The sequence below is a fragment of the Sarcophilus harrisii genome, chromosome 6 (genome assembly GCF_902635505.1).
Source record: "Sarcophilus harrisii chromosome 6, mSarHar1.11, whole genome shotgun sequence".
In the NCBI taxonomy this organism is placed as follows: Eukaryota; Metazoa; Chordata; class Mammalia; order Dasyuromorphia; family Dasyuridae; genus Sarcophilus; species Sarcophilus harrisii.
Window position 1 is genome coordinate 73,451,747 of NC_045431.1, and position 144,179 is coordinate 73,595,925.

The following is a 144,179-nucleotide window of genomic DNA, read 5'->3' on the forward strand; positions in this document are numbered from 1 at the left end:
TTTATAGCTTGAAAACATTTTAATTGATTTTTACTACAATTCTGTGAGGTAGACACTATTATTATCCTCATTTTGAAGATGAGGAAACTGAGGCTCATAGAAATAATAAGTGTTTGTTGCAGAATTCCAACATGGATCTTCCAGGCTACAAGTCAAATTCTCTGTCCATTCTGCAACCTCTGGCTTTGAGTTGATTTACTGCTGGATTTGGTCAAGCATTCGGTTCTTCAAGACTTCCAGTGTAGTTTCATTCATGTTTGGACTCCAACAAACCCGTGGACATATTCCAACTCCTGATCTTTTTCTGTTACCTGGTTCACCTGACCTTCTGAAGCTCACAAGGTCATAGCCCTCTCCAATGTTCCTTGGAGTACTGGAGGAAAAGGCAAATGCAAAGCCCAAAGAACAAAGGCGCATGGTCACTGGTCACAGGTCAGTCTAGGTAGAGAACTTAGCAACTGACATCCAGAGGCCATAGTTGCCATCTCTTTTAGCTGCAAAAGAGCTACTTCAGGTGAAAGAGGAAAGGAATTTCAAAATAACTCATCCTTTAGCTCAACTGTCAGAAAGAGAAGAGGATACCAGATCATTTGGTCATCTCCTTTTGCAAGCATTGTGCATTCTGGCTCAAAAGTTCTGTTTTTAATGGGGTAAATTGCCCAGAAATAGTCAGAATATGTATGTTCTGAATCAAAGAGAAGGGCCCTTCATTACACATTATTATAACCTCCTGGAAGCAGGCTTCCTAGCTTCCTTCAGGCAGGCAGGGAATATTGTGCATGTTGTGTGGCCAAGATGCTATTGGCTAAGTTACATTCAGTAACTCAAACTAAGGAAACTAAGTGTTATTTAGAGTAGTAGTGTCAAACTCAAATAAAAATGGAAGCCAAGAATCCATATTAGTAAGCAACCATGTGGGATACATTTTGACAATTTAAAAATGCAGTATTACCTATTTTATTTTATTTTCATTTATTTTGTTAAATATTTCTCAATGATATTTTAATCTGGTTTGGGCAGCACTGGACATATCAGGGGGTTTGATATCTCTGGTCTAGATATCGCTCTGTAAATAAAAATAGTTGTCAATAAGATAACAAAGCACTAGTTTAAGCAGCAAAGGCTCTCCTGATCAAAAATTGTTTTATTCCTATATAACTGACTTCTTTTAGGGAAGATGTTTTTTGTGATCTAGTTCATACTGTTACTCATTTGTTAATCAAAACTTTCCTTCAGAGAATGTTGTGATGAACTGGAACCCATCTTTTGAAATAATGATCACAAACTCTCAATTAATGAAACTCCATACAGTCAGATAACCAAGGAATGTAAAGCTGTTACCTCAGCTATTAAATTCCAATTAATAAATGCTTATAATCTTCCTATTGAGAGGTGTGTTTGTATACTGGTTTGAGAGCTGCACTTAGAAACAAGAGGCAATCAATTCAAATTGTATGTTCAACACACACTGTGTGACCTTGGGTATGACATCAATGTCTCCGGTAGTTTTCTAGGATTGTAATTTGAAGAAGTATTGATGTTCATTTATAGAAGGAATTTCTTCCTTGGGTGTTCCCTATGCAAATGAATTCAAATCTGATACCCCTTCTCTTCTCCCTCCAAAAAACCAACCATATATGTAAGGTGTAGGAAATATGTCATAACAGATAGAAAACTGGTTTGGGGTTCATTAAGGCCTGGCTTCAAATCTTTCTTTTGACGGATGTTGGTTATATAAACATGGGCTTAAAGCATTTTATTTTTAATGTCCCAGCAAAGACTCCCGTGTTAGAAATTGTAGAGGAGTAGCCCATATTTTTTGGTGGATGGAGTCTCCATTCTAAGAGTTATTCTCCTATGGATGAAATTATAGGTCCAGACCTAATATGTTCCAGGAATTATGTGAAATTCTGGGGACAAAAACATCCAACCAAATAACAAAGCAAATGTTTTCAATGCTTGTCTTCAAGCAGCTTCTGTTCTACGATAACACTGTGACTTCAAGTTTCTGAATTTTCCCTTCTCTCCTATTCTGAGATAGGGAGTATAATTTCAGATCAATAATTGTGAACTCTGGAAATGCTCAGTAAATACCACTACATTCTAATTTTTGCCAACTTTGGGTAAGTGTTCATGACCCTTCAAACTTTCAAAATAAGGATGGAATTGCTGGTCCATGACAGGAAAACTGATTGATTTAGTTTTCAGCAAAATGTTTTAGTGTATACTTAAATTTTTAGACTCTCAATATCTGGAGCCAGTATTTAACAAGGCTGAAGTTATGACTTTTAGCTACATAAAATTCCATGAAAGACAGAATAGAAATGTTTTAGAAGGAAACACAAAGGTATTCTTGCTCTACTATCAACCTGTTTGATTAATGAAACAGTTTTCTAGACTGCAATGTTTAACTGAGGCTATGCTGGACCCTGCCAGGCTAAGTAGTCTTTAGAGGGAAGGATGTTCAAGGGGGAAAAGACAGTTTTTTACATCAAAATTTTTTCTTCTACCTGAGGCTTAGTTTCTATTCCAGGACACACACTCCTGGAGGGTTTGAACCCCTTGGTAGCATATGTACTGTGTATATTCTCAGAATGTAGTTGGAAACTGCCTTTCACTCTCCATCCCTGTGGAAAGGAGTGGAAACTTAGTTTCCAATAAAAGATTAAAAAAAATAAAATAAACTAATAACAGCAGCAACAGCAACAACAACAAAAGTCTCAGCAACAACAGAAACAGTGTTTGGGGTTGTTCTGTTGACTGAGTCTCAGACACCTCTTAATTAAATGTGATTTAATGGAAATAAACTCATATTCACCAGCACACCATAATTGTAGCCTAGCAGCTGGGGGAACGCCTGCCAGGAAGGAGTGTGAGCTCTCGCTGAGTCTGGCCACTGAGGAAGAGCAAGGTTGAAAATGTCATTTTCTCTTAGACTTGGCTGGTTGCCACCTGGACCAGAGCTGAACATAAACTCATGAAGCAAAGCCACTGATGTGCTTATCCAGTGATGTGCTCCAGCTCTATGGGGCTGAATTGATTTGTGTGGTAAGGCTTGGGCACGTTTCTCTGGCCCAAAGGATTGTGGGGGGACAGGCTTGACCCAAACCCACTCTTTCTTTTGAGGAAGCTCAGAAAAGGACCCTTGTCTTAGGTTCTCTTAGAAGGAAATGAATAAAAAAGAACTCCTTGGGTGCAGGTAAAGCTTTCCCACTGTCAGAATTCCCTGAAAACTCCCTAACAAATCTATCTTCTTTCCCAGGAAACACCTGCAACTCCAGTGAGTTCTTTTGCTTGTTAATGATAGTGAGTCAAGGGGAAATAGTATTTCCTCTATGTTAGACATCTCTTTGTTAGAGCTGTATTACTTTCAAACATTTTTCTTTTCCTCTCTTTTTATGGAAGAAAAAAAAAAAAAGATAGAGTGTTGAGAAAACCCTGATTGACATCGCCAGATTACCTTTGAATTACAAAGCTATTCTAGTCAGGAGACTAGGATTTAATATTCCTTGAGATACATAATTGAGAGTTCTTTGCTCTAGCTTCTTTTTGAAGGACAATAGAATTAGAGTTATTTGCCATAGAAAAGATTCTCTAGAACTCGGCCCCTAACTCAGCAGGATTGTCCATTTCATGGAATTCACAAAAATTCAATCATCCTTTCACATACATTTCTTGGGCCATTGCTTCAATGTGATATTTAACAGAATAATCCATTCATAGGAGCATATAATTGGGAAGGACTTTAAAAACCATCTAATTCCTGGCCCCATTTTACAGATGAAGAGTCAGAGGCTCAGGGTTAATTGTCCTTCACAAACCCAAACTAGCACTCTATCTGCTATTCCATATAACCTCCCTCAGGCAGATGTAAGAAGTGAGATATAAACTCACACCTTCAGGGAAAACTGTGAACCGACCTAGCACCTTAGATTGCTCAGCCATCCTGACCAAAAAGATTTCTTCCCTGCCCAAGTATAATATCTTTGTCAGCTTCAGGGTATTGATTTTATTTCTGCCATTTTAAAACTACAAAAATAGGCATTTTTGTATTACCAATGCTTCTTCCACACAAATAAAGTTTGACAGTACATTACAAAAAATTTAGGAAGGAAAGGTCATGGCAAGGGGAGAAAAGTCTAGATGTAGATTATTTCCTAGACTTATTTATGCCTTTCTTCTGGAATTTTTCAAACTCCTTTTCTTCTTTATCTCCTCCAATCATCAGCTTCTAAAATTACCCAAATTTGAATTGACTGATTAATGACCTGTCATTTTCACAGTTTTGATCCTTCTCCAAATATTTCCATTTAGTTTTTACATTTAGTTAATGGGTACCAGCCAGCATCATTGGGGATGGAAGGCAGCATAATCTAGAGAAATGCCCCAGGGAGAAATAATTTCAAAGGAAATCAGGCACCCCAAAACACCTCACCAAGGAGTACAACCATCAGTGTCCTAAAGGATCAGCTTCATGTCCTTATGATTGGAATCAGCAATATGCAGTAAATGTCTAGCCACCACCTAGGTTATATGCAAACAAAAATTTGCAAAGCATTTGTTATCTTATTTGATAATAATCCTGTGAGGTATTTGCCATTAGTTTCCCCATTTCACAGATGAAGGAACTGAGACACACAGAGATTAAAGTATTTGCTCATGGTTACAGAGCTAATAAGTGTCTTACGTAGGATTCAAAGTCAGGTATTTCTAACTCAAAATCCAACCAAAATTCTATCTACCATTTAGCTGCCTGTGAAAATGAATGAAGGCCAAAATGGATATAAGGCCAAAATCTTGATGGCATAGTGGATAGAACACTACTCTCAGAAGCAGAAAGATCTCAATTCAAAACTAACCTGGACATCAGTTGTAGGACCCTGGTCAGGTCATTGTCCTAGTTTCTTCATTTCTAAAATGGGGAGAACAATAGCATTTGCCACCAAGGATTCTTGTAAAGATAAAATCATGTTATTTATGAAGTTTAATACAAACTTTTTTGCTAAACTTTTTGCTGAATCACATTTATGACACTGCTTTCTCTTCTAGGTGATTCAGGTACTATCTTCTTCAGGCAAGCAAAGCCTTGGATTCACATTTATATAGGGGTTGGAAGGATGGGTAGGGTTGTTTACTGCAGAGAACATTTACCATTCCAAGGAAATTTCCATTCCAGGGAAAATGGACATTACCATGACTTCTAGGCATTTGCCCAGTTGATATAGCAAGTGACACAGACAGATGGATTTAAGGACCCAGGGCTCTGGAGTAAATTTGATTTCAGTTAAATTCCATGAACCAAAAAATAGGTAGGCTTATTGACAGATAGACAAAAAGATAACTATCTATCTAGCAAGATGGATGGATGGATAGTTGGATGGATGGATTGATGATGATGATGATGATGATGATGGAAAGAGAGAGATACAGACAGATGGATGGTTAGATAGTAATGATGAATAGAGAGTGCTAGAGAGGGATGAATGCATAATTAGCAGACAGCTCAATAAATAATTACTATGATGAATAAAAAGATATAAATAGATGGTTGCAAACAGAGAAAGAGATAGATAGGCAGACAGACAGATAGATAGGTAGGAAAACAGGCCAATAAAGTATTTGTTAAGGCTTAATATGCTCAAAGTTCTGTATTAAGTTGTGGTGATACAAATACATGCAAGAAAGGTAACTCTTGTTTTATATGAGCTTATGCTCGAATAGGAGAAATAAAAAAGGAGATGAGGAATATTGTTCAGAAAAAATACCCAAGAAGGGATGTGTAAATGTGGTTCTAGGCAAAATAAAATGGTTTCCCAAGGGCATATTCCTAGGTGACAGAGTGTGTATGTGTGTGTGTGTGTGTGTGTGTGTGTATGTGTGTGTAGGGTTGGAGAGGAAGGCATTACACAATGAAGGCCAAAGTACAGATAGTATGTTTTGGAAAAGCATCTATAATATTTATCAGTGGGTAGAACACTGAATCTGGAGTCATGAGTCCCTGAGTTCAGTCCAGCACTGGACACTTAATAAATATATGATCCTAGGTAAGACCTGATTGCCTGACAAAATGGACCCATTGGATCTATTAGAGAAGGAAATGGCAAACCACTCCTGTAATTTTGATAAGTTACAAAGAGTTAGTCATGACTGAAATGACTGAACAAGAACTGGGATAAAGCCAAGTGTACACCTAATTATATTCTGACTTCAATCCAGTTTTGTCTATTTTTTCTTATAGGCTGATCATTTTTGTTTTATTCTAATTAACTTTGATTGAAATTTCTTCAGTTGTCATAATTATCTCAAAGGGAAGGATATAATTTTTGTCTCATTTGTTATCAATAGGTTGATACAGACCAATTTTTTTTTTTTTTTGCCAAATCCCTGTCTCATTTTAGAATATGTGTTAGTTTTACAAGGGAATGGGAAGAGAGAGAGGAAACTGAAGGACGATAAAAGGTGAGGATGTGAGGAAGTCAAAGAGAGGAAGGAAGTTTTCATATGTGTCAAAATATTTATAGAACCATCTTTTGTGTTTCCATGCTTTCTCTGCCTTTTTAATGTGAAGTGCTTGAAGTTAGATTGTTAGTTTGTCTTTTATTATATCTCTAAATGCTATGTTTATTGATTGAGTATGGTAGCAAAGAACTGGAAAAGAGGTAGGTGCCCATCCTTTGGAAGAGTGACTAATATATAGAGAGAGCATGAATTAATGGTATTTAATTGTATCGTAAGAAATTAAGAATATGAGGAATTTGGAGGAAGATAGGAAGGTGATTCAGAGTGTAATGAGACTAACAAAGCCAGGAAAACAATAAATGTAGTGACCACAACAGTGCAAATGGACTGAATGATAAAACAAAATTGAAAATTTTGTAATTATAATGAACAAACTTGGCTCCAGACAAGAGATGAAAAACAACCAGTAGCCTAGATTTAACTGTAATGGAGAGTATGTGCAGTTAGAGCACTAGAGTTAGGCTAGTATTGCAAAAAGCTTTAAATGACAGAATTAAGATTTTTAAAATAAGGTTTAATGAAATAGATAGCCATTAGACATTTTTAATAGAGGAGTGACAATGTGATTTAGACGCATCCTGGGTGGTATAGTGGATAGACCACAAGTCTTAGGATCTATAAGACTTGAATTCGAATTCTGTTTAAGATATTTCTTAGCTCTGCAGCAAGCTCTGAGCAAGTCATTTAACCCTATTTGCTTCAGTTTCTTCATCTGTAAAATGGGTATACTAACAACAATTACCTCCCAGTTTGCTTTAAGCATAAAATTTGGTATTTGTAAAGAGTCTATCTACAAACCTTAAAGTGCTATAAAAGTTAATTAAACCCTTAATATTGCCAATTTAGCAGCACCTCCCCCCCCATTCATAAATCTTCCATTATAGCAAAGAAAAACTAAGTAAAATTTAAAAATGTAAAAATCATCTGATAACATATACAACATTCAACACCCATAGTTCCTGGCCACCTAGCATATACAATATTCAATTCCCATAGTTACTGGCCACTGTATAGAGGGAGGAGAGAAAATTTCACATTATTTGTCATTCATGTACTGTCATACACCAACTAAACTGGTCTCTACTTTTTTTATTTATTTTTATTTATTTATTTATTTATTTTTTATTATAGCTTTTTATTTACAAGTTATATGCATGGGTAATTTTACAGCATTGACAATTGCCAAACCTTTTGTTCCAATTTTTCCCCTCCTTCCCCCCAACCTCTCCCAGATGACAGATTGACCAATTCATGTAAAATATGTTAAAATATAAATTAAATACAATATAAGTATACATGTCCAAACAGTTATTTTGCTGTACAAAAAGAATCAGACTTTGAAATAGTATACAATTAACCTATGAAGAAAATCAAAAATGCAGGCGGACAAAAATACAGGGATTGGGAATTCTATATAATAATTCATAGTCATCTCCCAGAGTCCTTTCGCTGGGTATAGGTGGTGCAATTCATTACTGCTCTATTGGAACTGATTTGGTTCATCTCATTGCTGGAAATGGCCATGTCCATCAGAACTGATCATCACATAGTATTGTTGTTGAAGTATATAATGATCTCCTGGTCCTGCTCATTTCACTCAGCATCAGTTCATGTAAGTCTCTCCAGGCTTTTCTGAAATCATTCTGCTGGACATTTCTTACCGAACAATAATATTCCACAATATTCATATACCACAATTTATTCAGCCATTCTCCAATTGCTGGGCATCCACTCAGTTTAGTAGTCTCTACTTTTGATTTTTTTCTAGAATTTGAACTCAAATCATCTAATGAGAGCTGATTGTTAAATTGCTAATGGGAGCATTTACATCTTGGAAATCAGAAAATACTACAAATAGGAGCTTGATTTATTATTTTGATGATTATCTAGATTTAAAAAGGCGTTGCAGAAAATGTTAATCCAAATTAAACTTAAAAATATATAGTGGGTACATTAATTTTTTTCAGATAGCCTGTTAAACATTTATGATTGTACTCCTTGATCTCTTCCCACTCTGTAAATCTTCACATGCCATATCTCATGGGTAGAATGGATTCTCTCATATTGAATTCATTCTCAACCTTCATCAACTCATTTCGATCATGAAATCATTCATTCTACTCACCCCATTCAAGATAATCTTTTTATCCTCAAATATTTATACCCTTGCTGGACCTCATCTAAGCATTTAATATATTTTAACTTGTGTTAACCTTTATTTGTTGACATGTCTTTTCCTTTTTACTATATTATAAACCTCTTAATACCCACATCTTTTTTTTTCTTTCAATTTTACATCTTTTGGAACCTATTTTAATATAATTAGTAGCCAACCTGCCTTTCCATGTGGCTAACATAATACTGGCTTAACTGCTCAGATATTTCATATAATTTTAAATCTAAACTATTTGTCAAGATGGGTTTAGTTTGACCAAAGGAAAAAAAAATGTTCTGAGATTAATGAAGTGAAAGGGTGAAAATCTGGCAGGGCAATCAATATGTTTTTTTTTTTAAAGTTTTTATGTTATTTTAGTTCATTCCTATGACTGCATTAGTCTGGAGAATTCTAGGCATGGAAATTCCTTCCACTGATACAGATCATAAACCTCTCAATAACTTCTAGTCCTAGAGGCAAGGAGAGTGACTTGTCCAAGGTCACCTAGATTAACTTGTATCAGAAGCAGGAATTATCTCTGGGTTTCCTGACTCTCAAATCAGTTTCCTGTATACTTCCTTTCAAAAGAGAGACTCTTATCTAAATGTAAGTTAGGAATATTTCTACCCAAAGGAGTTATTTACATAAATTTTTGTTAAATTGAATGGAATGATGATAACTAATAATATCAGTGGAAATGTACAACTATGAACTAAAGAGAAAAGTGTGTATTCCATGGAGCAAGACCTATAGATCAAGTATTAATGCTTCCCATTTCACTTGGGCAATAGTGAGATCAATTGTATAATAATACAATTCATGGCCAATATATGGAGCCCACTTTTTAGCAGATGACCCTCCTTTCCTTTTTTTCAGTGATTTTTAGTTAGCATTAGCTTGTAAATATATTTTCCATTCTAGTTATACTAAAACAAACAAAGAAACAAATGAACTATCTTCTCATGAACAAATAATATGTTTTCGGGTAATGAAAATTTTAGGATAAATGTTCTTGAGGAGATTTTTAGAAAAATATACTACTTTTTTATTTTCTGAAGAGTATAACATTTTAATGCTTAATAACAAATGCACTTATTTATAAATACCAGGACTGAAGGAAAAAGCCCACAGATTTCTTCAGTGTTCCCAAAAAAGAATATGGAGAAGAGGTTAAATTAAAAAAATCAACTCGGTGTTAAATAACCAGAGTAAGTTTCCATAATTTTAGAAAAAATGGGCTGAGCTCTGTGTGCTACCTTTAGGATCATTGCTCAACTATTAGAAATCTCCTTTGGTGTTTGTGACACATGTATGAATGGGATTCACATCTGAATCACTCTGTTGGGCCAACCAGAATTTGTTTCCTATTTAGAGTCTTCCATGAAAAGTAGGGTGAAGAATAAAAGGATTCAATAATAGACTAGCCACTCAGAAGTATAAAAGTTCCCTAAAGGAATAGACTTTTCATTTTTGTCTATCACTAGGTATTGTGCACTGACACACAATAGTTACTTATTAGATTATTCCCCAATTGGAATGAATTGATATTGAAGAAAAAGTCCTGGATTTGGAATGAAGAAAGATGTGAGTTTGAAGAACAGTGGAAAGATAGTGAACATGGAGAATTGAATCCAATGGCACCAGACATCAAAAACTCACTTTGTCTGGCTTAATAAGGACACATGAGTTTCAGTTTTTACCAAAAACAGGGAAGGGTTTATGCTGAGCCCTCAGCACCCTTACCAGGAGCACCTGTTAGGTTTTTTTTAATATGGTGATCTTTTTTTTGTTGTTGTTTGTTTTGATTCAATTAATCCATCCCAACAATCACATAAATTCTCCTCCTCTACACACATACTTTGATGGATCAGTGATCTCATCAATGTGGTTACATACGTTACAATGGAATAGACCATAACCTATCTATATCTTTTCATCCTGTATGACTCTTTTCCATGTATCCACCCAATAAGCCTTCCTTAAGAGCTCTTAAAATAATGTTAAGATGACAAGCATTTTGTTTGCTCATCATTTTTATTCTAGAGTTGGTATATGATTGATTCATCTTCCTTTCTATTCCTAAAGACTTAGTCCTTAATCTTAGAACCTTTCTTCTGAAATGGTCCCCAATTAAATTTTTTTTTACATTCTTGTTTGCATGTCTTACCTATAAGAGTGCAGAAGCATAGAGGCAGGATAGCTGCTGCTGTAGGTACTTCATGGAGGGGAAAGTTTTGGGTTTGGCATTTCAGGTCAGAGGGGAGAGTTGAAGTGAACATAGCATGTGTTGTTTTATATTCAGTCTCCATAGTTCTCTCTCTGAATGCAGATGCCATTTTCTGTTCAAAGTCTATTGGGATTGCTTTGTATCACTGAACCACTGAGAAGAACCAAGTCTTTCATAGTTGATCATCATAGATTCTTTTTTTTTTCCCTGAGATAATTGGAATTAAATGACTTGCCCAGGGTCCCATAGCTAGGAAATGGTATGTGAGGCCAGATTTGAACTCGGGTCCTCCTGAGTTCAGGGCTGGTGCTCTGTCCACCACACCACCCCGTTATCCCTTGTTTATCATAGATTCTTGCTTAACCTTGTATACGATGTATTTCCTGGTATTGTTTTGCTCAGCATCAGTTCATGTAAATCTTTCCAAATAAGAAGATTATGATGAAAAAAAAGTTAACCAACTAAAAAAGGAGATATAGAACCAAAATGGCAGAGAATAGATAGATCTTTATCTGAGCTCTTTCTGGTGTCCCTCAGATCAACACTAGATCAAGCCTCTAAATTGATTTTGGAATGACTAACCATACAAATATTTGGATTGTAACAAATTTCCAGCAAAAGATAGTTTGGAAGAATTTCATAAAAGATCTGTTTCAAAGAGGCATAGGAGGGGGGTAAAAGGGAAGAATGGGGGATGGTCGTCAAGCATGGATACAGTGCAGGGATCCAGGGCAGTGTGTCTTCTGTCTACTGAGGAATCTATTGAGAGGCTCTTAGCCAAAATACATCAGTGTTGGCTAGTCTGTCCTGGTTCAGAAGGCAGTAGATCAGTAGATTAGCTGTGAGACATCCAATGCAAATACAAAAGGCAAATAGTGAGCCCCTGAACACCAGAATAATGTGAGGACTTGGCCATGCACACCCAATTCTGGAAGGAAGTCAGCAGCACTGGCCCAGGGCAGTGTAAAGCTGCTGTCGCCTGTAGAAAAAGTTTGGGACAGTCTCCCCTTTGCCCAAAGAGCAAATCTCAACCTTTAAAAATGAGCAAAAAAAAGCAAAAAGCACTCTGACCATAGATAGATTTGAGATAGCTAAAGAGATAGATAGAGGATGACAACAGACCTCAAACCCTGATAATCCTAAATGCAAATCATCTCCAGATGAAGCTCCAAAGGGTGATCTGAATTGATCCCCATCTCACAATGCTCTCTTGGAAGACTTCAAAAAGGGTATTAAATGAGAGAAAAAATAGGGAAAGGAAATGAGAACTTTACAAGAGAGTTTGGGAAAAAGAAACAGAAATTATCTGAAGAAGAGTTCTTAAAAATAGATTTGATGAAATGGAAAAATCAAATAACTTCCAAAAATATATTTGAAAAACAAACCAATTTGTTGAAAACCAGAATTTGTAAAATGGAAAAAAAAATACAATGAACAAAAACCTCATTTAAAAGTTTAATTGGCCAAATACAAAAGGAAATCTAAAAAAGCTCATTGAAGAAAAAAAAATTACTAAAAATTAGAATTGAACAAATGGATGTGAATGACTCAATGAGATTTCAAGAATCAGTCAAACAAAATGAAAAAATCGAAGAAAATGTACAATATGTCATTGAAAAAACAAATGACTTGGAAAATAGATCCAGGAGAGACAAACTAAGAATTATTGGACTACCTGAAAACCATGATGAAAAAGACATCATCTTTCAGGAAATTATCAAGGAAAACTGCCCTGATATTCTAGAACCAGAGAGTAAAATAGCCATTAAAATAATTCACTGATGATCTCCTGAAAGAGACCTCAAAATGTAAACCCCAAGGAACATTGTAGTTAAATTTCAGAATTATCAGATCAAGGAGAAAATTTTGCAAATAGCCCAAAAGAAACAATTCAGATATTAAGGAACCACAATCAGAATTATCCAGGATCTAGCAGCTTTAGCTTTAAAGGCTCAAAGAGCCTGGAATCTGATGTTCCAAAAGGCAAAGGAACTTGAATTGCAGCCAAGAATCAACTATCCAGCAAAATTAAACATTATCTTTCAGGGCAAAAAATGGACATTCAGTGAATAGGTGAATTTCATTTATTCTGTTAAAAAGACCAGAGCTGAAGAGAACATTTGATCTTCAAATACAGAACTCAAGAGAAACATAAAAAGTTAAAAAGGAAAGAAAAATAATTTTCTTTTTAAAGTTAAAAATCTTATAGCCCTATATGGAAAGAAGATACATTTAACTGTTGCCATCTGTATCTCTGTTATGGGTATACTTAGAAGGTGCAGGTATAATATGAGAGTTAGAATTGGGCAATGGGAAGCAATGAAGCTACAACAGATCAAGAAATAATAAAACAAATTACAAAGAATGTAAAAAAAAATTAGAACAGAATGTGAAACATCTTATAAGAAAATCAACAGATCAGGAGAATAGATAAAGAAGAAAAAAAAATCTAAGAATGATTGGACTACCTAAAGCTGTGAACAAGAAAAGAACCTTGACACAACAATACAAAAAAATAATCAAAGAAAATTGTCCTGAAGTGATAGAACACAAGGGGAAAATAAAAATAGGAAAAAATTCACTGTTCACCACCTCCAAGAGATCTTATAAGGAAAACAAATAGAAATAGTAGTGTTAAATTTCAAAACCCCCAGATCAAGGAAAAAAATTTACAAGAAGCAAACAACAAACAACAAAAAATCCACTTCAAACATGCTGTAGCTACAATTAGAATTATATAAGATTTATCAGCAATTATAACTAAAGACCAGAGATCTTGGAATGATATATTTTAACAATCAAAAATTCTAGGCCTACAGCCAAAAACATCATATGCAGCAAAATTAACCATAATATTAAATGAAAAAAATGGACATTTAGTGAATTTGCAGATTTTCGGGACTTTATCTCAATCTAATCTGAACTCAATAGAAATAACATGTAAGAGCTAATGTCAAAGATTAATTTCAAGAGAGTCAACAAGGACAAATGGTTTATGTTCTTAACTTGGAAATGTAGATCATGTGTTTAAGATAGAGATCAGTGATTGGATAAGTCAAAAGAAAGATTGGGCAGAGTGAGTATGATCTGAGTACAAAAAGCAAAACTGTCTAGCAAAAGGTAAAAATAGTAAATATGGAATACAAACAAGTTGTCGAGGAAGAATTGATACTGAGATATTGAAGGTGGAGAGGAATGAGGAGAGAAGGCTGGTAGTCCTGAAAACTTATTCACATTGGGAATGGATTAAATAGGAAACAAGTACACATACACATATAGATAAAAATATAAATATATATCATGAGGGTATTGCACTCTCCAAAATCTATAAATAAATACATGGTAAGGGAACAGGATAAGGTGGATTATAGAAGGATCTATAGATTTATGGCAGTGGAACAAGCTGTATTGATTAATAGACAAGGGATAAAGGATAAGGTAGGGTAGAAAAGAGTGTGTAGAGTTATGGTAGTGGCACCAGGTATATAGATTAATGGAAAGGGGGATAAAGAGGGAGGGAAAAGATCTGAAGTGAAGATAAGGAATGAATCCATGGGTGGAGAGGGGAGATTTAAATAATAGCAAGGCAAGTTAAGGAGTAAAATTAAAGTAGAAGAATTATCAGGGATAGGAAATAAGAGATATATACAAATACAAAATATGGATCAAGAGTAGAATTTCTTAGAAAAATAAAGTAGGACATACTCACTGATCTCAAAGTCAAGTTTAAAGATTCAATCAAGAGAGAAATTTACATTATATGTCAGCCATATTAATACTGCTTCAGATGTCTATCTACATATATGTAAATGCATATGTATATGTGTATGTGAATGTATGCATGTTTATGCATGTAGGTGTATTATATGTATATGGATATGTGTATGTGTGTATATGAATCTATCTATTTTTTATAACTATAATTGTGCTTAAGGCTTATAGATTACTTGGGGGAGTGGTGGGAATGGGGGATGAAAGGGGGAAAAAGAATAAAGTAAAAAGTTCACAGGAGAAAATAAAAGAATAACCTACAAGGGAGCAAAGAAAAGATGGAATGTCATGAATATATAATGTCTTCTATTACTATATAGGCTTTCTTGAAATGGAAATTTATTTTACATATTTTGAATCTTCCCTGATGTTCTTCTGGGCACATGGCAATGTTTTGTTTTGGTTTTTATTTTAATTTTCCTTTTCTGTCTTTCTTTTTTTCTATTTTTTTCTTATTTTGTATTTAGTTTTAAATATTTTTTTAAAATAAAAAAGAAAAATATCATTCATGTATGAATGCTTTCCTGATCCTTTTCTTGAGGAAAATGTTAGTTATAACCATAAGCATTCTTTTTAATTTTATATAAGCATAAAATGATATATAATTCTGTATGTAATATAGCCTTATGTATATATGTAAACATTGTCCCCTTAACCATTTGACCTCTCATATCACATTTCCCAAATATATTTTTCCAAACACATTTTCCTATATATATGCAATGTATGTGTGTGTACATGCATGTACACACACATATTCTTGTATATTTTACCATCATCCCCTCTGCACTGAAATGACAAATATCAGAGTAGTTATCGACTTTATTTGGACGGAGCTGTTAATTTTTTTTTTTATTAGAATTTCTCCATCTCTTCATCCTCTACAAGTGATTTTTGTACCCTTTCTTCAGAGTGGTGGTTTCATAAATGTTTACCGCAAGCACCACAATGGCACTTGACCAAATATTATATGAAGTGATATTTCTTGCTTCTTTGGCTTGAAATTATGCTATCTTTATTTGCCTTTTCAGGGGGAACTTGAGAGACAGCTTTCCATTGAGATGTAACTTTTTATTTTCCTCTGGTTTTACTTATAGTGAGAATGTCAAAATTCCCTTAAAGTGCCTCTCCCTCCTTTTCTTCCCCCTCTGCTCTCCTTTCCTCTCTCTCTCCAGACCTTTCCTCCTGCCCCCTTTCTTCCTCTCTTTCTCTCTCTTTCCCCACTGACATAAACATCCAAATTAATGTTTACATATTGTTAGAATGTTTATAGATGGTTTCTAAACTGTGTGATTCTTAGTACCCAAACAAACCCATCACAGAGTACTTTCTCTGAAGTCAATTAAAACTACCTACAAGACTGGTTGTGACTGATATTATGTTACTTTCCATTTTTAACATTTAAAATTAAGTAACAGAAAAGACATAAACTTTGACTTTCATAATTTGGTACTGTTGTAGTCCATTTTATTTGATCTAAGCTTTGTTGCTTCTTGATGTTGTCTTCATTTACCTTGTTGCAATCATCATGCTTATTGTTTTTTTGATTATGCTTTCTTCATGCTCATCACTCCATGTAAATCTATCCAGGTTTCTGTGAATTCTAACTTGTCATTCTTTATAGCCTGATTCCACTTATATTCATATAATACCATTTATTTAGCCATTCTCTGATCATCAGGCACATAGCTTTTCCAGATTCTTTTTCTACAGCAAATAATGCAATTATCAATATTCCTGTATCTATGTGTTGCCACTCCCAGAAGGCAAAAACACAGTGGTGGAATCATTGGTCCAGAAGGCATGAACAATTTAGTAATTTACTTTTCCGGAATTTAAAATGTTACCCAGAATGGTTAGAGCAGTTTCTAATTCCACCAATAGTAAATTAGTGTTTGTCTTCCCATAGGTCCACCAGTACTATATTCTTCCATCTTTTATCATCTTTGTCAATTTGATGGGTAGGAAGTGATAACCTCAGAATTGTTTTAAATTCACTGGCACCTTATCCATAGAACAATTGGCTGGAGTGGCGATTGGAGAGATGGAAACTAACTGGTATGTACAGAATTCATTGTTCAGCCTTAACCTTGTAAGCAGGACACTCTAACCAACCAAAATAACCAGAATAGACTATTTCCCCCCCAGTTATCTCTATTTTCATCTGAATGAACCTCAATAAGGACTTTAGTCTTCTTAAAATCATTTTTCCATCTGCAAAGTTGGATATAAAATATTCTGCATTTCAGAGGATCATTAGAGTTAGAGCCAAAATGTGAAGTCATCTAATTCAATCCCTTTATTCAACAGACGAAGAGAATGAAACTAAGATAGATGAAGTGGATTGCCTCATTATCATATAGCAAGTATATATGAGAGCAAGGATTCAAATCCAAATCTCCTAAATCTAAATGAGATTCTCGATGGACAGAGAAAATGTTGAGTTCCATGACCATATCACTGTATTTTCTAAAAGGACTGAAAGTCAAAAAAATAAGTCCATTCCTGCTCCTTTGAGATTACCTCCTGTGTATATCTGTATATATCTTGCATACTGTTGTTTGTCTTTTGTTCTGGAAGAGGATCATAACATCAGGGAGATAATACCATGTCATGCAAGTGAAGTGAATTGAAGTGAGGGAGGGCTGGGCAAGATCACCTGCCTCACTCTCTCCTCCAGAGCCATCTGGGTGCAGTGGCCAGATATAGATTAGGATGACTGAAAATGGCCCCAGATGCAGTGGGAGATCTTGGTTTTATTAGGCTAAGGTCTTTAACAGATACCCCATCAAACCCCAACTGGTCATTATTTGGGTCCTGATTGACTCAGAGGGAATGGAGATAGAAATCATTTCTGTTTCAAGCCAGAAACCTTGAGTGTCTTTCCCTTCCAGACTTATTTATTTAGATTATTTTTTGACCAGGTGATTCTTTGCCTCAATTGCTACCTAACCTTAATTTTAACCTAGCTTCCACTCACAGAGAAGGCAGACCAGTGCTTTTTGCTGTGAAAGAAGAGATGGGATTTCTGCTTAAATTTCTAGAGATTGTTCAAATAGAACTCCTCTGGGGAGACCACATTCTATCTTTTCTGTTTTGATCTGAGATCCCTCTTCCTCTTCTTCTACTTCCCCTTCTCTCTTACCCTTTTCCTATAAATGTTTGCTGATTGAATGATTGACTAAAAATGAATCTGTCCTTAAACCTTCTCTAGAATCATGGAGTAATGGTGCTAGGAGACTTTTTTGTTTGTTTGTTTTTTAGTTAGAAACCTGTCTGTTCAAGTTGAAACCAATATAAGTTATATTTGGATAACAGCCAATCTGAGATGTACCTCAATTTCCTGGCATGGAGTACCAGAGAATAGAAGGAAATAGAAGACCACCCAGTGATTTTTTAGTATCACGGGGAAAATCCTGGTTGATCCTGTTTAGAGTCCCCCTCTCTTTCTTAAGTAAAATATGATTTTTTTTTAAAAGAAAAGAAACCATTATAATGAAGCTTAGTCTGAGTTTCCTTTGAAAATGAAATTAGAGTCTTTGAATGGGAGAAATATAATAATAATGATGAACAAGTGCAATAATGTTGATATTTTAGAAATGTGGATGTTTTTCTTGTGAGACAGACAATTTGCAAAGGAGTCAATGAACCTCCAGATTCAGCTAAAGAGTGAGGCTTTTCAGATTCTACCACTAGTTTGTGTTTCCTCTTATCCCACATAATTTTATATTTATCTGGTTTATAATTTATACTTTATTTTTACTTTTGTGTGTACATATTGTACCCCTCCCACCAAGTACAGTAATTTAAGTTCCTTGAGGGGAGGAAACATTGAATATTTTTCTTTGTATCTCTAACGTCCAGGATACTGCCTGGAATATAGTAGGTGCATAATAAATTACTGTGGAATTGAACTTAATTCCTTGGCTAATCAATGTTTAAAAAACCCCCCAAACTTAAGTTCTTTGTTGGATTAGTAATGTGGGAAGGATATTTGTTGTTTTTATTTTTATTGCGTCTTGAAAGTAGAATCATTAATCATTTCAAAATTTTTATTAAAAAATAGAAAAATTTATGGACATTATATTTTGTTTAGATGGATTTTTTAAAGAATTACAATTTGGATCAGTTTTGTCATTTCTTTACTAGAGGAAATAGTGTAATGAGGAAATGCCCCCTCATGTACCAATGTATCAATGTACCTCATGTACCAATGCAGATTGGCAAGGGCACCATCTTTTACTGCTTTTTTTAAACTGTAGCCTTTGGCACAGTGTAGATACATAGGCATTTAATAAATGTTTGACTAATTCAGTAACAGAAATCTTAGAAAATTTCACAGGCCCCTGCAAAGTAAGATGATTTAAAGTCACTCAGTATGAATGAGAGGCAAGACTCAAATCCACGTCCTCCTGATTCTAAAGCCAATTTTCTGTCTACTGCGATTGACTTTCTGTATTCACTGTTGTTCAGTTCAGACACTTCAGGTGTGTTCACCTCTTCATAACCCTCATTGGGATTTTCTTGGCAAAGACACTGAAGTGGTTTGCCATTTCCTTTTCCAAATCATTTGACAGATGAGGAAACTGAGGTAAACAGGGGAAAGTGTGTTGCCCAGGATGTCACAACTCCATTCTGAAGCCTGATTCACAGCACTATCTAGCCACCTCTCTTCATTATTTGGTGAAATTCCTTGTTATTTAAAGCACCAATAAAGTCTTTCTATTCCACAGTACTTGGATAGTAATTAATGTGGAGTTTGGAAAATCTGGGTTAAAATCTTATGTGATCCAGGATAAATCATATAAGTTCTCAAAGACTCAGTTTCCTCATTTGTAAAATGGGGAGTGATAATACCATATAATTAATGAGGTTGTTTGAGGATCAACATACTCTGAGTCCTTTAAGTGTTTTGTAAATGTCATTTATTACTACTAGTTGTCCTAGTTAACATCTAAGTGGCTTATCAAGTTAATCAAGAAACATATATTGTATGGTGAAGAATATGAAGTCAGGAAGAGCTGAGTTCATATCCTGCCTTAGACATTTATTAGCTATGTGACCACCAGCGAATTACTTAACTCTCTATTCTTCAGTTTCCTCATCTAAAAAATAAGGGACTTGGATTTAATGGCTTCTAAGGTTTCTTTCAGCTCCAATTCTGTGATCTGGCAATCCTAATAGTATTCTCCTGGAAAATTTCATCTTCCCTTACTTCTTGGTTCTCTTTCTGGACCTGCCTCCTCACTCTCCTGTTTGTTTCTTTCTCTTCCTCATTGGGAAGCCTGTTATGGAAACCTGGAGCATGTACTTGGTTATTCATTGTATAAACAACTTGAGCAGGTGCAGGCGCGGGCTCCCACAGTGCTTTTCAGAAAAGAATATGACTTTCTGGGCACCCTTGTTGGTAGGAAAGGACTGATCAGGAGGGTAAGATTGGTCTGAGTTTGAGAAAGGGTGGCGAGGATTTGAAAAGGACTGGGAGGACCTCCCTTCTGGAAGAGCTTCTCCTCTTTCCAAATGAGGTTCTGAGCTTTTCCCCTAATTTCCCATGACCTATTGTTCCCTGCAAAGCAAACTGGTTATGGCAAAGATTGATTAAAAAAAAAGAAAAAGAAAACAAGCAAAATGATAGCATCACTATAAGATAAAGTAGAAAATGTTGAAATCCATTTGTCCACCTCCTCTCTGGCTTCTGTCTTAGCCTTTTTTTTTTTGTCATGTTACTGCTATACATACCTTATTCTGCTTGATTCTCAGGGGGAGAACTGGGAAAACAGGTGGGATTTGGTAAAGAGCCAAATTTAGGCTCCTAAAAATGATCCAGAAGTAGAATGGGCTGCCTTGAGAGGTAGTAGGTTTATAAGCAAATTTATTCCACATATAGCACTTATAATCGATATATATGTAGCACTTATTATAAGCAAACATATCCCACATGTAGCACTTATTATGAGCAAATATATCCCATATGTAACAAAAATATCTCCATTCATAAGATTCATTGGTCTGTTTTTTGCAACCTTTTTTTTTTTCCAGGTACAGGTGAGGTTTGATTGTAGCTGATGTTTCTTCCATCTCTGAAATCCTCTAATTCCACAGATAACATTTCATTTGAATAAATATTTATTAAGCACCTATGTTGCACAAGGTAATTAGGTTCAAGTCAATTCAACAGGCATTTATTAAGTAGCTGTTACTTGTAGAGTACTATCTGAGGTACTGAACATCCAAAGGCAAATTAAAAATAACCCATGCCTTCTGAAAACTTACATTCTTCTGGAATGGCAATCTTCTGCTTAGAAGAGAAATAAGTATAAAATTAAATAAATGCAATCTAATTTAAGAAGGGAGAGAGCTCTAGAAGATAGGTGAATCAGGAAAATCTTCCTTTAGAAGATGGCACATAAGTTGATTGTTGAAGGAAATAGGTCTTCTAGTAGGTTAAAGAGGGGAGAGAATGAAGTTCAAGGCATGGGGCACAACCTGTTCAAAGGTGGGATGGTAGAAAATGGCAGTTGGAAATAAAAGGCCAATTTTACCGAATAAATTAAAATGTATGAAGGAGGAAAATGTAAAATGTGTCTGGAAAAATAGGCTGGAGCCAGACTTCACTTTAAATGGGAGACTGAAGGCATTATTTTTCATCCTAGAAACAATAGGGTTCCTTTCTTGAGAAGAGGATTGAAATGATTAAATCTGTGTTTTAGAAAAGTTGACTTAAGACAACTATGTGGAGGCTGGATTAGAAAGGAGAGAGACTAGAAGGAAGGATCCCAGTTAGAATACTATTGTAAGAATTCAGGTGAGAGATGGCAAGAGGCTGGTTTTAGATCATGAATGTGTGAGGAGATAAAATGTGGAGGCACAATCTACAAGATTTTGAAACTCACTGGGTAGAGACCATGAGAGAGAGGAAAGAAAGGAAAGAGAATGATCCCAAGTATGAAAACACAGGTGATTCTCTCAATAGAAATAGGGAAACTGAAAGAAGAACAGGTTTGTAGGGAGCATGGCAAAAGAACATTGTTAGGTATACATATACAAAATGAGAAAGTCCTTGGTTTTAAGGAAAGTACAATCTACTAGGACTTTCACATATGTATACAATCCTTAGAATGTGTTAAGTATTGAACCCTTGCCAAGTAATATTGAGCCCAGTTTATCCTAGAACAGAATTGAATTCACCATGTCTTCAGAGTTTAGTTAAAGTAACCCTGTTGTCCTTCCTACTTCTAAAGCTATAGGGAGTGTTTGGCATTTGCAATGCATGATAACCATCACAACTACTCTTGAGGCAATGACAAATTGATTCATGACCCTGATTCTTTAACTTGGTTTAATAATGGGTGTATGTTAACTTGATATTGCAAAAGGTATTGGAGAGGAGAAGAGATATAGTCTTGATAATTGGCTACGAGTTCTTGATGAGACAAAGTTGTGGGGATACTTAAGTTCATATTAAGTTAACAATTCTCAGCAACACCTAGGTTTAAGTGTAGTTTTCTCAAGAAAGTTGAGAAAGGTATGGAAGAATTGGTCCTTTTTGGTTTCCATTTATGGAAGGATCAGATGAATTGAGCAGAAAGTTACTAGACTTTTTTTTTTTACTATTATTCCTTATTGAAAAAAAATTGGGGCTACAATAACCTTTATCTTTTTAGAAGGTTCATCATTACAGGGCTGTAACTAGGACTTTTAGGCCTGTGACAAATTCAGTTGAGAGAGCTGTGGAACAAGTTTATATAAGAAGGCAAGCCTCAGGAGAGGGGCAACAGTGACAAGCAAGCCTAAGACTGGAAAAGAGAGTCAGAACAACATGTCCATTATAGTGAGAAAGAGACCTACAAGGGTATTAGTGTTTTGGGGAAATCTCCTAGTTCTGGATCATCCTAGTTCTGGATATGAGTCCGCAGTCTTCCACTGTTTTAAAGAAATCTTAGCTAAATTGGAAAACTTTCACCTTGACTTTTTCTAGTTGAAGAATTCATTTTAGTAAGTTTATCTTGCACAAAGGTTATCTTTTAGATATTTAGGTCAAATAAATTAATTTAAATTCAATTCTGTTTTATAGTTGACAATTTAACATTTATTAAAGACTTATTTTGTACCAGGAACTAGTGATACAAGCACAGATTTGAAACTGTTGGCTCTTAAGAAGTTTAAGCCTTCCTCTTAAAATTGGAGTCTCAATATCCTGTGACTTTAGTCATGAAATGCTTTCCAAATTCAAGACCCACTTGGAATTTATGATAAACACACATACATGTGCATACATACATACATTCATATACATATACATACATAAATATACATACATGTACACATATAAATCCCACATCTGAGATTCTACATGCCAAACTGAATATATGAATTATATAGCCTTCTAGCTGGTATTTTCTAAAGCAGAAGGTCAATGGAAAATTTGACCTGTAGAGTTTCTTCCCCTTTTAAAAAAAATGAAGAAAATCTCTTTAAGAAGATCAAATCTGAGGGCATCTTAATTTCAAAGATCAAGTTATAAAGGACTAACAAATGATCTGAGAGAAGCTCAGCTAATTTAGAACTCAATTCCTGGATGAGTCGTTCTGCCCCAGGGTTTTGGCATCCAGCAGGCCTTTGATAGTAGTTTTGACATTTCTCAAAGAGGCTCTTGAGGAGTACAATCTGGGTGGCTTCCCTTTCAGGATATTTTATTTCATTTAAAAATTCCTCACTCACAAGAGCGTTTCCTAGCTTTTCTAATAGCTGGAGGGTGGAGTTAGAGTAAATAAAAGGGTTTCTGGGAGACCAAGGTAAATTCCCTCATTAACTGCTGTAAAACTGTAGGATCATAGAATGAGAGTTGGAAAGGATTTTTACATGTGATGAAAAATGAAGATGGAGAGTGATATGCCTGAAAGTCACTTACTGGTAACAAGTGGCAAAGTTTAATTTCCGTGGTATAGTAGAAAGAGAACCATCTAATAACCTGGGTCAAAATTTTACTTATGTTCTCTATAGCATGTTGTAATGGATGGTGAATTCTGGATTTAGAGGGGGAAAAAAGGAACAACTATTTATTGAGTGCTTACTATGTGCCAGGGAGTGTGCTAAGTGGAATAACAAATATGATCTTATTTCATCCTCGCCAAGAGGAATGCAATTGTGACTCTCATTTTATCAAAGAAAATGAGACTGAGAGGACAAGTGACTTGATGATATTCATACAAATAGGAACTGTCTGAGGCCAAATTGAACTTGTCTTCCTGACTACAAGTCCAGTGACTTATCCACTGTTCTCTTATTGTCTTGGGATTCAAATTCCCCCTTAAACACTTACAAGTTATTTGAAAATTATGAAAACCACTTAATTTGTTTGGGCCTCAGTTTCTTTATCTGTTGAGTGAGGCTCTTGGGCTACATGATCTCTATTTATAAATTTATAATTCAAATATAATACAAAATAAGGAGTTAGATAAGATAATGTCTGAGGTTGCTTCTAGCTTGAAAACTTTGAGTTTTTAACATATATGTGTGCATAATATATGTATTATACACATAAACACAAACACACATACACATGCACATGTTTTTCTCCCAAATGTAGCACTCTGTATTTCAAAATCATTTATCATTGCATGTTTACCTTTGTACATGGTAGAAGGTAAAGAGGAGAAGAAAGTTCTTTGATGGCAGGAACAATTTTTTATTTCCCTCTCATATGGGAAGTATTCCACAAATATTTGTTGATTTCAAGTTAATTTAATATTTAGACTATGGCCTTTGGAAGATCAAATTTTGGAATGAGAAAGTTTATTATTCTGCATACAGTTATGGACTTGATGACTGCCTTCTTAAATTCCCCCCTCTTTGCAATGTAGAGTAGTGGATAGTAAGACTGGAGGCTAGGAAAGCTTGAACTCAAGTTCTATCTTGGACACATACTGGCTGTGTGAATCTAGGTAAATCATTTAATTTCTTAGTACTTTAGGTAAATTTACAATTCAACACAACATAGAACAATGTAACACACTACAGTACATCTAGTAAGGGAAGACAAAACCCTAAAAGGAAGCAGAATAGGTGTGTTAGGGAGAGAAGATGGGCAAGGGCTACCTTTCTGATGAATGATGATAGTAGAGTTGAAACAAAGTAGAAGAACTTGTGAGAAATGAAGAGTTAGCTGAGATTCTGGAACCTCTTTCAAAGGATGCTTTGAAAAGAATTTTTTTGTTCTGCCCTCCATTTCTCCAATCAGAGATACAGAGACAATTAAGGGTATCGAAGAGATATGAGTATCAAAGCTAAGATAGTGCCCATGTTGATGAGTTTCCTGGTGATAAGCTTATCCTGAGTACATGGTGATGATGAAGTCAAAACAAAGCAATATACCTCGTTGGAAATGAATTTTTAAGACTATAGATAAGTGCCAAAATGGATAAGATAGAAAGATTTTATTTTTATTTTTTATTTAATCATTTATTTAATATTTTTCCCAGTTACATTCAAAACAATTGTTTTACATTTGTTTTTAAGATTTTTGAATTCTAGGTTCTCTCCCTTATCCTCACCCACAATTAAGAAACCACATTTCCATAAAAGTCAAGTTATGAAAGAAAACATAGATCTCCTACCCTAAAGGAAATAAAAACCCTCAAGAAAAATTAAATTAAAGATAAAGAAAGAGATAGAATAACAGAGAATGCTTCGATTTTGATATAAGTCCTTCAGAGAAGGTGTGGAGATTGTACTACTGAGAATAATAAAATTATTTACAGCTGATCATCCCAGAACATTGCTGAAGAGGGAGGGAAACTGTTTCCTTTACTGAAATTATGGTCCCTTTAAGATTATCACTCTTACATATTGTGTTCCCTTTTCTGATCTCAGAGACCAGGATCTTCCAGGCTCCAAGAAGTCTAGAGACAGAGCCCATCCTCTCAGCATAAGAGAAGCAATACTATTCAGGGGCAAATCAACTTCCATAGAAATTCTAAATTCTCATTCAATTGAAAAATCCTGGTCTGATCATCTCAGGCTGTCCAAGCACCCACCAAGATATCCAGTATAACAGCTTCCTAGCTCTTAGATCTTTGCAGATGGCTAGGATCCTGCCCGCTGATTCTCACAGTGTAAAATTCCATTTCCCAATAAATCTTTGCCACTATAGAAGTCAGTCTCTTATCAAACTGATTTCTGTTCAACAATAAACTTCCATTTTGCAACTAATAATTCGGGAATAACTTAATTCTTTCACCTTAAACCTGTGGCTGATTAAGAGGATATTGTAACAGCTTTCTTATTGCCACTAACCCTATGACCACCAGGAACTGAGAGCATTCAAATCGCACCATTGCTATTACTTTGTATACAGTTTATTTGACTTTGTTCATGGAGGACTTTTCAGGGTTTTTTTTTTTTTCTGAAGACATTCTGGCTCATCATTTTCCAGAGAACAAAAATATTTCATCAGAGAAACTTGCTTCCAATTATTTTTTTAACAATTGCTTTTGCTAATTGTATCCCCCCCATTTCTTCTTTCTCTTCTTTTACCCTGTTCCTCCTCAAAAGGGTTTTGCTACTGAGCTTTCCCTCTCTCATATATTCTCTCTTTTATCACCCCCCCTTCCCACATCTCATTCTCCTCCTATTTTCCTGCAAAGTAAGATAGATTGTTATGCCTCTATTGATATGTATTTCTTTTTTCCTTTTTGAGCCAATTCTGATGAGAGCAAGGTTTACTCACTCCCCATCATCTCCCCTTTCCCCCCTGCATTGTAAAAGCTTTTTCTTATCTGTAAAGAGAGATTTTACAAGAAAATCAGGACATGGGATATATTACTTATCAGATTTATGAATGGATGAACTATTTATAAATAAACAAGAGATTGAGAGCAAAACTAAATGTACAGTGAATAATTTTGATTACATTAAATTAAAAAAAAGTTTTTCTATAAATAAAACACATATAGGATTAGATCATAAGGAAACAGAAAATTGGGGGGGAGGAATTTATACACAATTTATCAGATAAAAGTTGCATCTCAAATATATAAAGATAGTTGTCAAATCTATAAGAATATGAATCATTTTTCACTTAGTAAATGGTCAAAGGATATGAGCAAGGATTTTTCCAATGAAGAAATCAAAATAATTCATAGTTATATGAAAATACTTTAAATCATAATTGATTAGAGAAATGCAATTTAAGATTGTAAAATGCAAAGAAGGTGCTTATCTGCATTGGTAGAGAGAATTTGTCCTCCTGGGAGTTTCCTAGACCAAGGAAGTCACAGATTGAATCCATATTTCTATTCTTATCCTAATCTTGCTATACTTAAGCCATAGCCAATGTTTCTGTGTAAAGAACTTCCCTTGGTGCATGTGGACAGTATCTAAGAGAAACATGGATCTGAAAGTGTATAACTGGTGAGACTGAAGAATTATAGTGAGGAGGGAGGATGTTATTCAGAGAAGGTTTCATGGGATACACCTGCTCCTCCCTAGATAGGTGCTTCCTTTGGGAAATCAAAACTATAAATCTTATTCAGTATGGATTGTACTATGTCTGTGGTGTTATTTATCCAGAAATTTATAATGTTTTTTCCTCTTCCTCCTCCTCATTCTCCTCCTCTTCCCGCCTTTTCTCCTGCTCTTCCTCCTTCCCCTTCTCTTCCTCTTCCTTTTCCTTTTCTTTCTTCTTTTCTCTCCCTTTCTGTCTCCCCCTTCTCTGTGTCTGACTCTCTGTCTCTCTCTGGGTCAGTGTCTGTGTCCGTGTTTCTTTCTTTTCTCTCTCTCTCTCTCTCTCTCTCTCTCTCTCTCTCTCTCTCTGTCTTTCAAGAATGCCATTTCTTGACAAAGATACTAGAGTAGTTCATCATTCCATTCTCAATGTGTCCCTATTTTGCAGATAACTGAGGCAAATCGGAATTAAGGGATTTACTGAGGCTTACATCTTTAGGAAGTGTCTGAAACTGGATTTGAATATGGGTCTTCCTGACTCCAGGTCTAGCACTCTATTCATGTACCCGTGGGGAGAGAAAATGAATTTATGTTAAGTAAAAAACTAATTGAAAAAAAGAAAAAATAACTTCTATATTATGACTTCTATCTACCTGTATGAGTCTATGACTCGGGGGCATCTGAGCTAGTAGGAAGTAGGAAGCATTAGTTTTAGAAGGGATCAGAAGTATAAACACAATGAAAAGGCCTAAGCTTCTTAGAAATAGCTTAAGTTAGAAAAAAAAAAATATTCAGTTGCCTTACAGTATCCCTGTTTTGACCTTTTAATCTCTAGCATGTTGTCTTAGTTCTGAATTTTCTTATTAGAAGCTAGATTACCAGTTTATTCCAGTTCCTTAGATCTTGGTGGCAAAAGACACTCCCACTGACCCAAGTTAGCTTTTGGATGCCACCTGCTTTCTTCCCAGCGTGGGCTTTGCCTCTCCTGTCCCAGGTAATGATTACCTTTCCTTGGCGCTGGGTTTTTCCTTGTTATGGATGTGTGCCAGCCATTCCTTGGGTGGTGCCCAATAATATCTTTCCAATTTTATCTCCTATTACTCCTCTAAACAAACCCTCCACTCCAATGAAACTGATCTCTTGATATGGCTCCCATAAGTCTGCCATAATCTTTGTTTGTCATATTCTCCCTCTCCAGATTATTCCTCAAATCCTCCCTGGTCCTAGTTGAAGCTTCTTGAAACCTTTCTTAGTGGCTTCTAGGACATGGCAACAGCTCTTTTTTTCTTTCTAAATTCTTAAAGCACTTCAAGTCACAGAAGTCTTACTGCCGGAAGGATTTTTGAGAGCTTCTCCAACTTCTAAATTATATTATTTATTGTAGTTGCTCCATGATTTCAGTGGCGCCTGACTCTTTTGGGGCTTATTTGACCCTATTTGGGATTTTCTTGGGAAGGATACTGTGGTTTGTCATTCCCTTTTCCAGCTCATTTTGCAGATGAGGAAACGGGAACAAACAAAGTTAAGTGATACAACTAGTAAGTGTCTGAGATGAGATTTGAACTCATGAAGATGAATCTTCCTGACTGCAGATTCCAATGTCTATACTCTATGGTGCCTTTTAGCTGCTTATGTAGACTTTTAGCTCCTACCATATGCCATCTTACATTGTTATTATTATTATTTTTTAAATATATAGATCTACAATTCTGAGGATATGACTCTCATTAACAATGAAGTGATTCTGACCAGTTCCAGTGGTCTTGTGATGAAGAAAGCCATCTGCACCCAGAGAGAGAATAGTGGGAACTGAATGTGGACCACAACATATTATTTTCACTCTTTTTATTGTTTTTTGCTTGCATTTTGTTTTTCTTTCTAATTTTTTTCTCTTTTGGATCTAATTTTTCTTGTGCATTATGATATTTGTGGAAATTTATATGGAGTAATTGCACATATTTAACATATACTGGATTACTTGACTGGAGGTGGGGAAGGGAGGGAAAAATAGAACCCAGGGTTTTGTAGGGGTGAATGTAAAAAAATATCAATGTTGAAAGTTATCCATATTTAATTATATATATATATATGTATGTATATATATATATATATGGATCCATGAACTTAAAAAATAACTGTAATTTTGATATAAATGATTTCTTTTGTAATTATTTCTATTCCATATTGTGCATTTAAAAACATTATTATGAGGAATCCATAGTTCTACCCAAGGGATTTATGACACATAAAAAGCTAAAAACTGGTAGAGAATGGAGTCAAAAAGAAACTTATATTCGATTTCCCATCCTGAAGCTTATAACTATTGTTATTTCATTCAGTCATGACAGACTCTTCATGACCTTATAAGCATTACTTGGAAAAAATACTGGAGTGATCCAACATTCTGTTCTCCACTGTGTCCCACTGTAAAATGTGTCCTCATTTTACAGATGAGGAACTAAGGCAAATAGAGGTTAAAGGATTTGCCCAGAGTCCCATAGTAAGTGTCTAAGGCTGGATTTGAATTCAGGTCTTTCTGACTCTAGTTGGACACGGGTGCTACTTAGCTCCCCACTAACATTTACCCTAGGCAAATTGTTTCATGTCTCTGAGCCTCATTTCCTTCATCTGTTAAATGAGGAGAACAAGATCTATATCATCTCACAGATTTGCTAGGAGAAAACCATTCTGTAAGCTTTAAGAGTTCTAGAAATATGGGCTATGATTATGACTCCACTGCTTCCACTTGGGGATCTCAAGAGCTTGGGAAAAATGAATGGCTTCTAATCCTGGTTATAATCAAGGGATCTTTCTACTGAGAATAAACTACAAAAATTTTTTCTTTTTTTTTTCCTCCCATCAAAATGAAAATATCTGTGCCTTTTTCTCAGCTAGCCTTATCTATCTGTTCATAAATTCACAAGCATTTATTAAGCACTTACTAAATGTCAAGACCTGTCTATGCTAAATGCTGGAGATATAAAAATAGGGCTAAACAGCTCCTGACCTCAAGAAACTTATGGTCTAATGAAAGAGTAAAAGAAGGATGTAAGACACATATATACAATGGAAAGGGAAGGTGACTTTTGAGAGGAAAGCTTTAGCAGTGAGGGGAACTAGGAAAGTTCTCTTACAAAAGGTGATGTTTGAGCTGAGTCTTGGGGGAAACCAATGATTCTGAGAGTGGAGGAGAGAAAAGAAAAACTGCTTGACATAGAAGACAGGTCAAAAGAATAGAAATGGGAAATGGGATATCATATGAAAGGAAGTAGACTAGTATCTGTATTTGTATTAATATTTATCTCTATCTCACTCTCTGTATCTCTGGCTCTGCCTCTCTGTTTTTCTTTCTATCTATCTTTGTGTGTCTCTTTCCCTCTCTCCCCTTTTTCTTTCTTTCCTCTTGTCTTTTCTCTCTCCCCTCTCTATTTTATCTCTCTCCCTCTTTACCTTTTCTCCTCTTTTCTCTCTCTACTTCTTTATCTACCCTTTCTCTATTTTTCTCCCTCCCTCCAAACCTTTTCTCCTTCCTTTCCTTCCTTCCTTCTTCCTCCCTTCCTCCCTTCTTTCCTTCCTTCCTTCCTTCCTTCTTTCCTTCCTTCCTTCCTTCCTTCCTTCCTTCCTTCCTTCCTTCCTTCCTTCCTTCCTTCTTTCCTTCCTTCCTTCCTTCTTTCCTTCCTTCCTTCCTTCTTTCCTTTCTTCCTTTCTTCCTATCTTCCTTCCTACCTTCCTTCCTTCTTTCCTTCTTTCTTTCCTTCCTTCTTTCCTTCTTTCTTTCCTTTCTCCCTCTATCTCTCTTTCTTTCCCTAATATCTCTGTTTCTATATCTTATTATTTCTCTCTCCCTCTCCTCCTCCCCTTCCTTTTCTTTCTTTTAAAATAGATATTCATTCTTTTTATGTTGTATCCCTCACCTCTGGTAAAATACAAAACTCTTGACAGCAGGAATCTTTATGTTTTGTCTTTGGTGTTCCCAATCCTGGTACAGTGTTTAGAACAGAATATGTGCTTAATTAAAAAAGCACATATTTTTGTATTGGGTTAGAGCCTCATCTTTGGTCCCAGATGTTCTGGGAACCTTCTGGGTCTCTTTTTTAAATTAGGGGTTTGTTTCTTCAACAAGTGTCATGGTACCTTCCATGGAGAAAGTTTGAGGATGTTTGTCATCTATGTGTTTCCCTGTGATCTTCAAACCAACACAGCTTGTGAAGAGAGGTTCTATCTAGATTGGCTGAAAACTCATTTAGTCAAGTCTACATGCAGCTTCCTAAGTAGAAATAAGTGGAAATAATAATTTTGTGTAGAGTATTGGAAGGGATCTTAGAGATCTCTAGTCTAACTTCCTCATTTTTCAAAGAAAGAACTTGTAGCTTGGGTAATTTAAAGTACTTGCACAAACTCACACAAATTGCAAATTGCAAAGTCAGGATTTAAAACTAGTACTCTTTCCACTACATCATTCTGCTTCTCCAAAGAAGGTTATATGCCAGAGAAATTTCCAACTTTTCCTTCATTTATGTTATGCAATAGATCTCTCTTGATGTGGTATATTAAGATCACTGAGGTAGGAGACCAAGAAAATAACAAAATGAGACCTTCCCCTTATGGGAAGGTATTTTGCTTTTTAGGCATCAGACTCAAGTCCTACAGTGATTTGAGCTGTTTATACCAAATTTTGAACCGAGAGCAAATGTGCCCTCAAATGAAGCTTTTAGTGCTAGCTTAAACAAGTATGCAGAAAACTGTCTGTGTCCAGGGGTGGAGAGCTGAAATAGGGACTGAGTTGGAAGAGTGTGTTGAAACCAGAGCAGGAGGGGACTTAATCCGGGTTTTAGCCTTCATGGAGAGCAACTGGCCATCTGGAAGCTTCTCTCTTTACCTAATTATTCTTGCTAATCAACAAAACTTAATTGTTACTGTGATTCTAAGCATCTTCTAAATTTTGATGAACTGGGATGAAGCTCTCGTCACTTGGTTTGGGATGTGACTTTGAATGTTTTTATTATATGACATTGCTGACTGCAAAAGCCATGATCACATTTCTGGTTACATGTGATTCGGCATTTACTAGCTTTGTATATATCAATGGTGCATGGATGTCATTCTAGTATTTTAATGCCTGTAGCCAAGAGTAAATGCAGACATTCAGAGGGTGTGTACATGTGGAGTCAGCAAGTCTAATTAAAAGTATCTTGACTTTGACCTTTGCTTTTTCTAAGTGCTGATGAAGAATTAGGGTCTGACTCAGATCCACCTCATTTGCCCTTGGCTGTGTGCCTGTTATTTCATCCCTTGCCCTTTGGGATGATTGTTCATTTCCTTTCCCCCTCCATTTATAATCACATATTGTGGATGTGTTTAAATTTCCTCTCTCTTCATCCTAATGAGAGGAAGAATAGACTGATTAGGTGAAAGTATCTTAAAAGAGGAGAGTGGCACAAAAAAAAGGGGGAGGAGAAAGGAATAAGCATTTATATAGTGCCTACTGTGAGCCAAGTATGATACAAAAATTATCTCATTTGATCCTTCAAAACAACTTTGCAAGGTCAGTGGTATTGTTATCCCCATTTCACAGTTGAGGAAACTGAGGAAGAAGATATTAAGTAACTTTCCCAAGAGACATAGCCAGTAAGTGTCTGAGGGCAGATTTGAATTCAGGTCTTTCTAAATCTATCCTCTGTAGGATACTAAATTTGAAGTAGGAGGATATGGATTTGAATTCTGGCTCTGCCACTTTCTACCAATGAGTCACTCAATCTCTCTTGGGATATAGGAAAAGCTCTCATAACAGTATAGATTGAATTTGTCAAGTTCTTCTTCAGAGTTGTAGTCAACTGTGGATTCCATAGGGAGAACAATGATCAGGGGCATGTGGTCAAAATTTAACAACTAACTGTGGTGTTTGTCCTACATAATTTACACATGCATATAGATACATGTATACATATATACACAAACAAACTTCTTTTTGCATTCTTTTATTTTTTTAATTAAAAATTTATTATAGCTTTTTATTTACAAAACATATGCACAGGCAGTTTTTCAACAGTGACCCTTGCAAAACCTTCTATTACAAATATTCCCCTCTTTCTCTCCACCCCTCCCCTAGATGACAAGTAGTCCAATACATGTTAAATATGTTAAAGTATATGTTGAATACAATATATGTATGCACATTTATATAATTATTTTGCTGCTCAAGAAAGATTGGAACTAGAAAGAAAATAAAAAAACCTGATAAGGAAAACAAAAATACAAGCAAACAATAACAGAAAGAATGGAAATTCTATGTCGTGGTCCACACTCATTTTCTATAGTTCTCTCTCTGGGTGTTGCTGATTCTCTTTATTACGGAATAATTGGAACTGATTTTAAATCTAATCTGCTATTTAATTTTTTCTCCATCACTTTCTTAACTCTAGAAAATAAAATAATAAACTAAGCCCTGATTTGTAGTATGACTGATTCCTCAAAGTGTGCTCATATTCAACTCCAGCATACCTTAAATGAGAGCAACTTGGAAAGGGGCCTTTCACCCCCAACAAATTGTGAGGAAAAAGTATCTTTCCAAAACAAATACAAAGATTTGGGAAGTATCTAAAGAAGAGATAAGTGGGGATGGAACCAAGATGGAAGAGAGTAGACACATCTCTTTCTGAACTCCTCGTCTCCCTCAAATCAATACCATTTCAAGCCTTTGAAGTGGTTTTGAAGTAACAGAACCCACAAATATTTGGAGTACAACAAATTTTCAGAAGAAGATAGTTTGGAAGAACATAAGAAAAGGTCTGTTTCAATCAGGCAGGGGGAAAGGCTGCCAAGCCCAGACACAGCACAGGGAACTGGAGCATGGAGCCTGGGTAGGGAACCAGGACGTTGTGTCTGCACACCAAGGAATCTATTGAGAGGCTCTTGGGCTACTCTGTTCTGGTTAGAAGCCAGTGGTTCAAAAGATTAGCTATGAGACACACAAAGGAAATAGAAAAGGCAAATAATGAGTCTCTGCACCTCAGAAAAGTTCAGGACCTGGCCTCATCTACACAACTCCTAAAGTCAGTTAGCAGCACCAGTCACAGGACAAACTAAAGCAACTGTTGCCCCTTTGCCTTAAGAGCACACCTCAGTCTTTAAAAATAAATGACCAAAAACGTAAAAAGAACTCTGACCATAAACAGCTTTTATGGAGAAAGAGAAGAACAGAACTCAAACCCTGAGGATCCTAAAGGCAAATCATCTTTAGATGAAGCACCAAAGGGTAATATGAATTGGTCTCCATTTCGCAAGGCTCTCTTAGAAGAATTCAGAAAGGATCTTAAAAGAGAGTTAGAAAAAAAAAATAGAAAGGAAATAAGTTCATTGAAAAAGGAAAAAGAGAAATTATCTGAAGAAAACCCCTTAAAATAGATTTGATTCAATGGAAAAAAGCATATAATTCCTTACAAAATAGATATGAAATTCATTGAAAAACAGAATCTGTGAAATGGAAAAAAATGCGATGAACAAAAGACCTCATTAAAAAGTTCAACTGGCCAAAGCAAAAGCTAACTGACAAAAATAATTCACTAAAAATTAGAACTGAACAAATGAAACTGAATGACTCAATAAGACTTCAAAAATAAATAAAAATAAATAAAAAATAGAAGAAAAATGTAAAATATCTCATTGGAAAACAGATCTAGGAGAGACAATCTAAGGATTGTCTTGGATTGGAATTCCTGAAAACCATGATGAAAAAATCATGGTTTCAGAAAATCATCCAGGAAAACTGCCATGATGTCCTAGAATCAAAAGTAAAATAGTTATTGAAATAATTCACTGATCACCTCCTGAAAGGGATCCCAACATGAAAATTCCAAGAAACAACATAGATAAATTTCAGAATTATCAAATCAAGGAGAGAATATTGCAAGCAGCTAGAAGGAAACAATTCAAATATTGAAGAGCCACAAGACCTAGCAGCTTCCACTTTAAAGTATCAAAGGGCATAAAATCTGATATTCTGAAAGGCAAAGGAACTTGAATTGCAGCCAAGAATCAACTATCCAGCAAAACTGAGCATCATCTTTCAGGGGAAAAGATGGACATACAATGAAACAGGTGAACTTCATTTATTTCTGATGAAAAGACCAGAGCTGAATAAAAAAAGTGATCTTCAAATTCAAGAGAAGCATAAAAAGTAAAAAGCAAAGAAAAAAATGATTTTCTTTTTATAGTTAAAAATCTTATATCCCTACATAGGAAGAAGATATGTTTAACTTGAGATCTGTATCTCTGATATCGTTATACTTAGAGGCTACAGGCATAATTTGATTTTATTGTGATGATATAAAAAAGAAACTAGAGGAAAAAGGTGATTATACTGGAAGAAGAGGAAAATGAAGTTAAAATGGGGTAAATTACATCTCATGAAGAGGCAAAAAAAAATACCTACTACAACTGAGGGAAAGAAGAGAGGTGGATGAGCATCTTACTCCCATTGGATTTGGCTCAAAGAGAGAATATCAGACACATTTATCTTTACAGAGAAACTTGTCTCACCCTATAGTGAAAAAGGAGAAATGAAAGGAGGGGACTAATAGAAGGGAGAATAGAGGTAGAAGGGGAAAGGTAAAAGAAAGGGCAAGGGGCTGCAAAAGGAGAGGGCTATTTGAGGGAGGGGGTAGTCAATAACAAAATGCTGGTGAGGATGGAAAGGGGGAAAGCGGGAAGGGAAGAGAAAAATATAACGGTGGAAAGAGGATGGCAGGAAATAGAGTTAGTAATTTTATCTGTGAATGTGAATGGGATGACCTCTTCCATAAAACAGAAACAGATAGCAGATTAATAGATTAAAAGTCAAAATTCTACAATTTGTTGTATACAAGAAACTCATTTAAAATAGAGTGATACTTCAGAGTAAAGATAAAAGGCTGGAGCAGAATCAATTAGATCAGGGATAAAACAAGGTTACTCACTATCACCATTATTATTCAATATTGTATTTGAAATGTTAGCTTTGACAATAAGAAATTAAAGGACTTACAGTAGGTAATGAGAACACCAAATTATCACTCTTTGTAGACGATATGATGATATATTTAGAGAATCCTAGAGAATCAATTAAAAAAACTACTAGAAACAATTCACAACTTTAGCAAAGTTGCAGAATACAAAATAAATCCACAAAAATCATCACCATATTTATGTTACCAACAAAGTCCCGTAGCAAGAGATACAAAGAGAAATTCCATTTAAACTTACTGTTGATAATATAAAATATTTGGTAGTCTATCTGTCAAGGCAAAGTCAGGAACTATATGAAAACAATTATAAAACACTTTCCACAGAAATAAAGTCAGATCTAATCAATTGGAAAAATATGAAGTGTTCATGGGTAGGTTGAGTGAATATAATAAAAATGATAATACTGCTTAAATTAATCTATTTATTCACTGCCATACTAATCAAACTCCCAAAAAGTTATTTTACAGATCTTGAAAAAATAATAACAAAGTTCATCTGGAAGAACAAAAGGTCAAGAATTTCAAGGGAATTAATGAAAAAAATGCAAATGAAGGTGGTCTAGCTGTGCCAGATCTAAAACTATATTATAAAAGAGCAGTCATCAAAACCATTTGGTACTGGTTAAGATATAGAGTAAGTCAATCAGTGGAATAGATTATGCTGATAGGACAAAATAATCAGTGACTATAGTAATCTAATGTTTGACAAACCCAAGGACACCAGCTTTTGGCATAAGAACTCACTATTTGACAAAAACTGCTGGGAAAATTGGAAATTAGTATGTCAGAAACGAGGCACTGACTGATATCTAACATGATATACCAAGATAAGGTTAAAAAATGGGTTCATGTTTTAGACATAAAGAGTGATATTATAAGCAAATTAGAAGAACAAATGATAGGTTCCCTCTCAAATCTGTGTGAGTAGGAAGGAATTTATGGCCAAAGAAGAACTGGAGTTCATTATTAAAAACAAAATAGATAATTTTGATTATATCAGGTTATAAAGTTTTTATACAAGAAAACTAATGCAGATGAGATTAGAAAGGAAGCAAAAAACTAGGAAAACGTTTTTACATTCAAGAGTTCTGGTAAAGGCCTCATTTCTAAAATATATAGAGAAATTGAATCAAATTTAGAAGAATTCAAGCCATTCTCCAATTGATAAATGGTCCAAGGATATGAACAGATAATTTTTAGATGAAGAAATTAAAACCATTTCTAGTCATATGAAAAGGTGCTCTAAATCACTATTGATCAGAGAAATGCAAATTAAGACAACTATGTGGGACCACTACATACCTCTCAGATTGGCTAAGATGTTAGGATAAGATAATGATGAATGCTACACTAATATATTGTTGGTGGTGTTGTGAAGTGGTCTAACTATTCTGGAGAGCAATTTGGAACTATGCCCAAGGGACTATCAAAATGTGTCCATCCTTTGATTCAGCAGCATTTCTATTGGGCCTCTATCCCAAAGAGATCTTAAAGAAGGGACAGGGGCCCACATGTACAAAAATATTTGTGGCAGTCCTTTTTGTAGTAGCAAGAAGCTGGAAACTGAATGGATGTCCATCAGTTGGAGAATGGCTGAATATGTTATTGTTCTATTGTTCTGTAAGAATCCTGTTCAGCAGGATGATTGTAGAGAGGCTTGGAAAGACTTACGTGAACTGACGCTAAGTGAAATGAGCAAAACCAAGAGATCATTATACATGGTGATAAGAATATGTGATAATCAATTCTGATGAATGTGGTTCTTTTCAACAATGAGTTGATTCAGACCACTTCCAATGATCTTGTGATGAAGAGAGCCATCTACACCCAGAGAGAGGACTGTGAGAACTGAGTAGGGATCACAACATAACATTTTCACTCTTTGTTGTTGTATACTTGCATTTTGTTTTCTTTCTCATTTTTCCCTTTTTGACCTATTTTTTCTTGTGCAGCAAGATAATTGTATAAATATATGTACATATATTGGATTTAACATATATTTTTAATATGTTTAACACATATTGTATTACTTGCCATCTAACGGGAGAGAATGGAAAGAAGGGTGGGAAATTTGGAACACAAAATTTTGTAAGGGTCAGTATTGAAAAACTACCCATGCATATGTTTTGAAAACAAAAAAGCTTTAATAAAAAAAGAATAAAAAATATTGATGACTGAATGATGATTTAAAATTTTATTGCATAATTCAATTGTACACTTGAGAATGACTTCCTATTCAACTAGCCAACCTCCTCCCCTTTCTATAGTTGCAAACAAAGTCCAGCAGCCCTGGACTTTCATCTTTGTCTGGAGGCAGTTTGGTGCATAAGAAAACTACTGGATTCAGTGTCAGAGGACATGAGTTCAAATCTCAGCTCTGCTTCTTATTACTGATGCTGTCTGAACTCTGTGGGTTTCAATTTACTCACTTATAAAATTACTAGAAGATCTCAGCGCTCTAAATCTTATCCTATTATGAGAAGCACAAGCTGGCAAGAAACTAATCTGATTGCTTCAGGAGATGGCAAAACTCATGTCTCCAAGAAATATTTCTTTCTACTATTAATCATTTCTTCTACCAACTGCCATCTACAAGGAAAGTGAGCCAGCTTAGTTGAAACAGCCTATGATGCACTCACAAAAGGCCGCAGCTATCAGGCAAGTCAACTATCACCCTCTTGAACATAGTCACCCTTCAGACACAATAGGGACAATTTAGGAGTCTGGTCCTGGGAATAGTAACATAAAATGACATTGAAGAAGAAACATCACCATTTACTTTGCTGCTGCTCATTAAGGACTATAGGACCTTTCCTTCTGATTTGCAGCTGTAATCTCCATTAAAATGTGAATTCTGCAAGAGCAGGAACTCTCTTACATTTCTATTATTATATATTTAACACAGAACTTTGCAAATCATAAAGACTTAATAGATGAGCCATTCATTCCAAAATACTAGCCCATATGTTAATAGATAGGACAGGCACCATAGTGAACAGAGCGCCAGGTCTGGAGTCAGGAAGACTCATCTTCATGAGATCAAATCCAACCTCAGACCACTCAGTTGTACATCCCTGGGCAAGTCATTTAACGCTGTTTGCCTCAGTTTTCTAACTCTGTAAAATGTATCAGAGAAGGAAATGTCAAACCATCCCAGTATCTCTGCCAAGAAAACTTCAAATGAGGTCATGAAGACTTAGATATGCCTGAAAATGAGTTAACAATAACAAATGTCAGTAAATCTGGATTTTATTTTCAGGCCTTCCCAGAATTATATGTGTGACTTTGGATAAATCATGTCTCCTTACTGGGCCTCAGTTTTATTTTTGGAGAAAATGAGAAAGATTTAAATAATTACATGTTTAAAAGAGTTTGGAAGAGGCAGCTTGACAATAATGGAATGAAACTGGGTTTCAAGGTCCAAGAGTCTGGTGGTCTAAGACAAGAGGTAGGTTTCAGTTGGATCTCTGACTCTTGGCACCTGGAGAATCCAAGGCAAAGCACTTTCTCCCTCAGGACTTCAGACTGAAAGATCTTTATTGATGTGAAGTTTTCAAAATTTCGGTTCTTCATTGGTGGAGGCAATGTCATCACTGGGAGTTTCATCTACTAGGAAATTACCAGTCAGAGCTAAAAGCAGAAAACAAACCAGCCACAAAAACAAAACAAACAACATTCCTCTGCAAACAAGAACAACCAAAAAAGAAAAAAGGAAATTAGAAATGAGTTGTTGATTGATATTGTAGATTTTGCTTTTTTTGGGAAATATTTAGAAATAGGGGAGCCAGTCTAAAATGGTTAGGTGAGCTATAATGTAGGAAGTCTATATATCTTCTGGATACTTTCCTGGACTTTTTTTTTTCAGATTCTATAATTTGTCATTTTTTCAGCACAAAGTAAAAAACCATCTTATTATACCAATAAAATGTTCCTTCACTGCTACACTTTATTATTTAGGAACAGAGGTAGACATTGGAGACTGGAAAGGAACATTGATTCTATATTGAAAAGACATGACTCAGCTTGTTCCTCTGATTCTTAATATGTGTGTGATCTTGGGTAAATCACTGAATATAGTATCAGTTTCCTCATCTGTAAAATGAAAATGTTGGACTATATGGTCTCTGAGGTTCCTTCCAGCTGTAAATCTATGGTCTTACAATGAATAAAACATGTTTTTAAAACGTTTTTTAAAAAGCTTTTTGTGAAGTAATAAATTAAGTCCACAAGACATCCTCTGAGACAGAAAATACTATTTTCATTTCACAGACAGGGAAATTGAGGTACAAAGAATTAAAAAAAAAACTTGTCTAATGTCCTTTGACGAGTCAGTAGGAAAGAATTTGTTTCTGTTGTAGACCAATAATCTGCCCTACTTCTCTCCTTGTTCCTGTCCCACAAACTTATGCTGGAACTCCAAAATCATTCTTGAGAAGTAAGAAAAAATTTGAATATTTCAGAAGAAAGAAAAATTACAAATTAAATTTTAGTAAAGATACCTTTCTTTAAAAATATTGGTACGCATCTTTTTAGGCTAGGCAAAAAGGATAGAGAATAAAGAAAAACAAAAACTACAATGCAAATTAAAACATAGAAAAGTAGAAGTTAAATTAGTAAGGGACCTAAGAGTTGAAACAGGGAACACATGAACAGCAAAAGGAATGTACAGAAACAACTGTATGTTGAGGAGGTACTTAGGAAAGGGCTCAGCTTGCTTTCTGGGAAGTCGAGGGAGTAAAATGTCAGAGCCAGATTCATACCCTATGTAACTCGATGGGAATTTTCCTAGAGAGTTATGCAAACTATACAGAGTGTGGAATTCACCCAGAGATTCCATCCCTCTGAGATAGGTTTTTGTGCCCTTGTCACATTTACACATTGCTTGATCAAATTCTTCCATAGGCCCATGATGGATGAGAATGCAGGCTTCAGTACGTTAGGTCCCAGTATAAATAGCCTTCTAATCTTGTTCATTACATTAAAAATACATTTTGGCTCAACAATCAAAAACCCAAGGAAACCACTCTAGCAAATAAAAAAGAATGAACATCTGTAAATTAAAGAAATTTGGCTGCCATGAGAAAACATGGTTAAAAATGTAGTCTCTGTGACGTTCTGTGGGGAGCAGCTGAGGAACATGTCTTTTATCTATTTATGACAAAATTTTCTAGCACGGAATTGTGTGCCAAAATCAAATGTGGGCTTTGGATTGCTCCATAGTAACCAATCTTAAAATTCTAGTTAAGAAGGGGATCAATTCCCCATCAGTGACCAAAGGGGGGAAAATGTGAAAAGTAGGGAGTGAGGGGGAAATAACCAGATTTTAGTATTAAATTCTGAGATTATCCAGATGTTTTCATATATCCCCTAAGAAAATCCAAGGTCATTTCCGGCCAGGATGGAATGAATTATGCAGTATATATGTAATATTTATTCTGTCACTTATAAAAAATTCCGCAAGTTTTGCCGATAACAAAGAAACATTGTTCATTCTTGGAAGATAGCAACAAGCAGTAAATTCATAGTCACCTGGGGCTTTGTTTGTACATGGTTAACTAACTTATTATGTAGAACACTTGATGTCCATTTGTCTGGAATGCCTCTTCCTACCCAGTGGAGAAGTTTCCTTAAGAGAGCATTTTTCACCGATGTTGGAGAACCAATCAGAGAAATGGAATTAGACTTATCTAAAACTTCAGCCACAATGGAGATAACATTTTGTTTTCTCTCTAAAGGCAGTATATGGTACATGAAAAAGTGTGCTAGATTCCCTAGAGTCAGGGAATATGCCTGTATATAGTACTTACTATGTGCCAGACACAGTGTTGAGTGTTTTTTTTTTTTTTTTAATGGGAGGGAAGGCTTAGTGGATTATAAACTTATGGTGTTATTACTGTCTAAAAATCTGATGTGATCTTAGGTTTGATTAAGAATGTCATAGCTTCCAGGAATAAGTTCTTTTTACTATGTCCTGTTCAGACTGTGTCTGGAGTGGTGAATTCAAAGGGTGCCATATTTTAGAAAGTGTATTAATAAGCCAGAGAAGGGTAATAGGGAAATTCATCCCATATGAAAAATCATAGAGAGAAATGCAAATGGCTAACCTCCCGTTTACAGTAGGTCTAGGGCTCATGAAATCACGATTTATTACTGGTAAATGTTTGATTTGATTTGATTACTTATTTTATCTATCCATATACCTGGGATCATGTAAAAATTTTTCAGGCAAAAAAGGGATCATGAATGGAAAAAGTTTAAAAAGTGTTGTCTAGCCCTCTCATTTTACACAATAGGATTTGAAGAGATGGTTCTATGATCACTTGAATGATATGTTAGAGAAAAGCTTTCTATATTTTATATAATAATATATATTATATTTTCTAGTATATTTCAGGTTCTGGCAAATCTAAGTGATGGCCCATGTTTCTATTAATGCTAAAATTGTGACTTTGTAAAACCAAAGAATAAAACTCAACTTCTATCCCCACTAAATCTTTCTTGTATTTTAGAATAATGTGTGAACTATTACAACTCAACTCTTTTGTTGTCACTTCTTCAAGGAAACAAACACTCATACTCTCACACCCTTTTCTTGCTTTCCACAATTTATATTGGGAATGGAATTAAAGCAGACCATATGATCTCTTTCACCATCATCAGCTTTTAGACAGCCAAAGTCTTTAATAAGATGATAATAAGAGAGAAACGACTGACACCTATTTTGAGGTGGATTGGCTATTCAGACGGATATTGATGAACTAGTTTGAATAGCAGAATAATACACTTAAAATGAAGAGATGAGGTATTTGGGACTTTAGGGGCAGGGAAGGGAGGATAATGAAGCAGGGGAAGAAAGGGAAGACATATGAGCAAAGAAAAAAAATTATATTTAACCAAGGAAGATTTTTGCAAGGGAATGGAAGTCATGCAGAGCTATTGAATATATGGAGTTTATTCTGAGATGCCATACCTCTGAGATATGTTTGTGGATCCTTGGAACATTTATATACTGTCACGTTGATGGAGGGTCTGGACATCTTTATATCCCCCACAATACCTATTACAGTGAGTCAGATAGGGAAGATATTCAGTATATATTGAAAAAAAAATGAATGAATGAGATTGGAAAAGTCCTGAAGAGCTGGGGATAGGACATTCTTCCAGGTGTGTAGAACAATTTCAGCCTCCAGCACAGAAAAGATAGTTCAGCAGGCTAGAGAATTTCACTTTACTACAACAAAAGAAAACATATAGGGATTATGATGTGTGTATATAAATGGAAGGGAGGATAATGGCAGATTTTGATCTGGAAATGTCCTGGAAGGTAACATAATTCAAATTACTCATTTTATACATGAGGTAATTATGGCCCAGGGAAGGCAAATGAATCCCCAGAGTGATATGGGTAACAAAAGGAAGAGGTACTAACACCAATAATTATTCTCCCTCATTCTGCTGCTCATGGGAGATGGTATGGCCAAACAAATGGAAAACCATCCTTGGAATTATAAGAATAGCTTCTTAACAGAATGGGTTTAGAACTGGAAGTATCTTAGAGGCTATCTTGTCCACTTCCTTCCTTCTACAGGTGAGGAAACTGAGGCTGGGAAAGAGGAAAGGATTCATGCAAGGTGATCTAAGTAATGATACTTTTGCTATTGGTATAAATATTAGTGATATAAGCATGTCACAGCATGTATTTCCTACCCTAATGATGTCACATGTCTGGATTATTTTGACATTTCTTTGTGTATTCTGATAACAGACCCTTCACACATATATAATCTCATTTTATCCTTATCTCAGACTTGAAAAATAGAATATACAAATAATTTTCAGCTCTGTTTTCTTGGTTAGACCCCTTGAAGGGAAAGGGAGAGAAGAGACTGGCCTGTTTATTTGTTTTAGTTTTCTTTACAATCTCAACCTTCCTCATAGTAGATTCTTAACATACATGCATAGATATTTGAATTGGACTATAAAACTGAAGCTCAGAGAGACTGAATGACTTTTGAAGAGTTGCCGACTTATTACTTAGTACATTTATTTCTTTTTATTCCCATTAAAACTTAAATGCTTTTTTCTTGGCTGACTTATCTAGCAACCAAGGAAATTATAAGCATTTATTAAGTACTTATCATGTACCAAGACCTATGCTAAATTCTAAGAATACAAATAAAGAAAAACATATTAGTCTCTAGTATGTGGCAGAGTTGAGATTAGACCTTAGATTCTTTCATTCCAAGTCCAGGACTCATTACATTGTATTATAATCGAGTGATTCTCAAATGGTTTTTTGGCCTCAGAAACCCTTTTCATTTTAAAAAAATGTTGAGAACCCCCAAAGAGCTTTTATTTATATAAATTTTATATAATAGAATTTCATTCTATTATAGCATTTATGTTTTATGTAATAGAATTTCATTCTATTTAATTCTCTGTATATTTATAACTTTCTATTTCCCAGATTTCTTCATCACTCTTTATTACTTATTTGTCCTCTTGATTATATTTGTCTCTTTATAATTATAATATTTATTATATTAGAAATTTAAACTAATGTATTTAAAATTAATTTAAATAATAAGCTCATGTTAAGTGATTTTTATGAAAATCAATGTTTTTTAAAAATATTAGTAAGAAGAGTGTGATTGTTTTGCATGTTTCTGCAAAATATCTGGTTTAATAGAAGATAGCTGGATTTCTTTATCTGCTTTTGTATTCAATATGTTGAGATGGGCTGTTTTGGTTCAGCTATATGAAGAAAATTCATCATTACAAGGATTTGTAATTGGAAAAAGGATGAATATTTTAATATGTAAACAATGTCTTCATATTATTATTTAAATTGTTTAAACCTTGTGGATTTCCCTTGAGAGGGATTAAGAACCCCCAGGGGTTCATATGTCAAGAATGGCTGACATAATAGATAGATCCTATTGGCCAATACTGACCATCCACCTCCTCCAGGTGCAGAACAAGATTATCATTTCCTCAAACCTATTGACCATTCTGAAATTTGGGAATTTGGGGAAGAAAAAGAAGACAAAAATTAGGGCAATATCAAGGACAGAAGACTAGCAAAGAATGGCTAAAGTGAACTCCAATCAATCAGAAAATGGGTGTGGGGAGAACTTGGTAAAATAATAATTAAAGCTTCTTTTCCTCTATCTTTAAAATCTTTAGTACAACTTTGATCATTCATCTTTGCTCCAGTCCCAGAGAAAGTGGTGAGTCTTTTCCTTGAAAGGTCAAACTTGTCTATTTGTACTTTTTGTTACTTTCCTTCTTGGCTGGGAATCTGTTTGCCACATCAATCACATCAATCATCACTCTTTTTGTGATCAACATGCTGCTGGATCAAACATGTAGAATGTTTCTATCAGCATCTGGCACTCAATTGCAGAATCACCAAAACTTCTGCATAGAAGGAACCTCAGACTTCCTTTAGTATGTCCTTGCCTACACAGGAAATTCCTAAACCACAGTCCTATGAGAGGTTATTCCGATTCCACTTTGATGACTTGCAGTGATACGAATCCACCACCTCTTACAACCAGTAATATCACTGTTGGGCAGATGTTAGGAAGTTTTTCTTCTTATGTGTGTAAATCAATCCAGGTAGTTTTTCATATGGCTCTGTCTTCTAGGACTGAGTGAACAAATCTCCCCTTCTCTAAATAACATTAATTCAAAGGTTTGAAAATACCCCTTTTTTTTGGAGACTAAAAAGCTCTATTACTGCAAGTTGTCCTTGAATAATATGGTCTCTTTCTCCTTTCCAGACTAATTACTTCTTTCTGAGTGCATTTTAATTGACCAACATCCATCCTAAACTTTGGTACCCAGAATTGCAAAGAATATTGGAGACATGGTATGATTATCACCTTCCTCTTCCTGAGCATCGTGCTTCTTTGTTGTGTCCTACTGAGCATAAATTATTTTTAAAAAATCACAAATTATTGTTTAACCAGGTCTCTCCTACTCTCAACTTGTACAATTGAATTTTTGAACCTGTGATACAACTTTACATTGGTTCAAGCAGAATTTCATTCTATTTGATTTTCTATACCTTCATAACTTTCTATGCATTTCCCAGATTTCTTCATCATTCTTTCTTGCTTATTTGTCTCCTTCTCTGACTTGGGAAGAACCAGGCAACAGAGTACCATGGGAAGAAAATTAAGAGTTAGTTCTGGTGACCAACCATATCTGAATAAGGTAGTTATTAAAAAACTCATGCAGGAACAATGTTGTAAGTTATAAAACAAAAACCTTTAGAATTATTTCAACATAAAGCAAGATATTTATTGAAGCTTGACTCTGGCTTTGCCACCTTGTTTGCGTTATTATCTGGAGCTCAGAGTATGACTTTCAAGGAGATCCATAGACTATAATGATTCCTTTTCCCCCCTTTATGTTTCCTTAATAAAGAAAATTTAACTTAAGAGTAGACAAAAAAGAGTGAGATATTTTCTCTGTCATTGAGATAGTTTTATTCTTTGTGATCATATTCACTTATTCTTGATTAGACAACATAGTCCTGTAATGTAATGAGAAAAGAAATAAACATTTATTAAAGACCTATAGATGTGACCTATTTGATTATCACAATAACCCTGGTATGTAGCCATTATATCTCCTATTTTTACAGTTGGGAAACTGAGGAATACAGATTAAGTGGCTAACCCAGGGTCACAGAGTAAGGAACTGTTTCAGGCCATATTTGAACTCAGGTCTTTCTTATGCCAGGCTCAGCATTCTACCCACTGACCAGATAATTCTAAAAAAATAATAACCTATACATAGTCCATAAGGCTAAAATATTTTAAAAATAATTTTTAAAATATCTGCATATAAAATCAAATATACATGGTATGAATGACTGTTAATTGTTCTAAAGGTAATACTACCTTTAGGAAGAAAGGGGGATGAATGGGAAATTATGAAGGGTGGCAAGTTCACTGTTGCTCCAAGGTCACTACTGAAGCAAGAAGAAACACTGTGGGAAGGGAGAGGGAGATGAGCTTCCACAGCCTTGTGACTTTTGCGTAATTGAATAGAATTTTAACGAGCTTATGAAGCACTGTCTTCCTATTGTCTCCTTGAGAGTCTGGACAGCCTTTTTCAGGCCCTTATCTCTCCTGCACTTGCTGGCTGTTAGAGAAGATGTGTAGCCTTCAAAGAGAATGATCCAAGTTGTGACTATTTCACTCTTAGGATGAAGATCATGCTACTTTCCAAAGCTTCCTCCCAAGTCCATATTTCTCATTTTTCTCACAATATAGATTTCATTCTGGAGCCTCCCAAAGTCTAAATTTCAAGGAGCTTCCCTGGATGAGGATGCATAATCATCTCAACCTTTTTTGAATTCTAATTTTTGTATCTGTCTGTTGTAAATTCCTTTGTTGGAGGAACTCAATAAACATGAGGAGTATTTTAAAAAGAGTGGCGATTTGTGACTAAGGCAATGATGCATTTGGGTAGCCTCCAATATCGATCTGTTCTTATATACTTTCAATAATTCAATCATTCATTCACCGAGGCATTCAACAAGCATTTATTAGCACCCACTATCATATTACAAGTCTTAATAATGGAGGTATTCTCAAATACTAGGCTGAGATTTTGTATTTTATCCAAGAGGCCATGTGAAGTCATTAAATATTTTTGAATTGGGGCGTTGTTGCCATAATCTGGGTAGTGGTGATGAGAAGCTGAACTATGAAGGAGGTGTGAGGTGTAAGGAAAGAAAAAGTAACAGGGTCGATAGGCATGGGTTACGTACATAGCGGTACTCTTTGAAAGCTAGCTATGTGTGACAAAATCTTTCATGAAATGAAAACTACCCATTTTTCTCTCAGTATCCCCTCTAATAGAATTAATCATGATGAATCATTTTTGCCACTGATGAGAACATAATAAATAATACCATTGGGGATTCTAATGTAATTTGATAATAATTAAAGTTCACTAAATTAAGAAAAATTCTGACAACTTCAGAATGATACGATACAGAGGTTATCATTAAAGTATGGGATAAAGAAAAACTGATTAAGTGAGACACCTCAGAACAGTGGAATGACTTTGAGTCAGAGGACACAGGTACAAATCCTAACTCCAATTACTATGTGACTGTGGCAAATCATTTAATCCATTTAAGCTCTGGGTTTCTCATCTCTAAAATGGGAAGTTTGAGTAAATGCCTCAAAGTTTCTTCTTGCTCTTAATATGTCATCTTGTTGTAAAATTGGGAAATCATTTCCAAGCACACTGGGGCTGGGTCTCTCTCTTTCTCACTATAGAAGCCCCATGTATTGTATATGGGCATTCTATTTGAACTGGGTTCAATAATAGGGGAAATGGATGCTCATGGAAGGGCTTGTTAAAACTCCATTATGTTGCTCAGAGAGATGTATATTTATACCTTAGGTTATAACTTATATCTAGAACTTCTCTCTAAAGGGACAGAAGGAAAATAAAAAATGTTAAACATAAATGACATAACAAATTAACAGAATGACTTGAAAGATTCGATGATTTAACCTATAACTACTGTTACATTTTTCCAGGAAGCTGACATTTAACCTTTTTTGAGAACATGAGTCAGTCCTCTTAATGGTGGCCATCTGAAGAACTTTGGAATAGGTGTTTGAGGATTGTTTCCCTGCTGCCATCCAATGGTCTCCAGGATGAGGATCTCCAGGACTCTTGAACTCACAAGGTAATTTTTAAACCTAGATCCTAAAAGGGAAGGAAAATTGCTAGATTTTTGTTGGGAAGTGGACAGAAGATTCATGATTCCCCTAGAACTTTAGTATTATCATCTTGGTGGCTGTGGGGATGGGTTTGAGTTGTAGAAGCTAATTAGGAGGCTATTATGATTCTCTAGATGAGAGGTGAGAGCCTGAGCTAAGGTGACAGCTAGGCAAAAGGAGAGAATGGGGCCTGTGTGACAAATGTGTAGAGAAAGAATTATAGGATTTGATAACTGATTGGATATATGGAATAATTGAGAGTGAAGAATTGAGAATAATATTGAGATTATGAACTTGAGTATTTGGAAGCATGGTAGTTCCTTTGAATATGCAAATTCAGAAGATGAGTGGGTTTTGGAGAAAAGATGAGATGTCTTTTGAATATATTGAGTTTGAGCTTCCTATTTGAAATGTCCAAAAGAGAGTGACATGAGACTAAAGCTCAAAAAGAGACTAGTGTTGGACATTAGATCTGGGAGTCATCTTTATGGAGAAGATAAATAATCCATAGGAGTTGATAAGTTCAGAACATGATAGAGCACGGAAAAATGAACCCAGGGAAGAGCTTTGGACACAGTTAGTAGAAATTATATAGACAGAGATTGAGCAGAAGAGTTTGAAAAAGGAAAGATCATACAGGGAGGAGCAGAATAAGGAAAGCAGTAACGTGAAAATATGTAATCAAGAGTGTTAGATGCTACAAAGAGACCAAGGGCAAAGATTGAGAAAAAGCTATGGCAATATGACAACAAATACATGACAATATGAGAAGATAGTTTCATTAAAATGATGGGGTAGGAAACCAGATTGCAGAGGGTTTGGAAGAAGAAAAGAAAAGAAAGTGTGAACACTGAATGTCCATTATTTTTTAAGAGGAATTTAGCTATGAAAGGGAGGCAAGATAGCAGGTGATAGTGGAGATGGGTCTGGTAAGATTTTTGGGTCAAGGATAGAGAAGACATGAATATGTTTGAAAGTAGCAGGAAGAAATTGTGAGATAGGGAGAGACTGATGTTTATAGAGGGAGGGGAGCACAGCCGAAACAATCTGTCAGAGAAGATAAGATAGGGTCAAGAACAAATCTAAAGGGGATGGCCTTGGCAAGAAGAAAGGCCATCTTCTCATCAGACATTAGAATGAAGGAAGAAAGAATGGGGAATGATGTCAATATGTTGATTCCCTTACTGGTAATAAAATTAGAATGTAGGCCTTTCCTCTTTTAGGCTTATTTTCCATCTTTTCCCATGATATTAAAACACAAAAATTGTTCCATAATAACCTGTCTCATAAGAGCATTATTTTAAGGCAGAAATTCTGTCCCTGACAAAAGTTGGATTTGTCATCAATTCATTGCATTTCTTGCATGGTCAGCCAAGATATGAGTTACTTCTTTGCTTTACTTAAGACATTTCTGTGTTCTTTTTCTTCATGGTAAACTTCTACCCTCAAATCTTTTGTTGAAAAACAGCAGATTTCAAATTTTTCCAAGGGGATGCATTTTTGACAGTTCTTTTAAGCATCAAATGTACCATCAAATATATGTCTATTTGAAAAATTAAAATAATCTAGGTCCAATCTCTGAGAAAGTATAGGAGAACAAAGTATTTTTTTAATCTGTAAAATGGGGTATATCATGAAGACCAAAATGTGTTAATATATGTAAAGTGTTTTGCAAATTTTAAAGCATTTTATGAATGTTGTTATCACATTTCTTGGATAGTGCCTAACCATACTATGCCAGTTTCCTGAGGAATCCGTGAGATGCAATCTGTCATCCACTCACCATCATCATCATCATCATCATCATCAACAACAACATTTTCAGCCTTGTTTTTATCTTTTTTTTTTTTTAAGAGAATTTAGTTAGAAATGGTCCTGGGCAAAGTAGTTATCTTATTATTATTTTATGTTTAATGGTCTGTTGGAAATTGCACAAGCGGACAAAATAGTTCTATTTATAGTTGAATAAAAGTATTATACATATTGTATCTGTATATATATATTATAGATATGTATTCTCTCTCTCTCTCTCTCTCTCTCTCTATATATATATATATATATATATATATATATATATAAAGTTAATCTTCTGTAGCCTCAATGAAAGTAAATTCTTGTATGATCTGGAAAATATAGACATTCCTCCTCATGGTAAAAACCAACCAACCAACCAAATCAACCAAAAAACCCAGTTCCTTCTCCCTCTCCCTCTCTTCCCTCTTCCTCTCCCTTTTCCTTTACTTTCCTCCCTCGTTTTTCCTCTCTCTCTCCCTTTCCTTCCTCCCCCTTCTCTCCCCTCTCTTTCTTTCTTTCTATCCCTCTCTCTCTCCCTCTCTCTTTCTCCTTCCTTATCTCTCCCTCCCTCTCCTCTTCTTCTTGCTGTCCCTCTATCCCTCTCCCTCTCTGTATCTCTCTCCTTTTCCCTCAGTCCCTCCCTACTCTCAACATCTCTCTCTCTCTGCAGCATTTAAATTTTATTTAAATTTTCAGTTCCAGATTCTCTCCCTTCTTCCACACATACCCTGAACCCTTGTAGTTGGGTCTGTTTATACTTGTACTACACAAATATATTTTGATTGTGAAATTGAGTGAAAGGTTTTTTGATACCCAAATAAGAGAGCATAGATATTATAATGTTTTGGGGTGGCTTGTTGAATAATAATGGAATTGATCATACACAGTTGGAACTTTTTGGTATACCCATTTTTCTCCTTAGTCAATATATTCTTTTCTTATAAATTGTGCACATATTTTTTTCTTTCTTTTCTTTTTGGTGATAAAATGTGCAAATACTGTGTTTAGTGCATGCATATTGATGTAATCAGCCTATATTTGGAAAATACTGATCTTCTCATCTTTGGGAATAGTTATTGATACTATTTAGACAAGTAGGATTAGAGTAGCATATTAGAGGAAACTAATAGAGTACCATGCTATCTGTTCAAGCACCACAGTGAATTTGTTTGAGCCAATAATGATTGGTCTTATACAGTCCTACCCTTTTGCACTTTTGCAGAAAAGCATATATTTCAGTAACATCACTAGATGTAACTATACTTTGAACAGGATATTAGTGGCTATTACTATAGCTGTGAATAGTTTGTGTACTTTTGTATTTTGGTCCTGAAATGCCTTTATATTTCCTGAGAAATAGTGTGGGAAAATGTATTCATCTATGATGGTTATAGTAAATGTCAGCTTCTTTGATTCGTTATATTTTTTGTTATAGTTGGAGTCATCTTATCATACTTAAAGAAACCATTTTCAAAACCCCAGTCCCAGGGTGCCTATTTTGTCTGCAAAAGTACTTGAGATATCTGTATGATTTTTTTTGTTGCCATCCACTTCATTATTGGATACAACTTCTGGAGTTTGTTTTAAGTGATGATTTCCAATATCTTCATATTATTCAACTTTTCCCCTTTAGATTTTAGCTACCCCTCAATTTTAGCTTTTATTTCATCTAATTTGGATTTAGGGATAAAATTATTTCTAACAATTATCCTGCCATGATATATGATACATATGTTGTTAGATGATCTGGAAGGTAGGTATTATAGGCAAAAATTTCTTGCCCATGACTTCTAAGGTCCATAACCAATTTTGTCACAATATAGCCCTTGAAAGTAATGACAGCATTCATTATTCAGTCTGATTCATGATTTGCTTGATGAAGTGCTCCACATCATCTGCCCAATGATGAATGAAAATGAATTTATTGACATTTCTTTTGGAAGTTTCTTACATTTTTGTCATTCAAGAACATGAAGTTGCACTATTTAGTCTACTGTTTTTGTTATCAAGTCAATCATGTTTTAAGTAGAGCTGACCTGGCACCCAATGGTAACTTTTCTTTGACTCTTAGGAATATTTGGGTCACCTTGACTGGGGAAATCCTCTATTATTTCCAAAGCCCAATTCAGCAAGATTTTGGGGTTCCTACTAGGCCTTAACAGCTACCATAATCAATCAGCCCACCAATCAACCAATCAAGTTTATGAAGTGTGGACCATGCCAGGTGCAGTAGTAAGCTTTAGAAATACAGAATAAAGAATAAAGCAATTCTTGTTTTAAATGAGTTTCCACAACTACAAGGTGTTAGTTTTAGGGCTCAATGTCTCGATTATTTATGATCCTTGCTTGAGTTCTCTTATTTTGCTATTGTTATTTTGCCTCCTCAGGGAGATTATTAACTCCAAGGGATTATTACTATTACAATTTTTGTGCATGCAGAAAGAATTATTCTTAATTAGTAGAGCAGGGGTCAGGATTTGACCCCTAATAAAACTGTGTGTAAGGAAATATTTCATTTGCCTTCTCTTTTCCTACATGTTTTTTTTTTTTTTTTTTTCAAATTGAACATATCTCAGGTGTTCATTTTCTAAATTTCCACTTTCATGGTCAGCTAAACTAAATGGCTTCCTGTTTTAAGCTGATGTAGAATGATTTTATCCATACACCCTATAGAGGAAAACACCTTTGCTAATTCACATTCATTATCTACTTTGGGATAAACTTATTTCTATTTAGGTATATGAGACTTAGACTTGGCCTCTGTATAAAGACTGTATAAATTCTCCCTCCCTGCCTTCCTTGCTTCCTTCCTTCCTTCCATTTTGCATTTTGCATATCTACCGTGTTATTAAATTTATTTCACCACCCTTTCTCCCCCATATCTGACGTTCTCCTGACTCTAATCACCCAATCAGCAATATTTATTAGCAACTGCTCTGTGCAAGGCACTGAGTGCTAAACACTGAGATACAAATACAAAGGATGCAGCAATCTTTCACCACTTATGCTATATTTTTTCTGTTCTATAGTTCAGTTTCTTATTGTGACCATATATAATTACAAGTCAATATTCTGCTGATGTTTCCTGACTTTCCATATATTAATATAATTTGAAATTGTTTTTCCTCATTTTAGAATTCATTGTGGATTTACTCCCTTGAACTTAATTGATTCTGTATCTATAATGTGACAAGGTTCTTTCTTCTTATTTTCTGATATCCTTTCTATTATCTTAGTCAGCTGGAGTTCCCCTATTTCCTTTAGGTCTTTCTAGTGAGCTGCCATAATATACTCTTCCTTTCTCGATTTGGGAAAAATGCAGAGTAACCTCCTCCTCACAAAGGTTAGCAGATATTATTCAATAATGACAAGAATCAATAATGACAGGGACTCTTGGTCCCCTTCTCCAAGAGGTATCTTTCCTCCCTCCCTCCCTTCCTTCTTTCCTTCCTCCCTCCTTTCCTCCCTCTCTTCCACTCTCCTATCCTTCTTCCCTCTTACCCTCCTTTCCTCCTTCCCTTTCTCCCTCCTTTCCTCCCTCCCTCCCTTCCTTTCTCCCTCTTCCTTCCTTCTGTCCTACCCTTCTTTCTTCTTTCCTTCTTTCTTTCTTTTCTCCCTCCCTCCCTTTCTTCCTTCTTTCTTTCCTTCCTTCCTTCCTTCCTTCCTTCCTTCCTTCTATTGCTTCCTTGCTTCCTTCTTTCTTTCTTTTCTCCCTCCTTCCCTCCCTCCCTTCCTCGCTTCCTTCCTTCATTCTGTTGCTTCATTCCTTCTTTCTTTCTTTTCTCCCTCCTTCCCTCTCTTCCTTCCTTCCTTCCTTCTTTCCTTCCTTCCTTCCTTCCTTCTTTCCTTCCTTCCTTCCTTCCTTCCTTCCTTCCTTCCTTCCTTCCTTCCTTCCTTCCTTCCTTCCTTCCTTCCTCCCTCCCTTCCTTTCTCTCTCTCTTCCTTCCTTCTGTTGCTTCCTTTCTTCCTTCCTTCCTTCCTTCCTTTCTTCCTTCCTTCCTTTGTTCTTTCCTTCCTTCCATCCAAAGGATACAGTGGAGCACTCTGTTAACCTGTCTTGTTCTTTCCACATAACCAGCCCAACTTTTCTCCCTGTCACATGATGCTTTAATAGCATCATTTACTCTCATTCTTTGGATATAAAAAGTCATTTATTTTCTATCCTTAAAATAGAACACCTATGTGTCTACGATATTGATTTACTATAACCAAAGCATTTCCATGTACCTAATTTCAAAATTTGTATTTTTGGCCACCGATGCTGAGACTCCACTTCAATAACCCAAATGTAGATTGTAAATAAGTACAGTAATTTCTCATTCTAGAAAATTATAGCCTTTCCTAGAGAGGCAGCTAAATGGAGAGAGAAGCTTGTGCAGGTTGGAACTTGACTTCCAATCCTTCATCATCTCCAGCTCTGTGACCCTGCACTTAAACCAAGTAAGTCAGTTAGCCCCTTTGAACTTTGGATTTTTCATCTTATAAAAAGAGAATGATAAGTCTTGTTGTCTCTGGCTCACTGGATCAGATGAGGTAATGTAGGCACAATGCTTTGCAAATCCCAAACAACCACATAAATGTCAGTTATTGTTATCTATCCTTCATCTTTCCTCTCCCACAATGGACTACTCAAACTGTAATACTAGAAAATTTCTCCTACTTGTTGGGAATCATTAATTATTAATTAATTACTTGGCTGGCTGGTATCTTCTTGCTAATATCCAGCTAAGACTTTTGTAGGTACATACTTTAGAAAATAATACCTGTGGCTTAGTACCTTAAAAACCAGCTTCAAAAGCCAGAGGATATGGATTTAACTCTGACTTCTGACACATGCTGACTATGTGACCCTAAGAAAATTATGTGACCCTCAATGCTCTAGGCAATTCCTTCAGACTGCCAATGTCAGGGATGGTATTAGCATCCTTTGGAAGGGCGAGCTTCTTCACCCGGGCACTCATTATACCAGTGAAATCCAGGCCCAGTGCCTATCCCAACCCATCTCCCTTAGACACTCAGTTCTTGCATTTGGATGATTTTGCTATTCTGGTAAAGAATATTTCCTAATGCCAAGGCCACAGGCTTCAAATGCACAAATCATGGATTTCCTTCTTTTGTTATTGAGGGGATAGAGACTCTTACTTCTGTCCTTACAAGATTAGGCAGAATGTGATGTTCCCTGTGTCAACAGAAGAGTTTCACTGTCAAGGCAGCTTATGGGGATTTACTGAGCTTCCTACAGTGGTAGAAGAGACAGCAGTGCTGTTGAATAAGATAATAAATATTTTGAAAGGACCCTGTTTGCATCTTCCAGGAATAACTGCTTTTAAAAAAGCATGACTAAGACTGAGGAAAAAGCCCAAAGCATAGAAACTTGGGCTTTTCTACTCATTTGGATAGGCATCCATCTATTCCTCTGTATACAGGGCCCTCTGTATCATGTCCCAGGATTCTTAGTGACTTGATCTTTATAACATCACCTATAAAGCTCTTTATGAGCTCTGCTAAATGTAGTATATAAAAATTAAAGTGTGTTGAAGGTCGAGGAAGGAAGGACATTCTGGTTAATCTTGTTACACTTGTCATTTTCATACCACATTTAATGGCTGTCTCTTTGCACAGGCACAGGCTTATTTGTATTTACAGGCTGGAGGGCTTCTAGCATGGAAAGGGTTTGATGACTAGTATTGATTTGTTGGGATTAAACAAATATTTTTAAGTACCTACTGTGAGCAAGGTTATTCTCTAGGTACTAGGGATACACAAACACAAGATGGAACTCGTTTTTCCTGTAAGGAATTTATATTCTACTTGGGGTGGGCAAGGGAAAATACAACGAGTATTCCAATAATCAATTATCTTGTGAATATTCACTTCAGTGATGCAGAGGATAATGCATTTATGCCCATCTTTTCTGTTTAATTCTTATACATGCTCTACACTAAATGGGAGCTTTCCTTACTTGTTGGTTGAAATCAACAGAATGATAATGAGGCACTTTTCTGGGATGTTGTGTAAGGGATTCTTGGTCAAATGCAAGTTAGTCCAAAAGTCTCTGTCTGAAATCCAGTGGGTCATTCTGAAAGCTTTATTGGGCAGCATCTATTAACTGTGAGTGACTTTCTATTATACTCCTCTGGGGATAGGTTTTGATTACAAAAATGATGGATAATGGAAGCAGACTCTGAGCATGTGAAGGAGAGGCTTAAAGAGTGAACAGGATAAAGAAGGTACCAAGAATGGCAGAAAGGTTAGGGAATAGATATTGGAAACTAAAGGCAAACCAGGATTGTCTCTGAACCTAAAAGATTGAGTTAGAAGGAATTTTAGAGTGAAGGGAATAAAGGGAATAAGCATTTATTAAGCTTCAACTATGTGCTGGGCACTATAATAAGCAATTTAATATCTCATTAGACCTGCACAAGAACCCTAGGAGGTAGATGTTATTATGATCCCAATTTTTCAGTTGAGGAAACCAAGGCAGACAGAGTTTAAATGCTCTTTCCCTTTGTAACACTGCCTCTCAGATAAAAGCTGGGGAATGAAGAACTAACTTTTTTTCTAGAAAAGAACTTTGAAGGTTATGCTCAAATCAATAATTTACATTTAATCTAGAGTGAATAAAGCACTCTATCTAGGGAATGGTATGGTATAGTAGAAAGAACCGTGGATCAGAAGTCAAGGGAGGAAATCCTGCCTCAGGTACTTAGTTGCAAAGTCACTTGACTTCTCTAAAGATTAGTTTTCTATTGTGCAAAAATGGGGATAATAATAGTACCTACAGAACCTTCCTTGAGATGAATGTAAATGCATATTAAACACCTCTCAAAATTGAAGGCACTGTATAAGATTCTTAGTTCTTTAAGGCTTTTTGGATAAGTTGTAGAGAAAGACCTTTAAAGTGATAGTGACAAGAGAAAAAAAAATTAAGGTGGGTATGCTAAAATTATGCCAGCATTGGAGGCGTAGAGGCCTGAAAGAAGGTAATGCTATCTTGTGAGATATGGTGGTAGTCAATTGAACTTACCAATTTTAAGACTTTTGCTGGGCACTAGAGATTTTTCAGTCGTTTTTCAGATCTGTCTGCATATAGATCCCATTTGGGGTTTTTCATAGCAAAGATACTGGAGTGGTTTGCTATTTCCTTCTCCAGCTCATTTTATAGATGAGAAAACTGAGGCAAACAGATTTAAAGCAGAGTTAAGTGACTTTCCTTGGGTCCCACAGTTGGTAAGTATCTGAGACCAGATTTGAATTTAAAGAAATGAGCCTCCCTTACCACAGGGTCTGCACTTAACCATTGTGCCCTTTGCTGCCCATCGGCATTGAAGACAATAAGACAAAAACAAAAGTATTTTTGACCAACTTAAAGGATTCATATTCCACTGGAATGAGATCACTAGTCTCAGACCAGCAGCTATTTTAGGAGAAACAAGATGGCAAAGCAACTAATAAAAGAAGAGGTGTAGTAGAGCCAATTTAAAGGGGAGTTGATTGAGAATTTTGTGTGTGTGTGTGTGTGTGTGTGTGTTTACATCTCAGAAATCAGCAGATGCTACAAGAAAGGGCTTGGTTTATAGTTTTGTTTACTGTTTAGATTGAAGAAAGTGATTGAGGAAGTTTTAATCATGCAGATTAAACTTAAAAAGAATATCAGATCTACATTTTCTCTCTACAAAGCCAGAGTGCCTCCTCTACATCTTCCTGAATTCAAATCTGCCCTCAGAAACTCTCTATCTGTATGATCCCCGTTTACCTCAGCTTTCTCATCTGTAAAAATGAGTTAGAGAAGAAAATGACAAATCACTCCAGTATTTTTGCCAAGAAAACCCCAAATGAGAGCATGAAAAGTTGGACGTGACTGAAAAACAACTGAACGAAACCAGCACTGCAATGGTGTACAGGTGAAGTTGCAGGCAAAAAGTGCCAAATGAATGAGGAAATTGAGACTGAAGTATTCTTTGTTTGAATGAGCTCTGATCTAGATTACTTTTTTCTGAAGATGAATTTGAGTTATAGGTTTGTAGAAAGCATATTCCTATTTTCCTTTGAGCCAAATCAGCTTGCTACTACAATTGGTCAGTATGAATATACACATATAAGCCCCAAAGGATTATTAACTTGTAAGTGTAAAATGGATTCTATTTTAAAAAAGACATAAACTAACTCTACTTTCCTTACTCTGTATTCCTTATACAAATGTTCAGATAACTTAAGACTTGATGAGAAGAAAAGGTCCTGAAAAAGGCCATCTTCTCTAGAGGGCAGTTTCATGATGTATATTTGGTAAGAACCGAACACAAGCTAGCTGAAAGTGGGTAACAAAATGATTTCTGAAAAGTCTTCTGATTTGTTTTATTTGGGGAACTGAGTGGGATGCTGATAATCAGAACCTTGCTTTTGAAGAAGCGTTATGTTAGTTTAAAAGCATTTATAAAGCACTTATTATGTGTCAGACACTGTGATAAGTGCTGGGTGCACAAAGTAAAAAAGAAAAAAAGTGGTTCCTACTCTTAAGATATTCACATTCTAATGACAGAGAGAACATGCAAATAACTATAGGAGTATTAGGTCTGCTGTAGACAGCCTTTCTGGTGAATTGATTATTAAATTTTCAGTGTAATTTAAATCTTTAAAACTGGAAAAATACAGAATATCATGATTTTATTGTTTTATTTATTGATGGGGAAACATCAGTAATACAAATTTAACTTAAAAGTAGATTAGAGTAATTTTTTATTTTATTTTATTTTTTGGAAGAGCTAGTTGTGAAACACTTATTAGATGCCTATGTAATGTATGTAGTGAGATTGCTCTGACTCAGTCTCAGACTCCTTTTTGCTAGTTGAGATTCTTGCTATGTGTCTGTTCTCTACAGTCAAGGGCTGAGCCCCTCCTGGCTGTATTCCCTATTTTCAGGTATGAGTGAATAGTAATCCACTTCAGTTTAAGCATTTAATATCTACCAGCTTTTATTAAGGGATATTCACTTAAAAGAAGTAGCAATGACAAAAAATGCAAAAATTTACCACTAAAACCTTAGGGTCTCCAGGTTTCTGGTTGGATTAGGCTCATTCTTAAAACAGTTTCTGCTCATGTTCAGGTGCATTAAGGCTGCTGGATGACTTCTCTCAGTGGCTCCTGGTCAAAAGATCCCGAATGACACTCTTTGCTCCTCTAGGCACTGATGCTAAACTGACTGCAAAGCCTGATACCGGGATGCATGTAGGATGCATGAAGGAACAAATGCTTAAGCTAGTAAAGAACCCAGACTTGTATTCAAGGGGAGCATATCAGGGACCTTTCCCTCATGGTATTTTCTATTTGGGGGAGCAAATTTTTAAACCTTTTATATTTTTATTATATTAATATATATTTATGTATTTCCATTTCACAATATAATAAAAATTTGATTGTATATGAAACTGAAAATCTACCTTGTACAACTTGCTATTTTTTTCAAATCTACAACAAAATTATCAAATATAGGGGGCAAAGTTGTCAAATAAATGATGGAGCAACTGAAAAGGATTACCAAATCTGATGAAGACCTTTTCAAAGGCATCTCCATTTCAGAAAACTCTGGAGCTAAAAATCTTGTAAAAATGAATGCTAAATTTTTTATAGAAATACAAATGGGAAAAAAATAAAATCCAATTAAAAATAAATAAATATTGGGTTCAGAAAAGGTTTCTTCATACCATGTGGTTGGTGGACTAGGTTAGTTTCTAAATACCTTCTCTACTTTCTCCACAATCTCTTTGAGGCAATCTTCATTTTACAGCATCCTGATTCTCTTATTAGCTAACAGGATCCCTAGTCTTCTCCATGTGGGGAATTTGCATCAGCCAAGCACACTGATGGGCTGTGTGCATGTGCCAATCCCTGTTACATATGTACAGTATAATGGAAGGAAATCTTAAAAGCAAAGACCTAGAGATAGGGATAGAGGGCAAAGAGGAGCTTGTAACAAATTTCTGGTAGAAGGTAGAATTTGTCCTGAGTCTTGAAGGAAGACAGAATCTAGGAAGCAGAAACGAGAAGAGAGAGCATTCTAGAAATGAATACAAATGGCAAAATATCAGATATTTTGATAATCAAGCTAAACAATAAACATTTATTAAATACCTAGTATGTGCCAGTCACTGTATTAAGAGCTGGGGATACAAGGGAAAAAATGATCTCTGCTGCCGTGGAATTTACCAACTAACAACAACAATAAGAACAAAACAAGAACAATGACCCCACTCAAAAATAATAGGGAAGAAGGAAAAGGGATCAAGATGGAAGAGTCCAAAGAAGGGCAGTATAATTGGAAAGATGGCAGGCTTACACTAAATGGAGCTTTCTTCTCTTCCTGCCAATCAGAGGGATCTCTAGGAAAGGGGATACTGATGATGTGTGATTTCCAAGGCTGATGTGATTTTTTTAGGATGACCAGCAGATATTACCTAAGCTCTGGAACGGCAGCCTTTATACTATGATCCTTAATAGGCCACTGGATTGTTAAAAAAATGAAACAAAACAAAACATAGCCACAGGTCTTCTTGATTTTTTCTGAAACAAGCCCTTTTGTCATTACTTCTGGCACAAAAGTGGTCCATTTCATTCACATGCCATAATATATTCAGCCAGTCCCCAATTGATGAGCACCCCTTCAATTTTCAGAGCTTATTTTTGGGGATACTACAAAATGGGGTGCTATAAATGGTTTTAGACATATGGATCCTCTTCATAAAGTTGGTGCAAAGGGGAAATGAACAGAACAAGGGGAGCAATTTATATGTAACAAGAGACTGGGTAATGACTCCAGGCTTTATGAACATGTGCAAAGCATGGCTGATGCAATTCCCATTTGGAAAGGGCTGTGGATCATGGTTGTGGGAAAGCCTTGATGATGTATAATGAAAGTAACTAGGAGAGGTCTGTGGAATGTGCAAACATTCTATACCTGGTTCTGGTGGTCTGCTAACCACAGAGTGAGGAGAAATCACTTTGACTGATTGCAGGTTCATAGCCAGAACTGTGATTCATTCATAAGGAACTAAAGGAAGGGAATAAGAATTTATTTATTTATTTTAATTGGATTTTATTTTTTTCCCATTAGCATTCATTTTTACAAGATTTTTAGCTCCAGAGTTTTCTCTCTTTCTCTGTCCCCTCCCCTTTTCCTGAGATGACAGGTAATTTGACATATATTATATGTGTAAAATTATGTAAAACATATTTTCATATTAGTCACAGTTGTGAAAAAAGAAATAGATCAAAAGGAAAAAAATAAAGTGAAAAAAAGTATGCTTCTAATCTATATTCAGAATTCATCAGTTCTTTATCTGGATGTGGATAGCCTTTTCCTCATGATGGAATTGTCTTGGATCATTGTGTTGCTGAGAAAAGCTGAGTCATTTGTAGCTGATCATCATACAGTGTTGCTGATACTTCGTACACTGTTTTCCTGGTTCGACTTATTTTACTTAGCTTCAATTTGTACAAGTCTTTTCAGGTTTTTCTGAAGTATACATGTTTATTACGTTTTATTGCACAACAATATTCCATTACACTTATATACCACAATTTGTTTAGCCATTCCCCAATTTATGAGCCTTCCCTCAATTTCCGATATTTTGCCATCACAGAAAGAGCTATTGTAATGTTTTTGTAGGTCTTTGCCTTCTCCTTTTTAAATGATCTCTTTTGAACACAAACCTAGTAGTGGTATAGATAGATCAAAGGCTCTGCAGTTTGTCTCCCTGTGAGAATAATTCCAAATTGTTCTCCAGAATGGTTAGATCACTTCACAATTTCACCAACAGTGCATCAGTATCCCAAATTTCTCCAACATTTATGATTTTCCTTTATTATATTAGCTAATCTGAAAGATGTGAAGAGATACCTCAGAGATGTTTTAATTTGCATTTATCTAATCAATAATGATTTTAAGAAGTCATTGCATTATCTACTAAAACCCGTCCTTCCCTATTTCCTTTGAGGCAATCAAAATCTTTTTAGTCACTCAGGTTTGAAATTCTAGAGTCAATTTTAACTCTTCCCTCTCTCAACCTCCTTGTTTTATTCATTGTCAAGTCTATTCTATCCTATGATATGTCTTGCATGTATTTTCTTTTTTCTATTTCCATAGTCCATACTCCATTGACAGCCTCATTTCTACCTCTATAATAGTTGCAATAACATTCTAATTGGTTTCCCTACCTCCAATCTCTATTCACTTGAATCTGTCCTGAAAATGGGTATCAAACATTTTCTTAATGCAAAAGTGTCCCAATGCAATTATTGCCTTCTTCAAGAAGTCTCAATGTTTCCCTACAAAATCCTCAGAACCACTATCTGGTTCTTACCCATCTTTGCATCCTGTGTTCTGATCATACTGTCCTATCAGCAATTCCCTGTCCATGATATTTCATCTACTGCTTTTCCACAGGCTGTGTCCTATCCCTGGAAAGCATCCATTCTTCACCTCCATCTCTTTGAATCCCACTTTCCTTCGACATACTGCTCAGGTTCCACCTTCTCTTTGAGGTTGTTTATAATCCTGCCAGCAGCTAGTATTCTCCCTTTCTTGAAATTACTTTGTATTAGTATCATAGCATCATAGATTTAGAACTGGAAAGGATTTTGCATCGAATTAATATTTGTTCATCTGCATATACATGGTTGTCTCCTACTAAATGTGAATTCCTTGAGAACAGGAAATCCTTCATTTTTCCTTATATTTCCAGCACAGTTTCTGGCATAGTCAGTGTTTAATGAGTGTTTGTTAATGTTCAATGACTCATTGTTTAATTTTTCTGTGCCTTTATTTCCTCAAATATAATAAATGTAAAATAAACATAATACCTGCCTAAGATATTATATCTGTCTATCATCTATCTATCTATCTATCTATCTATCTAATCTATGTCTCTATATTATAATAAGCCTTTGAACAAAGATAGAAGAAAAGGTGGATTGGAGTCTTGAAGTGAAAAGTGCTCTGAAAATTGGGCTGTATTTATTATTTCTAGGATGACTTTTGGGATAATAACAATAATAATTTTGTGTTTATGTGATGCTTTAGTGTCATAAAACTTATTAGACTCTTGATCTGACATATATACCCCAAAACAGCCCTGTTAAGTAAGTAGTACAAGTTTTATCATCTCTGTTTCACAATTGGGGAAAATAAGACTCAGTGAAATTACTGATCCAAGAACTATCAGCCAGTAAGTGATGATTCTGGGAATTGAATCAGAGTTCAAGTTCATGCTTATTCTATCTTACACCAAAATTTTAAATGAAAGAAGAGATAAAGGAGACATGTTTTCCTATCTTGCTAGTTTAGTGGAAAGAACATTGATTCTGCTATCCTAGGTTCAAATTCCACATCTGATTTTGGGTTTGCTCCCTGAATTTCAATTTACTCCTTTGTAAGAACAGTAAGTGACCAAACTCCCTTCAAGTTCTAGAGCTATGATCTTCTAATAAGAGAGACATAAACCTTATTTATTAGCCCTGACTAATCTCTCTGGTAGAAAGGAGGAAGGAAATAAGTATTTGCAAAATTCCTACTATCTGCCAGTCATTATGCTAAATACTTTTCAAATGTTATCTTATTTGATCCTCACAAGAACCCTAACTGCAGATGGTATTATTATTTTGATTTTACAGTTCAGGCCAATAGTTGTAAAATGACTTATCTACAACTAAGTGTCTGTGAACAGATTTGAATATTGCTGCATTAACTCCAGGGTCAATCCAGGATTCAGTGAGCTACCTCCCTGCCCTTTTAGAGGGGGAAAAGGCTGACCTGAAACAGGACAGACAGATATCAAAGTTCTTTCCTAGCTCTAAAATTCTAGAATCCTCTATTACCTGGAAGTGCTTTAGGCCCATGACAGTGTCAGGTTTTGAATTTATCAATTAAGGAACTCTGCAAAGGGTGCACCCATTATTCTATCTGCTTGCTTACTTCTGAGTAAATTAGGTCCCAAAGTTGATTGTTGACCTCCTTTGCTTCAGAGATTGGTATGGGTTTCTCCAGTAATGATGCTAGAGTTTATTACTCTTCCTGCGTTCTGGGACTTTTTCAAACAAAATTGTGCTACTTACTGGTAGCTAGGGGGTCATCTATGTTTTTCAAAGAGTTTCCTGCTGCAGATTTTCTTCTGTACTGCTTAAGTACTTAACTTCTTACCTGATAGTATTTAAGCACTGCAAAGAATCTGGCTCTTTATTCACCTAGAGAAATTTACAAGGCCAAGAGTATAAAATAGTGAGAAATTTTGAACCTCTTATTGACTTTCTCTGGGTTTAATAATTTAGAGATAACATTGTACAGTGGAAACATCACTGGATCTGCAATCAAAAGACCCTGGTTTAAATACTATCTCTGCCACTCAACAGCCATGTAATCTTGTACCAATAATTTTCTTTATTTGGGCCTCAGTTTCTTCATCTGTAAAATTAGATGATCTTTAAGATGCTTTCCAAATCTAAATTTAATATCATTTAAGAAAGAGTCCCTTAGAGCAGAGTTTTATTTTATTCTCCTCATGAAGGTACACAGTAATTAAACACTGTTTGACCTTGTGTTTTGACGTACTTTGGAACACATGATAAGAACATAAACTCACATGCTTGGAAAAATCCCATTTGATCTTATGCTTTCCTGATGCAAGAGAATTTCTAGGATGGAGGGAATAAGACTCCCAAAAGACCTGGTCCTTGGTAACTAGGTGGGCCATAGGGAAGGGCACTGACAGGAGAAGACTTTTGTTGGATTTAAGTGGCCCTTGGTTGTACTGAGCCTTAGTTGAATTGCCATAGCTACTCTTTGTGGGAGAGCAAGCAGGATTATCTTGTCCTAATGTGGGCTCCTTGGTTGTCCTTAAGTGGGTCTTTGTTGCAATGGGCTCTAGTAGAATTCCTTGCATTAACACAATAATCATAAAGGCAGTTGTACTATCCAATCAGAAGGCTAAACTACAAATGCCAACTTTATGGTTATTTCTCTTTCTCTCTCTCTCTCTCTCTCTCTCTCTCTCTCTCTCTCTGTGTATATATATATATATATAACCTACCCCACTAACTCTTTGCTTACTGCTTATTGATAATTTAGCTCACCAGTCAATGGCATAATCCCCTGCTAACTCCTTTAGGAATTTAGTCTGCTAACCCTTACTATGGCAAGGTTATTAGGAACTCTCTTCACTTTATTAAATGTCATAATAGTGGGTTCATTAGGAACTGCCTACCTTATGGCATCTTCCTCATTGCTAGTGAATCTTGGCTTTTCTTTGTTAATGGCAAGTTCTGCTAGGGAACTTAGCTCTTATTTTTCCCCTTGTTAATTGCTAACTCACTTTTGGAACTTGCCCCGCCAGTCAATGTCATAATAATAAAATATTTGCCTAATAATTTGGAGAAGGTCTGAACCTATAATTTTTAAGACACTTTGTGACACTATCCTAATACCCCAATATATTTTTAGTGTTCAATCTATATATACCTCAACATTTGGTGGCCAGTATGGGGAAAGTCCCAGAAACCCAATATATTCTTTGGGATTTAGTTCTTTTGTACTCTTGTACTCTTATCAGTAGGACAATGATTATGAATTTAGAACTTTAAGGGACCCTTCAAACATCTAGTTCCATCTTTATTTTTAAAGATGAGGAAAATGAGACCCAACACAAGTTAGGTGACTTGCCAAGGTCACTGTGGAGGCTCATCAAAATTGTTCCTTTCCCAGCTTCATCTGGTTTCAGGTTCTCTTTGGTCATAGCCTGAAGAGACAGGCCATTCTTAGAGACAAATCTGGCTGCTCATTTCTCACTTTTTAAAACCAGATGGAGGGCTAGAATTAAAACTGACCTCCCCCAGCAACACTGCAGCATTGGTTTCCATTGCAAAAGAAGAAGCTCTCAACAAAACACTGGAAGAAACAAAAGGCCTTGGGAAAGACTGTTCTGGGTTCCTTATTGCTATTGTAGCTGCTGCTTTCTAGGTCAAAGCTTTGTTTTGTTTTAATTTTCAGAGATAGAAACTTACTTCCTCAATCTCGAGGTATTTCCCTGGACACAGCCTCTGCAGTGATTGCCAAGTAGCTGGGGGGAAATGGCTTCTCAAAGAGGAGAGAATGTTATTAATTCCTAGGATAGAAGTGTGGTAAATTCAATGGAACTAGTTTGTGAATTTGCCTTTGTCATGCACGAGCAAAAAAACAGTGTGGCAGAAATTCCCTTTATATCTGCTAATGCCAAAGCCCTGAGAGTCCAAAGTCTGCTATCTCCCTGTAGAAAGATGTTTTATGGAGCTGCAGAAATGATCATCAGTCAGTTAAATCATTGATCTCACCTGTGGCAGAAATGTGTAACTCTGTTACTCTCCAGATTAGGCTACAGAGAGAAACACACACAAAAAAATCTATGAATTACATAGGAATCGAAGACATGGCAATTGTTTTGTTTGATAAAATGAGAAGTCAAAAAAAAAAAAAAACACCCCAAAGATAGATGAATGTCCCTTAGACAAGTAAGTGACTCTAAACTCAAGTTATACAATGATTATGGGGCTTCTCTGGTTAGTTTCTATCATTAGAAAATATACTCCCATATAAATCTGACTTTAGCATTTTACCAGCCAGACAATATAATAACTGACATTTATAAAAGACTCTTAAGGTTTGTGAAGTAATTTACACCTTTTTTCCCCATTTGGCTCTCACAATAACCCATGAGTTAAATATTGTTTCTCCTATTTTACAAATGAGGAAACTAAGGTTGGAAAAAATTGGGTTTCTTGTCCAGGGTCATACAGCTATTAGGCATCAGAGGCTAGACTCAAATATAAGTTTTTCTAACTCCAATTGAGATGGCTTAAGGTAATATCAATAGGATATAGGAAGATATTATTTAAATTAATAACTTGCTTTTTAAAAAGTTTCAATTAGACAGTTTTCAATAATTTTGACTACCTTATAAAAGGATTAATTTATGATTTATCAATCAATCAATAAAGATTTATAAGGACTTACTATGTGCCAGATATTGTGGTAAGTGCTGAGGATGCAGAATGAAGAAGTCTCTGCCCTCAAGATTACCACCAAATGGGGGAGACAACATTCAAATAAACACACACAAAGAAAGCTATGTACAGAATAAATGGGACATAATTAAAAGAGAAAAGGTACCAGGTTAAAGATAGGTTGGGGAAGACTTTTTGTAGAAGACAGGATTTTAGTTGGGATGTAAGGGAAGTCAGAGAGGTCATTGATCTGAGTAGTAGGGTGAGATTTCCAGCCAGAAAAAATGCCTAGAAGCAAAAGATGGAGTATCTTGTTCATGGAACAGCCAGAAGGTTAATGTTTCTGGATCAAAGAATATTTTGGGGAGGATTAAGGTATAAGAAACTGGAAAGTAGGAGGGAACTAGTTGTAAGTCTTTGAATGCCAAAGGCAATAGGAAACCACCAGAGTTATTGAGTAGAAATTTGAGTGCTATAATTGGATCTAGACTTTAGGAAAGTCATTTTAGTTGGTGGAGGGGAGAGATTTGAGACAGATAGACCCTTTTCTTTCTGTAGGGTTTTACAATAAACCAGGTGGGAGGTGGTAAGAGTTTGTACTAGAGATCTAGCAGTATGGAAGGAGGGAAGGAGAAATATTGGAGAGATGCTACAAAGGTGAAATGGACAGATCTGAGCAACAGATTGGACATGGTGGGTGAGAGATGCTGAGAAGCTGAACATGAATTCCAGGTTGTGAGCTGAGGCACTGGGAGGATGGTGTTGCCTTCTACAGTAATAGGAAAAGTAGGAAACAGGGTCCATTTGTTACATGGTGGAGATGATAAATTATGTTTTGGACAGGTTGAGTTTAAAATGTCTACTGAATAACCAGTTTGAGATGTCTAAATAGCAGCTGAAGATGTGAGATGGGCAGGGAAAGTAGATTTGAGAATCATCAGAGTAGAAGTGGTAATTAAATCCATGTGAGATAATATAAAGGGAGAAGACAAGAGAGACCAGAGTATAACCCTGAGAAGCAGTTAAAGTTAGAGGACTTGACTTAGAAGAGGATCGAGAAAAGGAGAAAGAGAAAACAACAAGGAGAGAGTGGTGTCCTGAAATCTTATTGAGAAGAGAGTATCAAAGTAAAAGGCTACCCAGAGGTCAAGGAGAATGAAGATTGAGAAAAAATAATCATTAGTAACTTTGGAGAGAACAGTTTCATTAGAATGATAAAGTCAGGAAGCAGATTGTAGGCATTAAAAAGAGAGTAAGAGAAGTGAATGTGGAGGCACTTGTTGTAGATGATCATTTGGAGGGTTTTAGCAACAAAGGACAGATGAAAGATAAAATGATAATTAGTGGGGACAGAAGGAACAAGTGAGGGATTTTCAGAATAGGGGAGATATTGGCATATTTATAAGAAATAGAAAATGAGCCACTACACAGGGAGAGATTGAAAGTAAGGGAAAGAGTGAAGATGACAGGGAGGGCAGTCCATTGGAGGAGTCAGGATGGATTGGGATGACTTATACAAGTAGTAAGGTTAGCCTTGGTAAGAAGTATCATCTTGTGAGACTGGGATCAAGGAGAAAAAAGGGGCAGAAAGCATCTGAATGAAGAAATGGAGAAAAGGGAAATTACAGGGAATAGCCTTATTTTATTTTTCTGTAAAGTATGGAGCAAGGTTTTCCACTAAGAGAGTGGGGGAAGGGAGAGTCATGGGAGGTATGAGGAAGGATGAGAAGTAAATGGGATAGTGAGTTGATAAGGGGAAGGGGTATGAAATAGTGAAGGTACAGTTGAGGCTATGTAACACAAATTTGTAGTGAACCCAGTCAAAATGGTTGTATGATTTTGCCCCAAATGGCAGTTAGATGGTGAGTTGGAAACCCTCATCTTCTGGAGTTCAAATATGGCCTCAGACACTACCTAGCTCCATGATCTTGCTTGCCTCAGTTTCCTCATCTGTAAAATGAATTGGAGAAGAAAATGGTAAATCATACCAATATCTTTGCCAAGAAAACCTCATATAAGTCATGAAGACTCAGACATGAGTAAAATGGCTCAATAAGAGTAACAACAATAAATAACAAATGGAGAGATTGGCCAAAGGAGCAGGTCAAATTCAGGAAGAGAAGAAGTGACCAAAGTTTGAACTATTAAATTGAAAGAAGACAGAAGGCTCTTAGATAGTGTGTACACAGACACCAGACACACACATTTTCTATGTTCTTTCTTCCCCCACAAGTCAATTTAAACCTTTCTTCAATAATTTTCATAAATATCATAATTTTCTTTCTATGGCTCAAAAATGATTTTTCTTGAGGTAGTTTTCCCATCTCATAAGCTAAGATTCCTATTTGTATCCTAAGTAAATTGTGTTAGTGTAGCTTTCATATTGAACTTTTTTTTTTCCTGTTGGGTTGCTAAGGTAAATGCTTTATATGGATAATAATTCATTTCTGGAAGTGATTTCTTTTGTGAAGCAGGTTTAGTTGTGAGCTGACTGTCAAAAAAACAAAGCTTGTACAAAGAACAGTTTGAAACTAGCTTTATTACATTGTTTAAGATTTTATGGTAGCTTTCTCTGAAATAACTGATTAAGATAAGAGGCGATGCCGTGGGTATCCCTTTTCAAAAAGTTGAAGTCAGTTCCACCCATTCAAAATATTTCATTATGACTTTTTAATCAATTTTTTTTGTCCCAAATGCTGAGATTCTTCCCCATTCTCACCCACTAACATACATTCTATGGGTTATATTATGATTTGGAGGTATAAATGTTAGAATGCTGGACTTGAAGTCAAGAAGGCCCAGTTTTAAATTGTATGAATCGTTTAAAATCAACAATCACTTTTTAAGTTTTAATTATGTTTGTTGTTTTAAAAAATACATACATATATATATATACATATATTTTCCCCCAATTTTATTTTAACATTTAAACAAATTTGACATTCTTTTTTTCAAATTTTGAATTTCAAATTCTCTCCCTCCCCATTGAGAAGGCAAGCAATATGACATAGGTCATGCATGTATAGTCATACAAAATACATTTGCATGTAAGTTATACTTTGAAAGTGAACACAAACCAAAAAAAGAAAGAATAATAATATGTTTGATATGTTTGTTGATTATGGGGGGAACACCCAACTACTTGATTTGGTAGAGCAAAAAATCCCCAGCCCTCCTTAGAGGTTCTCTTCCATCAAGGTGTCTTCCATTTATTTGTCAAAATTATTTAAGATTTCTTTAAAAATATAACAATAAAGACAGCTTTGTTTGATCTTTAATATTAGGTGAAGGGGAAAAAAAACCCATGAGAGCATATTCTTTTCAAGATATTTATCATAATCATAGAGGAGATCCAGTGCAGAGTCCAAGACAAAGAATTCCTATAGACATCCCTATTTGTAGATGATGATATCCTTTACCTCAAGTTCTGGACCACTGGACCACAGTCTTCTGGAGCAACATCAAAGTATCTGACATCCTGGCCATTCACACAGGAAAATTCAAGTATGAGAAGAAAGAAAGTGTATGGTCCATATTTTGGCATGTATTTAGTTGGATACCTTTATAGTTAATCCATCAGTAGAGTTTGGGCTTGAAATCAAATAGTAAGGGTAGAGTACATTGAATTATCTTTGGGAAATTGGAAAGTTCCCTTAATGATCTCAAACTTCTCAGAATCAAAGACCCATTTTTTTCATACCAATATTCTACTGTGTTTTTATATAGATTTGGATTGATCTCCTGTGATAGATAAATGGGAAGAAACGGATGAGAGCAGGTATGTTCTGAAGCTAATTGAAAAGGGAAGCCAATGGTTAAATGCTAAATGAAGTCTTGATTTTTTTTTTTGTTCTGTTGATTGTCTGGAATGTAAAACATGATGGAGAAAATGTTAATAGTGCAGATGAAATTCAAAAATGTGTTATTCGTACTTTTTTTTGTTTATTTGTTTAGAGAACCAATTGTTACATATCAACAAACACTGGATAAGACTCACAAGAGAGTGACTATACTTTGTAATATTGGAGTATCCCAACTCTGTGGGATCACTGGCCATTTTGTGTATTTAAACTTGCTCCAAGCACTGTTCTTAGTACTCTGGAAATAGAAGGACAAAAATTAAAACTTCAAGCTCCTCAAAAAAAAGTATATTAAATCCTAAACTCCTTTAGGATAGAGACTATCTTTTGCCTTTCTTTGTACATAAGCTCAGCATGTAGCACAGCGTCTGTCACATGGTAGATGTTAAATAGAAATGTTTATTGACTGACTTATTGGTGACTGAAATAAAACAGTTCCGGCTCACCAGGATTTTGTTTTCTACTGGGGAGAAATGACCTATACACAGATACATAAATACAAGGTAGATATAGAACAGCCTTTGCAATTCTGGAAATATCTTTTAATCTCTCCAAGACTCACTTTTTTATATGTAAAATGGAATGATAACAACACCTATCTCATAGAATTATTGTAAAGGAAAAGTAAGCTAAAATATTTTAGCAGCCTTAAAATTCCACTAAACCAATTATTATTATTATTATTGTTGCAATTATTTGTATTACTATACTGAATGAGAACAAGGGATTCCCCCCTTGACCCCTATTGGATTGAAATAACAATAGTCAAGTGAACTTTCTGGATTTTCAATTCCCATGCCCAACCCTTTTTCCTTAATAATAAAGGATGTTATTTTCTTTTGATTATGTTTACATGTCTTTCTGCAGGCTTTTTGTCCCATATTTCCCATAATTAACCACATTGTCTGGAGGTTATAAGCTGTGGTTAGTTGCTGGGGTGACTTGGATTTTCCTTTCCAATTCTTCTCTTCATGGTGTATGTTACTGATTCAAATGGGCTCTGTCTAGGCAATTTTCACTGTATTCTAGCCATACAAGTCACAGGCCTGTTTGTTCTTTCTTTCACTTCAGAACTGGGAAATGATAAATGAGCCTTTCTCCAAGTGGTGAAGTAAGATATATCTGACCTTGATTTTTGTAGTTAACTCTCAGTATTGTATGTTGGAAACATGGCTGTGTCCCTTTTTAAGGGACTTTTAAGATGCCTGTTGATGGCTTATTCTCTCTGTTTTCATGTTCTTCCTCATTAAGGCTAGTTTTTTCTATGGAGCATTCTATTGTATACCACTAATGTGGGTCTTTTACAATAAGGATCAAGCAATCAGTAGACTTGACTTGTACAGTGTGGTATATTAGCACCGGTATATCTCTGTGTAAGTTTGTATATGTGTGTATTTGGGATTATTGTAGGGGAATGAATATGTGGTTATCCCCCTTCAGAAAAGGATATTAAAACCTTTCTTTAACCATTATCCAGTGCTGACGCAAAACCACATTTTTCTTTTTTCTTTCTAGACTTGTAAATAGGATAGGGCAATTGAGTCTTGACACAGGGGAAGTCTAGTGCCTAGGGAAATGGAATTTGAAGGGTGTAAAAATTTAACCCATGCTTATATCCCAAAGAGATTATAAAGAAGGGGAAGGGACGTGTATGTACACGAATGTTTGTGGCAGCCCTTTTTGTAGTGGCTAGAAACTGGAAACTGAATGGATGTCCATCAGTTGGAGAATGGCTGAATAAATTGTGGTATATGAATATTATGGAATATTACTGTTCTGTAAGAAATGACCAACAGGATGATTTCAGAAAGGCCTGGAGAGACTTACACGAACTGATGCTGAGTGAAATGAGCAGGACCAGGAGATCATTATATACTTCAACAACAATACTATATGATGACCAGTTCTGATGGACCTGGCCATCCTCAGCAACGAGATCAACCAAATCATTTCCAATGGAGCAGTAATGAACTGAACCAGCTACGCCCAGAGAAAGAACTCTGGGAGATGACTAAAAACCATTACATTGAATTCCCAATCCCTATATTTATGCCCACCTGCATTTTTGATTTCCTTCACAAGCTAATTGTACAATATTTCAGAGTCTGATTCTGGTCAAGTATACTTATTGTGTATCTAATTTATATTTTAATGTATTTAACATCTACTGGTCATCCTGCCATCTGGGGGAGGGGGTGGGGGGTAAGAGGTGAAAAATTGGAACAAGAGGTTTGGCAATTGTTAATGCTGTAAAGTTACCCATGCATATAACCAGTAAATAAAAGGCTATTAAAAAAAATTAACCCATGAATTGCCTTTGAAGAAAACAACTAACCTTATCACCTAGGTAGTAAAAATAATCGGTTAAAATAGAAAGCTATATTAACAAATTCTCCCTCCTGCTTATCTGAATTTTAGCTTTTATTCTTTTCACATTATGAATCACAAAGTTGATCTGAGGATGAGTTTTTGTGTCGTTTAATACATGTACCAAAATTACTATTTATTGAAGGTATGTTTTTCTTTAACTTGGCCTTGAGCAAGGGTTACCACCTTTTTTAGAGTACTATATTGAAGTTGTTATTCTTCCTCTTCAAGTGTCATGGGAGATAGAAGTGGAAAAATAGTCTTTATTTTTGAAGAGTTCACTGGAAAGTTGTTGTCATATCATTTCTCATAGTGGAGCAGGAAGTCCTACTATGTAGACTCTCCCAGAAGGGCACTGGTTGGGTTAGAATTATAGCAAATTTTGATAACTAATTTTCATAAGCACTAGAGTAAGGGACATGACAGTTCTAACTATTAAAAATTCAGCTATATAGTCTCTTTGAAATGGTTGCTATAATTTGCTGATTCCTGATTTAAATGATGGCTAATAGGAAGTGAAATAGATGCAAATTTTCTTCATCCTACCTAATGATTCACATCATCTTATCCATTCTAGAATGGGATGTTTACTAACAAATGTATTTTATACTATCTGTACACATGATGGACTATACTTGTCTATGAGGTCCCTATATTTTCTTTGTTTTTCCACTATTAATTCCTTGTCAGGCAATCTTTTATCCCATATATATGCCCATTTGTACACTTCTACTTTTATCTTTTTTTTCTTTCTTTCATTCATCCAAATCTTGACTAGTTACCATAAATTTGTCTCTGTGTCTTTCTGTGTTTCTCTCTCTTTTTTCTCTCCCTCATTCACTTTTTTCTCTCTAGTTTTCTCTTTTTTTTTTATTTTATTTGTAAACCAAAAAAATCCAAAAACAAAACTAAAAACAGCCCCCAATACGGCTAGTAATTATAAGGCTAATAATGTAATTCTCTCAAGGCAAGAACTGTTTTTGAAGAGAAATTAGGTTTAATAAATGCTGGCATTCACTAACATTCTAGGTAAATTTAAAAAGTTTTATTAGATTTATTGTTTCTCTGTTTCATTTAATTAATAGTATCATTTTATATTTTTGTTTCAACTGTACATTATTTAAACAAGATGATGGGTTAAATATGCCCTTGTAGACTCCCTGAGAATTTCATTTATGAAAAAAGTTTCCAATCTTTGCTTCATATGTGGATTATTCCTGTTAGCATAGGAATCTGAAGAATTAATTTTATTTTCCTAAAGTCTTGTGATCAACACTGGGCAAGTGGATGGGGTTAATGATTGAGGTCCAAAGTCTATCTTACATGGATTTGTTGATAAAAAAGAGAGAAATTTGATAGCGCCCAGAATGGGAATGGAAGTGATGGTTGGGGATGGATACTGTTCATGCTGCCTCTCCATCCCCTCATCCATTCTAATCCACATATTCTCAAGAAGTTGTTGGAAACAGAAGTGGAGATTTACCTTCAAACTAATTTCTCTTAGAAAAAAATGAACTTATTGGGAATTTTTGATTTCTAATATTGTTTTTAAGGGAATGTGATTTTCATGTTTCAAACAACTGATTCAATAAACACATTTTTAGAATCCTGTTTGTAAATCAGGGACTTTCTGGAGGCATAAGAAATATGGTACATGTGCCATTTGATTGGTGCTGAAGATAGAAGACTGAGCAAGGAGAGAGATCATAGTGTCTGGCGTCATCAAAGCAGACTGGTATTCAGAAGGTGGGAGTCAAAATAAATCACAAAAATTGGAAAAGATGGAAGGAATAATTAAGGAATAGTTAATATCCTGAATGAAGAAGAAAGAGTGTGTAAGATTCTTTATGGTAGGGATTATTTCATTTAATATATTTGTATGCCCAGTTCCTAGGCTACTTAAGAAATGTTAATTATTAATAATGCTAATAAGTGCTTAATAAATGTTTGGTGACTAATTGATTAGATCAATAAACAGAAGAATTGTAAAAGAGTAATGGGCAATGATGCTGATTTGATGCCACATTAGAGAGAACCTTGAATTTCAAGGCCTTGAAAAGGAATTTGGATTTAGTTTTATGAGCCTTGGGAATCTCTTGAAGGTTGTTGAATGAATACAGAATTTTAAAGCAGTGTTGAGGAAAATTCATCTTGAGAGTAGGACGTATTGCATGGGGTAAAGACTGGATGTAGGAGACAAATAGGATAGATTTTACTATTACTATGTTAGGAGTTAGAATGGTCAATATGATGGAGCAGAAAGGCTTTAGCTATAGATAGTAGCCCTGGCTGTATCACCGAGTTGTCTTTATAACAGGCTTTTGATTCCTGGAGGGGAGAATTCAGCAATTGAATTATATAATTCAAGCTTCCTGGGGTCTCAGAAACCAGTACAGGGGAGGACTAGTCTGTGATCATTCTGTATGGTAAGCAGAGTGACCTATATAGGAATGAATGAGTCAGCCATGCATTTTGTGCCTACTTTAGCTGGTCATTATGCTAGGCCCTGGGGACATAAGGACCACAGTCAAATAGTCCTTGCTTTTAAGGAATTCATATTTTATTAGGGGAGGCAATAGTGGTATTTAGCTATTAGAAATTTTGGGGATCTGCACATTGACTCCCAATTTGGGGGGCTAGGCTCCCCAGAAGGTTCACAGCCTCTCTTTTTTCAGTTTTCCAGGGATACCTCTTAGGGATAAATGCTATTTGGTGAGTTTCATTCTGGTGTTTTCTCTCAATATAATTTCCAGTTAACAGTGAGCATCTCCCTTAAATCATCAATATCCTTCAGTAATTGGTACACACATGCCATTTAACCAACCCAAATGACTTGGCTTTTACAAAAGTCTATTTACTTGAAAGATATAGAAAAAAAAACAGAAATACAAAAAATTCCTCTCAACTGAGGACTTGGGGGAACAATCTAAAGTAAACTTGGCTGCTATAAAACATTTGCCTGATCAGGATCATTTCCAAATTTGACATAACTGATGAGCATGGTCACTCCCTTGTTTGTAGAACCCAGAATCTTGACTGAGGGATCAGTCCACTGCTGGGCTTGTGGCTTCTTTGCTATTCAGTTTTCTCTCCTTGGCCTGGCTCAGCTGCTCACATGATCTAGACCTCTGCTCTCCTGACATTTCCAGAAGGTCACAACTTCTTTCCAATATTTCGTCACTTAAAAGCAGCAAGCACAAATTCGAAGAGTTATCATGAATTCACAGGATCCATTTCAGCTCAGACATAGAGGACTAATGATCCCCCCTTTCTTCACTTACAGGTCTACAATGGGTGTTCCTCACTCAAATCAACCAAGTAGGGAAGGGGATGAGTTGACCCCTTTGGTAGTGTTTTAATTGTCTCCCATTTTCAGTTCAGCAGCCAAACAGAAAGGCCCATGCAGAAAAAGTAAGAAAGCAATCAGGAAGACTCCAAGATTTTGAGTATGGCTTTGTTGGCAAATAATCATGACAGTCATGAAGGCAAGACTATAGTTGCTGTAGTGATAATTATTGCCACTAATTTTTTCCTTTTAGTTGCTATTAGTTCCATTAGTTGCTACTAATCCCACTTTTAGGAGAGTGCTGAGCATAGTGAGGCACATTGTAGGTCCTTAAAAAATTCTTGTTGACTAATGGACTGTAACCTTTTACCTTTTTCTAATAGCAATAGTGAAAACATTTCCTAATTGATCTCTCATCTGCCAATCTCATCTTTCAGCTCTAACAGCTGCCCAATTGTAATCCCTAAAACACAGGCTCAACTTTGGTGCTCCCATGATCAGAAAATTCCAATGGCTTCCTCTTGACTCTAGGATAAAACATGAAATCTCCACCTGGCATTTAAAGACATTAATAATATGAATCCAACATATCTTCCTGTAACGATTGTCTATTTTTTTCTCTATTGCCTCATGCTTTCTCTATTCTAGTCAAACTGGTCTGTTGGCTGTTTCCAATAGACAATCTATCTTTCATCTCTGATTGATCACCAATGCCTGAAAGATTTCCTCATCTTACTTTATAAAAATCACAGTTTCATTCAAAGTATCTCCTCTAGGAGACCTTTTCTGATCTTCCAAGTTGTTAGTGCCCCTCTCCCTTCAAAATACTTTGCATTTATTCGGTATATATTTTAGATATTTATTTATGTTGTTTCCCTTTTCAGTAGAATACAAGCTCCCCGAGGGCAAGATAAGATTTCATTTTTGTTCTGATATCTCCATTGCTTAGCATAGTGCTTGTGATGACAAATGCTTTAGAACTAAATAGAGTTGACTTTCTTTCAGCTTTCATTTTACAGCTACTGTTTTTCTTCTGACCAATGGCAGGCATCTGTGAAATGACTGGCAGGTATAAGAGCTCATTTGCTGACAAGGAACAGTACAAAATTAATTAGTTCATTGGGGAATTCAACACACGACTTTGGCTTCATTAACTCGGTATTCTAAATAGCATAGAAGCCCACAAAATAGTTGCAGACTTTGCAAAATCCATCAGTTGGGAAGGGCAGTTTCTTTCACATTCCTCTTCCTGGTTTAGTTCAAGAGTGTTTACCCAGGAATGACTGGAATTGAGGGGAAATAAGGTCATGTTATGGGAAGGTGATAAGAATATATTGGGCGTTCAATAAATCTCAACAGCCAGTCAATAAAAATCAGGAGGGGCAGCAAGGAGATATGTCTTCACTTGGAAAGAAGAGCCAAGCAAAGGAAAGGAATGCTTTAAAAGAGCCTTGCTGCCATCAAGAGCCAGCCGGTTTCAGACTCCTCTGACCTCCATATCCTGTTCAATAGGGATTTTCAAAGCAAAGAATATCAAGATCAAATATCTATGGAACTCTCTCTGGCTCTTTTCCTGTGTGTCTGTCTCTCTGCTTCTGCCCCTCTGTCTCTCTGTCTCTTTCTTCCTCCTCCCCTCCTGCTCATGAGCTTTAGAATGAACAATCTAGGGGTATCACTTGTTATTTTAGGGAACAAATGGCTGTAGCTTTTCAACAACTCCTAGAGGCTATAAGCAGGAGGAAAAAGAAGAGGAGGCAATAAAATACAAAATCCTTGAAGACTGTTTTGCTTTTGCCCTATCCTCAGCAATCAGAATATTCCATTGGCTCATGAGGATAAAAACTCTATATTTTCACTGGTATGAAAATATACCTTTGAAGTAAAGAAAGTCCATCTACCAGTGTAGGTTAGTACTTTTTCTGTGACTGTAGTCTTATAAAGTACCTAGACAGCAAATCATTATTACTATTCAGTTGTTTCCAGTCTTATCTGATTCTTCATGGGGTTTTCTTGGTAAAGCTAGTGGAATCCTACTCCAGCACATTTTACAGAGGAGGAAACTGAGGCAAACTAAATTAGGTGACTTGCCTAAAGTCACAGTTACTAAGTGTCTGAGGCATAATTTGAATTCAGGCCTCTCTGACCCCAAGACCAACACCACCTAGTTGACCTTTACAGCAACACTCTAAAGTTGAGTCATTTTCCGATATGTCAGAATTTTGGACTTGGATCCAGATCTTCCCATCTTAGAGTCTGGCTCTCTATCCATTAGTCTTACTCTATATAGCCTCTCCCAACCCATATTAACCAATATTAAGCACTTGCTTAATTAATGAGTAGATTAATGATGCAGTAATATAAATTGGTGCTCAAAAAAAGAGAGAAAATAGCAACTTGAAGAGGCTTCTTTAAACATGTCTCAGATTTCTGTTAACTTGGATGAAAAATGCTTATCATGTTTTCAAATGCTTTGAAGCTGGAACAATGGCTAATATAGTGGGTAGAAAAATGAAGATTCCCCCCAAATATTGACAGACTAAAATGGATTGGGATTATCCTTATTCTTTTGGGGCCAAAGTTTTTTTTTTTCTTTTTCTGTCAAACAAGGAGGTTGGTCTACATGACATCAAAACTCCCTCCAAGCTTTAACTGAGATCTTATTATCTAGTAAGATAGGATTTAATGGAGACAAAGGTAAAGTCCTGCATTTGACTTTTAAAAAATCAACATCACTAGTACAATATAGGTATATATATATATATATATATATATATATATATATATATAGTTCCTCTAAAAATGACTTTTTTTTCACAGAATGGAAGATCAGTGGGACTCAGATATATAAGGTGACAACCACAAAATCCTCATGCAATGTTAGATTTCACGATGATAGTAAGAGGGTCGAGGATAAAAATAGTATTCGCCTCATTGGTTAGATTGTGGCTGGACTATGATTTCCACTCAGTCCCTGGCAGACCTACCAGATGAGCTCTTTGGGGTAAAAGTCTGGAGTATCAGAGAGCAGACTGACCTGGAGTTTGCCTCCCAGTTCAGCCTGGGTCAAGCCAGTGCCTTTCTCTTGTTTTGATCAACTTTTCTGTTTACCTAGAAATGGGCAGGAATACAATGATAAAAGCGCCTGAAACCTGGCCAGGGTGAAGAAATGTTCTGTAAATAGTCCCAGTCACAACACTTGACGTGGACAATATTTTTCTCTCCCCCTACCCCCCACCCCCTGGCCAACTTTTTCTTTTTCTTTTTTTAAAGGACATCGTTATTTGAATTTTTCTCCCCACAACATTTCCTCTTATTACCTCATCCCTTTCTTTGCATGCAGCATATGCTGGGAGTTCTCTTATCAGATTCAGACGCCTTTCTCCCTGGCAACCCCTTCTCTTTCCACCCTGATCTCCACTTCATTTCCAGTTTTATTGGTGTCACAGGGTATTATCATTACTTATTGCCTGGTTCTCCTTTCCTAAGTGCAGGAGGTAGAGAACTCTGGGTAATTACAATGGCAGCCTTGTGAGGAAAGTGGGGGGTTGCTTTGTGATTAAAATGTTTTTATCATCCATAGTTCTCCTGGATGTGTTTGTTTATTTTTTCCCTCTTTAAAAAAAAAAAATTGGCTGCTGTGATGAACTATTATACTGTAAAGAGTGCTGTTAGACGTTGCTTAAACAGAGCAGTAAAAAACGCCTGACTTGATGACTCAGTTCATTTCAGGTCACAGAGCAGGCCTTGGCTTAGGGTGCATGCGATAGAATAAGAATGAAAGAGAAACTTGTGTTGGGTGGAGATCGAGGCACATAGGCCCCATTCTTTGAGGCTATGGGAAATTCTTGCAGGTGTGTGAGCAGCAAAAACACAGAGAAACAACATATAAACAAAAACACAACACTTTAGATACTACCAAATTCAGATTAATCCCAATTTTGTCCCAAGGAAAGGGGAAAGAGAAGAAATCTAGGCCTTTCCTTCTGGTAGGGATTTGGGGGTGTGGGAGCATGACATGGGGAGGGTAGTGAGTTTGCTGTGTGACATATATTGTAGTTATTTGGTGGATTGGGTTTTGCCCCCAATTTTCTTTATTCCAAGGATGAGTGAAACTATTCTGGTGTAAAGAGGGAAAAGTAAATAAAAATATCTTGAATTGAATGGATAAGTGGAGAAAGATCACAGGAAACATACAGTCAAAGTTTGAATCCTTTCTCTGTTGTCAGTGTAATCTGTCACTTCCCGTAATAGTTCCTTCCCTTGACTGGTAGTGTTTCTCAAATGGAGACATAGGATAAGATCATCTCTAAGGTCAACAGATGGTCTAGAGCAGTGGTTCTCAAAGTCTGGTCCAGAGCATCCTGGGAATGTCTGAAATCCTTTCAGAGAGTCTACAAATTCATAATTAGTTTTTATTTTTAATGTGATCAATATCTATAACTATAAACCACATAAATAAAAAAATTCTTTGGACAGATCCTCAATCATTTTTAATAGGATAAAGATATTGAGAACAAAAGTTTGAGGACCACTGATACCACTCAGAAAGCTTCTGCTCTCTTTGGATCCCATAGCTCCATCCCAGCGTTCTTCTGGAGGTTTTCTCAATTGGCCAAATTTTTTTTTTGAAAGTTTTGAAGTTCCATCAAGGCTGCTCTTAAAACTCACTGGAAAATTATATATAGTTAATATTTGTCACCAGAAAGTTCTTTTGGCTTTCCTGCTTTATAAGGTAGTTGGGTTTATATTTAACATTAAATATGGAATCATCCAAGTGTCACAGTGGATAGAGCACCTGCCCTGGAGTCATGAAATCTTTCTGAATTCAAACTTGACCTCAGACACTTATAGCTGTGTGATCCTGAGTAAATCACAACTCTTTTTGCCTTAGTTTCCTCATCTGTAAAATGAGATAAAAAAGAAAATGGTAAACCATGCCAGTATCTCTTGGCAAGAAAACCCCAAATGGGGTCTCAAAGATCAGACCTGATTGAAACAATGGAATAATTGGAATCAAAGGAATGGAACAGACTATCTCTTCATTCAGCAAACTTTAATAGAGCATCAAATGTATGCAAGGCATTATGCCAGATAGTTTGAAGAGAATCAGATATGGAAATGTACTAATAGATTTTAAAAGTCATCTTCAGAAAGGCAATTAGTCAACTTTTGGAGATTGATTAGATTGCCAAGGAAAAGGGAATAGAATGAAGACAAGGTCTGAAGACAGAACTTTGGATGATATTTATGGATAGTTTGAAGGGCTCAAGTTTAGAACTATTATAGTAGAAAAATAATTCTATCCCTACAGCTAAATCATCAATCCAATTAATTCAATATACATTTATTAAGCACCAGTTTTGAGTATGGTTTTGTGCTTCATGTTAGGCATATAGCAACATAAGACTGGGCATCTCAGAAGAAGCTACAATTTAATTGAAGGGTGAAGACTTCCTACAAGCAACTATGCTACCTAGAAGATTTCAGTGGTAATGGGGGAAGTCCATATAAAGCACTATGGAAACACTGAGGAAGGGGAGATCTTTTTCTTTTGTGGGAATGTAGGGTTAGTGGAAAAGGCTGCACTTGAATTGGTCCTTTAATTCGATTAATCACTTACTGTCTTCTTCTCTCCTCTTAGATTAATGGGAACCCAATGGGTCCTCCCTCCACTGGCTTCCAGAGATAAATGTGGCTTAACCACCTTGTTGTCTCTTCACTTCTCATCTAACTTGCACTCATTTTGGACTTCTTTGTCTTTTCTACTATGCCTCATAGTCAGGGCTTCTTCCCTTTTCTCTTTTTAGCTTTCTCTTATGTCTTCTGTCATTATTTCTTAAGCTCCTTCAGTCCAGGGACTATCTCTCTTTTTTATTTGTATCCCTAGGACTTAACACTTAGTAGACAATGGACAGAGCCAAGATAATGGAGTATAGGCTAGGACCCAGCTAAAGTTTCTCAACATTCTCCTCCAAACAACTATAAAATAGTGCTACAAATCAATTCAAATTTTGGCATGGCAGAGCCAACCAAAGGTTAGGAGACTTTTTTTTTTCAGTCTAAGACAATATAGGAGATTGTATACAAGAGACTGTAAATGAGAGTCAGGAGCACCTGTTATGGGCCATGGAGGTTAGCACATAGCAACAGGCGGAAGTTTGGAAGTTCTCAGCTCAGAGATAGAAGGGTATCATTCAGAAGACATTAGAAGGGATGCTTTACCAGTGCTGGGTGCAGCTGGTGCTGTTTGACAAGTCTGTTACTCAGAAGCATTTCTGGGTCACAGTTTCAGGAAGGAGAGGAATACTAATAATTCATTACAAAAGAGCAGGGGCTCTAGTCACAATTCCAGGATCCATAGGAGCATTAATACTTGTGGTTGCAGAGAACAGGGACACTTCCTGGGTAAAGTCCAAAGCTCAGACTAGGAGATCAGTGACAATACCTCTCCCAGAATAATACCTTTAGAAGCACCAAAACACTGCAGACTCCTAGAACCGCTCTGAAAACAGCAGCATGAAAAACTCAGAAGCTTGTATTCATCATGCAGATGAATGGAGCCCAGCTTTACATAATGCTCAAAGTCAAGAAATAGGCTGGGAAACAGAAGAAATGACATAAAGAGAAAGGGATCATAAAAAAGTTACTATAGTAAGGAAAAATTGGGAAAAGAAATGAGAATAATATGACAACTATGAAAAAAGAATTCACAGTTTGTTAAAAAAAAAAAAAAAGAAGCCCAAAAAACACTAAAGCAGCTTAAAGAGTAAAATTGCTACAAAGTGAAATGAGAAGAGCCAGGAAACCGTTGTATGCAATAATAGCAATGTTGTAATGATCATCAACTATGAAAAACTTACCTAGTCTGATCAATACACTAATCCCAGACAATTCAAAGGACCCATAATGACTTCTGGAGAGAGAAATGATGAACCTTGAATGCTAGTTGAGATATATAGTTCTTTCTTAATTATTGATTTGAAATATAGCTAATATGGAAATGTCTTGCATGATTTCATATACATAATAATATCTTATTGTTTGCCTTCTCAGAGTATGAAGGAGGAACAGAAGGACAGAATCAGGAACTAAAAATTTTAAAATTAAAAAGTAAATATAAGAAAACACACTGTAGGTACTATTTACTATGATAGAAAAAAAGGGAGAGACTACAATATACTAATGTAGTCCATTCCGATTATAGAAAATAATATGACTAAAAGCATAGTGATGTATTAAGAGAAGCCTGAAATAAAACAAAAATGGGTGCACTCTATCTCTGATTAGAAGAAATATAAGATACTTATGGAAAGGCAGATTGGAGCCAAATTTCATAGGGCCTTGAATGCTTTATTTTGTAGGCAATAGAGACTCAATGAATATTTATGGGTAGAGTTTATATTATTATTGACTGATAGCCTTTGTGATTTTAGAAAACTCACTAAAAAATTCTTCTTCTTACGAGACTTCAAGCAGATTTCACCAGCTATAGTTTTAGCTTTGAAAGGACTTTTGGGGATCATTGAATTCAATCTACTCATTTCCAGATATCCAGGGATAATTTTGCCATACCATGATGCCTCCAGAACTAACAAAAAAACACTCAATAAGAATGTTAGAGGAAGAAAGAGGTAACAGAATCAGATATTCCTGTTGAATGAAGAAAAAAATATTCTGCATGCAAAAAAATCCATAGTGTAATAGAACAAAATCTAATTGATGAATCAAAGAACTGTACATGTGATTGAAAGATAAGAGAGAATAAGAGCATGGTTGCATTTCCATGGGCCTATTGACTCAACCCATTTGGTGGAATTGACTAGCTTGGCTAATTTTTCTCCCTATTGAATTGAGCAATTTTTTGATTGAATTGACTTGCTCCTTTGAAATCATCAAAAGGTAGAATCAAAGGCAGATTATCAAGAAGGAATCAATAGAAATAATGACAGCTTGTAAAATTCAATTAAAAGAAAGCAAGCAAGACATGGGTAGTAATTTAGAAAGGACCTAGAGATATATTCTCTGAATGCAAAGGCAATTAGAGAAGAAGAAAGGAAAATATTGCCCTTAGTAGAAATTGCGGATGGGATAAAGAGAGGAAACATTTAATTTCTTTTTAAAAATGTCATTGATATCTTTTGCTTTTACATCACCTTTATTTCCCAATACATCTTCCCATGGACATCTATATTAATAAAGAATAAAAAAAAAATCTATCCAAGCTATCCAATGTAGCAGTGAAATCCAGCATTATATGTAGACCCCAGACTCATAATCCTCCTATTCTACAAAGAAGAGAGGTATATATAATTTTTATTTGTCTTCCTGGGAATAACCTTAGTCACTGTAATTTCACAGCATTCTGTTTCTATTTTTTGAGGGGCAGCGGGTAGTGGGAATAGCTTTTGTTACTTCCATTTCCATTGCTGTAATCATTATATCTAATTTTCTTTTTAGAGTTACTTTTTTCATTTTTGCTTCAATTCATATCTCACAATTTCCCATGCTTTTTGGCATTCTTTATGTTCACTGTTTCTTACAGTACAATAATATTCTGTTATTGTTTAGTCATTCCCATTTGATGGTCACTTATTTTGAATTACATATACTTTAAAAGAAAAGACTAATGTCATGAAAATTATAGGTCTAATTTCAGTTTGAAATTTATATTGGCTTCTAAGAACCACATTTGTCTCTGTTGGTCTTCCCTTCAGTGGTGATGCAAATCTCTACTTCTCCATTCCTCAGTACCCCAGTTCTGTTGCTGTTAATTTCTATGGGCAATCTTTGGTGTAAGTTTCTTTGAATTTAACTAATATGGGCCTTAGTCAATAGACTTGATAAGATCCATCTCTGAGTCTACAAATACAATTTTTCCACTTTGGCAATATTTATTAGAATTTATATTGGAAAGATGACTACAAACAAAAGGAAAAATGCAAACTATTCTCAAAAGCAATTTTAGCAAACTATTTTCTCTGAACTATCATCATTTAGAACCTAACATCACAGTCCCAGAGGTGCTTATATTAGAGACTGACTTGGAATTAAAGAGATCAAAGTCAGAGAAAGTGGTGGTATTGAACCAAGTATCTGCAGAGCAGGGGGAAGTGGAGAGAAAGGAACAAGCATTTATTAAATACCTACGATGTGCCAGTAATTGTGCTTAACACTTTACAAAAATTTCATGTGAGACTTGTTGAGGAGGAGCATGCTGGAAGGCATTATGTGACTAATGTATCAAGTACCAGAAGAATAGACAAATAACAAAAAAATCTCAAATTTTGTTAGTGCTAAAAAAACCAAAAAAAACTGTGAATTCTTTTTTCATAGTTGTCATATTATTCTCATTTCTTTTCCCAATTTTTCCTTACTATAGTAACTTTTTTATGATCCCTTTCTCTTTATGTCATTTCTTCTGTTTCCCAGCCTATTTCTTGACTTTGATAAAAGAACAACGTTAATTACAAATCTATTAAGCTACTCTTACATCTTTTTATACTATAGAGAGAATTCTCCATGATGATATTAGTAGGAGACTAAACAGGCTTTTACAAGACATATTCAACAGTGGTCTGCAATTTTACAGTCTCATAATTTACTAAAAGATGTAGAAAACGTCAGATTCCATTGCATTTATTAGATGCTCATGTAAAGAAATCATTTGGTAGGGAAAAAAAAACATGATTTTATAAATTCTAGTAAGTCAGTTGGTCAGTAAACATTTATTAGGGTCTCTTCCATCCATCATCAAGATCATTTAGGATTCTCTGGAATATGTAGCAGAAAGAATATTCCTGTTAGATGATTTTTGGGTAACAAATATTTGATGGCCATAAAATAGGAAGATATAAATTTGACTAAGAACTTTGAAATTATGATGGAGGAAATGCAGTACAAAGTTCATTGAGAAGGTTCCTATGCATGGGGCTGTTCTCCAGCTGCTCCTGTTTGGGGATGACATGATAGATTTAACATAATTATTGTAATACAGTAGAACCTCTTTGAAGGATTTATTATCACTCAAAGACCATTCATGCAGCAAAGACCAAATGGATGAATAATGCCTATTGCTCATATTTCAACATCCAATTGAATAGACATCATAGAATTTGTTCAACAGTATGCATATTTGGACATACAGGACAAATGAATTATGTAAGCTCGGTCCAGATTGGAAAAGGGGAACAAGAGAAAGCCAGAATGCCTTTTGGAAATTGAAGAGAACTACATCACTAACCAAAAGTTTCCATGAAAACAAAGCCTCTTCTTTTTAATAGTAACATTTTAGGAATATTGTATGAGGCAATGAGATATTAAATCTCAATGCCTCCAAAAAACTAAAAATGAATGTTTCACAGAAAGCAGTGGAGAGGCAGCAAGCATTTATTAAACACTTACTATTGCCAGGTGAACGTTGGTGATGCAGAGAAAGACAAAGTGGTCCCTCATAGTTCAATGATGGTGACAACATACAAATAATTATGTAGAAACAATATATATACAAGACAAATTAAAGATAATCTCAGGCACTAACATTTAAGATGTTTGAATGTGGGGGAGGAAACATTATGGTAGATATGATCAGACTACTACATATAACCACTGAGGAACTCTAAAAGAACAGGAATAAAGGACATCATTGAGGAAATATATGAGAGGATTTTTCTTTAAAAGGGCTGGTCATGTGGCAAGAATAAGAGACATTATTGTTAACAGGGTGTTATAGACAGCTAATAGGTGTACAGTCAGAGAGCTCCACTGGTAGCTTCATAAACTCAGAGGAAGTAAGAAAGACCTCTAGGACATTTGGGGTGGATCTCCTTGGTAGAATTTTGGGGTTACATGTACAAGAATTGCACAAGATGAGTAGATGTGGATGGGATTTTGTGCATGTAATTGGAAGACACTCCCAAATATATAAGATCATGAATCCATTTGAGAATGAACTATATTAGCCTAGGGCCACCTAGAGGTGGGGCATTGGATTAGGGTTTTAGCAGAGGTTAAACTTAATATTCTGACAATTATTGGAAAATCAACAAGACTTTAAGGCATGTTTAAGAGAATAAAATTATGGGGAACAGTCTTGCCAGATTCATTTCCATTGATAAAAATAACAAACCTGGCATATTGGAGGAAGATACCAGCTATGTTGACCTTGAGAAATTGCCTTTCAGTATGCTATCTTGCCCTGTAACCAGAGTCAGAGTCAGAGTATTGTTGAATTGATGTCAAGTGGGGCAAAAAAAGGAGGAAAGGGCAAAACATATGATGTTTGCCAATGGTCCATCCTGGGTTTAACATTTTTGACTGACTATTCATAGCAATGATATGGAATCCTATCTTATCCTCCTACAATACTAGAAGCTGTATGCAGGCAGGGACCATGGCTTATCTAAATTTGGCATCTGGTACAATGTCCTGCATGCAGGCACTAAAGCTATTTTCCGTATCTTTTTATCTCTATTGCACTTCATACAAGTGTATTGGAATGCACTTGTTCCTCCCTATGTCCAGAGGGATCCATAGCTTACTTCAGAGCACAATTCAACTTCTTTCTATTTTGAAATTATTTTGTATTGCTTTATTGATATGCTGTATTTATTGAGAGTGTAAATTCCTTACAGGGAGGAACTACTTTATTTTTGTTTTTGTAACCTCAGTGACTTGTATATAGCCTTGCATAAAATAGGTACTTAATATATAAGTACTTACATATTCAATTTATTGAATTATTTCATGATTGTTGTGTCAATAAATGAACAAATGAAGTTTGTAGAGGACACCAAAATGGATTATGGAAGAAAAGAACCAAATTTGAAATGGCATTACTAATTAAAAGAAATGATCAGAAATCCATGAGGAAGTTCAGTTAGGAATGTAAAGTTGTATACTTTGAAGAGGAAAAATAATTAAGACACAGGTAGGTAAAAACTGTCACAAATAAATCTTGTTAAGGAAGACTTAGTGATTATATAATAGGATAAGCTAGCCAAGCATGAATCAATGACATAGAAAATAAATATTGTTTTTTGTTTTTTGTTTTAAACAGGAACTATTATACAGAAGCATTGATAGGAGCAGAGAACTTAGAAACCACAAAGTAATCCTTCAATTATGCTGAATACTGCTCAGTCATTCTGTAGGTTTCATGTTTAGTACTTTTTTTGGTCTTCCATAGAAGAATGCAATGGTTGGGGGGAAAAAAATCGTTGGAATTGGTGATAAAAAAGTGAGGAAATAAGATCTTTGAGGAAAGGTTAAAATAACCATGATTATTTAGCTTAGAGAGGGGAGAACCTAAGGGTTTATTTAATAGCTGTTTAAGAAAATGTGAAAGATTTGTATACAGATGATGATAACCAACTGTTCTCAATTTACACCAAGGGGGTCAGAACAAGAGGAAATAGGGCTAAAGTGTGGCATGTGGGATTTAGATTAACTATAAGGAATAAATCATGGAGAGGGGAATGGATTACTAGTAGAGGAGCTGGAGTTTCCTACTTGGGAAGTCTTTAAAAATGGATATTCAAGTATGAAGGATAATTTAATAATGCAATCTTGCCTAAATGCTAGTAGTGATGGAGAGGGGGAGGGCAAAAATGAGTAAGATGACACCTTAAAGGCTTATCTGGTCCCCAAATATAAGATTACTGTGATAATAACACTGTCTACAAAGTAAAATAGCTAGGATCTCACCAAAAATTCCAGAGTATGTTATTATCTTTACATTATATTTTTCCTCCTCAGATTTTTTGAAAAAACTTACATTAATCTATGACAATTTAAACTTTTTTATTAGTATGTTGTCATCATCTCTAGTTGGGATTAAAATTTCCTATTTCTATGACAGATACCCAGAAAGACTGCAAACATATGTCTTAACAATATTTTTGCTTTGTGGAAAAGAGGTAACAACAAACTCCATAGCTGTTAAAATTTACCAAGCAAATAGCTATTAAATAACCTTTGTGCTAAGTTTTTTTTAAAAAAAAATTTGGATGCTTAGAAGCCTCAGACATTTTTCCCATCTGCAAGAACTTCATAATCTAGTTGGAGAGACAAAGTTAATATGCATAAAATACTTAATGCACTATATAAAATAGTATTGAGAAGGCAGTATGGTACCATTGCTAGAATCAGAATCAGGAAAGATTGAATTCAAATCCTCTCTTACACTAGCTGAAAGACCAATGAAAAACCAGTTCTTTTAGCTTTTATGTTTTAGCTAGGTTATAATTTGTGTAAGGGTTGGGAATTCTCACAACAAGGACTTAAATAGAGAGTGTTATTGTTTGTCCTTTGTTTTTGAAGAGGACTGAGTTTGACATATCACAAAGTGATATTAAATTAAATGCTAAATTGTGACAAACAAAACCATGTTATAGGAGTGCAGAGAAAGGGGAAATCAATGAGAGTATGAGGAGTCCAAAAATTTTCATGAGGGTCGTTGGGCTTGATTTAGGTATGAAGGATGAATAAAATAAATGTAACAAAGGACAATGATTCAGAATAGAACAAAAAGAACAAGGATAGTAAGGATGCAAGGAATGTGGTATCTTCAAAGGGTAGTGAGGAGTCTGGTTTGATTGTTAAGTGTTTGTCTCCCTTGGGAAGCAGAAAGAAATAAGACTGGTTGATAACAGTAAAAGTAACAATGGTATTTATATGACACATTAAGACTTGCAAAATATTTTGCATGTATTATCTCATTTAATTATGACAATACTCCTGTAAGGAAAATGTTATTATCCTCTTTTATGAATGAAGAAACTGAGGCTGAAAAACTGAGATAATGAATTACTGGGGTTACAAAACTATTAAGTCTAGTAATTATATAATAGGATAACTTATCTTAGACTATTACCTTAGACTGCAGTCTAAGGTGGAGTCAAGATGACTCCAAGACTAGCACTCTATCTACTAATAAGTTGTTGATGTTGTTGTTTTCCTTCATTTTTCAAAGAGATCCAGTGACATCAGTGGTAATGTCCTGACTTTCCAGTGAATAAGATTTAAGCAAGACAAAAGTTGCATGAAGTGGTCAACCTCACTTTCTTTATCTGAGTTATAAAAGTTCAGTAGCAGGAGAAAAGTCAAAAGTACTAGAGAGAGACCTGGGCATCTTCTATTGTCAGCCCAAGCACTAAATGCTCCACAGTACAAGTAAGCAGGGAAATCTGTTGGCAATGTGCTCTTGTTGCTCTGTCTTACCACATCCTTACAAAATATATTTGGGTTAATATTTTGATCCATAAATACTGTTGGTTAATTTTCTTGTAAACTCACATTTGAAGACTGTTCAGAAACATATAATCTTAACTACTTCATTATATTGAATAGTATAGTTATTGTTCAGTCATGTCTAACTCTTTATGACCCCATTTGGATCTTCTTTGCAAAGATACTGGAGTAGTTTGCAATTTCCTTCTCTAGCATTTTACAGATGAGAAACACTGAGGTAAACAGATATGGTACTGATACCTAAACCGGGTAGGATGAAAACAGAAAAAGAAAATTATAGACCCATCTTCCTAATGAACATTGATGGAAAAATCTTAAATAAAATCTTAGAAAAAAGACTACAGAAAATCATCTCCAGGATAATATACCATGACCAAATAGGATTTATACCAGGAATGCAGGGTGGGTTCAATATTAGGAAAACTATTAGCATAATTGACTATATCAATAACCAAATTAACAAAAACCATGTGATCATCTCAATAGATGCAGAAAAAGCATTTGATGAACTCCAACACCCATTCCTATTAAAAGCACTAGAGAGTATAGGAATAAATGGACTTTTCCTTAAAATAGTCAATAGCATCTATTTAAGACTATCAGTGAGCACCATATGTAATGGTGATTAAACTGGAACCATACCCAGTAAAATCTGGAGTGAAGCAAGGTTGCCCACTATCACCATTATTATTCAATACTGTATTAGAAATGCTAGTCTCAGCAATAAGAATAGAGAAAGAGATTAAAGGAATTAGAGTAGGCAATGAGGAAACCAAATTATCACTTTTTGCAGGTGATATGATGGTATACTTAGAGAAGCTCAGAGATTCTACTAAAAAGTTATTAGAAATAATCCACAACTTCAGCAAAGTTGCAGGATACAAAATAAATCCACATAAATCATCAGCATTTTTATACATCACCAACAAAATCAAACAGCAAGAGATACAAAGAGAACTTCCATCTAAAATAACTATCAATAGTATAAAATATTTGGAAATCTATCTGCCAAGGGAAAGTCAGGAACTATATAAGCAAAACTACAAAACACTTTCCACACAAATAAAGTCAGATCTAAACAATTGGAAAAATATTAAGTGCTCCTGGATAGGTCGAGCAAATATAATAAAGATGACAATACTACCTAAACTAATCTATTTATTTAGTGCTATACCAATCAGACTCCCAAGAAACTATTTTAATGATCTAGAAAAAATAACAACAAAATTCATATAGAAGAACAAAAGGTCAAGAATTTCAAGGCAACTAATGAAAAAAAAATGAAAGTGGCCTAACTGTACCTGATTTAAAATTATATTATAAAGCAGTGGTCACCAAAACCATTTGGTATTGGCTGAGAAATAGACTAGTTGATCAATAGAATAAGTTAGGTTCACAGAACAAAACAGTAAATAATTATAGCAATCTAGTGTTTGACAAACCCAAAGATCCCAACTTTTGAGATAAGAATTCACTAGTTGACAAAACTGCAGGGAAAACTAGAAATTAGTATGGCAGAACCTAGGCATGGACCCACACTTAACACCGTATACCAAGATAAGATCAAAATGGGTTCACAATTTAGACATAAAGAATGAGATTATAAGTAAATTAGAAGAACATAGGATAGTTTACCTCTCAGACTTGTGGAGGAGGAAGGAATTTGTGACCAAAGAAGAACTAGAGATCATTATTGATCACAAAATAGAAAACTTTGATTCTATCAAGTTAAAAAGGTTTTGTACAAACAAAATAAATGCAAACAAGATTAGAAGGGAAGCAATAAACTGGGAAAACATCTTTACAATTAAAGGTTCTGATAAAGGCCTCATTTCCAAAATATATAGGGAATTGACTAATTTATAAGAAATCAAGCCATTTTCCAATTGAGAAATGGTCAAAGGATATGAACAGATAATTTTCAGATGATGAAATTGAAACTATTTCTAGTTTCATAAACTATGAAAGGGTGTTCCAACTCACTATTGATCAGAGAAATGCAAATTAAAACAACTCTGAGATATCACTACACACCTGTCAGATTGGCTAAGATGATGGGAAAAGATTATGATGAATGTTGGAGGGGATGTGGGAAAACTGGGATGCTGATGCATTGTTGGTGAACTTGTGATCGAATCTAACCATTTTGAAGAGCAATTTGGAATTATACTCAAAAAATTATCAAACTGTGCATACCCTTTGATCTAGAAGTGTTACTACTGGGCTTATATCCCAAAGAGATATTAAAGAAGGGAAAGGGACCCATATGTGCAAAAATGTTTGTGGCAGCCCTTTTTATAGTGGCTAGAAACTGGAAACTGAAGGAATGCTCTCCAATTGGAGAATGGCGGGTAAATTGTGGCATATGAATGTTATGGAATATTAATGTTCTATAAGAAATGACCAGCAGGATGAATACAGAGGGGCTTGCAGAGACTTACATGAACTGATGCTGAGTGAAATGAGCAGAACCAGGAGATCATTTTACACTTCAACAATACTACATGATGATCAGTTCTGATGGAAGTGGCTCTCTTCAACAATGAAAGGATCCAAATCAATTCCAATTGATCTGTAATGAACAGAACCAGCTACACCCAGAGAAAGAACACTGGGAAATGAATATGGACCACAAAATAACATTTCCAATCTTTCTGTTAATGTTTGCTTGCATTTTTTTTTCAGGTCATTTTCACCTTCTTTCTAAATCTGATCTTTCCTGTGCAACAAGATAACTGTATAAATATGTATACATATATTGTATTTAACATATACTTTAACATATTTAACATGTACAGGACTACCTGCCATCTAGGGAAGGGGGTGGGAGAAAGAGGGGGAAAGTTGGAACAGAAGGTTTTGCAAGGGTCAATGTTGAAAAAAATCACCCATGCATATGTTTTGTATATTAAAAGCTATAATAAAAAATAAAATAAAAAAGGAGTTTTCTTTACAAAACCATAGAAATGGAAATATCATGGGCTGGGAATTAGTAAAGAAAATAAGCATGAATCTAGATTTCTAGTCCTAGTTCTGTTCTTCCTAACCATGTAAACAACTTACCCTCTCTGGGCTTTTGTTTCCTCAACTGTTAAATGAGAGAACTATATATTAGATGGTGATCACTATTTAGGATTCTAGGTTCTTTCATTCTCAGTCCTGCAATCTTTCCATTGTACTATTTTAATGCTTACATGATTAATGGAACCAAAGGAATATCTTTAAATCATTCTTCTAGGATTTGTGGGAAGATCTTTATAAGAATGAGAAAGCAAAGGGGGGCCATAATCTTCACTGGTGGATTAATCACTGTAACTGGGAGACCACGGAGTCCCATGAAATTATTGATGACTAACTACATTGGTCAGAATTCTAGTCATAGGCTGGTCTGGCACCACCACCACCAACACTACCAGCATCATCAGCATCAGTATTTAATTTTTAAAGTAACTGCTGACACAGTTCTGTAAAGTTCTGTACAAACTTTAAAATGCTATATAAATTCCAGTGAGAATTATTATTGTGTAGGAGCTACCCTGCCTAAAATTGAGCTCAGCTGCAATGTTTATTTATTGCCTCCTGTTTCAATCTCTTGGTTAGCTCCTTCACAATGAATCTTCCCTTGTGTTAGGAAACACAAGGAAAGAAATGTAAGCTATAACACTCTTTTTGGATAAACTGGAATTTTGTGTCTAATTCTAGACACTTAATGGAGCTGAGAATATTTGAGGAAGGTCTAGGATAGTATTAATTACAATGACTATAAAGATAGGTGAATAAAATCTAAAGGAAAATGTTAAAGGAAATGAGATTTTAAAACTTGAAGGAAAGACTGAATAATAACCATTTATAAAGGACATGTAGATGTGGATGTGTTCTTCCTTTCTCCTAAGGATAAAAGTTCAAGTATTTATGAAGGTTTTTTATAGTAAGGCACTGTGCTTAGATATTGGAGGTACTCAGACAAAAATTGAAATAGTTTTTGTCTCAAGGAACTTATATTCTACTGGAAAATAAGGCAATGAAACTGAAATTTTGAGGAGTTATTTTTAGAACCAGGAGGTCTAGGACAAGGTGTATCCGAATGTTGCTAACAACTCCATTATTATTGTGTGACTTCAGCTCTGCCACTCCTTACCTTTTGAAGTAGTCTCCTGATTACCTCCTCTTTGCTCTCTTTCTTTTCTCCTCCCTTCCACATTGTTCTTGTTCTTCCTCCACCTTCATTTTGACTCTTTTTTCTTTCTGTCCTATTACTGTCTGACACTGGGGAAGGATTGATCTGGGAAAGACTTTAACTTAAGAAAGCCAAGATCTCCCACTGTATCTGGAGTCCTCTCCAATAGTCTTGACATATGTCTTGTCACTGAACTCCATTGACTTTGGAAGATAAAGTGAGGCTGATGACTCTGTCTTAAGTTATTCATTTGTAGGTCAAGATTTCCCTTCTTGATGTCATTGACCCTCTTTGAAAATGAAAGATGAGCAATTCCTACAAAATTCAAAGAGAAAGACAGTTGAGGAGATGTGGGCTGGAAGAGCCAAAGGAGGAGGGGGAATGCAAATGCAAAGGGATAGTCTTATTCTTTGATTTTTTTCATGTTAAGACTTAGGAAATATATAAATCTTTATAAACAGAAAAAGGACCTATTAAGGGAGTTCTCACAAATTCCTTTTCAGGTAACTTTGGAAAAGGGGAAATCAATTTCTGTTACTAAGTAATGTTTAGGATTTTTTATGGTGTGGATTTATGGGAAGAAGAGATCCTGTGAAATAGATTGGGGAGTCTTGGTAACCTGAAAACTAAATAAGAGACAACAGTTCAGAATAATAAAAATAATGCTCTAGCTTGATGCCCAGAATAACTAAGGGATCAAGGGACAACTCAGTTTTTCTCTGTCCAAGTCTGATAGCCTTTGAAATAGTCTATTGTGTTCCTGGTGTCATGTTTTAAGGAGTACATATGTAAACTGGAATATGTCCAGAAGAGAACAACCAAGAACAGAAGCATATTGAAGACTGTGATATAGGGGAAGGAGTAGAAGAATTAGCACTGTTCACTTGAAAGACAAGAGGAACATGAGATTAGAAAGTCATAGATGGAGAAGTATAAAGAACCTTAAAGTATAGAGAACCATCTAGTACAATCCTCTCATTTCATGAATAAGTTAACGAGTCACAAAGAAGTTAAATGACTTAACCAAAGTCACAGAAGTAGTAAGCTGATAAAACAGATTTTTGAATCTATGTAACTGTACTCCAGAGCAAGGGAGCATTACTCTGCTCAACAGTATTTCTTCATGTATTTGAAGGGCTTACATTTCATAGGAGAATTAGACTTACTCTGCTTAGACACAAAGGCCAGAGATGGATAGAAGTGAGTAGAAGCCAGAAGCAGATTTTGGTTTGATATAAAGAAAAAGTTCCTAAAAGTTAGAGGAGTTGGAATAGAAATAGTAATAGTAGCAGTATAAGTAATAGTCATATAAGTAGTAATAGCAGCAGCAGCAGCAGTAGAGCCACAGATTAAATGTAAATGGCAGTCATTTCTGCCTAGACCAGAATCCCTAAGGGTCTCTCCCTCCTAGATTTATTTATTTATTAAGGTTTTTATCTTTCTTTTTTTAGACTACATGAAAGAGAAGATTCTTTGCCTCAGTTGCTACTAGCCTTAATCACTGAATGGGTGTGGCCCCAGTTAAACTGAGATTTGTGAAGACCTTAGTTTAAGAAAGCAAAGTCTTGCAAATTATAACTGGTTGTTTCAAGATTTGAATACAGGTCCTCTAGTCTCTAGGTCCAATATTCTATTTATGACTTAGTAACATTAGAAAGGGTTGCCTCAGGAACTGGTTGGTATTCCCTTACTGGAGGTCTTCAAGCCTGACCTGGAAGACCTCTTGTCTTTCTTATGTTGTAGAGGTGGTCCATATTCAGGTATAAATCAGATCCAGTAGATTCTGTGCTCCATTCTGACTCAGAGCTTCTGTAATTTCAGTATTAAGGAACAGATCTTGTGTCTTCACTGGTGCCATTCTAACCTCGTGTTTTTTTGTTTGTTTGTTTGTTTTACCAATAAGAAAGGGTACAAATTTGATAAGTCACATCCAACTTCTGTTGAGCAATGGCTCCTTTTCATCCTAACACAATTACTTCCTTTGCTTTCAAAAATCTACAACATCTGTGATCAATTTCTGGGGGTACACTCTCTAAAAGTAGGCAATTTCAGCATGGAGATACCATTTATACAAGTGGTACAGAAGCTCTAATATATATTTCATGGTCAGCCCCCCAAAAAACCAAAACAAAACACAACTTATATTGTGCAAGGTGTTATATTCCCATCCTCTTTGTACTTTGCAAAAGGAGACCAGAAAGAGCCCAATTTTCTCCCTGTAGACTGGCAATGACTACTGTTTCCATGGTGATTGCACTAAGAGCACAGACCCCTGCTTTCATTCAGCATTAACTTGGCTATATGAAAGAAATAAGGATCAAGAAGACAGAAACATTCTGATTGTTTTATAATCACAATAAACATTTATTAAGTACTGACTGTGTGACAGACTCCATAGGCTACCATGGACAGAGCCTCAGCTCAGTGGTGTGAGTGATCTGAATGATAACAGGGCCCTAAGGGGGCTGTTAGAGCTTTGTATAATTGCCCAACAGTCAAATTCTTGGTTGTCCAGTATAAGTAAAGGAAATATTTATTTTGAGATGGCTTCATTAAGAAAATGACTTGGATAACACCATAGATAATATCAGCTTATCAAATTTCTGTCATCTGATATTCAATTGGGAGGGAAAATTAATATATCACGTGATATATTTGTTGTGACAGGTTTCAAAAAAGATATTGACTAAATCCAAGAATATGAAGTTTAATGGGGATAAATGCAAATTTCTAACGGGTTCAAAAAATCAACTTAATAAATAAAATATAAGGAAGAGTGACAAAGCAGAAATTTTTCCTGGAGAAAAAAGACCTGAGGCTTTTAGTGGGCCACAAGTTGATTATTGAATATGACAGCCAAAAAAGCTAATATGAATGGGGAATAGACAATTCTGCTTTGTGCAGCCTAGTCTGATCTTGCCTGGAGTATCATGTTTACTTACTGATGTTGTACTAGATAAAAGACATTATTAGTGGGGCACTAAAATTTCTGAAGAATTTTCAGTTCATTTCATGAAGATGAATGGAAAGAAATAGAGCTGCTTAGCCTAGAGAAGGGAAGACATGACAATGAGGAGAAAGGAAGAAGAGAATTGATCCATGGTCTTTACAGTCACGTCTTTGAAGAGGAATTACCTCCCCCCTCGCATATACACCTTTTTTTTTTTTAAATGTTTGGCTTCATAAGGCAGAATTAGAAACAATGGGCTGAGGTTTCAAGGAATCTATTTAGATTTGACATAAAGGGGAAAAATCTATTCCTGATCATTAGAACTATCTTAAAATTGAATGACTGGCTTCAGAAAGAGTGTGTCTCTCTAACTAGAGTTCTTCAAGAAGGACCACTTGTTGGGCATACCGTAATAACAACTAGCATGTATATATTGCTCTTTAAGGTTTATAAAGTGCTGTAGTAGCATTAGGTCATTTTATCCTTGCTGCAATTCTGGGAAATAAGTGAAGTTATTATCTTCAAATAGAGGGTAAGTGACTTGCCTAGGGTCACATATCTAGTAAGAATGTGAGAGTAGATTTGAACCAAATTTTCTGGACTTTGGGTCTCTTGACATTAATTCCAGCAGTTTTTCAACTATAATGCATTTAAGATAAGATTTATCTAGCAAGGGTTATAGGAAAGATTTTTTGAGGGGTGTGTGTGTGAAGATTAGTGGCCAATTATGAAACTATTGTAATTTCTGAAAAGAAGGATAATGAGGGGTTGAACTGGGTGCCAATGGGAATGAAAAGCAGAGGAAAAATACAAGAGACTGTGGAAACAGAATCAGTCAAAATTGCTGACATTCTGTGTGGGGTGATGATGACATTTGAAAAATGGGTAAGAGGGAGGGAGGGAGGGGAAGACACCACACACATAGAGACAGAGAGAGACAGGGAAGAGAAGAGAAGAGGGAAGAAAGAAAAGAAGAAGACAGAGACAGACAGACAAACAAAGAGAGACAGAGACAGGGGGAGGAAGAGTGAGATATTGAGGGAGGAAGGGGGAAGAACAATGACAGAGACACAGATACAGAGAGATAAAGACAGAAGGATACCAGAGACACACATAGTAATAGAGACAGAGAAATATAGATCAACAGAAAAACAGAGAGAGATAGAGATAGGACAAGATAGAAACAGAAATACGGAAAGAAACACACAGAGACAGAAAATGATGGCAGATAGAGAAAAAGGCAGACACAAATACATAGACATATCGAGAGATGCACAGTGACAGAGTCAGGAGTAGATAGAGAAAGTTACAGAGAGGAAGACAGAGATAGACAAACAAAGTGACAGACAAAGACTGAGACAAATATCTGAAAGAGATGGGGAAGAAAGAGACACACAAAGAGAGATAGAAATAGAGGTATAGAGTAAAACAGACAGAGGCATAAAGAGTCAGAAAAAGGATTATAGAGAAAGAGTTAGAGACAGAAAGACAAACAGAGACATATACATATGGGAAACAAAGACAGAGAGAACAACCCAGAGACAATAAAAGTAGAGACAAGAGAGACAGTCTACCTTACTAATTGGAAAAAAAGAGAGAAAGAAAGAAAGAGGGGGGAAGGGAGAAAAGGAAGGAGGGAGGAAGAAAGAGAGAGAGAGAGAGAGAGAGAGAGAGAGAGAGAGAGACAGACATTATAGTAGAATTTTTAAAAGTCTGGTTTTGAAATCAAGTAGCCCTGCTTTTGGACTTGCTTTGCCGCAGCTCTAGGATCACTTAAAGTCTTTGAGTCTCAATTTCTCATCTGAGAAATGGGTTGTTAAACTCTTTTATCTTTAAGGTCTTTTGCATTTCTGATGCCTCATAACCTAAAATAGAACAAAGCTCAGAGAAAGTGTGAGAGGATGGAATAAAAAATTCAGAGGCAGTGAGGTGGGGAAAGAGCATTCCAAAAGAAAGAGGACAGAATGAGCCCTGATGGGCAGGCAAGAATAGGATAATTTATTTGGGGAGGTCAGTGAATCCTTCAATAATGTGCATGATTTCTTGTTGAAGAATAGTGGGAGATAAATTTGGAAAGGTAGATTGTGGCCAGATGGTAGAGGATTAACACAGCAGCTATTGTAAAAATCAGACTAGTGGGAGAAATATCCGTCCTGGATATTTCTCTAAAACTCTAAAACTGCCTTCTTCAGACTCAAGTAATCTTAGTTCTTCATCTCCCACTATCTTTTAGTTTACTTTCTTTCTCTCATAGAATTTTATTTTTATTAATTTATTTTACGGGGAAAGCAGCATTTAAACTTGAAAAGAGTTGGATGAATCTTTATAAGCTTATTTAACTACCTCAGCATTATATGCTGTTTTATAGCTGTGGGGAAAGAGTTCTCCTAGCTTCTTTGAAAATATTGACCAAAATAATACTAATTAGGATGCTTAACAAATTACCCTGAGAATTTTTTAGAGTCTATGCAAGACCCAGGAAATTATACTATACTGAATAAATAGAGTAATGAATCTATGCATTATAAAGGAAATTACTGACTAAGACTGTATTTCATAGAATCATAAATTTAGAATTAGAAGAGAAAGTCCAATCTAATTTCTTCATTTTCTGGATGAGGAAATAAAAATATATATAAGTTAAGTGACTTCCTCAAAATCACATTGCTAATAAAGAGTCTCAAGTGGGATTCCAATCTAAGTCTTTCTAAATCCAAGGCCAATGTCCTACCCATTACACCGTACTCTTCCAACAAGCCTATAATTCTATGATTTTTAATTTCAAACATTTTTATACATCTATTAAGTGGAAAACACTTATTAATAGAGGAAGATGAATAAGATCCACTCTCTATCTCAAGCAGCTTGGAAATGAACAAATGAACTGAGACATTTACAAAAATCACCATTATCAAAATGTTGAGGTTGGGAAGGGGGATTCCAAATGTTTGGGGTCACAGACCAGTGTCGCAAGGTGTCTCAAAAGAATTTGCAGCCTTGAACCCATTTCCTAGTCAAGGGTCAAAGTTTATTTTTTATTATCCTTTTTTAAAATAGCTTTTTTATTTACAAGTTATATGCATGGGTAATTTTATAGCGTTGACAATTGACAAACCTTTTGTTCCAATTTTTCCCCTCCTTCTCCCCATCCCCTCCCCCAGATGGCAGGTTGACCAATACATGTTAAATATGTTAAAGTATAAATTAAATACAATATAAGTATACATGTCCAAACAGTTATTTTGCTGTACAAAAGGAATTGGACTCTGAAATAGTGTACAATTAGTCTGTGAAGGAAATCAAAAATGCAGGTGGACAAAAATAGAGGGATTGGGAATTCTATGTAGTGGTTCATAGTCACCTCCCAAGATTGTTTTGCTGGGTGTAGCTGGTTCAATTCATTACTGCTCTATTGGAACTGATTTGCTTCTTCTCATTTCTGAAAATGGCCAGGTTCATCAGAATTGATCATCATACAGTATTGTTGTTGAAGTATATAATGATCTCCTGGTCCTGCTCATTTCACTCACCATCAGTTCATGTAAGTCTCTCCAGGCCTCTCTGAAATCATCCTGCTGGTCATTTCTTACAGAACAATAATATTCCATAACATTCATATACCACAATTTATTCAGCCATTCTCCAATTGATGGGCATTCACTCAGTTTCCAGTTTCTGGTCACTACAAAGAGGGCTGCCACAAACATTCTTGCACATACAGGTCCCTTTCTCAAAGGTCAAAGTTTTATTGTAATTGTAATGCCATTATAAGAGGGCTAAGTTCCAAAAGAAATTAGCAAAGTCCTAAAAGAGATGAGACCTCTTTATCCAGCTTTCTATCATTGATATGCTAATTCTATGGCCCAGAGGAGTGGTCTCCAGAATTTGGTAATCACTGACCAACATATTATCTATCTGACAGTCAGCAATGAATTGAGGAGTAGTCTATTCAGAATCAGATAAATTGTTGTTCTTAGATTGGGAGTGTGGGAAGTCCCTGAGGATTATTGACTTATTGTTAGAACAGAAGCCCCCCTTCTCCCCCTCCCCCATAAAATCAGGGGACCTCAAATGCTATGTTGCATCAATAATAATGTTGGTAAAAATTGGACTATAAGAGCAAAGGAGAGATCTGGAAAGTAATGAGAAATTTGAAGAAAGAGTAAGATCACTTCCAGATGTAGGGACTTGGAAAGATTTCTTGAAGAAGAGAAGGATTTCAACAGCTAGAGATGAAAAGACCATTCTAGACATTAGTGTAATGTAAAATGGGCAGAAAAATAGGAAAGGACATCATTGTGTTAGGAGATGGCAAATTGATTGGAGAATAGAGCATTGAAAGAAGAATGATGTAAAGATGATAGATAATTTGGAGCCAAATTGTGAGAGTCTTAAGAACTAGGTTAAGGAATGTGAACATTTCTGTAGGGTAATCAGGAAGCTGCTGAAGGTTTATGGGTGGGGTAGTGTGATCCTTGGAACAATGAATTAGTAGTTACAGGAAACAATATCAAAGGGCTAGGAATAAAGGAGAAAAGAGACTGGAGATTGAAAGATCAGCTCATTACAGGAGTCCAAGCAAAAGAGGATTGAGTGAATGTGGATTAAGAGTACAAGACAAATGAAAGAAATGTTGTGGGAAGAATGAATTCAACTAGTGTGGTACAGTGGTTAGAGATCCAGCTGTAGAGTAGGGCAGATCCTGGTTCAATCTGACCTTTGGTATGTATTGACTATAAGACTTTAGACAAGTCATTTAACTTTTTACTGCTCCCAAGAGAATCCTAAGACTCAGGGCAAGTGGTGAGTTTTATTATTAGTACTGGTTTTCTCACTTTTGTTATTGTTCTGTTGCATCAAACTCTTTGTGACGCATTTCAGGATTTTAGGCAAAGATACTGTATTGATTTGCCATTTCCTTCTCTAGCTTATTTTACAGATGAGGAAACTGAGGCAAACAGGGTTAAATGACTTGTATAGAGTCACATAGCTAATAAAGTGTCTGAGTTTCTTATATATAATTCCTTAAATTCCTTATGCTGGGAATATCACAAATAGAGTTCAACAAGAGTAACAACAAAGATAAGACTTGGCAAGCTGACTGAATGAAGGACAAGGGAGGAGAAAAGGGAGGAAGTGGATAATTAAAGTTACTAAAGTGTCAAATCTTGACTGAGAATGCAATAGTAGTGTCATCAGAAATAAAGAAGTTAGGGAGTTGTGAATTTTGGACTGAGGCTTGTAAATTCAACCTGCTGATACTGAGCTTGAAGTACTAGTGAGGCATCAAATAAATATGCCCTTATGCAGATATTTTCTGATCTGCATATCTTGGATAATTTTATTGAAGTTCTTAAGTAAAAACCACAGGGGTAGGTTGAAGTTGAGAGGCTGAGTAATGAAAATGAAAATAGGTGAAACAAGAAGAGAGGAAATTAAGAGGATGACTAAATAAGGTCAATTTTGTGAAACCACAAAGATCCTTGAGGTAGAAACCAGTGTTCCCAACTTTAGAAGTTTTAAAGAGAATTTCCAAACATATTAGGGGTGTTAGCTAGAATTTAAACTGGCCAGGGAATCACAGAATTATAGAATGTCAAACCTGTAAGAGGTTTTTTGATATCACCTAGTCCACTTCCTCTCCTCCATTTTATTAGTGAGAAAACTGAGGTGCAGAAGACTTCAGTACCTTCCCCTGAAAAGCTACCGCTTCATCTTCTCTATGTAGAGATCTAATTATGTAGATGTCTCTTCATTTGAATGTAAGCTTTCTGAAGGCAGAGGTTGTTTTTTTTTTTAATTTTTAAAAAAATTTATTTAAAAATATATCTATCACTTCCAGTGCTTGCCATATTGTAAATACTTACAAAATGTTTACACAGATAGTTGTCAATTAGTGTGGAATAAGGGATCCACCTAAATAGTCAAATCATTTGAATTCTTACAACATATTTTCAACTGGGCTAGTTAATCACCATATGTTAAAGAACTATACTATAACATAATTATAATTTTGGATAGGATGAATTCAAACAAATGGAGCCACTTCAGGTGATGTATTATTGCATCTAAATGGGACCTAGCTGCCGATTGATTGATTGACTGAATAAGATCATACAGGAAGTAAATGCAGAGCCAGAATTTTAAACAAGTTGTTTGGGTCTAGCAACCGTTCCACTATAATTAATTCATCTGGAAAAGATTAGAAGCAGCTTCAGTACATAGTTCAGTAGAGTTCAGTACATGGAGCATGAGGCCTGGAAATAGGAAGACCTGATAATTAATTGGTATGTAGTGTTGGGCAAGTCACTTGCCTTCTGATTACTTCCATTTTCTCAATTGTAAAATGGGGATGATAATATCATTTACCTACCAGGACTGTTGGCTGGGTCAAATGAAGTAATTTTTATAAAGTCCTTAGCTTAGTGCTTGCCACATATTAGTGTTATATAAATACTAGTTATTATTATTGTTATTGTTGTTGTAATACCTTAAAGACTATCTTATCCAACCTCTTGTTTTTAGCAGTGAATAAACTAAAGTCTCTGAAATGATTCTGTCTTTCCATCTATTTGGATAATCCCTTAAATGATACAAATTGCAGGCCATCCTCTGTTCAACAATGAAATGATTCAAATTAGTTCCAATTGTTCAGTGATGAAGAAAGCCATATACACATAGAGAGAGGCCTGTGGGAACTGAGTGTGGACCACAACAGAGCATTTTCACTCTTTCTGTTGATGTTTGCTTGCATTTTGTTTTCCTTCTCAGATTTTTTTTCCTTTCTAGATTGGATTTTTCTTGTGCAGCAAGATGGCTGTACATATATATATATATGTGTGTGTGTGTGTGTTTATATATATATATATACACACATATATATATGTACATATTGGATTTAACATATATTTTAATATATTTAACATGTATTGGACTACATGCCATCCAGGGAAGGGGCTGGGGGGAAGGAGGGGAAAAGTTGGAACAGAAAGCTTTGCAAAGATCGATGTTGAAAATTTACCCATGCATATATTTTGTAAATAACAAGCTTCAATAATAATAAGAATAATTAATAAGAATAAAAACAAATTGGAGGCCATCCATTTTTACCAATCCTATGTTCCTGTCTTCTTCTAGGGATATACTCCATAGAATGGAGACCTTCCTCAATTTCTCAATACATCTCTCTGATACCAATGAATTTCCTAAGTTGTCCACTTATCATCTCCTGTTCTCTTCATTTGACCATCCATCTTATCTTCCCACCAAGCAGAATTCCTAGTTTACTTTGTTAATTGCAGTTCCTTGAGGTTCCTCATTGGTTATGTGTTGTAGCTCACATCTACTCATCATTTACTGTTCCATTGCCCTTTTTGTGATATTCTATGTGACACAGTATAACTTAGAAGTGGTGAATATGACCCTCTCTACTAGAGCTAAAAAGCTATAGTTAGAAAGAGAATCAAGGGCTCCTTATTCTTATTCTTTCCACCATACCATGGTATGGTGGAGACAGGAAGAAGAATCATGATAGTAAGAGACAGGAAGAAGAATCATGATAGTAAGAGAGAGAGAGAGAGAGAGGGAGAATGGTGATCAAAGATTCTTCAGCTCTGTATTATTATGTATTATATGTATATATAATTATTATATATATATAATATTATATGTATAATATTCCCAACATTCAAATGAAGTATCTTTTAGCATTTAGAGGCAGTTCTAACTTTTTGCTGAAATGTGTTCCTGGGAAGCCAATTATAAACCAGGTCATATTTCCCTGTGGGAACAGTATTATATTTGAAGATTGAATTCCTGACTGAGTATTCAGTGTCAAGTAGATCAAAGATATGACCAAAAGCAATGATGTTTCAACTTTTAATTTCTAGAATAATATAACATAAAATTATGTTAAAACCCCAATTTTGTATTTAGAACCCTAATTCAAGTCCTGATCACTAATTTGCCGAAGCTGTTGTAACAGCCACCTAGATGTTCTCCCCAGCTCATCTTGCTCTCTTCTCTTTCCAATACACCCTCCTTCTACAAGTTCCCAAATTAATATTGCTAAAGCACTGGTCTTATTATATTTACTTCTCTCATGAAACTTCAGAATCTTCTTATTGCTTTAAAGCTAACATTGTGGGTTTTTTTTTCCAAATTTAAAGCCGTTCATAATGTGTCTCTAATTTTAAAGACTTAATCTAAATTAAGTTTTTCTAAACTAAATGTGCCTTATCCTTAAAAATTCCAGATCAATCAGCTGGATCTATTTGTTTTCCTCTAGTACATGACATTTCTGAGACTTTATACTAGTTGTCCTCCAGGACTAGAATGTTTTTTCCCTTCCTTGGACCCACTTCTTTAAATCCCTGATTTCCCTTAAGACTCTGCTGTAGTGTCTGGTCCTGTTAAGGTCTTTCCCAAGCTTTCTAGGTATTGGTATCTTCCCTCACCAAAACTGTTTCAAAAATACTTATTTCGTACCTTTTGTAGCAACCTGTTTGTTGTGTTGATATATCATAATGGTGACAATGAAGCTCATGCCACTAAGAAGCATTCTTTAAATGTTTGACCCAACATTCTTTCTCCGTTTATTCAAAGATACAAATGTCACCCCTCAGTATCAAGCATTTAGCTTTTAGGCCACTGGCAAAGGTTAAGTTCAATTCTGTGTTTCTCACTCTCACTCTGGGGCTGACTTGATACTTTGTTGACTTGCTATCAAGAGCACTTTACACTCTTGAAAATCCTGAAACAATTAGCATCAGCCCAGATTTAAAACCATGATGATCATCATAATAGCAATATATGGATACATTTTATTTTAAAACAATGATATTCCCAAGAAACCTTCAAATGCCCCCTCCCATATTTCCAGAGAACATATAAGCAACAATTGCTTAATAGCAGAGTTTTAGAGAGGAAAATTAGCTCAGAAACTCTAGGCATAAGGTCAAAAGTCATGGATTGAAATCCCAACTGGCAGTTAATACTTATGTGACCTTGAAAAAGCCATTCATCCTCTCTGGGTCCTTATTTATAAATTAAGGGCATTGAACTAGAAAGCTTCAGAAGCCTCTTCCAACTCCATCAATTATTCATTTACATACACACATGCAAACATACATACATATATGTTTTATGTTTATGTACATGTCTATACACATGCATATGTACATGTTTTATTTCTATATACATGCATATAAATATACATAAACATGTATGTGTATATGTATGCATACACATTAAAAGAGGAAGCTAGATGGTACAGCAGATAGATTGCTGGGACAGGAGACAGGAAAACCTGACTCCAAATCTCAACTCTGGCTTCAGACCGTTACTAAATGTGTGACGCTGTTTCCTTCACTCTGCCTCAGTTTCCTCATCTGCTAAAATGAGTTAGAGAAGGAAATGGCAAACTATTCCATTATCTATGCCAAGAAAACCCCAGATGAAGTCATGAACAGTCAGATATAACTAAAAAGCAACTGAGCAACAAAATAGTGCATGTAAAATACACCTGCTTACATATAATATTTATTTGTATATGTAACATGTATGTGTATACATATATATTTACTCACACATGCAATTAAAAGAAAAAAAATCAAAATACTTCTCACAAAATAGCTAAAGTTCATTTAAAATAGTATCCTGAGTGCTCCAACTCTTTCTGAGTTCCTCATTAAAAGCTCATTGAAGGAAGATGGGATAATAAAGTTACCAATCATGGAGATATGAGACTGAATTCAACAGCTTTGAGTGAGTAGTTCCCCTGAAATGGCAAGTGATGAAAGGTAAGAATTTTGCAGAAACGTAATAAGTCAGGCATAGAAGAAAAATACTGGATTTTGAATCATGAAAGCTGAATTTGAATCAGCTTTTTGAAGCTTATTAATTTTATAACTATGATTTGTTGCTATTCAGTCATTTTTCAGTCACATCTGATTCTTCATGACTTCATTTGTGGCTTTCTCATGATAAACATACTAGAATGCCTTACCATTTCCATCTCCAGCCTATTTTACAAGGGGGGAAATTAAGACAAACAGGGTTAAGTGCCTTGCTCAGGGTCACACAACTAGTAAGAGTCTGAGGCCAGATTTTAAGTCAAAAAGACAAGTTTCTGACTCTGGGCCCAGCATTCTATCCACTATGCCATGTGTCTGTCCCCTGCGGTTATAAAAAGGGGATTTAATGCTTTAAGGCTTCCCTCCCATCTATATAATGGGAAAATAATATTTACACTATTTTATTAGGGTTATTGTGAGAAAATAGTTTTATTCAATTAGGTAAAATATGTAAAGCAGTTTACAAATCTTAAAGATCTAAATAAATATGAATGACATTGATGATGAGGGAAAAATCTCAAAATATTATAATTATTGAATCATTGCTATTAATGTGAATATTTCATGAACATCTCCTATGGAAAAATACCATGATAGACATTGCAGGAGAAAAAATAAAAAGATAAGCCAGACATTTCTTACCTTCTAGAAGCTTATGGGAGAAATAGGAAAAGTACATGAAGAATTATACTCTAAAATATATGAAAAATACTTAAAAGAGGTACAGGCAAGATGGTGTGCAAGCTCACAAGACAGAGAGATCTCTTGTGGTCAGAGGAGAATTGGGAAATTCATGAAGGAGGTCACTTTTGATCTGCATTTAAGAGGAAAGGAGGAATTTCACCAGGCAGAGCGGGGAGCAAGAGAGGAAAACCTGGGTTAATGGAGGAAAACAAACTCCAAGTAGTTTTTATTCCAGAAAATAACAGATTGAGAAATAAAAATAAATCAGTTAATAAATGAAAAAGACAATAGTGTGATGGAGTGACATCTAAGTCTTTTTTCTATCCATTCTATGGCCCCCTCTCACATCTTTATGAAGGGGTGGGGGGAGATACAATAGTCACTGTTGATGCATGGAACTACCTTTATTTTTCTACTTTTACATTCAACCAGGAGGGACTTTGGGGATGTATCTTTATCATTTTAATTATTAGCAAACATCTTGTCTGACTGGTTTTTGTGACATATATCCACGGTTCACTGGATGTGGTAATTAAAAAAGAAAGAGACAACAGCAGTCTTGGTCATTTAAAATCAGTCTGGTTGTGTAATCCATGAAAATTCTATCTATACTCCCTCTTTCCCTCCCCCTACACATAGCAAGTAATAATAACAGCTCACAAATATTTATAATTTTAAGGTTTATAAAAACTCATTCCTCACAACAGTAGCTTATTCCCACTTCACAGAAAAAGAAACTGAGTCTCAAGGTCAATTGACTTACCCTGGATGTGTCGGAATTAGAACTGAGCCTTTGTCATCTTACTACAAATCCAATGGTCTTCTATTTGTGCCAAAGATGATTGTCTTCAAGTAATAATCTCTGCCATTCTTGGAATATTTGTATGTAGGTTCCCTGCTTAAAATGTTTATCCTTTAAGAACAAGTCACACTTAATCATATAGTTGGATGAAGTGACCCAGTGGCTTATGGCAGTTAGCTATTCATTCATTGTGTTCCTGACTTGTGGGTTTGAGTTTCTTTTTATCAATTATTTCCATCTTCCTCTTGTGTTCATTTGAGATAATTTGGGGTTGAAAAAAGGACCTTGGATTGCTAATGCCAGTTATGCCTAGGGGAAGAATTCTTTTCTCCGCCCAATTTGTCATTTATTTATAATATTCTATTCTTCTTAAATTTTAAGTTCTGGATTATCTCCCTTTCTCCTACTTCTACCTCCTCCAATGAAAAGGCAAGTAATGTAATACCATTCAAGACAAATTTCCATTAATAATATCACTTAAAAAAACTATTAGGTGAAAAAGAATCAATACACTATTGGTGACATTGTGAATTAGTTCAACAATTCTGGAAATCATTTTTGAACAATATAAAAATAGCTAATTTTTAGTTATTTAAATTAGCCTTTTTATTTTCAAATGTTTAAAATGTATTTAAATTTAATTTATTTAAATATATTTGAAATAGTCTTTTATTTTCAAAATATGAGCAAAAATAGTTTTCAACATTCACTTTTCCAAAACCATGTGTTTCAAGTTTTTCTCCTTCCCTTCTCCCCATCCCTTTCCCTGGACAACAAGCAATCCAATATATGGTAAACATGTATAATTCTTCTATACATATTTCTACAACCAACATGCTGCACAAGAAAAATCAAATCAAAAAGGGAAAACAAATGAGAAAAAAACAAAAAACAAGCAAACAAAAAAGGTGCAAATACTACATTGTGCTCCATGTTTAACCCCCACAGTCTTCTTTCTGCATGGAGATGGCTCTCTCCATCACAAGTCCATTGGAATTGGCCTGAATTACCTCTTTGTTGAAAAGAGCCATGTTTATTACATAATCTTGTTGCCATTGTGCACAATGTTCTCTCTTGGTGCACTCATTTCATTTAGCATTAGCTCATATAAGTCTCTTTGGACCTTTCTGAAATCATCCTGCTAATTATTTCTTATAGAACAATATTATTCCATAACATACATGTACCATAAATTATTCAGCCATTCTCCAACTGATGGGCATCCACTTAGTTTCCAGTTCCTTGCCACTACAAAAAGAGCTGCTACAAACAGTCTTGCACATGTGGGTCTCTTTCCCTCCTGTAATATCTCTTTGGGATACAGACCTGGTAGAGACTCTACGGGATCAGAGGATATACATAGTTTGATAACTCTTTGGGCATACTTCCAAATTGTTCTCCAGAATGGTTGGATTAGTTCACAACTCCACCAACAATGTATTAGTGTCCCAGTTTTCTCTACATCCTCTTCAACTTTTGTCATTATCTTTTCCTGCCATCTTAGCTAATCTAAGAGGTTGGAAGCATACTTTGGAGTTGTCTTAAATGTGCATTTTCTGACACACTACCTAGATTTATACTTTAAGGAGACAAAATTCAGAAAGATATCATATATAAAATATTCTTTATGGTGGAAAAGAAATGGAAACAAAGTAGGCAACCATTAATTGGGGCAGCTAAACAAATTGTGGAACATAAATGTAATGAAATCTCTCTGTCTACCTACACACACACACACACACACACACAAAGATGATTTCTCTATCTTGCCCAGGCTGAAAGTTCAAGAGACTGCTCATAAACTTCATGTGACTACTGACTGACTTTCTCTATTTCTAGCCTACATCACTTTGTTTTTCTTTAGACAATCTTTCTTTTTTAATTTGTATCCCTAATATTTAGTACAATGTTGGCTAAGTTCTTAAAAATATTTCTCAACTAACTGATACATTTTCTCTCTATACATTTTAGAATAGTTTGAAGAAAGGGCTAGCTGTACTTGTTTTTGGTGCTGTGCCATCTTGACTCTGTCTCTGAAGGTCTGTCCTTGTAACAAGAATATTCTTCCATTGATGCTATTTGGTCATGGATTATAAAACACCAAACCTCTAAGGAATTAAAGTTTAGGATCATTGAGAAGGCAATGGGGAGAGATCTAGGGGTGGGGTAGAAGGTTGCTATAACATATTGTTAAGGAAGAATGGTATTTGAGAAGTTTTTGAAGGATTTATTAAAGAAAAGTATGACTAAACAAAAAAAAAATGATCCAATCACATAGTGAGAGTTTGGATCTATTAGCATCCAAGAAATATCATGATCTAGAAGAAGACCTCAGAATTTTAGGCAGATGCTCCTCCCTCACCCATATCTCTCATAAGAAAGATCTGAAGAAGTACACCAACTCTTGCCAAAAGATAAGAGGGCATAGATGTTATCCCAAGTTACCTTGGTGGAGATAAAAGCCACATCAAAGAGAATATAGAGCCATCAAATTGTGGAAGTTATTTCTTCTTTTAATTATAGGCATTAAATGAGTTCCTATTTAGGAAGGTCCCCATATAATTTTTTGAGGCATACATATTTATATAATCATCTTGTTACAGAAAAAAAGAAAAAAAATCAAACCAGAAAAAATGAGAAAGAAAATAAAATGCCAGCAAATAATATCAAAAAGAGTGAAATGCTATTTTGTGAACCACACTCAGTTCCCTCAGTCCACTCTCTGGGAGCAGACGGTTCTCTTCATCCTTGAAAGTGGTCTGAATCATCTCCTTGTGAAAGGGATCTATGAATATCAGAATTGATCATCACATAATCTTGTTGTTGCCATGTACAATGATCTCCTGGTTCTGCTCATTTTACTTACTTAGTTCATGAAAATCTCTCCAGGTCTCTCTGAAATAATCATGTTGATCATTTCTTTCAGAACAATAATATTCCCTAACATTCATATGCCATAACTTATTCAGCCATTCTCCAGCTGATGGGCATCCACTCAGTTTCCAGTTTCTTGTCACTACAAAAGGGCTGCCACAAACATTTTTTGCACATGTTGGTCTCTTTGCCTCCTTTAAGATCTCTCTGGGATATAATCCCTGTAGAAACACTGCTGGATCAAAGGGGATGCATAGTTTAATAACTCTTTGGGCATAGTTCCAAATTGCTCTCCAGAATGGTTGGATCCATTCACAATTCCACCAACAATGTAGTAGTGTCTCAGTTTTCCCACATCCCCTCCAACATTCATCATTATCTTTTCCTGTCATCTTAGCCAATCTGAGAGGTATGTACTGTTATCTCAGAGTTGTCTTAATTTTCATTTTTCTGATCAATAATGATTTAGAACACCTTTTCATATGACTAGAAATGGTTTCAATTTCTTCATTTGAAAATTGTCTGTTCATATCCTTTGACTATTTATCAATTTGAGAATGGCTTAATGTCTTATAAATTTGAGTCAATTCTCTATATATTTTAGAAATGAGGCCTTTGTCAGAACCCTTGAATGTAAAAATATTTTCCCAATTTATTGCTTCCCCTCTAATCTTGTCTGCATTAGTTTTGTTTATACAAAAACTTCCAGGTGAGCTTTGTTATTATTTTTTCTACATCTGCAAAATAATTTCTTGGGAGTTGGATTGGTATGACACAAAATAAGTAGATTAATTTAAACAGTATTGTGATTTTTATGACAGGAACACTTGATATTTTCCCAACTATTTAGATCTGATTTTATTTTGTGGAAAAATTTTTGTAGTTGTGTTCATATAGATTCTGATTTTCTAGCAGATAGATTCCCAAATATTTTATATTGTCAAAAGTTATTTAAAATGGAATTTCTCTTTGTATCTCTTGCTGCTAGACTTTGTTGAAAATATATAAAAACACTGATGATTTATGCAGATTTATTTTGTATCCTGCAACTTTGCTAAATTTGTGAATTGTTTCTAGTATTTTTTAGTTGATTCTCTAGGGTTCTCTAAGAATACCATCATATCATCTGCAACAAGTGATAACTTGCTTTCCTCATATTCCTTTAATCTCTTTTTTTTCTCTTATTGACAAAGCTAACATTTCTAATACAATATTGGATAGTAATGGTGATAGTAGGCAACCTTGTTTCACCCCTAATCTTATTGGAAATGGTTCTAGTTTGTCCCCATTACATATGATGCCTGTTGGTAGTTTTAAATAATGGTACTGGTCATTTTAAAGAAAAGTCCATTTATTCCAATATTTTCCAGTATTTTTAATAGTAATGGGTGTTGGATTTTATCAAATGCTTTTTCTGCATCTATTGAGTTAATCATATGATTTTTGTTAGTTTGGTTATTGATATAGTCAATTATGCAAATAGTTTTCCTAATACTGAACTGCTGCATTCCTAGTATAAATCTTACTTGGTCATGATATATTATAATGGGGATGATGTTCTGTAATCTCTTTGGTAATATTTTAATTAAGATTTTTGCATCAATATTCATTCAGGAAAATTGGATTATAATTTTCTTTCTCTATTTTTGTACTATCTGGTTTAGGTATCAGCACCATATATGTATCATAAAAAGATTTTTGGTAGGACACCTTTCCTTATTGTTTTTCAAATAGTTTATATAGTGTTGGAATTAATTGTTCTTTAAATGTTTGGTAAAATTCACATGTAAATCCATCTGAACTTGGAGAGTTTTTCTTATGGACTTGATTAATAACTTGTTCTATTTTTTTTCTAAAGTGGGATTATTTTAAATAATTTATCTCTTCCTCTGTTAATCTGGGCATTCTATATTTTTGTTGGTATTCCTCCATTTTAACAAGATTATTAGATTTATTGACATATAGCTGGGCAAAATAACTTCTAATTATTGGTTCTAATTTCTTCTTCATTGGTGAAAAGCTCTTTTCATTTTTGAGACTAGCAATTTGATTTTCTTCTTTCCTTTTTCTAATTAAATTATCTAAAGGTTTATCTACTTTTTTTTTCATAAAACCAACTCTTAGTTTTATTTATTAATTTAATAGTTTTCTTACTTTCAGTTTTATTAATCTCCCCTTTTATTTTCACAATTTCAAATTTGGTATTTAATTGAGGGTTTTTAATTTGTTCTTTTCCTAGCTTTTTCAGTTGTAAGCCCAATCCATTGATCTTCTCTTTCTCTATTTTATGCAAGTAAGCATCTAGAGATATAAAATTTCCCCTAACAACTGCTTTGGCTGCATCCCACAAATTTTGGTATATTGTCTCATTATTGTCATTCTCTTGGATGAAATTATTGTATCTATGATTTGTTGTTTTACTCTTAGGATTAGATTATTTACTTTACAATTAATTTTTGGTCTATTTTCCCCTGGCTTTTTATTGCATGTAATTTTTATTGCATCATGATCTGAAAAAAAAATTCATTTACTATCTCTGCCTTTCTGCATTTGATTTTCAGGCGTTTATACCCTAAACCATGGTCAATTTTTATACAAGTTCCATGAACTTCTGAGAAAAAAGTAAACTTCTTTCTGTCCCCATTCAATTTTCTCCAAAGACCTATCATATCTAACTTTTCTAAAATTCTATTTATCTTCTTAACTTCTTTCTTATTTATTTTATGATATATCTAGTTCTGAGATAGCAAGGTTGAGATCCCCCACTACATAGTTTTGCTGTGCATTTCTTCTTGTAGCTCTCAACTTCTTCTCTAGGAATTCGGATTCTATACCATGTGGGACATATATGTTTATTGTATTGCTTTATTATGTATGGTACCATTTAGCAAGATATAATTTCCTTCCTTATCTCTTTGAATAAGATCTATTATTGCTTTTTCTTGATCTCAGACCAGGATGATTACCCCTTTTTTTTTTTTTCTTTTACTTCATCTGAAATATAATATATTCTGCTCCAGCCTTTTAACTTTACTTTGTATGTATCATTTGGCTTTAAATGTGTTTCTTGTAAAGAACATATCGTAGGATTCTGGATTTTAATCCAGTTTGCTATTCACTTCCATTTTATGGGAGCATTCATTCCATTCACATTCACAGTTAAAATAACTAATTCTCTATTTCCTGCCATCTTGTTTTCCCCCAGTTATATTTTTTTCTTTCTTTCTCCTCCTTCCCTTCTCCCCAGTATTTTGCTTCTGACTACCACCTTCCTCAAACAGCCCTCCCCCTTTACAGTCCCTTTCCCTTACTTGTACCTTTCCCCTACTATTTCTTTATTCCCTTCTATTAGCCTCCCTCTTTCTTTTCCTCCTTTCTCCTCCCACTTCCCTAAAAGATGAGACAAGTTTCTCTGTAAAACCAAATATGTCTAATATATTCTCTCTTTGAGCCAATTCTGATGAGAGTAAGAATCACACAGTATTAATCCCCCTCCCTTCTTTACTTCAATTATAATAAGTCTTCTTTGCCTCTTCATGAGATATAATTTCCCTCATTTTATCTCCATTTTCTTCTTTTTCCATTACAATGCCCCTTTCAGCTCTAGTTTGTTTTTCATACTATCACAATAAAATTAAATTATATTCATACTCTCTAAGTTATATCCATAATAGAGTTATGGTTTTCAAGAGTTTTTTCCTTTTTATCTTTTTATGCTTCTTTTGAGTTCTGTATAAATATTTTGTTCAGCTCTGGTTGTTTCATCAGAAATAAATGAAATTCACCTGTTTCATTGAATGCCCATCTTTTCCCCTGAAAGAAAATGCTCAATTTAACTGGATAGTTGATTCTTGGCTGCAACTCAGGTTTTTTGTGTTTTTGAATATCAGATTCCAAACCCTTTGATCCTTTAATGTGGAAGCTGCTAGGTCCTGGTTAATCCTGATTGTGGCTCCTTTATATTTGAATTGTTTCTTTCTGACTGCTTTCAATATTTTTTCTTTAATCCGATAATTCTGAAATTTTGCTACGATAGTCCTTGGAGTTTTCATCTTGAGATCTCTTTCAGAAATTGAATTGGGAATTTCTTTCAAAGACTACTTTACCTTCTGGTTCTAGGACATCAGGGCACTTTTCCTTGATGATGTCCTCCTAAGATGATGTTTAGGCTCTTTTTCTCATCATGGTTTTTAGGAAGTTCAATTGTCTCTCCTAGATCTATTTTCCAGATCACTTGTTTTTCCAATGAGGTATTTCACATTTTCTTCTATTTTTTTATTTTTTTTTTGTTTTGTTTGACTAATTCTTGAAGTCTTTTTAAGTCATTCACTTCCGTTTGTTCAATTCTAACTTTTAGTTTATTATTTTCTTCAGTTACCTTTTAAAGCTCCTTTTGTATTTGGCTAATTGAATTTTTTAAAAAAAATTTAATAGCTTTTTATTTACAAGTTATATGCATGGGTAATCGTACAGCATTGACAATTGCCAAACCTTTTATTCCAATTTTTCCCCTCCTTCTCCCCACCCCCTCCTCTGGATGGCAGGATGACCAATACATGTTAAATATGTTAAAGTATAAATTAAATACAAAATAAGTATATATGTCCAAACTATTGTTTTGCTGTATAAAAAGAACCAGACTTTGAAATAGTGTACAATTAGCCTGTGAAGGAAATCAAAAATGTAGGCAGGCAAAAATATAGGGATTGGGAATTCTATGTAATTGTTCTTAGTCATCTCCCAGAGTTCTTTCGCTGGGTGTAGCTGGTTCAGTTCATTACTGCTCCATTAGAAATGATTTGGTTCATCTCACTGCTGAAGATGGCCAAGTCCATCAGAATTGATCATCATACAGTATTGTTGTTGAAGTATATAATGATCTCCTGGTCCTGCTCAGCATCAGTTTATGTAAGTTTGTCCAGGCCTTTCTGATATCATCCTGTTGATCATTTCTTACTGAACAATAATATTCCATAATATTCATATGCCACAATTTATTCAGTCATTCTCCAATTGATGGGCATCTACCCAGTTTCCAGTTTCTTGGCCAATTGAATTTTTAAAAGAGTTGTTTTGTTCATTGCAATTTTTTCCATTTCTCAAATTCCATTTTTTAATGAATTGGTTTCTTTTTCATATTTGTTTTGCAAGGAATTATATGCTTTTTCTATTTCATCACATCTATTTTGCAGGGAATTATGTGTTTTTCCTATTTCATCATATCTATTTTTAAGGAGTTTTCTTCATATAATTTCTGCTTTTTCTTTTCCATACTTCTTTCAAAGATCTCATTTCCTTTCCCCATTTTTCTTCTAATTCTCTTTTAAAATTATTTTTGAAATCTTCCAAGAAAACCTTGTGAAGTGGACATCAGCTCATATAATCCTTTAGGGTTTCATCTGAAATTGATTTGCCTTTAGGAACTTCAGGGTTTGAGGTCTGTTCTTCTCTCTCCATAAAAGTTGTCTATGGTCAGAGTTCTTTTTGCCTTTTTGCTCATTTTTAAGGGTTGAGGTTTGCTCTTAAAGCAAAGGGGTCACAGTGTTAATTTGCTCTAAGCCAGTTCTACTGACTAACATCTTGTGCTGGGGAATCATGGCCAAGTCCCGCTAAATTTGCTTTTTGTGTTCGCTTTTGAGTGTCTTATAGTAAGTCTGTTAAACCATCCACTTGCAACCAAGACAGAGTAGCCTTTAAGCCTCACAGTAAATTTCCTGGTGCGGGCTCTGGTTCCCCCACCTCAGCTCCTTGCCCAAGCTCCCTACTCTGCAGTCTGGGCTTGGCAGACTTATCCCCTTCCAGATTGAAACAGACCTTTTCTGAAGTTCCTCCAAAGTATCTTCTGTAAATATGCTGTACTCCAAATTTGTGGGTTCTGTCACTCCAAAACCAGTTCAGAGACTTAAACTGCTTTTGGCTTGAGAAAAGATCAGAGAAGGTAGGATAGAGACATGTCTACTCTCCACCATCTTGGCTCCACTCTCTCCCTCCCCCCCATAAAATTTTATGTAAATATAAATTCTTGCTATTCCTTTATCAGCATTATCATTTTATGGGAAGCTATCTCAATGATTGGTGTGCTTTTACGTGCTCTATTTGATCATTTTTAGGATCTGGCAATTTTTCAAAAGACAGTGTGTCTGAATTTCTTGTCCCATAACTAATAAATTTTATGTGTTAAAGGCAAATTTATCTGAATAATTAAAATAATTGTTGGTAATAAATAACGTTTACCTAGAATGAAATTAAGAATCTATTGAGTGATAAACTTATAAACATAGGAGGTCACATGTTGTCATGGAAAGAGCACCAAAAACATTTCAGGTATTGGGACCTGTTTGCCCTCTTCTGCCACTAGATACATATGTGACCATGTGCATGCTTCATCTCTGTATATCTCAGTTTACGCATGTGTAAAACAGTGGGCCTGGGTTAAAAGATATCTAAAATTCCTTCCTTTATTTTATTTATGGTCATCTAGGAAACCTATTGGTCAAAGGACTCCTATTCCCAGCCTCACATCTTACTCTACAAAACTACACTTACACTTAATTAAAACTACTTTTCATATACATTCCTATAGTTTACAAACATATTCTGTTTTTTTAACCTTTTACCACTTTATTCTGTTTCCTCAACAGTTCCAAAGGTATGGAGGTTAATAATATGAAAAAGTAGAGGCTGGAACAAGTGAGCCTTGGAATCAGGTAGACATGAATTCAAATTCTATTTCTGAAGCATACTCGCTATGATCCTATTGAAATGACTGAACTTCTTCCTAGAATGAAAATTGGGTCACAATTATTGGGGCTTTACTTCAGAATACTGGAATTTAGAGGACACATTCTGTATTTGTACTCTTTCAATATGTTCCTACATAGATCGCTTAGAACCTAGGCTTTGATTAAATCAAGAAGCTACAAAATGTTTATTGTGTTCCTCTGGAGACTCCACCTAAGGTGATCTACTTTCTGGATCATTTTGTTTTTTTCCCAGGTGACACAGCCTTGCCTCTGATTCTCTCTCACAGTCTCTGAAAATGAGATCTAATATCCTGGAATTTATATGTTCTTCCTTTTCTAGATGAATATCTAACCAGGAAGTCATGTCTTCAAGGTGCCAGCCACTACAACCACCATTTTCCCATCCAACATCTTTCCCTTCACTTTGAACATGCTTTCTTTGCTGTCCTGAGTTGCTTAGTTATTCTACCTTTGTCTCTTGGCACCTCAGGCGGTCTTCTGAGACTTTAAATTATAGTGTCATTCCTGTGCTTTTTGTATAGGAAGCTTCTATCCTGAGGGTTCTCCATAGTAATGAGATCACAGAGAATGATATCAGGTTTGAGAATCAACATCACAGATCCCTATGTAAGTGAGCAGGCAGCAATCTGCAGGGCCGCCTTAAAATCTAACTAACTATCTCAGACCATAAAGGCAAATTATCTTTAGTTTCATTGTTCGGTTATATGAGGTCCTTTTCCCCAAGAACAGGAAAAACTTCAATTACTTTATTGCCTTCATTTAAGGTATTTCAAAGAATTATTGAGGAAAGCATGGATTTCTTAAGCTCTTTTTGACTTCCTAATTCCAACATCACAATGTCATAGATTTAGAACTTAAAAGGATGTTAGAAGTCATCTAGTTCAATATCATTAATTTACAGATGAAGAAACTGAGGTACAGAAATTAAGGGGTTTTTCCTAATGTCATCCAGGCCATTAGTGACAGAGAATTGTATTTTAAAATGGGTATTTTAAATTCAAACCCAGTGCATGCTGTTGCTTTAGTAGGAATGAAAAAGAGATGAAACAGTTTTTGGTCCTGCAACTTTTTACCCTTTTAGGGATTTTAAGTTAGGGGACTTGGGCTAATTTGTCTGGTTGTCGAATCCATCTCAGTATCAATTGGCTCCCAGTGTAGGAAGTATCAAATGGGGCTGGGGGTAGGGGTTTTGTTAGACTTCCCACCCATGAGGTTAGTTTTCTCTGTCCTCTGCATTATGTGTGCTCTCCCTGTAATGCTAATGCATCTCCTTCAGGCTGACAAAGGCCTCTTAATGCCAGCATTGGAGGGGCAGGAATGTCATTTACACCTATTTGTCATCTTCAAGGTCAGTCAGGATGCCCCTGCAAACCCCAGAGCTGAAACTTAAATTCTGCCTGCACACAAATGCTTGTCGGTGATTAGATTATTCTGAATAAAAGATTATTCTGAGGCTCATATTTTTAAAAAGCCAATTAAAATATGGGTATTGTTGAATACCCTATATCTTTTAAAATTCACTGTGGTTGGTTTCCTCAGTAGCATATCTTCATACACACACACACACACACACACACTCACTCACACACACATTCACACACACAAACACACACACGTGCTATGCAGAGCTCAAACAAGGGGAAAAGAAAGCAGCTCCCTTGTCTTCAGTGTGTGTATACACAAATATACTGTGGATGTGAGTGTGGGTGTGTTTGACTATGTATATATCTCCATGGTAACATCTGGAAAGAGAACAGAGCAATTAACAAAATTTGACAAATTACTTCAAACCGACATGTGGACATTTTGAAATGGGTTAGGTAAATGAACTGACTTAGATGCTTTCTCCTTCCTTCCCCCTACCTCCTATCATCCAATGTGGTGTTTTCAGTGATGGCTAACTGATTAAATAACAAAAGTACTCCAAAGCAACTTTGTCATCATTGAAGCAATTATTATTAATCTCTGAATGGTATAAAATCATTCATTGGTCTCATTGAAGGCCCTATAGCAAATCCCTTATTTTATGAAAAGGACTAAATGTGAATAAGAGGAAAGCTCCTGTTGCCAAGACTTTATTAAAATAAAATACACTGAACTTCGTAGTTCAAAGAATGAAATTTTATATTGCAATTACAATTTAATAATGTCACGCAAAGGAGGCTAAATGAGAACATAACATTGAAATAATGGCACATACCAAAAATTCATTAAGACAAAAATTAAAAATATTGTTTTATACATTTACATGCATCAATACTTTATAGCATATTTTTAACAAACTGTCAGAATGTCAGGTAACTACTATGGGAATCTGTGGCTGCTCTTAAAATGGATTCTCCAGATTTGTCATGGCCAGCTGTAGAGTTATGGACTCTTATAATGCTTGGATTCTATTTTGATCTCAGAACACAACTTCATCGCATTAAACTTGGGTATTTCACTAGTTTTTCTGATCATTAGTGTCCTATTTTATGAAGTAATAAATCTATAACTACTTTCTATTTCAGGGTTGTTTTTATAAAAATGAGGAATGGTGATAGATAAAAAAATACTTTGAGACTGTTAGGAAGAAAGAATATGGAGGGAAATAAGGTAGTAGACTATGATCTACAAGGCCTGTTAGCTTTATAGGTAAGAGAAGAGTGACATGGAGTCCTATTGGTGGGTTTAATGTGCTTATGGGTCATAAGATCATAGAATTAGAGCTGAAATAGATTTTTGACATCATCTCATCTGAGCCTCTCACTTTCAAAATGAGTAAAGTGTATCGCTGCGAATAGAGGGATATACTTAGACTCAAAAGGACCTGAATTCAAATTCTGCTTAAATGCATGTTCCCATCTACAAGTCACTAATGTCACCATGCCTCCATTTCCAAAACTGTAAAAATTTAAAGGAATTGGATTTAATAATCTCTGAAATTCCTTCCAGTGCAATATCTGTGAATCTAAGATCTGTAACCTAGAGAAATGAAGAAATTTACTCAAATTCAATCAGGCTAAGTGGAGACTTGAATCTAGGTCCTCTGACCCTTAAGGTCAGGGCAGCTCTTTTTTGCTTATAATAATAATAGCTTGCATTTATGATGTTTGCTAAGTTCTAGACACTGTGCTAAGTACTTCACAAACATTTCATTTTATTTTCATAAGAACCCTGGTTATTCAGTCATTATATACTTGAATCTGACTCTTTGTCACTCTGTTGTGTGTGTGTCTGTGTGTCTGTGTGTGCACGTGTGTGTGTGTGTGTGTGTGTGTGTGTGTGAGTGTGTGTATTTGGCAGGGATCTTGGAGTGGTCTGCCATTTCCTTCTCCAGCTCATTTTACAAATGAAGAAGCCGAGGCGAACAGGATCACACAGGTAGTTAGAACCTGAAGCCAGTTTTGAACTCAGGAAGATGAGACTTCCTGCCTGTAAGCATGAAACTCTTATTAACTGGGCCATTTAGCTGCCTATAACAAACCTGATAGGTAGCTGCCATTTTTTCCCCCATTTTATACTTAAAGAGACTGAGGAACACAAAGGTTAAATGAGTTGCCCAAGGTAACTTAGCTAGTCATTGTCAAAGACACAGGTTTTTTTTATTTATTTTATTTATTATTATTTTTTTAAATAACTTTTTATTAACAGAACCTATGCCAGGGTAGTTTTTTACAACATTATTCCTTGCACTCACTTCTGTTCCGATTTTTCCCCTCCCTCCCTCTGCCCTCTCCCCAAAGATGGCAAGCAGTCCTATACATGTTAAATAGATTGCAATGGATCTTGGGTATAATATATGTGTGCAGAACTGAACAGTTTTCTTGTTGCTCAAGGAGAATTGGATTTAGAAGGTATAAATAACCTGGGAAGAAGAACAAAAATGCAAGCAGTTTACATTCATTTCCTAGTGTTCTTTCTTTGGGTGTAGCTGCTTCTGTCCATCCTTGATCAATTGAAACTCAGTTGGATCTTGTCTTTGTTGAAGAAATCCACTTCCATCAGAATACATCCTCATACAGTATCGCTGTTGAGGTATATAATGATTTCCTGGTTCTGCTCATTTCGCTCAGCATCAGTTCATGTAAGTCTCGCCAATCCTCTCTGTATTCGTCCCGTTGGTCATTTCTTACAGAAAAATAATATTCCATAACATTCATATACCACAATTTACTCAACCATTCTCCAATTGATGGGCATCCATTCATTTTCCAGCTTCTGGCCACTACAAACAGGGCTGCCACAAACATTTTGGCACATACAGGTCCCTTTCCCTTTTTTAGTATCTCTTTGGGGTATAAGCCCAGTAGAGATACTGCTGGATCAAAGGGTATGCACAGTTTGATAACTTTTTGGGCACAGTTCCAAATTGCTCTCCAGGATGTATTCACAATTCCACCAACAATGTATCAGTGTCCCTTTTTCCCACATCCCCTCCAACATTCTGCATTATCTTTCCCTGAAAGACACAGGTTTTTGACCTGGGTAACTAAAAAGATAGTGGTGCTTTTGAAAAAAAAATAGGGCAGTTTGGACATGAGTGAGCTTGAGTGAACAGATAATTACTTCTAGCTTGAACACATTAATTTCGAGATGCCTACTGGATGTCTGGAAAAAATTAATGATGGTGGAACTGAAATTAAGATGAAAGAATAGGGCCTGATCTCTGTCAACTCAGTAGAGATCATGATTGATCCCAAAGAAATGGATGAGATCACCAAGAAATAGGGAAGAAGAGAGAAAAAAAAGAACCAGATCCAGAAGATATGGGACACTTGGGATATACCTGGTTAGGAGACATGATAGATAAAATTAATCAAAAGAGACTGAGCAGGCACGGGCAAAGAAATAGAAGTAGAACCAGGAGAGAGAAGAGTCAAGGAAACCCAGGAAGGAGAGATTTTGGTTAGAAAAGTGCCATGAGCTTCAAAAACTGAGAAAAAAACAACAGTATTGAATTAGCAATTAAGAGATAACTAGTAGCCTTGGAGAAAATAGTTCTGGTCAGTGTTGAGGCTGGAAGACAGACTGAAATGAATTATGAGAAAAAGAAGAATGAATGAATATGTTTTTAATTTTAGAAGTTGGAAAATGAAAGGAAAGAAAACTTGAGGGTAGGGTAAGCTTCATTTAATGTTCCTTTTCTATAAAATTTAGAGTGCAGAAACAACTTTTCCAAGGTGTTGTTCAGATCAAATTCCTATGATCTTACACATATAAATCCAAAATAGGATATGAATTCTATTTTTAGATAATCAATACAAACTAATTTCTAGCAATTCATTTCTCTGACTAGTTTTATCAGTTTTCTTCTTCTCATAGAACAGTCCTCTGAGTGATGCAGTCAATACAATTCAAAAATCATTTATTGAGCATCTAGTGTATACAAAGTACTGGGATAGGTACTGAAGTTTCAAAGTCAAAGATGTTATAAAAGTGCTTGCCTCAGCACCAGCCCTGGAGTTAGGAGGACCTGAGTTCAAATCCGACCTCGGACACTTAATATTTCTTAGCTGTGTGACCCTGGGCAAGTCACTTAACTCCAATTGCCTCATTCCTCCCCTCTGCCCCCCAAAGATTCTTGCCTTTAAAGAGCTTAAGTTCAACTGGGATATTATATTCAATATATGTACAACTGTGGAGTATTTTAAGGAGATTTTATACTATAATATCTGAAGACCAGAGAAGACATTATGAAGGAAGCAGTACTGAACTGACCTTTCAAGGAAAAAAATGATTCTGGGAAACAGAGATAAACAAGTAATGCTTATGCATTTTAGGCAGAGGTTAGACTTTATTAATGCTTGAATTAGGAGGCATAATATTCTTTGCATGGAATGTTTGGTAGCCTGACTTGAATGGAATCAATAATTAATGAAAAGAAGTAATGAGAAATAAGCACAGAAAATAGGGAAGGGAATAAGCATTTATTAAATGCCTACATGTGCTAAGTGCTTTAAAAATAAATCAATTGATCCTCAAAACAACCCTATGAAATAAGTGTTATTATGATGCTCATTTTTAAATTGAGGCAGAGATTAAATGATTTTTCTGGGATCACACAACTAGCAAGTATCTGAGGCTGGATTTAAACTCTGCTCTTCCTGATTCCAGGCTCTGTGCTTGATCATTGTGTCACCTGGTTGTCTGTATGTGTGTCTGCACTAAAGAGTTTATATTTTATAATGTTAAGGAGCCATTTGGAGAAGGAAATGATAAACCACTCTAGTTCCTTTGCCAAGAAAATCCTGAATAAGGTCACAGAGAGTCAGACACAAGTGATACAACTGAAAAAACAAAAATTAAGGAACCATTGAACATTTTTGAGTAGAAGAGTCACATAATCTGTTCTGTCCCTTAGAGAGAGAGATCATTTTGGCATTTGTGTTATAGATAGATAGGAGATGCTATGAGACCAGTTAGGAAATTGTATGTGTTAACTTGGGTAAATCATTAGCCCTTTCTGGGATTTGATTTCCCCATCTATAAAATTGGGAGGGTAATAATCAGGATTCACATGCAGAGAAAACATTGACAATATGTAGCTATATTCTTTAAGAGTTGTATCAAAATGGAATTGTTTGGGGAGATATTTTAAATGTAACAAAGAATCTTGATATTTAAAGGAAGCCTAGGGCAAAATTCATTTTTGCAGATAGGACTTGTTTCTTTTTTCTTTTTCCTTTTAAGACTCCTTTATTTCATCTGTTTTGTGAATTTAGAGTTTTAAAAATATATATTCATCAATTTTCTTAAAATTGGAAAGTCACTAGTGGATCTGTGATTTCCTTGGTGTGAGCACCCATTTACTAGTACAAATTGTAACCCTTCTACACCCTTCTTTAATGTGATTCTTGTCCATGTTCTATAACAATTGTTAGACTATTCATTCTCATTGTTGAGGAATACTGAGAGATCTGTTCCTTTTCCCTATTTGTTATACTTTCTTTAAATGCTCTCAGATGATCTGGCATGGGAAATGAGCACTTGACCATTTATGGCCCCTTAGATGCTTTGAATACTGCTAGGTTTTTGAAATTATGTTTTGAAAATAAACTCGTACTCTAAATCAGTGTTGCCTTTGATTTCTAGATCCCATCACTTGGCAAAAAAAGACCAAATGTCTGTGTGCTGAAGAGTTGTTGAAGTTCTTCTACTCTTCTTTCTAAACCAGCAAAACTTCTTTATGAAATAGTGATAGTCAGAATCAGTGTCTGTCGATTTCTTGTTTTTCATAGGTTGAGCTTATTTAAATTGTGGTTGTGGTAATTACAATATTTTCTCATATTTATCTTTTTTTTTCTAATGTGGCATTTATATTGGATTTTAAACTAGCCATTTATTCTACCTACTCACCAAAACTGAAATGGTTCCTAGACTAACTAACTACTTATTTCCTGTTGAGGTGTAGCCAAGAAAGGAAGGAAGGAAAGAAGGAAAGAAGGAGGGAGGGAGAAAATAAGGAAGGAAGGAAAGAAGGAAGGAAGGAAGAGAGGGAGGAAGGGAGGAAGAGAGAAAGGAAGGGAGGAAAGAAAGAAAGAAGGGAAGCAAGGGAAGGAAGGAAGAGAAGGAAATAAAGGAAGGAAGGTGGGAAGGGAAGGAAGAAGGGAGAGTAGAAAGGGAGGGAGGAAGAAAGAAAGGAAAAAAAGGGAAGAGAGGAGGGAGGGAGGGAGGGAAGGGAATGAGGGAAGGAAGGGAAGGAAGGAAAAAAAGAAAAAAGGAAGGGAAGAAGGAAGGGAAGAAAAAAGAAAAGAGGGAAGGAGGGAGGGAGGAAGAAAAGAAGGGAATGAAAGAATCAGGACAGAAAGGAGGGAAGGAAGGAAAGAGGGAAGAAAGGAGGGAAAGAAGGAGGGAAGGAAGGAAAGTACCAATTAGGCATCAGGGACTATTCTAAACTTTGGGGATACCCATATAAATATAGGCAAATGATAGTCCTTATATTCAAGAAGCTTTCATTTTCGAGGAGAAGACAATATATAAAAGATATCTGGAAAAATTGGTAGGAGGGTATCACTGGGACATTGTAAGAAGACAGGTGAGTGGTATGAAGGTTCATGTGTATGCAAAGAAAGTTCAATCAGAGCCAGGATGCCTTGGGGCAAAATTCAATGTTTTTGTTTGTTTTTGTTTTGATTTTTTTTTGGGGGGGGTGATGTTTGGAGGACCTGGAGATGATCCAAGAGTAAGGACATGTAATTGATTATTATACTGAGCTAAAGATAGTAGATATCTTTATGTTTAATAGACAGATTTGCATCTGTCCAGGTATCCATAAAATGATTTTTCATGTTGCGTCTGAGGATGTGATACCAATTCTAACAATTTCTTTATTTGCTCTTCTTAGGCGTATCACTGATCATCTGTTTATTGTCTGTAACTTCTTAAAAGCTCCTGTTTTCAGTTATGGTGAGAATGTCAAATTGGATGTGGTTCATTTCCTTTCGGGGTGTGTGATACTTGGTTGATTGTTGAATAAAGATTGCACATTAGAAGTGCCAGCAGTTAAATTAATGTTTGTAGGCAGTCTAAGAACTGTGTGATTCTTAGCACCTTCTGCCCCTGTTTCTAACTACTCTGCACACCATTCTTCCTGAAATGGTAGTTGAGGGGACAGATAAGTAACCTGTTTTATATTTTTTCTGCTTTCAATAAAATCTATGACCATAAAACATTTTTCTTGTTATTGTAACATTCTACCTTCATAAAACTTGTAGTGATGAATACATATAGCTCAGGTTGTGACATAAAGTTGAATGAGAAGTTGATTGTTACCCCCAACATGTATCTTAGGATTGAAAGGCCAAGAAAGAAGAGAGCAGGTTAAATTTTAATTTGTTATTTATTTATTTATTTATGGAGGCACCTGGGGTTAAGTGATCTGTCCAGGGTCACATGGCTAGTAAGTATTTGAGATTAAATTTGAACTTGTGTTCTCCTGTGCTCTATCCACTGTGCCACCTAGCTGCCCCTGAATTGCATTTTAGAAATTGCACTAAAGCAATCTCTGCTGTGAAATCTTCTCTTTTTTAATACTAATATTTTCCTAGTGATAACTGTCTGGCTGTGTATTATGGAATATTATCACTTCAGAAGAATCAACACTGCAATTTATCAGAAGGGAAATGGAAAGATGCATGGTGGCCATATATAAGCTTCAGGATATTATTAAAGATGACACTTGCATTTGAGAATTGTCGGGAACATATCATCAAGGAGAAGTATGTCTAGAACAAGAGATGGACTAGTAAAAAGAGTAAATACATGGCTCATACTGGTAGCCATGAAATATTAAAAGACTTAAAAGAAATACTCTAGCATCTATGGATGACTTAATGAAGGACAGTGACACAGGATCACAAAGTATTAAACAATCAAGAAACATTTATTCCTATGTGCTAGGTTCAATTTTAACAACCCCCTCCTCTTAAAGAGTTTTCATTCAATTGGGGGAGACAATACATATATAATACATGTTTGTGCATATATATATATACACACACAAACGTACATACATACATACATGAATACTCTCAAAGTCTCTCTTAAGAACTTTAGAATTGATTGTATGACATGAGAGACACTGCCATAGGTGTGCCTTCATCAGAGAAAGTGCTGTGCTCTATGAGCAAAGCAGAATTGAGCTAGGGAAATATGCAAAATTAGAGAGTCTACTCCAAATGTTCACAGGGACTATTTGTGTCTGACCTATGGCAGAACATTCTGAGCTCGAATCGGTCTGATCAGCCATAGTCAGACCTTATTAACTCAACTCTAACATGATAATGTCATTTTGGTCTTCTTTGAGGTGATGATAATGAAGATACCAGTGATGATGATGATAATGATGATGATGATAAAAATGATAGCACTTTTTGTCACATTTTATGGATGGTAAAATGCTTTTCTTTCAATTACCTTGTGAGGTAGGCGAAGTATTACTATTCCTGTTTTACAGATGAGAAACCTGAGTCACATTGTCACTTGACTATCACAGTGATGGAGCTTAGAATGGGAATTGCAACATTTGGGAAGCTCATTGAGGACCTCATTCAAGATATTTGAGTTTATAACCAGTGCCTCTGTCCACAACTTTCAATTTCCTTGAAGACCAGTAGATATGAGGTTATGAAAGCTATTTCTTCCTGTAGAGTCATTTACTAAAATCAAGTCATTTTCTTCAGCTACCCAGAATATTGTCTCACTATATACTTTGACCTAGATTTACAATGATGTAAAAACCTCTTGCCTTGCTGGTCTCCTTTATCATTACAACTTTCCTACTTCTTGATATAGTTCTGCCTCTGTCTCTTGGTATCTCCTCCCTCTCCTACATTTTTTGGTGACAGCTATTTCCTTATATAAGGTTGCTGTATCATATGTTCAAATCTGCCTTCTCCTTTCCCTTCCTCTAAAACCCAACTTCCTTTCATGTCTTAGTAGTAGCCATGGTTTTTCTTCATATATATATATATATATATATATATATATATATATATATATATATAAAAAAGATTCTTTCTTATGCATAGCAGTTATTAACACCTAATGTGGACCAGGCAAGATAGGTATTATGGTGTAATGAAGAGAGAAGAGATAGCTGACCTCAGAATCAAAGACACCTAGGTTAAAGTTATGTCGTAACACCCAATGACTATGTGACTCTACACAAGTAACTTAGCCTCTCAGTGTCTCCAGACAATTTTGCAGAGCAATCATTAATTTGTATTTGGAGTTTCTTTACCTGGAGTTGCCTACTCCAGTAAAATTATAGATGAAAATATAGTTTAAAAATTAGGCACTATGCTATGGACTGGGGGAATACAAAAAATGAAAATAAAAATGGACCATGAGGACCTCATATTCTATATTTGCATAAATGTTGGTCTGTCATAAAACAGGCCAGTCTTCTCTAGTTTTATATATCTAATAATCCCTAGCATTGTACCACCTTTCCAACTAAGCAAGGATTGGGGAGGGCATGGGAAGGAAGATCTTTTAATTTCCCTTTACATATTAGACATGTTATCAACCTTTATATCTTTGTATTTGAGCCAGTTTCTGTTCAGGATTGCCCTGCCCACCCTTCCTTTTATTCTATCGAAACTTTTGGCCACTGAAACACTTCAATACCTGGAATACTTTCTTTCAGATTTAGTTTGGGGGGGGGGAATCTAGGTAGCACAGTGGATAGAGCACCAGCTCTGAAGTCAGGAGAACCTGAGTTCAAATCTGGCCTCAGACACTTAACACGTCCTATCTGTGTGACCCTGGGCAAGTCACTTAAACCCAATTGTCTTAGGGGGAAAAAAAAAAAAAGATTTGATTGGGTTCATGATTTTATGTATGTAGATATGCTGTACACTGGTCTACATCACAGCCCAACCTCAACTTTGCATCTTGTGCACCTTTCATATATATATATATATATATATATTTTTTTTTCCCATAAAGATTCTCTGCATATCTTGGGAACTTTTCTCTCAGTTTTTAACTTTTGGGGAGGGGGTAGGGATGGAGCACTTGGGCTTATTAAACTATTCTGTGATCTGGATTATTTCTTTTTCTAGTTATGTAATTCTCATATAATTTATACCATTTATTGATTTAAAATCACTGTTGATAATATCACCATCATAAATGCCTATCATATACCTTTTCAATGCCCTTTGAATGATCTACAATTGGTTTTCTTAAGTGATACAGAAATGTTAGGATTCCAAGGAGGAAACTGAAAAAAATCCTCAAATGCTATTTTTCTTCTCCCTCTTTCCCTTCCTCCCTTCTTTCCTTCCTTCCCTCCTTCCTTCCTTCCTTTCTTCCTTCCTTCCTTCCTTCCTTCCTTCCTTCCTTCCTTCCTTCCTTCCTTCCTCCCTCCCTCCCTCCCTCCCTTCTTTTTTTCCTTCCTTTGTTTGATATTTCCTGTAAATTGTAGCATCTGGAGAAGTTCACCATTCACAGGGAATTGCTTTTTCATTTATGCACTAGAAATTCTCCATGAGTGTTGAATATTTTTGGTGAGCATAACTTTCCCTGTGTTCTGCCTCATTTAGTATCAATTGTCAGGGAACCACTCAACAGAGTTATCATCAAATTATCTTCTATGATTAAAACATATGGTTGCATTTTTATTTAATGAGTGAAAATTTTCAAAAATCAACAACTAACAAACTTAGTGGAATCTTGTATTCTATATACTTCTGACTCAGTTAAGTAAATATGAAGATATGAAGGTTTGCTATACTAAATCATTTGTGAAATCCAGCCTGTTCTGTTCTTATATTTTCATTAAATATATTCTATACATGAGCCTATAACATTCTTAAAAGACATTAAAAAATAAGAAAATAGACATTTGAGCTGCTAGCTATGTCCTCGTTCTCCTTTTATCAGGAATAATGCTGTCCATTTTACCTCAATTTATTTGGCATCTTTCCCTTTTTCAAATATCTTGAGAATTGATCCCTTAATGCTTTCAAAAGCTTTTAATCTCCATCAAGGATTTTTCCTGTGCTCATTTAGTCCAGTGTAGTTGCTCTACCTATCTTTATCTTCTTTCGTGTCATTTCTGTTTCATCAAAAAGCACATTAGCGATGAAGACGTTAGTGTTCAAATGTGGTCATCACTAATGAAAATAGTTTATTACAGGAGTGCTGACAGATATGCTCTCTTTTCCATCTGTTTGTAGTCCTCTTTCCAGTTTCATCTTTAATACTCTTAGGATGAGTTGGCTAAATTGACTCATGCCAAGTTTTCTGAAGATTGGTATTTACATTTTGTTATTCATCCTTCATTTTTGAAGAGACCCAATGACATCATGGGGTGATGTCTTGACTTGTGCATTAACTGGATATAAATGAGGAAGAATTGCACTAAGTCATCGGCTTCATGCTCTCAGAGTCATTGAAGTCCAATGGCAATACAAAAGTTGAGACAACTGGTGATAGCCCACCTTGGCATCTTTTATATTTGATTAAGCTCTAAGAGCACCTAGAGTGCCTATGGAGTGCCACAGCACCTGCTTCAGACACCTTTGTGGCTGTTGGAACATATTATTCTCATTCACCCTTTTTAGAGAAAGTCTTCACATGCTTGGAGTATACATCCCCCTTAATTGTAGGTTTCAAGCCTACTGATTACCCTCAACCTGGAGGAGCCATTTTCTGAGATGATTTTACTGGGACATGGCTGTTGTGTATGCTATAGCTTCTTAGAGACATAGGTTAGAATTGGGTAACAGTTGGATACCAAAGATAGTTGAGTACCTGTGGAAAGGTCTCAGCAAGCCTTCTCACCAGAGGTGCTAGCCTTTCCTGAATACCCTATATAGTCATTCTATCTACTACTCTTTAAGGTATTATAAAATGAAACTGATCATAATCTTCTGTGAGTCTCCTCAGTGAAATTTTGTAATTGAGTTTATATTCTCAGCTGGTATTCATTTTTGCTAAGAAGATAGTTTGCTGACTAGAAATTTCTGGGCTCCTTTGTCCTTTTTATAGTTTCTATCTTTAAATGACTATGGAAAAATAGATGATATCAATGTCTTTTCCTTTAACTTTTCTTCATTTTTAATCACCATTAATTTTTGTGATTAAATTAGCTTGGAGCTGAAATTTAGACAACACTCTCTTTTTATCTTTTTCCTTTTTCTGGATTGGTGTTGATTTTGACCTTTGTTCTGAATAGTTCATGATCTGACTGCACTTGGATAATTACTTGGCAATTATTCCCCCATAAACCAATTTTGTTTTGAATCTGGTCCTTTGTAATTCTGTATGTCTTTTTATGAGTCAGAACATTAAGCAATGAAACTTTAGTTAAGTTTCAATTTTCCAGTAATGAAGTCTGGAGGAAAAAGTATTCTATGCCTCTCAATGGATGGGAATAATAAACTACAGAGTTTTACTGAGATGATCAGGTTGGCAGGTGGTGTTAGGGTGATCATCGTTTATGGGTTCTAGCTCTCATGATGCTAATGGGATGAAGCCCATGATTCCACTATTTAATAAACTGATTCTGCTGCTGTTCTCCATTTCCGATATCAAGAGGAAATACATTCAGAACAAGATAGTATATTTGCATATGCTAAACGTTAGCTTATAATTTCTAAAGGAACAGATTGTTCAGTTTTTTCAAGAAATATCTATATTAATACAAAAATCCTAAATAAAATATAAAGTAAAAAATTACAATGATATATTATAAAGATTATACATTATGATCAATTGGGATTTATACTAGGATTTGCAAAGATGGTTCAACCTAAGAAAAAATATTTACATAATTTATTAAATCAATAATTTCAAAAAATCATTATTATGTCAATAGATAAAAAGCTTTTGATAAAGCTCACCACTAATTTCTATTCTGAAAGTATTGGTATAAATGAACTTTTCCTTAAATTGATAAAAAAAATTTATCTAAAATTATCAGCAAGCCTTATTTGTAATGGGGATAAACTAGAAACTTTCCCAGTAAGATCAGATATGAAACAATATTGATACCAATATTATTCAATATTTTATTGGAAATCCTTGCAGAAAGAAGAAAATAAAATTAGAACAATAAGAATAGGGAATGAGGTGATAAAAGTATCTCTTTTTGTATTCTTCAAATATTATGTTCTTGGAAATATATTTAGAAAATCCTAAAAACTCAACTTAAACATTGGTTGAGCAATTAATATTTTAGCAAAGTAGTGGGATATAAAGTAATCAACATAAATCGTAAGCATTCCTCTCTCTCTGTCTCTCTCTCTCTCTTTCTCTCTCTCTCTCTCTCTCTCTCTCTCTCTCTCTCTCTCTCTCACACACGTACATGCGATCTTTGAAAGGAGAGACCTTAGACAATATAAAATATCTTGAAGTACATCTGTTGAAACAAATCCAGTAACTATGTAAACAAAATCATAAAATAAAACTTTTTACAAATAAAATCAGATTTAAATAATTGGAGACATACTAATTGTTCATGGGTAGGCAGGGCCAATATAACAAAAAATGACTATTTTATTAGTATCATACCAATTAAATCAATATTTATTTTACTGAATTAAAAAGATAATAAAATTCATTTAGATAAAACATAAAGATAAGAATAGCAAAGGAAATAATGGAAAAAAGTATAAAGGAAAAAAGATTTAGCAGTAACATCTTAAATAGCATTATAGGATAATAATCAAATTTATCTGGTATTGACTAAGAAATAGAAAAGTAGATTAATGGAATACAGTAAGCATACAATTTACAGCAGAAAATAAGATTATATAAGATAAGAATATATATATATAAGATATATATATATATATATATAATAAGATAAGAATATATATATATATATAAGATAAGAAATTTGCTTTTATTAAGTAGATGGCAAGATTTGTGGATAAGAATTCATTATGTGATAAAAATTGTTGGAAAACTTAAAAGCAATGTGACAGAAAGCATGGATCAATTTCTCACACCATTTATTAAAACTACAAAATGGATAGATGACCTAGATATAAAGAGACATTTTACAAGAAAATTAGAACATGGAACATATTACCTATAAGACTTATGGATAGTGAATACTTTATGAATAAATAAGAGATAGAGAACAACAATAAGTGTAAAACAAATAATGTTGATTAAATTAAGTCAAAAAGTTTCTACACAAGGGAGACACAGAGTAGAAAGTATTCCACATGATGGGGGAATCTAGTGGGAAACTCACATCCAAGATAAACAGCAGGTGCTATTCTGTCATGGTTCAGAAGCCAGTGGAGCAATGGACTAGCTGTAAGACATCCAGCACAATTACAGATGGCAAATATCGAGCCTCTGAACCCTAGATAATGTGGGACGTGGCCATGCTCACCCAATATGGGACATAAGCAGGAAGCACTACTCCCAGAGCAGCATGAAAAAGCTATTACCTGTATAGGAAACTTGGGGCAATATCCCTTTTCCCCTAAGAGTAGACCTCAACCTTTAAAAAATTAGCAAAAAAAGGAAAAAGAGCTCTGACAATAGATAGATTTTATGGACGCAGGGAATAACAAACCTCAAACTCTGAAGACACTAAAGGCAAACATCTCTAGATGAAGTCTCAAAGGGTGATATAAGTTGGTCTCCATGTTATAATGCTTTCTTAGAAGAACTTAAAAAAGATCTTAAAGGAGAGTTAGAAGAAAAATGGGTAAAGCAAATGAGAGCTCTGGAAAAAAATACACAGAAAATGGTACGAAGAAAATTACTCCATAAAGAATAATTTTGCCAACATGGAAAAATAAAATAACTCTTGAAAAACAGAATTTCTCAGATGGAAAAAAAATCCAATGACGAAAACAATTCATTAAAAAGTTCAATTGGCCAAATGCAAAGAGAGATTTTTAAAAGCTAACTGAAGAAAATAATTCACTAAAAATTAGAACTGAACAAAAAAATGAATGACTTAATGAGACATCAAGACTCAGCCTAACAAAACCAAACCAATAGAAAAAATGTAAAAAAAAAAAAAAAAAAAAACTCATGGGAAAAACAACTGATCTAGAAAATATATCCAGGAGAAACAATCTAAGAATTGGTGGACTCCCTGAAAACCATGATGAAAAAAAGAGCCTAGATAACAGTTTTCAAAAATCATCAAGGAAAACTGCCCTATAGAATCAGAAGGTAAAATAGCCATTGAAAGTCAACTGATCACCTCCTGAAGGAGACCAAAAAAATGAAAACTCCAAAAAGTATTTCAGCTAAATTGCAGAATTATCAGATCAAGAAGAAAATATTTCAAGCACCCAGAAGGAAACAATTCAAATATCGAGGTGTCTCAATCAGGACAGCTTCCATTTTAAAGGATTCAAGGCCCTATTATATAATATTTTGGAGGGCAAAGGGACTTGAACTACCATCAAGAATCAACTATCCAGCAAAATTCAGCATTATCTTTTGGGGGAAAGATGGACATTCATTGAAATAGGGGATTTTCATGTATTTTTGATGAAAAGACCAGAGCTGAACAGAAATTTCATCTTCAATTAAAGAATTCAAAAGAAGCATAAAAAGGTAAAAAGGGAAGAAAATAAACTATGATTTTTAAAGATTAAAATATTTACACTGCATTATGGGAAGATGATAGTTCAATTCCTGTTTATAGCAGAAATGAAAGGAGTGAACTTTCCACCAATGAAAAAGAAATTAGAGCAATAATTATGAGCTATTTTGCAAAACTGTATTACAATAAATCTGTTGAAATCGATGAATACTTACACAAATAAAAATTGCTCAGATTAATGGAGGAGGAAATAAATAGTACCACTTTAAAAAAAAAAAAAGAAATTGGAGAAGATATTAATCAACTCTCTAAGTAAAAATCTCCAAGGTCAGATGGATTTACATGTGAAGTCTACCAAACATTTAAAGAACAATTAATTCCAATACTATGCAAACTATTTGGAAAAATAGGGAAAGAAAGAGTCCCATCAACTTTCTTTTATGACACAGATGTGTTGCTGACATTTAAACTAGGTAGGGTCAAAACAGAGAAAGAAAATTATAGACCAATATTGATGCCAAAATCTTAAATAAAATATTAGCAAAGAGATTATAGCAAGCTATTACCAGGATAATATACCATGACCAAGTAGGATTTATACCAGGAGTACAGGACTGGTTCAATATAAGGAAAACTATTAGCATAATTGACTATATCAATAACCAAACTAACAAAAATCATTTGATTATCTCAACAGATGCAGAAAAGGCATCTGATAAAATCCAACATCCATTGCTATTAAAAACATTAGAGAATATAGGAATAAATGTACTTTTCCTTAAAATGTTCAGTATCATCTATTTAAAACCACCAGAAAGAATCATATGTAATGTTGACAAACTAAAACCATTCCCAATAAGATCAGGGGTGAAACAAGATTGCCCACTATCACCATTATTATTCAGTATTGTATTAGAAATGTTAACTTTGGCAATAAGAAAAGAAACAAAGAGATTAAATGAATTAGAATAGGTAATGAGGAAACCAAATTATTACTCTTTGCAGATAAGATGGTGTACTTAGAGAATTCTAGAGAATCAATTAAAAAGTTAGTAGAAATAAGTCATAACTTTAGCTAGATAATATAAAATATGTGGGAGTCTATCTGCCAAGACAAATCAGGAACTATGGGAACACAATTACAAAAGACTTTCCACACAGATAAAGTCAGATCTAATCAATTTGTAAACTATCTAGTGCTCATCAGGAGGATGAGCTAGCATAACAAAAATGACAGTTCTATTTAAATTAATCTATTTATTCAATGCCAAACCAAACAAATTCCCAAGAAATTATTTTACAGAACTAAAAAAAAAAAAAAGTTCAACAAAAGTTCAAGAATTTCAAGGGAATTAATGAAAAAAATACAAACTAAGGTGGCTTAGCTCTACCACTCATAAAATTATGTTATAAAGCAGCAGTCATCAAAACCATCTCGTACTGGCTAAGAAACAGAGTAGTCAATCAGTGGAAAAGGTTAGATTCACAATAGTCTGTAAAGGGCTGAAACTCTTAAAAGGTGTGCTTGAATCAGACATCCAAGCACTTAAGACTAATTATCTATTGGACAATAACTCTATTAGCATGTTTGGAATTTCTCTTCTCACAGTTGATCCCAATCCCAAACTCAATGCTTGGGATTAAGAGAGTTGTAGGTAAAGATTAGGGGATGGAGTGAGAGAGGCAGAGAACTTTACTTGGCCTCAGGACGGGGAGGAGAAAAGTATGGAGATTTGTGGATATTCTGGACTCTAGAATCAAGGAAGGATCTTTGGCAAAACTCCTGGCAGTTTTGTCCATATCCTTCACTTCTCCCCCTAAAGACCAAGGACTTTTGCTTATCCTGACTCTGGCTGATTCTGAGGCCTTCAGGGAGCTAGCCCAGACTTCAGAATAGTCAATGATACAAGCTTCTGGGATAAAAACTCACTATTTGACAAAATTGCTGGAAAAACTGGAAAATAGTATGTCAGAAACTAGGCATTGATTGACCCACACAACTTCTTTAACCAATATAATATCAAAATGGGTTTATGATTCAGACATAAAGAGTGATACTATAAGCATATTAGAAGAACAAAAGATAGTCTATTTCTCACATCTGTGGAGAAGGAAGGAGTTTGTGGCCAAAGAAGAACTAGTGTACATAATGGAATATAAAGTGGATAATTTTGATTGTATTAAGTTAAAAAAAATTTATACAAACAAAACCAATGCAGACAATATTAGAAGGCAAGCACTAAACTAGGAATTTTTTTTTACATCCAAGGATTCAGAGAAAGGGCTCATTTCTAATATATAGAGAGAATTGACTAAAATTTATAAAAATGTAAGTCATTCTCCAATTGATAAATGATCAAGTAATATGAACAGACAATTTTCAAATGAAGAAATTAAAACCATTTCTAGTCAATGAAAAAATGCTCAAAATCACTATTGATCAGAGAAATGCAAATTAAAATATTTCTGAGGTATCACTACACACTTTCAGATTGGCTAAGATGACAGGAAAAGATAATGGTGAATGTTGAAGGGCATGTGGGAAAACTGGGACACTGATACATTATTGGTGGAGTTATGAACTGATCCAATCATTTTGGAGAACAATTGGGAATTATTCCCAAAGGGCTATAAAACTATCCATATCCCTTGTTCCAGCAGGGTCTCTAGTGGACCTATACCCAAAGAGATCATAAAAAAGGAAAAGAATCCATATGTACAAAAATGTTTGTAACAGCTTTTTTTGTAATGTCAAGGAAATGGAAACTGAGTGGATGTCCATCAATTGGAGAATGGCTGAATAATTTATGGTATATGAATATTATGGAATATTATTGTTCTTTAAGAAACTATTAGCAGCATGATTTCAGAGAGCCCTAGAGAGACTTATATGAAATGATACTAAGTGAATTGTGTAGAACCAATGGAGCATTGTATAAAGAAACAGTAAGATTATATGATGATCAATTCTGATGGACATAGCTCTTTTTAACTCAGATCAGTTTCAATAGTCTTGTGATGAAGAGAATCATCTGCACCCTGTGGGGATCAAGTATGGATCATAGCAAAGTATTTTCATTTTTTTGTTATTTGCTTGCATTTTATTTTCTTTTTCATTTTTTTCCTTTTTGATCTGCCTTGCACAGCATGATAATTTTAGAAACATGTATAGAAGAATTGCATATGTTTAACATATATTAGCTTACTTCCTGTCTAGGGGTGGGGGTGGGGGTGGGGGCAAGGGAAGGAAAAAATTAGGAGCACAAAGTTTTGCAAGGGTGAATGTTGAAAATTATCTTTGCATATGTGTTGAAAATAAAAAGCTTTAGTAAAACAGAAAAAAAGTTTCTGAACCAATAAAACATATAACCAAAATTTGATGGAAATCAGAAAATTTTGTATAATTTCTTATAGAAAGTTTATCAGAAAAAAAGGTCTCATCATATATAAAAATTTTGTTAACTATATAAGGAGTCATTTTTCAATTCATAAATAAAAATTTTCCAATATGTAAACATATTCTATATATATTCACATATATAATATTCTAAATCATTATTGATTAGAGAAATGCAGATTAAAACAACCTCAAGATATCATTTTATACCTACCAAATTGATAAAATGATAGAAAGGGAAAGTGACAAATATTGGAGGAGAGGTAGAGAAATTGGATTACTAATTCATTATTGGTGGAATTATAAAATGATCCAATTATAAAATGATATTGGAGAACAATCTGGAATTATTCCCATAGAGTTATTAAACTGTATCTACCCTTTGACTTAGCAATATCATTACTTGTTCTATTTCCAAAGATGATTAACATAAAAAGAAAAAAAAAGCCTATATGTTCTAAAATGTTTATAGCAGCTCTCAGTGGGGTGGCAAAGTGGAAATTGCAGGAATGCATATCAGTTGGGGAATGCATGAATAAGTTGTGGTATATGATTGTGATAGAATACTACTATGCTATAAGAAATGATAAGCTCAATAATTTAGAAAAGCATAGAAAGTCTTGAATGAAATAATGAGGAGCAACATGAACACACCCAAGAGAACATTGTATGCTGTAATAGTAATATTATTTTATGAATATATTTGAGTGAATAAGTTAATTTGTCTACTATAAGTACCCAAATTAACTATAAAGGACATGTGGAGAAAGACACTACCTACATCTACAGAAAGGACTGAAAAATTGAATATACACATACTTATTTGTGTCTAATGGTAGCCAACTTTAGGGAGGAGAGGAGGAAGGAACAAAATAATAAAGGAAAAAAAGAAATTTTCATGATAATTTGTTGTGTATTTGAAAGGAATATCAATCATCTTTTTTTATCGTACTAAGTAATGGAAATGTTTGTTTCATTCCAGAAATTAAAAATAAAATTAAATAAACATCTATTAAGGGTCTACTATGCCTAAGCAACTATGTTAGGTGGGATGATAATGACTAAAAAAAGTCAATTCACTGCCTCAAATAGCTTTCATTCTACTGAAGGGATAAAACCTTTGTAAAAACAAGTAAATGAAAGGTATTTTGAAGAGGAAGGTAGCATTAACTGAGGAAGTCAAGGAATAATTCATGGTTCAGTTCGATACTTGTGGTAAGACTTGAAAAAGACAAGAATTCTGAAAAATGAAAAGGAACACACCAGGCAAAAGGGAGCACTTTATGCACACCGTGCAAGAAAAAAAAGAAGATGCTTATTTGATGTAATGTGAATTAAAGGAGTTAAGACTGTGAAAGAAGAGGAAAGAAGCTATTGAAGACCTTTGGAGGGAATAGTGACTTAGTCAAGTCTGTGTCTTAAGAAGATAATTTTGAAAAGGAAGACTGGAGACAGGACAAATAATTATGAGGTTCTTTCTATAGTTTTGAAAGGCATAGTAAGTATCTGAACTTGGATTAAAACCATGTAATTATAGAGTAAGACCAGATGGAAGAGAAGTTACAGACTAGTGAGAAAGTTACTGAATTGTACCTTAATATATATTATTGTCTTTTAAAAACATGCTTTAAAATATTAACCTTTCATGTGAGTTCTGAAATCATTTTATGAAAAATTGTTGCATTGAAAAATGTGAGAAGTATGTTCATTTCTATTTCCATCCAATGTAACCCTACCAATTGGTATTATGGACCACCTGCTTGTGGCACATTACTGTCACCTGCTGGCAGCACACCTATTTTATAAATTCAGTTTTTGTTTGTTTATTTAAGAAATGGAAAAAAAAATAAATCCTTTGTTGGAAACCACACTATAGAATTAAAATCCTGCATTGATATCACACAATGTGGTCAAGGGCAAGAAATAGTTAAACATAAATCTGCCCTAGGACACTAAAGTAGTTACTGTGCTATCAACAAATAGATACATATTAAGTAAAGTAGAGATGAGTGGAGACAAAAAGCAGGGAATAAAGAACAAATCATTGGCAACATGGAAATGCACTCATTAGGGCTTCATTACATCTTGGCTTATTTGATGGAGGCCATTTAGTTCTGTGCATGAAAATCCTATGGACAGAAGAGGACCATGTCAGGGATACTTGGAAGTGGACTGATCAAGTAGGACAGGGAGCCTGAAGACAATGATGTTGTAATACTCCAGGGAGAAATATGGGTGCAGACTGGGACAAGAGGATCAAAATTGCAAGGGAGGAGAGAGAGATAGACAGACACACACAGAGAGACAGATAGACACACACACACACACACACAGAGACAGATAGACAGAGACAGAGACAAAGAGAGAGACAGGCAGAGACTGAAACACACAGAGAAAGACAGAGATTCAGAGAAAGAGAGATGGAGGAAGGTAGAGAAGGAGGGAAGGAAGAAGGGAGGAAGGAAGGAGGGAGAGAGAGTGAGAGTGAAAGGGGGAGGGAGGGAAGAAGAAAGGAGGGAAAGAAGATTCAAATACTTGGAGAAACTTGGGAAAAAATCTACCTCATGGGAATATTAGAGAGGATTAGTTAGCTCTTAAACAACTGCAAAGAGCCTTTTGTTTGTAGAGACAGGCATTTTAGAAAAATATTATCTTATAATTCTTTCCTCTTAATAGTGTCCTTCATCCTAATGTCTAATACAAAATATTGGCATCTAAAAATGCTGTTGTTGTCTCTTCTCCATGGTGATTTCAATTTGGGTACATTAAGAAGTAATCAAAAAGCATTCTGCCACTCTTGGGAATAAAACTATATCTCCTTAGTGATGAGGGGGCAGGTTTTTCAAAGTATGCCATTGAATCGTAGGCTGAATCTCCTTAGCTGTGTGAAATAGCTCTTCTGAGTCACAATTCTTAATGGATATTTGCTACATCCAGGGATGCCCCTGGACTACCCACATGCAAGAATTTCAGGCATGCACAATGGGATCCCCTCCAAAACCTTCTCCATTGGGCTTCTCCCTCTGTACCCTGCAGCATCTTATGAAATATAAAATATAATGAAACATTCAAGTGTTTGTCATTCTCCTGGTGGGGTTTCTGCAGGAATGCAGCAGTGTACCCTCAAGGAAGCTTTCATTTCATTAGTCTCCTCTGCCTTCTGAGAAGGGTTGGGGAGCAGCAGGACAGAACTGCCTTCACTGGTTGGCAGGTGAAATCTCTTCTCAGAATCCTGTTCTTCACCATCTTACAGAAGTGATGTTGAAAATATGATTGCATATCATGGAATAAAATTGGAGTCATTAGTGCCAAGTCTTCTCTACCTCAGTTGTTTGAGATAGATCCAGGCTCTATGAAGATGGTCCTAGGACAGAAGTTCTTTTTTATGCTAATAGCATTTTTGGTTTTCAAAATACATGCAACAATAAATTTCAACATTCATCCTTGCAAAATTTACAAAAAGGGCTGCTACAAACAATTTGTATATGTGAGTCCTTTTCCCTTTTTTATGATCTCTTTGGGAGACAGACTCAATAGAGACCCTGCTGGATCAAAAGATATGAGAGGGTAATAGCCCTTTGGTTTAGTTCCAAATTGCTCTCCAGAAGAGTTGGATCAGTTCACAATTCCACCAGCAATGTATCAGTGTCTCAGTTTTCCCACATCCCTACCAATATTTATTTTTCTCTTTTTCTGTCATCTTAACCTATCAGAAAGGTGTGAAGTGGGTAACTCTGAATTGTCTTAATTTGCATTTCTCTAATCAATAGTGTTTTTTTAGAGCATTTTTTTATGACTAGAAATGACTTTAATTTCTTCATCCTGAAAATCATCAGTTCATTCCCTTTGATCATTTGTGAATTGGAGAATGACTTGTATTCTTATAAATTTAAATCAATTTTCTATATATTTTAGAAATAAGGTGTTTATCAGAAACCTTGGATTTAATTTTTTCTCCCTCAGTCTTCTGCTTCCCTTCTAATCTAAGCTGCATTGGTTTTGTTTGTATAAAATCTTTTAAATTTAACATAATCAAAATTATCCATTTTGCATTTCATAATGTTCTCTAGTTATTCTTTGACCATAGATTCCTTCCTTATAGGACGGAAGTTGGGACCAAGAACTTGTTACTGGTTTTTAGATATTTTGATAATTATATTTCAATATAATTGGTTTCCTTTGTAATTTTATATATTTCATTTTATGTA